The sequence below is a fragment of the Dicentrarchus labrax genome, unplaced genomic scaffold (assembly GCF_905237075.1).
Source record: "Dicentrarchus labrax unplaced genomic scaffold, dlabrax2021, whole genome shotgun sequence".
NCBI lineage: Eukaryota > Metazoa > Chordata > Actinopteri > Moronidae > Dicentrarchus > Dicentrarchus labrax.
Window position 1 is genome coordinate 31,629,471 of NW_026136719.1, and position 121,896 is coordinate 31,751,366.

The following is a 121,896-nucleotide window of genomic DNA, read 5'->3' on the forward strand; positions in this document are numbered from 1 at the left end:
GCCATTGTGGAGGGCTAAGAGACATGGGACCTTTTATTGTAATTTTGAGCTGAACAGTGTTTAACTGTGAAGTAATATTTGCTACAAGATTCATGGATCTAGCCTCAGAAAATCAGTACTGTAGGGCCCTCACACATGACAGTGGTATTTTTGAACAAACTACTTAAAATGAAAACGGAAAAAAAGATTTAAAGCTTAAATATACAGTAGTGGAGATAAAACTCACCTAAATATTAATCATTTAAAGCTGGTTAAATGTTTGGTTTAATGGTTTATCCACATTTTTAGTCTGACTAGAGGGCTAAGTCTGATATATCTTTTACATTTTACATGCTACTTGATCCAAATACTGGAGGTCTTGGTTAAAAAATATCAAATTTATAACTTTAATTATTGAAATGATACAAATGAAAGAACGGGGAGAACGCAAGTCCTGAAATTGACGTGCAGCCAAGTCAACAGCCAGGTTTTATTTTGGCCTGTCATCAAGTTCCCCTTCCTAGAATTAAGTTTAATTATACTGACAGTTGATGTGATCTACCGCCGCTGGCGTTTGTCATTTTAACCGGTGAAAGCGACCGTCAGCGTCGGTTAAAAGGGAAAAGCTGCAAATGTTTTGTTCTCTTTGCTAATGATAGTTAGCGTCAGATCTTAGCAAATCTGTGTATTTTGCCAACCCAGATGTCAGAACAGACTCAGTCTTCGGTGTGACTGAATACTTTTTCACATTCACACAGCCGAACTATCACAAATTATGTTTTTTGTTTATGGAGTCTGATGGAGAGCGGTAGCAACATTATGGCTGTTTCTGGTTAAACATCTCTGTAGGGATCCTTTCCATAATGTTGTCAGACACTTGGAGTAACACTAAGCCTGTCAGTGGCAAAAACAATCACTTTTAGTGGACCTACTTTGACAAGTGGATTAACGTTAGCTTATGCTGCGACCATTGCAGCTACTTTAATTAATATTTTTTGTTTATTTCGACCACACAGTTGATAGTTGTTGGAAAGACTAACAAGTTTGTTTATTTCATTCCTGTCCCATTGTTTGGGTCTGATGGCAGGTGAATTTCTGCTCCTTAACCCGTGAATCGTGGGGGAAAAGGCAGAAATGAATGCTTCTCAAACAATAGCTATTCATTTATTTTTAGCAGTACTTCACAGCTTAACTTAACTAAGCTGTGAGTAATTCTAAAATAGTAGATGACATAGGGTTAGGGTTAGGGTTAGGGGTTAGGGTTAGGATAGAACTCTAATGCAAAGGTTTCATTCCAGCTGATTTCTTTGTATTGATATCACTGCACAGTGGTTCTGCTCTAGATGTCATTAGACAGCAAGTACCTTTCACAAAAAACAAAGAAAACCATTACTACCAAGAAACATGTGTGAGACACAGATAAACACACATGTGGACATGCAGAGAACGTGTACACACACTTCCCGAGACCTTAACTGTTGTGACAGGGGTTATCAAAGGCAGAAATATGAGGAGGGTGAAAGAGTAGAGACTGTAATAATTCCCTCCATCTTTCCATTAGCGATACCTAAAAGTTGATCTGAAGGGACAGGGTGTATCGTGTCTCTTGGTCCTGATCCAGCCACTTTTCCCTTCATCTTTTCCACAGATGTCTATCATCACGACTTACACACTTTTTATCAGATGGCCACAGTGACATGAAACAAAAAGGGACGGCTGGATACACCAAGAATGTACCGAAAATCTGAAATATGCCTGATCCAGGCCTGGTGAGCGATTAGTGGTGGGGTGGACGGGGATAATGATATGATGATATGAGTGAGTGTGTGTGTATGGGAATCAGAGAATACTGACATGCTGCCAATTTGATGTCTTTTTCTTAACTCCAGCCTCTTGAGCTATGCCTCCATTACTCCCCACTCGCAGTTCCTAATAATTTCCCACCTACCTGCAATGTCAGCTCTATTATCAGGGGCAATTTAATTTCTTTACTCCTCATACTGTAGAGACACTTATAGACAAACCAAAATGATCACATCATAAACACACAACCGCACGCCTCGCACTTGGCCGCCATTGGAAGAAAGCGAAGCAGCCTTGGGTCGGAGGTTAGCCAATCGTGTTGAGGCTCATTTCCTGGTGGCTTGTGTTTCAACTTGCTCTGTGATACGTGGGCCATCCGAATCGCTACGGCTACAACTAAACGCTTATCCTAGACAACTTCCTGCTATCATCACTGTCATCAGGATCCATAATCTGCAGCACATGTGGTGGAAAAACATATTAACGACAGTCGCCGGCGGATAAAAACAGCTGGGACAGGGATGAATGAGCAAGAAATAAGACGCCCGATTGAAATAAATACAGTGCTCCAAATAGACTACAAATTTAGATAGATAGATAGATAGATAGATAGATAGATAGATAGATAGATAGATATTCAACGAGAGGAGGCTCAAACGAGCAGAAGGAGAGAGCAACAGACAGAGGGGAGAGAAGGATAAATGAGGGTGAATAGCAAGAGTGAATAATGGAGAGAAGGGGAGAAAAATGATGGGGTAAAAAATAGAGGGGGAAGCCAGATTGAGAGGAGGAGTAGAGGGAGAAGAGGGAGAAGGGGGAGAGAAAATGTGGCTGTAAAGGGGCAAAAGACAGAGGTAACAGACAAAGTGAGGAGAAAGACATCTCTTTGTGTCTGTCTTCGTCTCTCCCTGTATCAGATTAGGATGAAATTCACACTTCCTTGATGGTGCCTGTCTTTTCAGCAAGACCCAGGCGAGAGTATATTTCAGCTGTGTGATGGCACAGCAAAATGAATCTGTGCATCTCTGCAAAATATTTGGTTCCAGTAGCTTGGTGAAGCAGGGCTAGTTGGTGAACGAGCTGTAGCGACATGCTAGCACACTGGGATTATACTAGTCAGTCACAATATTTGTCCATGCTTCTTTCTATTTTCTCTGTAGACGGTTACTCCCCCTGGCAGTTTTTTTCTAATTTCATTCAATAAGGGCTTTTAATGAGGAGGAAAAGAGCTTTGAGCTAGCTAGTTTGCTAACTGTCAATTAGCAATTAATGAAAAGAGAAAACAAATCGGCAAAATGGCACAGATATTCCTTATTATAATCCTTACTAAAGGTCCAGTGTATAGGATTTAGTGGCATCAAGCTGTGTAGTTAATAAAGTAATGCCCTCGCCTCACCCTCGCCTTTTTATATACAGTTTGTATCTGCTGTCACTTGTTCGCAATAAATGTGGCTAATTGAGGTTATTTAGTAGCCAAGGGTTGGGGTTAGGGATTTAGCTGTGATGGTTAAGGTTAGGAGCTAGGACTGCATTGTGTCAGTGAGGGTCCTCATAAGTATGTGTGTTCAGGGTGAGGTGCGGGGTGAGGGGTTGTTAAAGGTGAAAAGGGGTGGCCCTCAGCCCCCTCAGCCTTCAACACACAAACCCCTACACACACACACACACACACACACACACACACACTCCATCCACCACAACCACAATCCAGTCCAGTGCCAAGGCAGCACAGATGCAAACTCCCCCCTGACCGGGCGGCTGCCAAGGCGCCGCTTCCGAAGCCTCTCCACCAGCTGGAGACTCTCTGATGAGGCCAACACATCCATTTCCCTGGTAACCGACGAGCCCAGTCACACACATAGGCATACACGCACTTGCATATAAACATGTATATGCACCCATGTGAATATGTATATGCCACACACGCATGGTGTCCCGTTGGCGCCCTCCCCCCTCCCTGCAAAATCCTCCTGCCCCCCCTCCCCTCCTTGCCCTGTTTGCTGCCAGGCCTATTATCACACAGGATGCATTGCAGGGCCACAGCACAACAGCTAGACACATTTACACCCAGTTACCAGACATATGCAGAGAACAGCCCACTGTTCTGATTAACCGAACCCAAGATGTTACCTTCACTTGTGCATGAGAGTACCAAGATGTGCCTCAAAAAGACAAATATAAAATATTTAGGATGTATGTATAAAATCTTATATGAGAAATATGTAACATTGAGATAAGGAACTAGTATGGATGAGGGATGATGCTCTTATTAAGAAAATGGTGAATTAATTATATCAATAATGTGTACGGTATGACTCAGCATAAGGCATCACAATTTGGCGATTTGGTGGATTGTTAAATGTAGTTGGTACAGCAAATCTAGAAAAATTAAGCTAATTGCAAGCAAATTGTGGCACATCCTGCAAAAAAATGTCAACAATATACCATTCTGGACTCTAGCGCCATTGATTCTGGCTTCCTATTTCCTATTTCTTTGTTCTCTAAAAGTCCTCTAGTCTGCCTTGCCACCACTGCAAATCATGACCCAACTATCAGAAGCAATATCGGAGTATAAGGTGATTTCCTGGCTTTCCATGGAAACATGATATAGTGTCTTTGCTTTTTCAGAAATCATGGCATTGGTGTCTTTTATTCATTTTTAAGTGTGGAGGAAGATGACCCCAGGGTATTTTGGCCCAAACCACAAGGGGGTAACTTGTCCCAGATGTCAATTTTCACATTTTAATAATTCACAGAAAATGTATATTTGGCTCCAAACTAATGAACAATTGCTCACATGAATCTCCTCACTGGATTACCTAAAGGATTTGTCAAAATACACAGAAAAAAAATTATCTTTTGGAAAATCTGTTCTACAGAATTGCAAGTAATGAACATTTACAAATGTCGGCCATTACTGCATGTAAACTGCACATAGACGATAGCTTTACTGGAATTTGCTGTGCTGAGTTGGATGTGGGTGGGCGTCTTTCCCCTTTTACCCTTTATGTAAAATATAAGAATAAAATCTAAAATATCTATAATAATCTACAGTAGATAAAGTGCACTTTGACTGTGATGCACAGCCAGTTTGGGTCAGTGTGTCTGTGTGCGTTATCTGGCAACACAAACCACAAGAAGGCAGATGAAGAATAAAGGTGCTTTGTAATCGAGGACAGAGGGAAAGATAGAAAAAAACTAAAGAAGCAGTGAGGAAAGGGGGAACAGTGTTCATCAACAAGAGGGGAGGAGGCTGCTAAATATATAATCTCTTCAAAGAGTCAAGGTCAGACAAACAGCACCTGTTTGTGTCAGGCCGACAAGGAATGGCGAGGAATAGCATGGCATGGTGTGGCATAGAATGGCACCGAATGAGGGACGAGGAAGAGGAAGGAGAGGAGGAACGTGGCTGCTGGAAGGGGATCAGTGGTTGAGCTTTAACCTTCGGGCTCTTTATGTTGGAAAAGGAGAGGGCCCTTAGCCTCCTCTGTTGCGTTTACACACAAAGAGCCAAAAGGGGGTCTGAGGCTTCCACCAACCCCCCCTCAAACCCTCTTTCCATACAACAACTGCACTCGCCGACTGAGAGACAGGGAAGGTTCAGCGATGTTCATGTCGACAGAACCCTGCGAAAGCCTTTTGATGTCCCTCTTCTTTTTGAGGGGACCACAGAAAGGCTGGAGGACTTTTGGATGTGGTGCCAAGAACAACAAGCGAGGAGGCAGCTGTGTGCAAGAGGAGGCGGATCGGCCCAGGAATCAAAGATGGCTGGCGAAGAAAGGAAAACAGCGTATCAAAGGAGGGGTCCCACGTAATTGGAGTTAGTCAGTGTCTTTAAATAAATTGACTTGGGCGGAGGCCACCGAAAGAACGTACACACAGGCAGAACGTCTGCCATGAGCAGAAGTGTTTATCAAGAACTTTCACTTAATTAATGAAATGAATTAACTTTACAGCCGGACTTCAGTCTCTTAAAAGGAGAGGTCCACCACTTTTACAAATAATGATCCAGCCAGTAAAGCTGCTATATGCAATATTTTTACTGTAATAATGGATAAATGGACTGTATAACGTGCTGGTGTCACTCATAGTACCGACTTTAGATATAACTGTCACCTAGCTCTGCAGTTTCCCACAGCTCTATGGGGTTTTTAAGATGTTAAGATGTAAGATGTCTGTTAAGAAGTTTTCTTACATGCAGGGTTCCACGGTCAAGTTAGCAATAGCAAATATGCAAAATCCAGTTAGACTTTCAAAATAAAGTTTGCTGAGAAACATTTCCTATTATTTATTTTATGAGTTTAAACTGTCACAGTTTGGTTAGGTTTGGACACAGAATCACTTTGGTTAAGTTTAGGCGGGTGTGGGTTAAAATACTTAAATTAATAACCTTGGATTATTTGCTTTAATCACTGAACTCTTTATTTGGAACAGGCCTTAATTCCGTTTGCACAAAACTCTTGCTCAGCAAAAATGGTTAATACTATCAAATAATTTATTTATTTTTTACTTGCATAGAAATCTAATGACTTATCAATTAGGAGTAATTAATTTGCTTATTTGATTAGGTTTGGTTTTGGTTTCCATAAAATGAACTGAACAATTTAATCTACCAAGCTTCTAATTGAGACCTGCCTTTATTTGTTAAAACGTGTAGCCACACGGGCTAGTAATGGAGACCTGCCTTTACCTTAAGTTTTATGGTACGTAACGTGAGCTACCTTAGATACAACATGTAGGCTACGTTATGTCAGTTGTGTACAGTAATGTAAGTTAAAAAGTTTACGTTGACTCTTGGTTTCACACAGGACACAAACAGCTGCCTCTTGGGATAAAGTGCTGTGTTTGCTTGAGCCATCCATCCACCGTACCACTTCCATATGCAGATTTTCTCACTCTTGATACTACGTCACCTGACTTTGACAGCAAAAATTATCTGACCAAGCTGCCATATTTGACCAAAAAAGCTAAAATGGATGTGTAAATAGGCAGCTATTTGCCTTACATGTTAGCATTATCAACTTTTTATGGTTGTCAGCGTGTCTTTACAGCTTGTCTGGGAAAATAAGAAGAAGGGAAAAAAATGGATGAAAGAAAATCAGTCAATTGAAGGGATTGTTACCATGTGTAACATTTAGGAGTATATATTGGCATTAATATAATATTCTATGTATGTTTACCTGAAATCACCTGAAAATAAGAATTGTTGTGTTTTTGTTTCCTTAGAATGGGACGTTTTTATCTACAGAGGGAGTGGGTCCTCTTTCATGGAGGCCGCCATGTTGAATTACGATGTTTCTACAGTAGCCCAGAATAGACAAACCAAACACTGGCTGTAGATAGAGAAGTTTCACGGCCACTGTAGTTCTACATGCTTTGAAGGCTGAGCTGTATTCAAAAGGTTTCAATCTACAACTTTGCTGTTAGATCAGACTGAATTCTACACACTGTTCCTTTAGGGGATATCACTTTAGTAAATTCATGGCTTTTGTTATTATTTACTCATAATATATATTATTTCCTGGAGTAAGTATTTAAGTTAAGTGAAATACTAAATGAATCTATTAATTGATAGATTTATCAATAATAAAAAGAATTATTAGCTGCAGCTCTAATTGTATGTGTGTCGTATCATTATTTGCTAACGATGATTACAATGTTCTCACAATGTACTAACATTTTGCTTCCGATTAAATAAAATGCCGTAAGAGCAGTACCTCAAGTGCAGTGTGTAAACCGAATATATCCCCTCCGTCTTTATCCTGATCTGCACAGTTAAGTGATCATGAAGTGAACTTTATGCTACAAATACACAGTTTTTCTGTTCCACACTCCATTACAGCTGGGGGGAAACAGCCTCTTAAGAGATATCCAGACGTTTCCCGAGGCTTTGTGCCCCTAGGGCCTCTCCTCTCTTCGCCCGTAGCAGGAAGAAATCAGCAGCTAAAGCAACAGCATCTCCTTTCCCTGCGGCTACTCCAACCATACACATGTACTGCTAATGCCTGGAAATCACATTTTCTCATCACTTTAAAAGCATGCCTTTTTCCAGCAGTTTAAGACAAGTGAAGAGATAAAAAGGATAATGCAGGAGAAAGATGTTTTGTCAAGACATTCTTTTAAAGGAAGTGTCTTAGAGAAAAGAAATGCAATTGTTACACCCTGGAAAGAGTATATGAGAAAAACAGCATAAGAGTAAAAGGGTGGCGTTACACTTAAATAAATACATATTTAAAAGTATGTAAACATTTTCATAAATAGACATAAGCACCGGAAACACATTTATTGTAGGGGAATACATACCCTATACTAAAATACAGTGTTTCCATTAGACATAATTCAAATTTTCTTCAGATTCATCAGATAATCTTTATACTTACATATCAGCATATGACTGCAGAATCTGTAGGCAAGATAGAGATTTTGGTATGGGAAGCGTTCTGGTTTCCTGGTTTGTAGTCCGAGTAGTATTGACCAATCATGTTTGAGCGGTCTTTAGTTCCATGCATTAGCTGAAATCCAATCTGAACCCACTGGCTATCACCTGACAATAATTTAGCTCTTTATATAGACAGATATCCCCTTATAGAGATTAGTGGAAATGTGTCTTTATCTTCATTCTTGCGTATTAAGTTGCTAATCAGACTCCAGAAGAAGTCTTGGCCCAAATATCCACCATACATTTTCTGGATATCCACACCAGAAGCCCTGAAACATTGGTTGTTGCCCCCAGTGGCTAAATTGTCATCAGAAGTTCCAAAGTTTGACAGAAACTAGCGAAAAACTCTAACATAAAACTAAACAGTGCAAATATGTTGACATTAATAGAAGACACCAAATGGTGGACAGACTTGCAAGTTGTAAACTATAATGCGATAAGTTATTTTTACTTTAAATTTTAAATGTGTTGAAATGGATTACACTGAACATTTTAAGTAACACAAACTTAATTTTGTAAGTTAAAAAAGATTCTTGATCGAGCTGTTTTTTCTACTATTTAAATTTCACTTAAAATAACTAAAACCACTTTAGCCAATGTTTTTTAACTTACAAAATTTTGTTAGTTTTACTAAACTTTTTGATGATCAGTTTCAACAATTTTGAGTTAAATTAACTTATTTGGTTTTACAGTTTAGTTTTTACTATGCAGAACTTTTAAATATAAATGAATGCCCTTGCCAAACAAGGTCACACAATGCTTATCAAGTCTACCATAAAGCCTAGGTAAACCTCTCTGTATTTTGCAGTCTGGTGTCTGTGGCGACATTCTGGCTGATGTACTAGTAGTGATGCATTTTACATCCACAAGTAATGCGGAACCGGCAACTCCAAGGCATAAAAAACTAATGAAGTAGACCACGGCACTAGTAGACTATCAAGAAAAAGAAAAAAAATAAATAAATAAATATAATATATATATATATATATATATATATATATATATATATTAGTGCTGTCAAACGATTAAAATATTTAATCGCGATTAATAGCATTAATGTCATAGTTAACTCGCAATTAATCGCACATTTTTATCTATTCTAAATGTCCCTTGATTTCTTTTTGTCCCATTATTTTTTCTCATTTTAATGCTTTTATCAACATGGAAAAGTGGATCGGCTTGCTTTGACCAAATTTTTATTGAAAACAACATTGGCATATACTGTAGTGTTCAATTTCACACTAACATTCTCACGTGGAGCAAATAATCTCTCACACAATGTAACACTGTCCATCAATAAAAGGGTGAAAAAAATACAGCCCCTAAATAAAATTACAAAGAGCACATGTAAGGTAAATTAGGACTCAGCCTATAGTGCAGTTAAACCATGGCTTAATACTTAATTGACGAGGGGGCGGAGAATTCGCATCAGCTGTGTGTTTGACCATCAAGTGGTATTTCAGACTGGACGTGCTGCGATGATAGCTCAGTTCACAACGACAAAACACACAGATCACTTTGGTCTTGTCAATGGAACCATTTGGCAACTTTTTAAAAGAAAACTTTCCATTCAGAATATTATTGGCATCCATTTTTGTTTCCGGTCTAGCTAGATCCGGTGTGGTGTTGTAGTTTTTCTAACTTTACTAGTTGTTGCAACAGCATGTGAAAAAAAACTACAAAGTTAAACAAACGTTAAACTCGCGATAAAAAAATTGACGCTGTTAAAATGGGTTTGCGTTAACGCCGTTAATAACGCGTTTAACTGACAGCACTAATATATATATGGTGTTTTTTTTTACTTTAAGCCCATTAAAGGCCCTGAAAATATTGTCTACATCAGCTTTTTACTTTACTAACAATTTTAGTTATTTCACAAGTGGAATTCTGTGTATTGTGTATTTGTCAGTGCGACCTGAGGGCACATATCCCAGGATTTTGCAACATTTAGATCAAAATCTGATGACTGTCGGTAGTCATTATACAAATGTGATCAAACCACATCCACACAGTCCTGAGGCAGCGCTTTAGAGTGTAAACTCATAAATAACTAAGCAACAATTAAAGATATTACATATTTCGATTGTTCCCTCATAAATATTTTCATTTTTTCTGAAGGATCTGAAATGTTTCAGGTGCTTCAAATCACATTTGAAATTGCATTTGCAAAGAAATTAAATAATTTTACCAAATGTTGCTGCAGTGGGAAAACGTTATATGTATAAAATATATGAATCACATCACCATCACACTATAACAACATACAATTTGTTCTGTTTTAAATAATTGAAATTCCATTGACATTGAACAGCCGGAATTCTGCTGTCGTACGTGGCGACACGTCCATCCCCAAGAAATGACAAAAGAAAATTTGAGAACCAAATGCAGTTAACTTTAGTGTACTAAAGTCAGGGTACAGTTCTGGCTGGTACAGTTAGACTGTTGTTTCTTACTACTAATTGGTGATGAGTGAACAATGTGGCCGAATAGATCAAATGGCGTGTTACAAAGACATTTATTTCAGTAGTGATGGCATGGCGTTGAGAGGTTGAAGGTGCAGATGTGTGAAAGATGATTCTGACTGCGCAATATTTGACTTGGGAGAGAGAAGAGGTGTAGAAAGAGGACACAGGTGATTTTTCAGAGGGGGGTTAGATGAATAAAGACTTGTTGAAGATGGGATAAAAAAGGAACGGAGGAGAGCCGTGTGTTGTGATCAGCTGTCACCTCCTCCTCTCATTTCCGATGATCTAAACTGCCTTCTATTGCACTTAGGTGTTGTCTGTTTTCCTCACCTTTCTTTGAGGTTTACTCTCACCTCCTCTACTCTTCTCTCTGCTCTCATTCCACTGCTTGTTCCATCCTCCTGCCTGTAGTGGCGGAGTAATGTTGTCGCTGGTGTTTGATGGTGTCTCATTTAGAGGGATTTTTCGTGATTCAGTAAGTGGTTGATGATCGAAAAGTATTTAACCAGATACTGAAAATTGGTGGTGTTACACTTTGTGTTTACAGCTTTGTGTGTCTGGCACAACAAAAATGTGATCAATTCTATTTTTGCTCAGATGCAAAATACAGAAAGCTGTCACAATCCCAACATGTTGTGGTGTTAAGACATTTACTTTCAGCAGTTTCTCCACTCGCTCATCACATAAGTAACTCCTGACTGATTTACAAGTGAAGAGAATTGGGCAACAAAAAAAAAAAAACTGCTTTAGCACTTTTTGTGCTTACAAAGCCTGATGAAGAATGGAACGGAGAGAGTATACAAAAGTGATAATGAGTCCCCTTTTCAGTGATGAGAAACTCATTTGAAACTGCCCAGATTTTCTCCTACAAAGAGACACGACACCAAGGCTGCATGTTCGCGCTGTCTCCTCAGAATGTGCTTTCACAGCCTCAAAAATCATTCCCACAGAGAAAAAAAAGTGATTTTCTCCTCTGTCTCTCTCTCTGGATAATTCTTGCTGCTGTGTCTGTCCACCGGCATCCAACTGAATTGTCTTCAATCGTCTCCTGGACGCCTTCATGGAGGATCTCTCAGATTTACAAACACACAAATACAGATGTATGTCTGTTCGTGCAACAGTCAGCAGAGTCAGGGTGTCGGTCCGATGGATTTTCATAAAGAAATCATATTTGAAATGAAATCTGTCGAGGGCTGCTTGTGGTAAACACTGTCATGTCAGGGAGACAGCTAAGCCCTACAAGGCTTTTCCGCCTAAAGGCTCCACTTAAAGCAAATTATCATTTACCTTTCGACGCGTGCCAGATCATTAGGCAGGGACATTAAAACCAGCCACCACAGCACCAGAGGGGGCCCGAGTGAACCGCTGCCCAGTACATAGCTGTATGGGAGTATGCATGTATGTGTGTGTGTAAGTGGGAATACGTGAAAGGGTGTGTGGGCGCATGCAGAAGTGCTTGTGTGAGTATTTTCAAGAAAAGTGTGCGCGCGTGCGTGCTCGGTGACATCAAAGGGGCCAACAGCCCTGGGTTTCGCCATGTGCCCAGAATCATTTGACACAAGCAGATGCATCATTAAAACACTGCCACACTTGCTGGCCAGGCGAGAGACCAGGCAAGTCTCTCATAGTCGCGCACATTAGCATTTTTTTATTTTTTTTGCCCCCCATTCTTTCGAAGGGCTCCCAAATTCCACAAAGACACGAAAATGTGGAAAGGTTGACTCGTCCAGGATGGGCCTTTTCTTTTCCATTTTCATATTTTCCCCCACGACTTTCCAGAAGAGCCGTGTGAGTTTCGACAAGCGTGTGTGATTTTGGAGGGGAGTGACGTGGCGGTGGGGAATCGGCTGGGCATGTCTAGCAGTGAGTGTGTGTGTGCGTGTGAAGAGACAGTGCCTGCCCTAGCCATGGCAACCCAGCCCTTCTCATTAAATCAGCCAGAGCAGCTCGTGTCTAGGGTCGACGCTGGCCACATAATGCACACACACACACTCGCAGACAAACACACACGCTCGCACACACAGAGACAGCGGGGCCGACACTGGGCCAACGGCAGGCCTGTGATGTGCGGCCAGAGGATGGATGTGGACAGACCTCACCTTCTTCTGCTCTGCTGCTGCTGCGGCTGCTGGGGAACACACAACAGATGGCTGAAGCACAACCGCCTTTCTCCTTACCCCTTTCTCACTTTCTTCTCTTTCTCTTCCCCTCAGCGCTCAAACTCACCCTTCCTCCCACATCCGTCCATTCTTCCACTCTCACTCATCTTACCCTATCTGTCCTGCCCGACACGAGGAGTAGCCATCGGGCGCTGGACAAATGGCAACACGAGAGGGACACAAATTCTGACATTAAGCTAAAAAAAGGCAAATGTATTCAGAAAATGAGACTGTGAAACAAAATGTTGGATTTTCTGTCACCTTGTGCCTATTAAAAAATGGACTGCCAGGGCTCTCACTGTACCTCCAACTGTATAGAAACTGAACTCACACAATATGCCCTTTAACAGCTGCATTAGTGCAGCCTCTCGGTGACCCATAGCATGTTTATGTGTACACCATGTAAATTAAGCAGTTAATGCAGAAATCATTCAGCAAATCCAGAACACTTAATTTTTCACTATATCCTGACAGAAGTTTATAAGATAAATAATCTGTGAAAATCTCCCCTTTCTACCTCATTAAAACTTCCAGAATCTCTGAATATGCAAAAGTTGTTTCCAAAGTTTTCCTGCTGGACACAAGATGTCTCCTCCTTCACTGTAAAGTCCATTCTCAGTGGATGTGTACTGGTGGCTTCAAGTTTCTACATCACACTGTACAAGTTGCACACTGGACCAGGACTGACTTCCTCACTATTTGTGATGTCACAAATCATGCTGGTAGGCCCCGCCCCTTAAAATCAGATGTTCAATGAGCACAGAGAAACTTTCCTCTTTCAGCAGATGAATGTGAAAACATCCTTCTAGTGTAGAACTCTGCACAGACATCATTCAAAGAGCACACTGTAGGAACAAGAAGATAAACTGAATTCTGAGTGGAGGGGGGCTTTAGATACTAATAAAAAAGTAACACAAACTTGTTGTGGTTGTATTGAAAACAAATATGAGTGTCTCCTGTAAACACACACAAATCCAAACTGTTTTACGAAGACACAAGACATCTTAGAGTCAACATCTCGCTGTTCCAGTCTCTGCAATTTCCAGAGAGGAAGAGGATGTTTGGTCTTGGGTCTCATGTCTGCTGTCTAAGGAACTATAAATACACACCTAGACACTTCCAGGTGAAAGGATGGGGCAGTGCAAACACACAAACACAGCTAGCCAAGGAGAAAGAGTATGGGAGAGTGAGTGAGGGAGGGGGGAGGGGTAAGGCGGCCAAATAAAAATCTATTGAGCTTAACAATGGTGTTATAAAAACGTACAGAGGTAGTGTTTAACAATGTGGTAGGAAGAGACGGGGTAAATACCTCTGGGAACGATGGGGCTTGGCTCAGCTTCAAAGCCCTGGCAAGCACACAGCATTGTCTTTAAATTCACACCATTGTCTCCTTTAAACACACGCACACACATACACCTCTATACATCTAGAATGATGATGTAGATGGATATTTTCGGAGCTAAAACCCTTTTTGTTGTGCAACTCTGTACGCTAAGTGAGAGATGCTTCTATGAAGCAGGAGGATAACTGTAGCTACTGAAGAGCAGGGTTGATATTAGACATTATATGTAGGGAGATTAAGTTTAGCACAGGTTGTCAATGCAATGCAATCAGATGCTGTGGAATGAGCGTTTTTTATATTCACTGTCTTCCTCAGAGTGAGATGAGAGGATCAATGCCACTCTATCTGTCCATTAAAGGTCCAATATGTTTTTTTGTGTGTGTTCTATTGTCAGAAATGGAATATAATATCCATAGGTATGTTTTCATTAGTGAATAACAACATGAAAATAAGAATCTGTGTGTTTTTGTTACCTCAGAATGAGCTGTTTTTATCTACAGAGGGAGCGGGTCTTTCTCCGGAGTCCACAATGTTGAACCACCATGTTTCTACAGTAGCACAGAACAGACAAACTAAACACAGCCACCGTAGTCTCCTGCACACATAGAAGGGGCGAGCTGTGCTCACCGCTAGATGCCACTAAATGTACACACTGGTCATTTAAATATGAAGCTAAAGCCAGTAGAAAGAAACAGAAAGTCTGGCTTTGTCAAAAGGTAAAAACAAATCTGCACCTCTCCATAAAGCTCACTAATTAACATGTTAGTGTGTTAGTTACTATATTATATACACATTATTATGTAAATGTTATACACACTTACACATACCCTTCACATAATGTACATTGATCAGCCATAACACTGTGACCACCTGGGCACCCTGGTGTTCAGAATGTTCTGCAGCCCCAGACCAACAGACTGCTCTGCACTGTGTTCTAACACCTTTCTATCAGAACCAGCATTAACTCTTTCAGCAGTTTGAGCTACAGTAGCTCGTCTGTTGGATCGGACCACACGGGCCAGCCTTCACTCCCCATGTGCATCAGTGAGCCTCTGTCCCCCATGACCCTGTCTCCGGTTCTTTTCCTTCCTTGGAGCACTTTCACTGCAGACCGGGAACACCCCACAAGAGCTGCAGGTTTGGAGATGCTGACCCAGTCGTCTAGCCATCACAATGTGGCCCTTGTCAAAGTCACTCAAATCCTCATGCTGCCCATTTTCCCTGATTCTAACACATCAGTTTGAGGACAAAATGTCCACTTGCTGCCTGATATATCCCCCCCACTGACAGGAGCCATGATAACCAGATAATCAGTATTATTCACTTCACCTCTCACTGCTCATAATGTTATGGCTGATCGGTGTATATGGATGGATAGTAAATGGACCTGTACTTGTATAGCACCTTTCTAGTCTTCCGACCACTCAAAGCGCTTTTACGCTACGTGCCACATTCACCCTTTCACACACATTCACTCAGCGATGGTAAAGCCCATCGAACAGAAACTTACTCATTCATACACATTTACACATCGATGCACAGCATCGGGAGCAATTCGGGGTTCAGAATCTTGCTCAAGGGGAGGGAGGGAGGAGCCGGGGATCAAACCAACAACCTTCCGATTAGTGGACGACCCACTCTGCCTCTGAGCCACACATACTATATACATATTATCTTATTTTATTTTCTTATACACATTGCACATAGGTATACTTTCTAAGTATCCTGTGCAATATACCTACATATATCTACTATTTTTGGTCACTGCATATAGTCTTATATACATGTTGTTGTATTTGTTTACACTGTGCAACTACCTCCTGCTGTTATCCTCGTGCTATTTCACTCAAGGCAATATTTTTTAATATATATTTATGTTACACACCATGTGTGTATTCAATAATCTGTGCAATTATCTCTGTGCAATGATCCATCAAACATATCTGTATATATAAAAGGTGTATATAACTTTCTATTTCTATTTGATCTTTTTTTATGTATATTTTCTTATCTATCACTCTTGTTGTGTTGTGTTGTGTTGTGTTGTGTTATATCTGGAGCTTCTGTAACAAATGAATGTCCCCGGAGTGGGATCAATAAAGTCTATCTTATCTTATCTTGTTATATTGCATTTGTTTAGTTCTTACAAAAACATAAGTGTAAAAGAACGGTAAACCTTTTTACACTTTTTTATTAGGGATGGATGACAATTATAAATTATCAGTAGATAAATTATTGATTGATAATGGGACATTTATATTATCATGAATTATCATGTGTAAGGAAAAATTGGAAATTATCGGTATTGGCCTTCAGAAGCAGGTAATTATCAGTTATCGTATCGCCAGAAAAAAAATCAATATTGTGCATCCGCAGTACAAGATATAACAGGTCAAATCAGTGTAAGGCTGTTTTTTACCTTTGGATAGAGCTTGGCTAGCTGTTTCACGCCGCCTCTAGTCTTTATACTTCATATTTAAACAGATATGAGAGCAGTATCAGTATTCTCATCTATGTCTTGGCAAGAAAGTGAATAAGCATATTTCCCAAAAGGAACTATTCCTTCAAAAGGAACCACCCTCTGCATGGAGTTCACAGTTTGCTGTGACCTTAAACAGAATATTCAGGTCCACTGTTGAGAAAATGCTCCAGTAAGATGGAGGTGAACACCTGAAAAATCACATCCAGTTCATAAGAAAGTAGTCACCGAGAATACAGGACATGCTCCCAAAAGCCTCGATGAAAGAGGATTACGTTCTAACATCCACAGCAGCCTCACGTCTGTGATCCTCCAGCTGACTTACCACCATCACACTTTGCAGAGATGAGCTCCCAGCTTAAATAAAATTGATAAGTGCACAAATATCCCCTGCATGAAAAGACATTTGGCAGTAAATAAGATACATGAATATTTTCTCTCAGCCATTCTGCAAACCATACAGAAAATGCTCACAACATACTTACCGAGACTGACGAGGTGTTGCCACGAATCCTTCAATAGCACCAGCAATAAAGTGCAGATTTATGGCAAATGTTTTCATCGTTTCGCCTCTATCAGTACCCCCGCTTCAAAATTAATTATTGATTAATCACTTTGCTTTTAAAGCAAAAATGCAGACCAGCAATATCAAACTATCACAAAAAAATGATTATGCCCCCAAATTGCATTTATCTGGCCCATTCATTACTATTGTATTGACAAGGACCAAGTTGCTAATCGCCAAAGCAAAAGAAATAGGAGCTGTCAGCAGTTCTGTTGATCGGGCTAAACCAGATATATACAACAGGATGTAAGTTAATGGATTGATCAGAGCGGGAGGCAGGGATGGCGAGGCTAACTATGCAGAGGAAGGTGCATATGCATAATCATCAGTTTGCTTTAGTCTTAAGTCTACAGTGAAACAGCACTGAGACATGATGACACAGATACTGTGTGAGTGTGGGCATGTGCATGTGTGCCTACATATTGAAACCGCAGCTCAATTGCCAGTGCAGGCGGCCAGCAGTAAAAGGTCAAGGCAAAGTTTAGATGGCATGTACCAGGGGCCTTAAGATATTCATAGCCAGCATTTTAGCCTGGAACATAATGAGATGGAACTGGTAAATATTTGCTGATGGCCTGAAAAATTCCAACCATGCTGGGAACCTATTTTGAATACAAAAGATGTCGGGGGAGGATGATAAGTGCGGATGGGGGGGGTGAGGGGGGGCACCTGATAGCTAATTAGTACATTTGCCCAAATAATTAGAATGAGCGCTCATGGCTGATATCACACAGGAGAGTGGTGTGTGTAGCATTCTGAATGGGGGAAATCTGCATTTCATAGGCTGCTGGCCGCTTATAATCCCGCCCCTGGGGGCCTTTAATGGACATATTTACCTTTGCTGCATATTGGTTATCTGTGATTAAGATTGGCAGGTTGATGCACCAATGAGTGTGTGCTTGCTAACCCTGATGCTTCCCAAACTAACGAAGTCTCCACCTGAATGTGCTCCAGAATTCCTACAGCTGCTAGAAGGGGATCCTCGGGCTGTTTTAGTGGAAGTGAATGGGGGAAGGGGGAAGAAAAAAAAACAAGTGAAAAACACAGCTCAGTATGATTCTCCACCCCACCTCTCACCAAGGCTGAAAGAGAGAGGTCCACGTGTCTTTTAGCAGCGTCTGGACACACACACATTACGCTATGCAAATAGATACTCTGTCTCATTATCCTGTCCTTTAAGGAAAAGCCGAACATGGCTGTTTGTGGTGGCCCTATTATTATTACCCCTTCACTTATAATTCAAATATGGACAGTCGGGAAATAGAGGGAGACGGGGACATGAGGATGGAGGGTAGAAGGGAAAAGAGGATTTAAGAGAAGAAAAAGAATGAGAGGCACTTCATTTGCCAGCTGCACAGGACAAATGTTCAGGGGTTTTTCTTGGTGGTATTATTGCATGCATATCAAGGCCTTACAGCTTTATGGTGTATACAGACACATGTTAATAACACATCATCATAATGTAGTGGAAGTTTTTCTCCTGACCCAGCCATAGTTAGGTCAGAGGTCAGGTCTGTGATGCAGTTTCTGGCTCAAAGAGTAGATGCTTGGCAACGTCAGGATGAACCAGGATTGAGAATTGTATTTATTCTGTATATACCATGGGTGAGCAATATGACATAGGAAAAGCACATTGAAGCAGGAGTTTAAAGCTGCACTATGTAACTTTTCTAAAAATGACTTTTTGTCATATTTGCTGCAACTGAGACAGATAATCTGTGAAAAAACAGGTTCTGACTGGTTGTTTTCATTCAGGCCCAGTGGATTCTACCAAATGGTAGTAGGAGCACTAAGAGGAGCCAGAGGAAATTTATCAAAGTTATGTGTCTCAGGGAAAGATTATCTGTCTTGTGTACCCAGTCAGGATATAGTGAAGATTTCAGCAAATGTGACAAAAAGTTATTTTCAAGAAAGTTCCCTACAGCAGCTTTAAATCTTAATTATCTGTTCACTCATTGTTTTGAATCTGCACTTAACTGTGTGGAAAGGATTTTCCAACATAATGTGACACTGGATATGGGAATGGAACACTTGCCTGTTGCAGCCCTTAGTTTCACTCTGAAGTCGTTGAAAACTGCACCTTAACTTCAGTACTTTGTTCACGCTGGAAAGAAAGGCAGCCTTAATCCTCTCCAATGCCGCCACAATACATCCACACGGACACTCCTCCTTATATTTAATGAAATATGTATATCAGAAGAAAATAATGTGATCGGGACATCCATACTTTTCCCTTTCCAACAGTTACTTCATACGAAGGCTCTGGCTTAGGGGCCTCCTGACCCCTTAGGCCCCCGAGCCTGTGCCTGCTTAACCCATTATTAACCCGGTAATCCAGAGGCCAAATACCTGCCTGAGTTGCGTGTGCATCAGTAAATCTTAAAAAGCGTTTAATGTGGGAAGTAAGGGGACTTGATAGCTCCTGCTGCTGCTGCTGCAAACTCTGGCCTCGAAACGTACCAGAGGATTAAAGCTGTTCTGAGTGCAAAGCGTGGTCCTGCAACTCAGACGCCAACTGAAAACCACACTGTGTGTTACTTGTTTCAGCTCATTTGTTCACCCCAAATCAGGGCGCTGGAAGCAGAGAAAGACAGACGAATGATGCCAAATACAAGCGGTGAGTGTGCGGAGATGCGAGGTGAGAAGATGAGAAGGAGAGAAAAGTGAGGAGCAGGAGGAAGAGGAGGGTGCATTTAGAGGACTAAGTGGGAGTGCTGTATGAAAGGGTTCTTATTGGGTTACTGTAACTCAGACCAGGAAAGTTTTTCAAGGTCCTCTGCGAGTCTAGCCTCGAAAGTCTTGACCACTTTGTACAAGTCATCAAGCACAATTTCTTCTACCTCCTCTCATCTGGCCAAGACAGGAGCAGGAGAGGAGGGAGGGGGATATGGGGAGTCTACATAACTGAAATAGAAATCTGAATTGGAAGCAAGGATACAGATCAAAATGTAATCCTGCTTATGGCTCGGTCAAGCTGAGGAGAGAGAGAGAGAGAGAGAGAGAGAGAGCGAGAGCAGGAGAGAGATTATGTGATACTGTGATACTTTACCCTATCTTTACAATTAGTTTCCTACAGGTGCAGCACACTCCAAAATCACATTGAGCAACTTCTCTAACAGGGTCAAGGAAAAGATGATTTAAGCCTCTACTATATTTACGTGCAGGGCTACAACAGCATGCTGCAATTTGTCTCTGTCTCGCTGTGTTTTAGCAACATCTGGCGCCCAGAGATTTAGGTTAGACAGGTAATTAGTGGCACATATTTGTCCTAAAGACAGGTGTATTTTCATTTAAGAAACACTCCATCACTTCTACGGATAGGAGCCTGTTTGTTACACTCTGTCTGAGGGGTGCACACGAGCTCTGCAGCTCTGCAGCTCTGCAGCTCGCAGCGGACACGGAGCGGGTCTTCAGTTTTATTTTCATTTAGATGTTTTTAGGTTTTGAATGAGTTTTGATGGCGGCAGAGACACTTCAAAAGCAATATACCCCATGGCTCCTTTGTGACACACCACCCATGCACTGCTAGAGCCCTACTTTCATTACACAACCCTTGCATGATTGCAAGGTTTGGCACAGACTATCCCAAAATGTTTTCCTGCTTAAGTATGAGGCATTACTCTATGTTAACAACTTCACACAGGATTAAATATCACATCAATGTCCCGTCTAAAAACCTCTCTAAAGCGGTGACTCTCTCTCTTTTTGCATCACAATTACCCCTTCTTTCCTTTTCCCCAGCAACCATACAGGAATCCAAAATAATATATATTTTAGTGCACCTAAATATGTTTTTATAATATGTCAAATTAGATATACTAAAAACAGACTTTCTGCTGTATCTATTTTCTCTCTTGTGCTCTCCAGTCATTCCTGTCTTTGTGATTATTGCAGCTCAGCAGTCTGCTGCGCTCCCGTCATCAGCCCATTCTCCCCGCGTTTCTGCGCTCTTTAACTTTCTTCTCCCCTCTCCAGATGAAGCTGTATAGTCTTTTAAAATGGAAATGCACTTCATCATGGTCACTCGGCTCATGGTTCTAATAAATCAAGGGCCGTCCACCATTGCTGCTCCTCTCTGGAAAACAAACTGCCCCCTTGGATGGATCTCCTCAGCTGCTCCTAATAGAGGTCACATTCACAGAGACACATTTACTCACATGCCTGTAGGAAAAAGACAAAAAAAAAGTATGCGCAGACACATTCATGTGCTGTCCTGACTGAAAGCAGTGCCTTTGCATCTGTGCATTAAGTAGAGGAAGAGTAATTTTAATTATCCTGCCATGAGAAAATCACTTTGCATGTAGTACAATGCACGGAAAAACACATCACTTTAATATTAACATGGACAAATTGGTATGATTGGGTAGCACTAATAAAAGCCTCTATTATTAATGGATTGGTTGATTAAAAAGGTCTATTCATGTATTCTATAGTACACTATCACCATCCTCTGTATATTATTTGTGATACAGCTGTCATGAAGTATACCTGCATGCAAATGAAGATGCTCCATATGCAAACATGTATGAAACACACGTGTGCATGCATTTGTTGTTTTTTGTTAAACATATTTTGAGGCTTTGGCACACACATTCATCAAGGAATACCGTTCATCTGATTCTTTCACAGCCTTGCCTTAAAGCTGTTTTAGGGCTGAAGCGAACAATAATCAGCTGTCATTATTAAAATGTTGGTGTATAACTTTTTCTTTTTAAATGCCTTAAAATTTTCTAAACCCCAAGATGACATCTCCAAATTCAGATATTCAGTTGACAATTATATAATACAGAGAAAGACTAATAAATGAGCCAATGAATGGTTGGCATAATAATTACATAAACAATTAATAGATGATCAAAATTGTTGCAGATTCATTTTCTGTCAGTTAACATATCGACGTATGGTTTCACCTCTAATTCCACTGCCATGTTTAATATTTCTAGTTGTGTTTTCCCTTCAGATCATACTGACCAGTCGTCATCCACCCTGCCTCATATCTGCCGGAGCCACATTTAGCTTCCTGCTTCGTGTGTTGTGCAGGAGAAATGTTAAAATGCAATCGATGCTTCTGTGCGGAGGTAAAGCTCAACTTGAAGCTTGTAAATCAGCACAGAGCGTTACAGTAACGTCTAACCTATTAGAAGATCTTATTTCATGAAATTAATTAGAAAGTGCTCTATCACAGTCCTCACCTACATGCTGATTTAGGTCATTATGAGGCATTAAAGGTCATTACAGTCATCCTTATGATATCTTGTGTTAAAAGTCAGGTTGGCCATATATACAGTGGTTGGTGATTTAATGCCACTGTCTTCATTATAGAGACGTTTCCCTCAGAAGTCTCTAGTGAAGTCTAGCTGCTAAATGTGCTGCCCTGCACAAACCAATACCCTCTGTAGCCACTTTATCCATAGAAATATATTCCTCCACATTTAATTGTAAATGGGGGGAAAGAAAACAACGAGATCAATTGTGATTCAACTCATTCCTCTGAATGGAATTATCTGCACACAAAAAGAAATTCAAAATGTCTCTGCTGTACAGGCTCAATCAAAATATTCTGATCCTAGTTACAGAAACTGAATATGTATGAACAGCTCAAATATGCTGAATTTATTTTGAATATTTAATGAGATATAAAATATAAGTCTATTTCAGCAACTAATAAAATCAGTCTTGTATGAATGTGCCATAGATTGAAAATGAATGGTGAGAGAGGGTGAGACAAGAGGGAAGAGGGGAGGAGGAGGAGGAGCAGGAGGGTGGAGAGACGAGGGAGAAAAACAAAGGGTGTCAGAGCTTCATCAACATGCTATAACTGAGTGGCACGGCCATATTTTCCAGCATCAAGCTCAGTCAAAATACCAATGTGCAAATCTGAGCACCTCCTCCCCTCCATCTCTCCATCTCTCCATTTTCTTCCGCCCCCTCCTCCACCTCTTCCTCTTTCTCTCTCTCTCTCCCTCTATCTCTCTGTGTGTCCAATCACACGGCAGTCCTTCTCAATAAAACAAATTAACTGATTAGACATTTTAATCTCAGTTGTCTTTGACCTTGTAGAATATATTACTGATGTCTACATCGCTGAGAGCAGATAATGCGGCAGGCAGCTGCTTTTCTTAAAGACAAAACTGCCCTTTTTAAAGAGGAGCCAGACACACAAGCTAACAGGTTGGGGGCAGAAATCACCCTCCTCCCCCGCCTCCTCACTGCCACCCTCCCTCACCCAATACACCCCCCCACCCCACCCCACTACTTCACCACACACACACGCACACGCACACACTCACACTCTCCTCCCCTCCCTCCCCTCCCTGCAGGCAGCCAGCGGGGAAGGGGTTAAGGCGGAATGCATTAACAAAAGAAAATTATAGCGTAAACAGTTCATAAAATCTCACAGCCCCTGATGTCGGGGCTAGATCATTAAATTTCTGCAACAATTAGACCTTTTCTCACGGCGGCAAATTGGAGCCGTTGCCATGGCAAATCCGAGCCCTTAAGTCATATATCTTTGATTGCGGAAAGGTCAGGCGCAGACAGCCTAATAACTCAGGGAGCTGTTTGACAGATTTCATCCAAGCATGATCACATAACAGAGCCAAACTATGTCGGCAGTTGTTAAAAGCAAAGGAGGGGTCAGCAGGAAGGTTGGGGTTATGGAATGTTTCTGCTCGGCTGGGCCCAGCCTGATAATGTTCCTGACTGACTTTAAATCCACTGGAATAAAAAAAAAAAAAAAAAAAAAAAAAGCTTATTTCTTTAAGTGTGGTTCTGTGGGAGTTGGGTTTTTTTTCACTTGACCAGACTCGGATTAGGCTGTAAAGGGGGTGATGTTAGGGATGGGTGATTTAATGCCTACATGATGTGAGAAATGTCTTTTAAAAATAGAATAGAATAGAATTAAGCAGAGCAGAGCAGAGCAGGAGAAAACAGAAAGCCATGATGAGCAGGAGTGACTGACAGTGTTTTGAGACACCAATGATGAACCATGATTTATTTCCCGTTCAAACACATATGTTGAGGGAATTGAGATAGATGTGAGCTCCTGGTACGGTGTGGGATCGAGCGGCAGGTTGCAGTTGAAATCCCTGTCATCGACTCGTTTAACGACCCTGACACACATAACTTTGAATAACAATCAGCTCCTCCTGACTCCGTTAAGACTACATGTCTGATACTGTTGGGTTGTTTAGACCCCACCACCACCACCTCTTCCTCTCTCCGCCACCCCTCCTCTTTCCTTCTGTCTCTGTAGGCAGTGCTGGCATTTCAGCTGTCTATCCCAAAAGGCCCCAGCTGAGAAACAAGTGCTAATACCACCCCCTGCTGGAGGATCACGGCTACTGGCTCGTGATCTGTCCAAGGCAATGAAGACAGAACGGTACAGTGGTTGGACAAAAAAATATGAACATCTTACAGTACAATGAAATCTCTAAAAACTCTCTTCACTTAAAATCTCGCTCAACATAACTGAGCATTATAAGCTTAACAAAAATTATATTCAATATGGCAGGACTGCTGTATTAGATTGCTTTGTCCACCCTGTATACTGTAGACGTGCTGTACAATACCCGAAAAGCAAGGGGAATCATCCCACCCTAGCCGGATTAACCCCACTGTGGAGCCCTGGGGCAAAAATAAGTTGTTGGGCCCCATTGACACCCTATTTCTCATGTTACACACTGTGTATGTGCTCTGACACCTCCAAATACCAGTGCAAACCACGGACTGCATAGGGCAACATATGTAACCTAAATATCCAGTAAACAACCAGTGCTACCTGTACCTGTCTTATGTTTAATGTGTGTCAATCAGTTTTTTGTTTGTTTTTTTCATTTAAATTTGAAAAAAGAAATTTAGAATTTACCCCATGTAGCACAATGTCAACTTTAAAATTCAAGTTACATTTAGGGTTTAATTCAGAGCTCTATCAAAAGACAGGTCTCAGGATGAGTACTGATGTAGGACTTGCATGTACTTGAAACATATTCACTATATTAAAGAAAGTTTCAGCTCTCAGACCTTCACTAGGTAAAGTGTTTTTAGGCAAACAACTGTTAAAGCCCAGGAAAGGCAATATATTTGCACATAATACTTTATATATAAACTGTACAAGTACTGGTGCTGTTTTAGTTCTGTACCGGTTCAGTTTTTCTGAGGCATCCTTCTATTAGACATCCTGATGTGGAAAAACACACTTTGTTGTTGTCACAAAAGTGAGTGTGTGGTAGAGCTGTCAACAAATATTCTACATTGGATTATATAATCTAATTGCAAAACAAAATGGATATTCGATTGTGGAAATGAATATTCAGTTGTGGGGGGGAAAAACACTGCAGCTGCATGACAGACAGGAGTCACACAACGTCACTTTCATTGATTGAAAATGAAATGTTAGTCAAGCTGAAACAAGTGTATAATTCAACAGCAACTGTGTGGTCACAATGGCAGAGAGTTCACAACCCAACGCTGATGTACAAAGAGAGATTTGCACTTAGAGCAAGCCTCACTTCTGGAGGAGGCAGAGGAATTTAACACTGAGCAAAAGAGAGCAGAGAGTGACAGGGAGAAAGGGAAGCCATCGCTAACTGCTATGCTAAAGTACTAGTTAGCAGAACTGAATAGCATGTAACTAAACAACTGTGGGATTGGCAACAAAGTGGTTAAAAGGGAGAGCTTGAGAAGAACTAGTGGAAATTTAAATGTATAGTGGGTAATTGTACGCTGTAGAATATGCTGACTGTAGCACGGCAGAGGGGGTCACATCCTTTGGTCAGTGGACGGCATAGCTATGCTATGTATTGGTTTATGGACATAATACGTAAAATGATATATTCAAATAGTTTGGAACCCAAAATGCTTGACAGTCAAGACAGACGGAAGAGTTCAGTAATTTAATAACATAATGGGATAAACTTACAAAATCATAAGGCAAAGGAAATCAAAGCTCGAGCCTGGATGATGGAGATCAGCAGGCAGTAAAGCTCAGGAGGCTGAGCTTTAGGAGGCTAATGATCCCGAGGTTACCCGACTGGGGCGCAGGCTGGAGGGTCACAATCCAGAGACTGGCAGAATGGGGTGGAGTCTGAGCAAAGCATGCTGGAGGCTAGCAGGTCCAACGTGAGCAGGGCGGAGTCCAGCTTACCCACTGCCTTTCTGCCATGATCCTTTATCCCCCGAGTTCTATGAGCATTCAATGTACAAGTTGAGGCAGCACCCTGATGTCTAGCGGGCACGTTTTTAAGGGTCCACCATGCTATTTTCAGGGGGTACTGTAGAGTCCCCAACGGAAGGCAGGGTCCCCATGGCTCCCAGAGCCACTGTCTCTTTTAGCAGTTCATCGCCAGCATCCTGGTCGCCCTCCAGAGCTGCTCCAGCCATCTGCCCGACCTCCTGATCATCCGACTAAGTGGCTCCGCCTGTCTGCGCAGCCTCCTGCCCCAAGGCCATCCGCCTGAGGTCTCCTGTGCCACCGCTGTCCGGCCCCCAAGCTGTCTGCCTGAGGTTTGCTGCTCCACCTCTGGCTTTACCTGTCCACCAGATGCCCTCTGACTTTTCTCCTTTCACTCCAGATCCTGCCACTCACACCTGCCCTGCAGTAACCTCATCCCATACATTGTGTCTGATCTGTTCCTGTTTCTTTTCCTGTTCTGGGTTTACCTGAATTTTGACCTGCTGCCTGCCTTGCCCTTTTGGATTTGTTTGGCTGTTTGGAGTGCCTCTTTCTGGTGTTTATCCTCGCCTGCCTCATAATTCTGTAAACCTATGTATATTGTCTCTCTTGCTACAATAAATCATTGTACTCTACCAGTCAGCCTGCATTGTCTGCATTTGGGTCCTATGCCTGTTACTCCACACACATCAGCCATGATACGATCAGCTTAGAAGAAATACTGTTAAAGTAACCTAAATGTTCTAATACTTTTCATTAATTTAAACATTTATTCAATGAGGTTTATGTCTTTTTTTGCTGAATTATTTAACTCCAGAGGATATAAAAAGAAAAGAAAATATTCCTAAGATGAATAAGAAATAATACTTGCACATAAGTACAAAGAAATAAGTAATTAATAGTAATAAGTAATAAGGACCTACAGCTATTTTCAAATATACTAGACTTACTAAAAAAAAAGTTGTACACATAAATTGTACAAAGGTGTCTATAGTCTATGACATGATCTGTCTGATCTGATTGACAGCCCAATGTGGACCAATGTATGTTTTTATTTTTCCTCATATTTGGACACCAATACTTCGCCAATGCAATTCAAAAAAGGTGTCTGTCAAAAACGTACACTGTATATGCCATATTAAAATTAAAATAAGACTCTCTGATGCAACGGTTTTGCAAGTGTGACTGTTTCCCAAAGCCAAGAGACACTCCCTTTGTTAAGTGTTTAAGGACAGCCAGCAAAAGCGTAAGGATCCATGTCTGTCAGTACAACCCCTCCCCTCTCCCTTCCCTCAATGGAAACTGGAAGAGCAAAGGCCACTGGGACTTGTAGGACAAAGGGGAGGGGAGATGCTGGAGGCTAATGGGGAGGAGGGCTCAGCTGTGACACAGATGTCTCTCTGGCAATGAAGTCTTTAATACCCTCTCCCCGAGTCCCACCATGAGTCAAAGATCTCCTAGAGCGCCTCATAGCTTCTCCCCTCCATGGAATTCTGGTCCCAGAGTGGATACTCAAGCCCCCACCCCCAGCACAGACAGCACTGCCACATCTACACACAGTCTGGTGGATTTTCATCCTACAGTTTAGGTCTAAAATTCATTATGCTTTTGATTAAGTACAGAACTTTTCACTGTGTATTCCTTATCTGCACCCTACATACTATTTAAAGTCTATTGGCTTAACAAAACCAATACACCAGGCCCAGCCTGTGGCATAAACTAGGCAATCACCTCCTCTGCTCAAATCTTGCTGTTGTTGCCTTTTGGTTGCTTTTCCAAAGTGGGATCCAAGTTCAAGCAACATTTCAACCAGGGAATCAAAAAGTATAAGACAGGTCCAGCAAAACATTTAAAAATAGTCAATAATATTGATACTCACTTTGTAACATGAATGCCATATTTCTACTGTAAACCTTGCAATCTTTGTGACCAAAGACAAAATGACTGACAGTGTAAAAACACTGCACAGTTGTTTAGTTTATAATACATTATTAACTTCTGATAAACCTTTAAACTCATGGATCTGTCACTCAAACTGGACTTCCTGAATTGTATTGTCTCTCTGGCCACCTTACTGTTTTAACAATGTTTGTTTTCTGTTTTCTACTTGCAATTGTTGTTTTTACACCATGACCACAAAAGTTCCCTAATCTTACACAAGAAGTTTTCAACAAAGGTTTCTCTAACCTTACCAAAGTATTCTTTGTACCTAAACCTAAACTGACCTTAAACCTGCAATAATGGATGAAGATTTTTTTGGCCATTTGGGGGCAGCAGAAACAACTTGTCAGTTACAGTAACATATAATTACCTTTTAAATTGACATGGCAGTTACAGTGATTTACACATTCAGCAGTTACAGAGCAACATGATCATTGAATCTTTGGAGTTGTGTCTCTGGCTACCTGGTGAATGTCCAACATTCACTCTCTTTTAGCTCAGTTTTTTTGGTCTCTACCAATTCCTGAGGGAAATGTCTGCCTCTTTAGTTGCTTAATGCTCCACTGTGTGTTCACTAGCTATTCACTGACTGTGACTGTCGTTTGGTTAGAATGTTTCTTTGAAAACAGCTGCTCACTGCTGATAACAGTGCTATGAGATCAGTGAAAGTGAACCAAAACAATAAAGTTGTGGGCAGGGCAGCTAAACAGTACTCACTATATAGCTCCACTGAGCTGTGCTGCAGATTCTGGTGATTATTCTCTGTAGGTTCATACAAGCAATCCCTTTCACATTGTCACACTGTTTTTACATTGTCAACAGCTGTAATGGATATTTTTATATATTGTGAAAAAAAATCTATCATAGCTACTTTAACCATACTGGAGGGAGATCAGAAAATGATCATGAGAATCATTTTTGTAAAAAGTGATTTGTAACGGTTTTGGGAGGCACTGATAAATGTTGTTGTTAAAGGTAATGAGACATGACATTTTGTCGTCTAGTTTCAAGGACTTGGTAATGGAACACTGGTTTCTATTTTAACCATACTTCTTGTACTGGACTGTTAAATGTGGTGTATTTTTCATATAAAACTCTTTCTCAGTGCAGCAACAAATTATGATTAATATATAAATACCACACTGCCCACACCCATGGGTTCATATTCATCATTTTAGGACCCAGAATCCACAGAAGAAGCTGATATAAAGTGCAGAATGACTGTAGAATCACTGGATGTCTTTTTTGTATTACTGGTATATAATTTGGGTGTAATTTTGGTTCTGAGTCTTTCATAATACGATACCACAGAAAATTTCACATGGATAAACAAATATCCATTTTTGTCATTCCATGACAGATTTAGACACTTTTCTTTTAAGTTTGCAACAAACTTGTAAAAGTAAAAAATACTAGGTTTGTAATTAGTTTCAAGGGGTCAAAACTCCATTGGTTCACTTCCACATTTCAGTCTGTGGCAAAGAACCTTGGGATACTTTTTGATGGCCTCTTATCCTAGCAGAAATATAATAATTGTTTTTATCAATTACAAAACATCTCCAGGACAAATGCTTAATTTTAATGACAGAAAAAGACATGCTTTTATAATATCACACCTGAGCTACTATAACCCGCTTTATACCTGCTTAAACTCCTGCTCAGTTTTACAATCCAAAACTCAGCAGCCAGATTATTGAGTAATCTAGGAGGTCCTGTCATATCACTCCAATTTCAGCATGACTGCACTGATTGCCCATTAAATTTAGAATACATTTAAGGAATGTATAGATTACCTACAAGGCCATCCATGGTCTGGCTCCAGATTATATCAAATAACCCCTTACAGCCAAGCCAGGCCCCTAAGATCAGCTGATCAAAACCTTTAAATTGTTCCACAGACCAGACTGAAAACCAAGGATTACCGTGCATTTTCAGTTTCAGTTCCTCGGCTTTGGAACAGCCTTCCCCTCAGTGTGAGATCGGCTGACTCAACTGCAAATTTTAAAGCTGCAGTCAGTAATTTATATGAAAATAACCTTATGTCATATTTGCTGAAATTGTCACTATATTCTGACAGTAGTACATGAGATAGATTATCTGTGAAAAAATCTGGTTCCTCTGGCTCCTCTTAGTGCTCTTAATGGTATTTGCAAAAGCTATCTGGTCGAACAAAAGCAACCAATCAGAGCCAAGAAACATGGTGGATTGTTGAGGCTAATTCACAAGGCGTCAAATATCAATGCTGGGAATGAGACTCAATAATCAACTATCTTCAAGCCATCAGCCCAAAGCGTCTTTCAATCTTTCTTAGCTCTGATTGGTTGTTTTCGTTCAAGCCCGTTGGATTCTTGCAAATGTCATTAGGAGCACTAGAACGAGCTCATCAGGATATAGTGAAAGTTTCAGATTTTTATTTATTTTTTATTAAAATTACCTACTGCAGCTGCCTTCTGAAGACTCACCTTTACAAGATGGCCTAGTCTTAATATTTTGCCTTTCAATTATGTTCTTTATTTTAATTGTGCTTGTTTTAGTATCATTACGTAAATATTATATATATATATTTTAAATTCAATAATTTGTTATTTTAATGGACTATGGATCACATGGGTTTTTGTTTTATTTTATTTTTTTCTGTATATCTTGTTTATCTAATCTGGAAAACACTTTGTGCAAAATACAATTATTATTATTATTATTATTATTATTATTATTATTATTATTATATTAATACTATTTAGGGGACAGGGCCCCAAGCATGCTTTAACCACTTTTAGTGCACACAGTTTATCAATCATATAGTGACGTTCCGGACTTTAGGCTAAAGGAGTATTTGAAACCAAATTAGTTGGTAATACTAAATTACACTCATTTGGTGCCTCAAAGAGGTTATATAATATTTCAGGCAGCCTGTTCAGCCACAAGTGTTTTGATACAGTAAGTGACGGTCATAAGTCATACACCACAAGGAGGTAAAGTGGACTGAGAAGGTGGAACCCTTCAGGTGATGCTCCTGCTGGAGTATCTCTCAATAAAACTACTCAGCTTGCTTGTTGAACAAAACCAAAAGAGCCAGTTAGGGACTTGAGGATTTAAGACACGTGGACAGTGACACCTCTTACAATAGGGAGAAAGATTGGGCTGGAGTGGAGGGGTGAGGAGGGGGGGTCAGTTAATTAATAGAGGAATTTTAAAACGAGCACATATCGCTCTCATGTACTCTGAAACAGCAGGAAGCCACGACAAGCAGCTCATCACACACACTTCACCGAGAGAGGAATGTGTGTGAGTGTGAGTGTGTGTGTGTGTGTGTGTGTGTGTGTGTGCGTGTGAGGGAGAGAGAGAGGCAGGGTGTCAGGAAAGAAATGTCCATGAGTGTGTGTTCATGTGTGTGAGAAATAAAACCGAATAGCGGAGAGTAGGATCATGTAAGAGTACGAGAGGGAGCAGAAACCCAGCGTGTGTGTGTGTGAGAGAGAGAGAGTGTGTGTTGCTCCTCCACAGGCAGCCAGGCAGCCCTCTTCGATGAATGTTGCCTGAGGTTTGTCGGGCCTCCCGCTGCTCCCCAGCACTCCAGGCGTCGGTGAGCAGGGAGGTAATTCGCTGACACTGTGTCACTTGTGATAATTGGGGAACGTCAGTGCGCTCGCTCACCTGTCTCCGCGCAGGTGCTGGGATGTCATCGCCCACCGGAGAGGAACAGCTCCTCTTCCTCATCTTCCTCCTCCTCTTCCTGCTTTATTTCTCACCACCCAAACAGCTGCTGTTTATGTGATTGAGAGAGAAACAGGACGGTGAAAAAAAGCTAATTTAAAGTTAAAGTTTACTAATTTATTATCTTTACCGTCCTCTGTCTGTGACTGGTGGGAATTGCAACAACACAATTGTGTAATAGTTGTGTGTAAAGGGGCTACAGCATAGCTGCTGAGCCTACGCATGTAGTCACTGTAGCCATAGCTGACATTCGTCTCCTCAAATTTGTACTATACGTCAGGGGCCACGAAGGTACCACACACAGGGACTGCAAGTACTGTGACTGGCTGCTTGTGTTTTCTCCTGCAGGTCTGTAAAGCCGATAGAGAACGCTGAGAGTGAAGACAACATTAGCATTATAAGGAAAGCTCAGTTAGCTTCTTCTTTTCAGCAAGACACATCTAGCATCTATGAGTGAAAGGCCATCTATGGTTGTCATTAAGCCAACAGTTTAGCCAAAATAAATTAACTACTTTATTTGGAGGTGAAACCCAAAGTGAGCAAACCCAAAATGTTCCCGCTGTGCTCCGTACATTGGCAAACTGCGTGCAAACAGCAGCAAGAACAGTCGGTCAAAGTCGAACCAGTGATGTGATGGATGCTAACAATGGATAAAAATTGGATACGTTGAAAAACCCTAATTATTATTGCATTTTGGCAGATTCAGTCATTCTGGTGAAAGATAGATGATTGTTGAGTCTAGGGATGGGACAATATACGATATAATTATTTATTGCATTGCATAAATAAAGAACAGGGTGATGAGGTTCTTTTTTTTACCTGTAATTATAGCAGCCCTCTGAGTCCAGGCATAGTGATGTTGATCCTCTCAATCAGCGATGTTGGTGTAGATCAGACAGTTGGCAGACCAATCAAATTCATTTATAAAAGAAACTGATCCATACCTTCACAAGGTACAAAGCTAAATAGATGTAAGACATAATGGGGTGTTAAGGGTGATGTAATAAGTATGAGCAATTCATACTATGTCATGGCTTGATAAAATGTTTTTGCACAATGCTGAAACCAGTCCAGAGCTACAGGGTTAATGTGATCTGTCACAAAAAAGACAAAAGTTATGGAGAAAAAACAAATGTCAGATTAGGCGAGCAGTGAAACAGGAGGTGAGGGGGCCACCCGCAGAACGAGGCAAGAAGGAGCAATCGCCAAACCACTTGGGAGTAATGGTCTGTGAGGCTAATATTTCCTCTGTCTCAGCTGAACCCTGAAGGAGAGAGGGGGGGGGGCAGGCAGGAGGGTGCTCACTTGTTGTCGGTATGATGTCGGGGGGAGGAGGGGGGCAGGAGTGGGTCACCTGTAATGGCGGAGCGCTACATTGTGGCCATTCCACACTCATTACACCATTTACAATTACTGCTACCTATCACCCCCCACCCCCACCCCCCCCACAAACTCCCCAAGAGGCCAGTCTCAACCATTAGCACCATGACTCAAATGAAGTGGATAATTGTCTCTCTCTGTGGCATATCATGAGACAAGAGAGGCAGACAAGAGAGGAGGAGGGAGAAGAGAGAGGGACCAAATGAGAGAGAGGGGGAGGAAGAAATGTTGAGACAAAGAGAGGTACAAAATTAAAAAAACGACATGTGTTGTAATCACAATCCCTGAGACTTTAGCAGCTGACCGCTTTATTACAGCACTGTATAAAATGATGTATGTGCTATTCTTTGTGTGTTAAGGTACACCTCAGTCAAGTGCAGAATGAAAATGCCTGTCTTATGATTAATAACATTCCCAAATAACTTTTCCTTGAATGTAAATCTAAAACTTTAATCTCTGTGGCAGAATAATGCTCTCAGTGGCATTGGTGTGAGACAGTATTTTCCTATGGAGAGAGAAAAGATGCCGAGCTTCATGGGAATGCTATCTTTGGTGTTGCATACAGCTTAGGTTTCATGCTTTGACCCTTATGAACCTCTACGATATCCGTTGACCTTGTTCATGTGTGACCTTTCAATATGCAACAAATAATAGGATAGCTGTCTGTAACATGACCTTAAAGCGGCCCGTGATGGATGAAAAGGACAGAAAAGCTTTGATGCACACAAACTTATTGATCATCAGGTAACTCAGAGGAAAGGCCAACTTTCAATGCCTTCTTTAGTTTTTAACTGAAATACATACTTCATGATCAGTCACTTTGCTTGTGCTCTGTGCCCAACTTTGTCTTGAGCACCAATTCCTACCTCTGATCATGTCTGAAGAACCTTTGGGCCCCAGTGTGCTTCAAATAAAGTGCTTGTCAGGTCCCCTAATGGCATCTGAAACACCCCCAGATCTTTCCAACGCCGAATCAGAGGAGCTTCTTCGGACAACTTCGAAACTTCCAAAAACACACAATCTGACAAGCATGCCCAAATAGCAGCAGGTGTGTGAACGTTAGAAAGAAGGCAGGATTTGAACTCTCTCTTACACAAATCCTTAATACCCCTACCTGAATTGAGGGTCTAAGGACAGAGGGGAGTGATAACTGAGGATAGACAGGAAAGGGGGGCAGAGAGAGAGAGGGGATGACACGCAGCAAAGGGCAGCAGGTCGGATTCGAACCCTGGGCCGCTGCAGAAAGGACTCAGCCTCGATACATGGACACCAGCTCTACCAACTGAGCAAGGCACCTAGAGACAGAGGGTTTTAATGTGGAACAGATTGTAAAGCCCCCTGAGCAAAACTGTGATTTTTGATCAAATGTGACTTGACACATGTACACTTTTATGTATACAAATCAACACCATGAATCACTTTCTCCATCAGACCTTTCAGTGTTACCGTTCAAAACAGGTATATACCCTTTAGAACTGGTCAGACAACACATCATACAACCTTAAAGGTCCTATGTGTCACATTTATGAGGAAAAGATATGTTTTCATTAGTGTAAAATTAGAATGGTTGTGTTTTCAATGTAGTTGTGGTATTAAATTGAGCCAATTTTATCTACAGAGCGAGCAGTTCCGCCATGTTTCATTGCATTTTTCTTGACTTTCATGGCTACCGTAGTTTCTCCTACACACAATGCAACAGGAGAGTGAGGTAAGGGAGTTACAATCAGCAACTACACCGCTAGATCCCACTAAATGTCAAATGATTATTGGCAAATCAAAGATCAGTTTTGAATTTCAATACAAGTGACATAACTGATATAATTTATTGGAAAGCAACCATCTTTAATGCCAAAACCCATTTGCTCTGAAGTAAAACAACTGTTTGATGTAGATCTGCAAAGGTCAAACAGAGAAAACAGGATCACCATATGTTATCTCAAAGTGTTACCCTATATTCAAATACAATGATTAGAAAATGCTGCAAAGAAAGGAAAATTAAAGAGTTACTGCCAGATACACTGATAGTAGGCTGATTTTCAGTGCTGAAGCACAAGAGACACAGGGGGCCCAGGATATGATGAGCATCATGCATGTGCCACAGAGGAAAGGTGCCGCACTTGCCATCAACCTGATGTGTCTTGTCTCTGAAGATCTCCAAGTCTCTTCAGGGTCTAAGTGTTAAGGACTGATGTGGATCATAAGAGCAGCTTCCAGATCCTGATGGGCTAATGACAGTTACTATCTCCAAAGGGGAGGCCTACCACTGTGCATTCAAAATGGAACGCTTCTTATTTTGCACATAGGGTGGGAAAAGAAGAATTCATGAATAGGAAAGTGAACAAAAATAGAGATTCATCTCATGGCGTCTCTTGAATACTAAATATAAGATGAAGGCCAATGATTTTAGAGCAAGCCCAGACAGACTTGTCAAACTTTGTGCCATTACTATCCTTTGTCTTAGCACAGTTGTCATGTACAGCCTGTACCCGTATGAAATATTAATCTTGCATAATAACTTTCAAAGGGGAATAAAGCACATAGTTAATTATTAATAGCATGTGTATTCAAGGCATCTCTCTTTTTTCACACACACCAAAATATTCCCTGACAGTTGCCACTCGAAGGAAGAGAATCCCCATAATGCCATGCTAAAGCAGAAATGACAATCATTAAACACTGATGCAAGTTCCACGAAACATCTAACCTACATTTCACAGGTATCAATGAGAAATTCACCAGAGCACTGCGTTTTCCTTAACTAAGAAAAGTCCCACCTGCTGCTCACATTTATAGACAGTGTTAAACTGATACAAATGTAACAGAAATTTTAGCATGGGCCAGCCTCCAGGACACTTGCTTGTTTCATTTATGTGAACATTTCTCCTGTCGTTTATCTTCAGTTTTTATTGTTCTGTTTTAAGTCTGTTCTTTTATGTGGGGCGTTATGCTGCTGTCCTGGCCTGGACTCCCTTGAAAGAGTTTGAATTTTCCTGGCAATATTCCTGGTAAAATAAAAGGTCAAATAAATTAATAATAAAAAAAAATAGGACAAGTGTGAAGGAGTTGGTGATATCTAGAAGTGTAGTTTAGTTTCCATTCTGGGCTTCTGTAGAAACATGGCAGACTCCGTAGAAGAGGACCCACTCCGTCTGCAGATGTTCAAGGCTCATTCTTAGGTAATGAAAATAAAATAAAATACATTCTTATATCCAGGTGATTATACAGTAATGAAAACATACCTATGTATATTATATTCCATTTCTGACAATAGATCCTCCTCAGTGTTACACACTGAACAAGCAGTTGCCTGTTTACACATCCAGCAGAGATTAGCTTTTATTTGGAGTTGTGTTTCTGTCCACCTGAGGAATGTCCAATGCACTCTCAAATGAAAGCAACCCTTTTAGCTCTGTTTTGGTCTCGATAAAAAAACATCTAGAGTTTGTTGGTAACTCTATCTGTCTTTGCACATGGCAGGTAGCGTCGGTGGGTTTATTACAACTTTTTTACTGAAAACTAGGGGTTTGAAGATCAGTTCTAGCATCGATAAAACCAAAAAGGGATGTTTCTTACTTCTATGTTGTATTTCTTCAGAGTACAAATATCTGTGCAAATAAGACTCCCTTTTGCTTCTTCTCTTCTGTCTCTTCCCCACTGCTGTTGTTGGGTTGTGTGCAGTGCGCGCACCCTGACTGACTAGTTTAACGACACTGACACAGACACAAATGGCTGAATGAAAGTATCGTTTGGAGCAATTTCACAGCTGTGAATGAAAACCGCCACTAACTGCGATGTGTGTAGGAAGGCTGTTTAAGGTTGAGAGCCATTGCTCTAACTGAGGGGAAGAAGAATGGTTGAGGGTATTTTGTGCTTTTTCTATTATTTGCGTGTGGACCGACACAGAAGCTCCAGAATAACCTGAAAGACGCCAAAACACTACATTACACACAGTGATTTGATACATTTTTACTTTCAAAATGTTCATTAGATCAGTTCTAAGCACCTGCCACCTGAACAAAAGCCACTTTTTTATGATTCAAATACACAATAAAACAAACAGCTTGGGTTTGGATATTTTTTTGGGTACTGTGTGTGTGTGTGTGTGTGTGTGTGTGTGTGTGTGTGTGTGTGTGTGTGTGCAGACAGCAAGGCCAAGGTCAGTTAATTTGGAGAGACTACGTCATAAACCCATCAGGCGTCAGTAGGGGAGGAAATCAAGCAAGCCGCTCTGATGAGGGGAAATGCTATCTGCTAGACAATGGATATCTCATTTACTGCATTTCTGTCCCATTTCAACACACTTTGTCCAGAGCCCGTTAATATGCACGTTATCCGACTGCGCTGAGGGGGCGTGTGGGGAGCCGCCGAGGGGGGGGGTCTAAGGGAGGGCGGCTGAGGCGAGACGGACCATTTCAGTGTCAATTTACAGCAATTCTCGCCGTCAAAAATGAGAGGGGGAAAAAGTGAGAGTACTTCCCATTTTCTTCCCAGATCTTTTAGTTTAATTCAATTGGACCTTTCAATACCTTATTTATGACACACAGGAAGCATTCGCCCTATTGCATTATGGGGAGTGGGGGAGAGATAAAGACGCTGATTCTTTAAAGCTCTTTGCCACAAAGGGGGATAAAAGCAGATAAAACGAGGAGTGTGTTTTTCATTGTGTTCTGTTCTGTAAGGGAGGAGAGGATTAAGTCGCTTCATAATGCTGCCTGTCTGTGTTCAGGAGACAAAACACAAGCTAACACATTTAACTAAACTCAGACCAGGGCTATATTTGACTTTTCTTCATACTCTCAAAGTGACGACACACCAAACTAACACCTAGAGGTCATCAGGCCCATTCCATCAGTGGATCAAAGTGTTTTAACTCTTAAGCTGAGGATATGTGAAAAGTTTTAAATCAAAGAATCTTTCCCACTCCGGCCTAGGCAATAAAACAATAGCAATATGCACTGGCAATAGACAATCAATAGCAATAGGAAAATTGTTCAATAGAATATCATAAATTTCACTTACAGGCACAGTCCTTCCGGGATGTTATGAAGTTCTGATCGCAACAGTTAACGCAATTTTGTCCAATCAGTGCAGCTTTTCCGCAAATTTGACCAACCATTGTAGTTTCCCACAAGTTTCACCAATAAAAGCGGTCCCCTGTGCAAAACGTTGAACCATACGTCCCATACGAGATTAGTTTTTATTTGGAGATCGGTTCTAGCATCGATAGGATCAATACCAAAAAAGGGATCTGTTTCTTGAGCCATAGGTCACCAAACTACCAACGATGTTATTCCCACTTGTTGCCTTCGATTTTTAATGAATATGTACACAAAAATTTGCAAGTTTGCAATTTTCACTCTCTTTCGCAATTTCATTGAATAAAACACTGAAACATGCTTCCAATTCGCTGTGAAATCAGACATTTTAGGCTGAATCAATCCCAGAAAAAGCCCAGAAAATCTTGGAGGGACTGAATGCATTGAATGCAAACCACCATGAAAGCACATAACAAATACACCCTGGCGCATAAACAGTATATATCCTATCTCTTGATAATGGAGCGTCCCATGACCTACATCCATTACATCTGAAGAAACAATCGAAGGGAAGTCCACAATGTAGAGGTGCTCAGCAACAATACTGATGACAAAACAAAACCAAAGCAACATTGTGTAAGATTTGGTATTTGTTGCGATTTGGCGCCCCCAGCTTTAGAGTGCATCCCACTGTGGTAAACATGGACAGCTCTACGTACATTTGTTATGATGACATTACTTATGATCAAAAACTAGCAAGTCGACAATTTTGCTGACACAATCAAACATTAAGCAAGTGCAACAACAGCAGACATAGCAAACAGCTAATATTACTGACTAGTCCAACAGCAGGAAGTCCAGCTCGCCATCTGTCTGAAGCCTTTTCTCTACTGTCAATATCTTCTTAGGCCTCTTCGCCTCTGCCATGTCCGTAGGAGCTGCTGAGCCGGTTACATTGCCCACTCGCCCAGCTCCGGTTCTCTGGCACGACGCCAGCTCCAATCCCCATTCTCTTCACCCCGGGCCTGAAACCCTCCTCCTCCCAGCAGTCCAAAGCTCTTTTGCTAGTGGAGTAACTATACCATCAAAGTGTGTCCCTAGACAGCACGGACTGAGCTAACTAGCTTAGTGGTTAACTTACTTGAACAACTGGTAAAGCTTTCTGTCCATCAGAAACAACAGTTGAGAAGAGTTGAGGTGGAGCAGCCGGAGGACATGCAGAGGGAAAACCAGAAAACATTTTCTTCGTAAAATAGGATCCAACTGTCTTGATAAATAAAGTTGTTAAATTATTTGTTTTTTTTTCTGGTCACCTTTAAAATGATCAACAATTATTAATATCGAATGAAATGAAGCATTTTATTGTGATACATTTTTCAGCTATATTGCTCAGCCTTTTCCTCTCTCATTATTTAATCAAGAAACCAATCAAAGGGATCTTTTCCACACCCTAATGAGAGTGAATCCCTAAAAGACGTAGAAGGGAATCACGCAGGACGAAATAAACAACTCTAACCCGCCACACATGAATAATAGGTCAGATATGATCGAACAGTTCCATCTGCAGTGATGGCGAGCCAGCATATCTCTTCTTTTCCAGGAATCTCAATCAATAAGCAGTCACTAATGTGTTTGACTGAGTGAGACGCCTGAATCCATATTTAAATAACGGGGACGAGGAGGGGCGGGGGACATTGTTGCACACATCATCTCCCTCAAGTTATACGCGATTAGGCATGACTGCATTCACATTTGAACATATTTGCTATTGATTATTCAGCTTTTTGCCCGACATTCGGAATGATTGCTAGTGTCTTTAACCTCAGTCTCCCAGGATCAGAACCCATGTGCGCTCCCTACACAGGCCTTCCACACAGCAAAGCACAGAGGGAGGTTGCCAGATAAAACATAATAAAATGACACATTCCCTTACTGAGTAGCACCGCCATGATGGCTCCAGGCGCTACCTTTGTCTCCATCACAGCGATGACTAAAATCAAGCATTGTAACGCGACACCCCTGATTTCATGCAATGTGGTGGATTATGGATATGAATTGAACGCTCAGCTCTTTTTTTTTTTTGTGTTCCAATTTCCAAATTAGGATTTTCTGCCTTCATAATGACACAAAGCATTCTCTTAGTCAAATCAATGGCAGCTATTTATATGAGTAATCCCTCACCCAGCACTGAACTGCCAGAAAAGAGGGATGGCTTTTAAAGTAATGCTGCAAAACAAAAGGAGTCACTAAATGAATGCAAATTGGCTTCTCTGTCTTCCTCAATGTCCATCTCTGAGAACACGGTTCAGCTGGCCAGGAAGAGGAAACAAAACAGCTGTTAAAGACAGCTCATTTGGTAAATAACCCATAACGCCATGTTCACTACCAGTTAAGCTTAGAATAAAATGTTCAAATAACCAGCCCTCCCCTCCACTAGCTGCAGCAGCTCATTCCTCTCTGTCTTGCATTTCAACAGAACAGGGCATGAATGCCTGACAAGTAGGCTATCATCCAAGAGATCATTAAGCACAAGGGTTGAAGTGCCATCTTCAGTGCCATGGCAACAGGGTTGAGAGATGAGATAAAAACAATGCGAGGCAGGAGGCAGGAGGCGGGGCGGGCGCTCAACGATCGCCCTGATCGATGGATCTCTCTTTCTCCCTCCCTTTAGAGGCCAGGCACAGGAAGGGGAGGCTGGAACGGGGAGGACAACGAGAGAGAGGAGGAGGAGGAGGAGGAGGAGGGGGAAAGGCCAAGCAGCTTTAGGGCTTCATAGGTGCACTAACAGTGGGAACTGTCTCTCCTCAAAGCGCCGATCGTTTTCTTCACAAGGGTCTAATTGAACATGTCAAACAGCACATTTGCATGGGAATGATTATTTTTACTTTGTAGCGAAGCTGAGCCAGAGGCCTCACGTCTGCAAAGAACGGCAGCATGCATGTGTGAACGCTCCTGAATGAAGTCACAGATCCCGTATCAAACCAATCTGGCTGATTATTTTACAGCTGTTTCTAAAAATGGTTCATGACCTCGCAAATCTGGCCGTATCAGACCGTCTTTGTGTTTCAATCCAAACACATCAGCCACACTGTACGATGGGTTTGTGAAACATAAGCACTTTTTTTGTGAGTGTGCGTATGAACACAGTATCTATTTACCTCCTCTCTTTCTACGTAACAGCCGTTTGGAGCATGATAGAGGTGAGCTGAGAGGAGCGAGTGTATTATCTTTTGCAGCTGTCAGCACTGTTCGCGGTTTTGTGCCGAAGCTCCACAGGGCTCCCACTAAATGCCATCAGGTTACGACTGTGGTTGTTTGCTTTTTTAATTATAGCAGGAATGCTTTTTGAAGCGTGCGATAAGCACTCCACAACTCCCCCTCACTCTCGGATTGCATGCGCACACAGCAGCAGCAGCAACCGCGCACCCACAAACACGCAGCGCAGGCATGCAAGACGTACACAAACCCGGTTTGGGTAGTTGTCTCTCTCACAACATGTGCTAATCAATCTGTTGAGAGCAATCTGTCAGGAAATCTTTAGCTTTAAACAACCCACTGTGAATAGGGATGAGGCCCTTTCCATGGGGCAGGGCACTGCAGGGACTTAGCAATAGCTGTCTTTACGCATCCCAGAGTGTCAATAAGGATTATGAGAGCGAGCTTTTATCTCTTCAAACACACAGACCAGTCACTCATTTAAATGGATGAACAATTCAGGTCTGCTCAATAAATAAAAAAAGAATATACTTCCATAAATACATTCAAATCCCAACACCATTCAAATTCCAGCACCATATGCTTAATTTAAGATCTAATCTCCCGTTTTCTATTTCCACCAATTCACGGAAGGCAAATCTTTGTACACATAGTTGTTTAAGACCTCAAAGGATAAACACAGTCTACCTATTGTTGATGGCAATGCACCTTTATCCTCAACTTAAGACCCACAGTTCCTTTGAGAGTGCTCCTGGCAGATGCCGTATGCAAAGCAGGTGCACTGAGGGAAACATGCCCGACAAAAGAGACATTATTGCATTTCACAACCTCCCAAAAAGACGAGCGGAATATTAAAGGTGACACAACTGTATTTACACATCATTTCAATAGACCTAAAATAACCTCATTTCTATCTCGCTCTATCAAATAAAAGGAAGCAATAAAATCTGCCAAGAGAAGAACAAATAAAAGCAAATTTTGACATTTTGCTTTTTGACACCTTCCATTTATAGGTCAGAGGAAACACCAGCCGACCTCTCATTGTTTTTAAATGCCATTTTGTAAGGCTGGGAAGCAGGAATTAATTAATGCGTGGGTAGCTGCCACTGTCAAGAGGCAGCACATTAAAATCAATGATTAATAAATTCAAAACACACAACAAACTCAGCTGGGAGATGAAAATAGTATTGTGTGCTCCATAGGAAGCAGCCCCAGTGCGGGTCCTCCCACTGAACGAGGCGTCCACTCAGATGGCTAATGGAAAGTAGCCGGTGCCAGCTGTGTGCCTGTGAATAAAATCACTTTAATTAAAGGAATTACAATGGAAAAGGAACCGGGGATGTGTGGAGTAGTATCGACAGGAAACGGCCTCTCATGTGTGACACGCACACATATACACTCGCGTCCACACACACACAAACACACATTATGAAATCCCATAAAGACTTAAAAGAACAGAGTGCCTTTGTGCTCACATTATTAAATAGGCCTAATCCACACATGCTCTATTGTACTATACAGCTCTAAGATCTATTCCAAATATGTCCCCCTCAGTCTAAATTATATGGGAAGATACAGATACTTCTTTTATCAAGCACAACATGAGAACGGAGCACTTTGCCAAGGGTTTATAGAAGTTCTGGGTCTGCCGCAGACCCACTTCCAGATCTAGATGAAATTCACAAAACGTTATTGGAACAGCTAAACATTTGCCGCCATTGGCACCCCAGAAACAATGTCATACAGTATGCATTTCCCTGTATTTGCATGCAGTGGGTGGTCAGGGCGCACAATAAAGGATTGCCCAACTGGCCATGCAAGTAAAATTCCACCTTGGGGCTAGTAAATCTAGCTATTCACTTGCTGTAAAAAAGAATAAAATTGTTTATTGTTTTTGTCCAGAGCTGATGGTGGAAGTAGCTATGGAGTGAGCCATCTCGCTTCCTTCTCATCTCTGTTAATAGTTGCACATGCTCAGTATTAGTCAGGTACTCACGTGGTAATGGTGGCCGGTAAAGACAAAGTTTACAAGCTGAAGTGCAAGCGAGAATGTCAGTTATTCTGGAAACTAGAGTGAGAGCAAGGTGGATAAAATGGGGATGTTTCTCAAAAACATTTTTGTGGTTAGACCTCCACTCCACTAAACAGCAACGTTGTAAACTGAAGGCTGTGATGTTGCATGTTACAGTGACTGTGATAAATACAAATGTAGATCCAACTGTTCTGGATAAAAACTGTTGTAAAAACAGATGTATGGTGTGTTCTTTAAACGATTACAGTTTTCCTAATTTTATTTTTTTTTATCAAATCACAATATAACAATTACCTTACAGTATCGCAATACATCGCAATATATCGAATTGTATCGCCACATTCTTGCCAATCCACGGTCCTACTCTTTTCCCCACAGAGAGCTGATGTGCTACATTCTAAATGCTTCTTTTCTTCACCAAAGCCCATAAGGTAAAAAACTGTCCTGGCCTTTGCACAACGGGAATTGCACCTGATTCCTAAACCTCTGAGTAGTTGCACATCTGCAGGCACCACTCCATTGTGAGGCTGTGTGCATATTTAATTAAAAATGTTGATCTCCTGAGACATTGTATATAATAATAATAATAATAATAATAATAATAATATGTATTATTATAATAATACATTTTCATTTAAACTTGCCAGTTTCAGTCATAGTAAATAGATCCCCTTTAGACATGTATTAATACATATGTACAAATAATCTAAAAAATATTGTCTGATATGTTTGTCTGATAACAAAAGTATATAATTTCCACATTTAAAATCCTTATAAAGACATCTACTCTAAAATCCCAGAATCTCTGAATATGCAAATGTTGTTAATTTATAAAGTTTTCCTGCTGGACACAAGATGTCTCCTACTTCGCTGTCCATTCTCAGTGGATGTGCACTGGTGGCTTCAGGTTTCTACATCACACTGTACAAGTTGCACACTGGACCAGGACTGACTTCCTAACTATTTGTGATGTCACAAATCATGCTGGTAGGCCCTGCCCCTTAAAATCTGATTTTCAATGAGCACAGTGAAACTTTCCACTTTCAGCAGATGAATGTGAAAACATCCTTCTAGTGTCAAACTGCACAGACATCATTCAAAGAGCACACTGTTGGAACAAGAAGAAAAAAGAAAAGAGGGGGACAAAAAGTGAAGCTCCATATAAACTTCACTTTTTTAAATGTGTGGAAAATGTGAAAAGGCCATGTAAAAATGGTGGCTTTATGGAGCCTGTTCACATTGCTCACATGATTTGTAATCTCTGTTTCAGATTTTGTGCTCAACTGGGAAACTTTATGCAGACTGGCAAATTGTAATCCGTAGAAGGAGAAACAGGCCACTTAAATAAAATCAGCCAACCCATATTGTGCATACAGCCTCAATTTCCAACGCAAATAAATACATGATGTGCAAAAAAAGCCATTGTAAAACTGAAGTTCATTGTTGGTATGTTAAAAACATACATTCTCAGACACTTTTCCTTTTGTTTCTGTGTCCTCTCAGAGGAGGGAGCATGAGGCCCCTGTGAGGGAATCTGTGGTTCAGCAAGTGGTCCTGCATTTAATTAGACTAGCCACAAGAGGGAGGCAGACACACATTTAAAACAGCATGACAGGAAGACCGGCATGTACAGTATGCATCAAGAGTCCCCGAGCATTTCTACACAGACATGTTTCTCACAGCCTAAGGGCACTTCAGGGATTCTGGAGGCCCCTAAACAATCACCGGCCCTTCAGAAACTCCAATTGATCAACTGGAAACCATACAAGGATTTCATGCAGTATATGCTGCTGCCATGTTTGTGATTACCATGCACCATAAGATAAACTTCTCCCTTTGAGTTTCTGAAATAGAGTCAGCAGTCATCATAGCCCTTGTTATAGTCAATATCTCACACCACTGCTGTGAATTAGCCTAAGTCAATAAAATATTTAAGAGTAAGAGAAGAGAAACTAAGTCAGCTGGTGACATCAAAGTGTCTGCTAATATACACTGCAGAAACTTGTTTACATGGGATGGTGGCAAGGCCCTGAGGGAAGTCTGGCCTGGTTCTGACTCTGCTCAGCTAGAGCAAACGTGTTGTTTGGCATTGGCGGTGTCAACATACAGAGAATAAACTAACCACTTGAGACAAACAAGTCTAGATCTATGCTGGGGGTAACAAGAACCTCAGTGTGGTTGCTGGTCTAGTATCTCTGCAGCTATCCATCGCCTCCAGTGCTCGATTGCAGAGCTGGTTCTCGTGAGGCAGTTGACAAAGACCAAAGAGGTGTTTCATAAAAGGTGGCTCAGAAAGCAAGGATTATTGTGGAAAGCCTGTCTGGAATTAGACTAACAAACTGAACCATGATTGATCTGTTTCATAAAGCAGACTCAGAGCTAATGTGAGCAGAGAAAGTCAAGGTCTGGTTTATTTCATAACTTTGAAACACAGGCCTGAGACATCAAGCACTGATCACAGATTCACAGAGAAGAAAGACTGGCATCAAAAGACCAAACTGTGATGTTCCCTCTCACCGTGCAGCACATAGTGACCATATGAAGCTTAGTATATTAAAGCAATAGCAACACTGCCATAAATAAAGCAAAAGTGAACTTTTAGCGCATGCTGGAGACCAGTGAGGAGATGAACTCAACCCCACTGATCTAGCTCAGTGTGTTGCATTGCTCTGTTGTCACATGACAGTAAAGGTCCTGCATAAGTAGTGTGAGCTAATTTTGTAGATTTCGTGCTGAACATTAAAGTATAGATAAGATGCAGCACACCACTAAATAACATTCATGTAGCCTATCAAGTAGGACCCCAGTCAGGTGATTTATCACCGCAAGAAAATAAGAAAATTAGATTTTTTAGAAACTAAAGTTGCTTGTGCTAATTAGGCGGTATAACAGCTCAGATTGGCGGACTCCATATTAGGAACCGCTCCCTCTGTAGATAAAAACGGTTCTAAAGTAACAAAAACATTACAATTATTTTTTATTTATACACTTATACACAAATTAAAAATACCTATTAATAATATACTCAATTTCTGAAAATATATCCTCCTAAATGTTTAACACTGGACCTTTAATTTCAGCGTATTTAAAATCATATATTTGCCTAAAACACAGTGCGGATAATGACTGAGAAAGATTTGACTTCTGATTTGAATTAAAATGTAAAAATGTGATAAACTTCACATGAACTGTAAACTGACTTGTATTCAGGACAGAACTCGTATACACCAAAAACATTTCCCATCTGACAGATTGACTGTAACACTGGTGTAACCTGGGCTGAAGCCAAACCTGGAAACTAACCTGACAAGGACCATGACCCCTGTGCCATGAAGCATGTTCAATTAATCTGGCCCTCTTTGGGTTACCCGACTTCACTGAGCCTAATATTAGTGATCCCAGATAACTTGTGTCACAAAGAATGGTGGCACAAAGTGGCTCTGTTAACTCTGGGTTTATCAGTCCATCTACAAGCGTGTGCGTGTGTGTGAGAGAGGAGCCGTTAATAACAGGCGACATCATTAGAACCATGAATGAAGAACTTAATATGAAATGAGATGAATAAGAAGAAAGAAAGATACCTGCAGCAAAATTTGGTCAATGTGACAGCAACAACATGACATGTAAACAATATAATCACATAACTAGAACAGAATAAGCAGCTGTAGAAACACTGGAAATAATCCCCAAATACTAACAGAGAGAGTAGACTAAAAACTCCATTATGCTATTCCTGTTGGGGCTTTGGACAGGGCATCCGGCACAGTGTGTGCCCACCTGTAGAGCTGGGTGCTGGGTTTGGTGGTCTTAAACACCCACAGAAGAGACACATTATGTGTTACCACCTTGAAAAGGCAACCTTCAAAATAGGTACTCCACTTCTCCAATGCCCACACCACAGCCAAGCGTTCCAATTCGGCAGCAGCATAATTCCACTCTGTCGGATTCAGGTTGCGGCTGGCAAAAGCAAGGACTTCACAGAACTCGAATAAGACAGGTCCATGGTCTTAATTCTGGACCAGTACTGTCCTGTAAGAAAGTAAGTAAGTCCTATCTCACTGGCATCTGTATAGACCACCAAAGGTTCAGGGTGAGTTTACCAGATTTTCTTTTAAGTCCATCAAAGCTTGACATGCAGGCAACCAGACCAGATTGACGATGCAACATTAATCTGTGCAATCCCAACAGAGCAGAAAATGCAAGGGTTTTGGATTCCAGCACCACCACACCACCAGCTAGTTTGTCACTGAGCAGAATACATGTAGAGCATGTATCCACTACAGCCTTCACTCCCCAGTTCCATACAGTTAATGACACTTTCAACTGTTGTTTTAGGGCAGTGCCACAGCTCCCTCCAGGGCTGCTGAACTTCCTTAGACTGTACAAAAAAGAATGTGAGGTATTACATGACCCAGAGCATGCTGTATGGATTAAGGTGTTCACTGGACATGAATACGAGCATGAATACACACATCCACTTTCTCTTTGTCCTTTTATTTCCCAACTTGTTTTTTCCGTAGCTTATACTGAGACTGACTCGCTTCGTGTTTTTTTCCTGCTGTTGTCCCAGTCTTACCAATTCCTCCACAGTAGTGACTCTGCCCCAGAGCTGGCTCACCATATGTGGATTGACGTTCCTGAAGATCAGTTTGAGCACTGCAACTTCATTAAAACCTTTGACATAAGGAATGGTACATATAGGCAAAACCACAGATGCTTTCCACTCTCTCTGCCAGTTCTTCATCATAGTCCTCAGACAAAAAGGCAGTACAGAACTTTTTATGAAATGTTATGCCATGGTCCATGGTATTTAAACAAGCCACATCCCAGCATTGTCTCACTGTTCCATGTAGTCCCAGTGCACTGCAAAAATAAATAACCATCAATTCCGCAAACAAAGTTATATGGGTCTGTGTGAGTGTTCCAGTGTCTGAAAAATTCATTATATTTGGGAAAAGCCCATCGAGTTTTCCACAATTCAACACAATTCAGTCCAATCCAGTATCACATATAAAAAAGAATATTTAGAAGTCTGCTACAGGTCTTTTTGTGGGATCCCCATAAAACCAATAAATCAAACCAGGAATTCAGGATCAAAATCACTGTTCAAAATAGGGCAGCACGATATGGAGAAAAAAAGGATATTGTGATTATTTTGCCAGATACTGTGATTGCGGCCTTTAACTACGCCATGACAACTCCTGGAGACACTGTGAATGGAGAAAAAACAGTCCACCAGATTATTCCTCCTTCTGACAGACTCCAGAGAAGAGACTTTAAGACTAGTAGCTACAGTATTTTTTATTGTGTATTGTGACACTCCATGTGAGGGCAAAATAAAGCCAGTCCGAATGGAAGATGATACAGCTGAACTCATGTAATTTAATAATGCAAGCTCTGACTGATTCCAAATTTGGTGGGGACGTGGGGAAATTTCGATTATCTATGATGAAGATATTCATTTACTTTAAGTTAGCTTTGGCTGGGATTGTGACACACCAGGGTTTGTTAGAAAGGTCTGACCGTGCTGAATCCACAAATATATGATATGTAACTGTAGTGGGTATGGTCAGTGGTACACATTAAGAAATGTATGACGAGTGCTATCAAAAGGAAACTAAACTGAAACTATAATAAACTAACAATAAAGGAACAGAATATCCTTCAATATGGGTATCAAATAATTCATTGAATGTTTTTTATAAACTTTAATTTAAAGGATAAATAAGTGATCTAGATGCAATAAGAAATAATTTGTTTAAGTATCTTTAAATATGTATTTAAGACTAAATAACACTCAAAACTAAAATACAAAACATTGCCTGGTCTATTTTTTTCTTGGGTTTTCCATCTTTTGTATGCAGCATGTCACTCAGCCACATTATCCTCTGTCACACCCTGGCTCTTAAGGCATGACAAATATGAGAGATACACCACTTTAAAGAATAACAAAAAGGAATTTATTGAACAAGAAGTCAAATTATGAACTGAACAACTAAATACTTTAAATAGAGTGTGAATACCAGTGTAGTCAGTAGTGTAAGGTGTGCATGAGGGATAATGTGCGTGTATGTTGTAAAGTGTACAAAACAAAACATAAGATGAGGCCACGCTGCAGTCCTCACACCACTGGCAGCGTTCCTGCAAACAGAGAGCAACAAATTAATACAAATCAAACAATAACTTAGGACAACTCAAACAATGCAAACCAGAAGCAGCAGAGAGCTGGAATGGGCAACAGGGCCTTGATTATAAAACCTGGGAGCACCAATTAACCCCCAGTCAACGCCACAATCCGACCTGGCACAAACAAACACCAAACACTCAGTGACACCAGGGGGCGCCACACCTCTGTGATAAAATGTGTCATGTTTGTCAGTCCACTGGCACTGACTCACTCACTGAAATAAACCTGGTTTAACTGGTAGTCTTGCTTTATGAAACATTGTTTCAGTTTGGATGAGATGACCTGTACCTGGCTACTCGGAGGGCAAAGAAAATCGTCGTAAAAATATATAAACCACAATGGAAGACTTTTACTGATTAATTTGACCTTTATTTTACCAGGAAATCCCATTGATCAAAAATAAGATAGGATAAGATGTTCCTTTATTGATACCCTGTAGTGGAAATTCTAATTGGCACCGCAGTACAGGGAAATTTAGTACAAAGAGTAAAGAACGAGAATAAAATACAATGAAATATAATAAAATAATAAATAATAAAACATAAACTACATGTATATATAAACGGTTATATGGTAAGCGTACGTGTAAGCGTATATCTGTGCATGTGCAGTGTTTCTGAAGTATTGTGCAATAAAAGAGTTGTTCTGGACAGGTGAAGAGTCTCCTTCATTGCAGGTGGGAGGTACAGGGTGCTGTGGTGTTGTGGAGTTAAGTGAGACCTGGCCATGGTAGCCAATCACATATTAAAATACAACACATACAACATAATATACAAAAATCCACCATGAAGCAGAACTATTCAAACACAATGGCCTTAAAAACAACCACAAGCCTGCCACCACATTCTTTATGATGGCCTTAAATTCATCAGTGGAATGTGTTTAATTTTGTATCTTTTTGCAAATAATTCCATGTGCAAGGTGCATAGCAAGAAAGAAAATGCAGTCTGTCACAGCTGTCAAAACGCCGGGTACGTTCAAAGCAACCACTTTGAGGAAAGTAGCTCACAACTATCAGAGACAGAGGAGTGCTGTTGCCTGTGAGTGGTCAACGATGTCATCAAATCATAAAGAATGCAATAATGCACACTGAATCAAGAGGCAGCATGCATATAGAATATGTCACTGGGAGCAATCACAGACTAAAAAGTCCACAAGTGTTTTCTTTGCATAGAAAGTGAAGCAAGATTAGCCATGGTGCACTTCTAAAGAGACAGGATGCTGTCTCTGTTTGTTTGGCTCAACCCTGCAGAACTGTGTCACAGCCGCATTCAGACTGTGTACTGTCACTCCAAAAAACCATACACTCCTAAGCAACAGCATAAACAAACACAACAGGGTTGACCAATAAAATCCCACTGTACAAAGACAAATGAAAGTACATCCTTCTGTTAATGCTTTGCATATTATGTTTCCATAATACGGGGGCCCTGAGGTGCAAAACACAACAACATTGGACAAAAGCACAACAACAAAACAGAGCACACAACAAAATTTCAATTCAGATTTTATTCAAGATGCTCAGTGATACTGTATGACAGTAAACTCCCACTGATGCACTGACCGGCCATGGATATATGTTGGGATGCTACTGGGACTATTTCCCCCGGGATAAATAAATAAAGTATCTATCTATCTATCTATCTATCTATCTATCTATACCTTTGCCTTTGTTGTGGCAGGTCACTGTTACTTCCTGTTTTCTGTCGTTGCGCAAACGTTAAACTGAGCTTGAAAGGATGGAAGAAAAGACTGAAATCATATGGGGATATTTCAACGGGGCACATTTATAAGATGTCCTTTTTGATATGATTTCAACAAATCATGATATCAAAATGCCTCTTCAAACCCTGAAAACACACTTGAAAGAAGGACTGACCAGATGGAGCAGCATTCTTCATCACGTGACATCAGAGGAGCCATCTTATCCTATCCTTATTCCTACAGCAGAGTTGTTTCACCTGCAGGGATTTAATGGTAGAGCCTGAGGAAGGGTAGATCTGAGACTGAGAACTACTTCCAATTGGTTCATTGTAGGTCAATCCATGAGAGGGGTTTATCCATTTGGTTCCATGGTAGTAGTTGTAGAATTTGGGTACTTCAAGTCCTCATTGACATTTGTGCTTTTTGAGTTCTCAGCTTCATTCTTGGTTTATTGTAGGCAGAGGTGGCAAAGGTACACACATGTTTTACTTGTATGTACAGATGTACACTTACTTGTGTAAAAAAGCACTCTGGTAAAAGTAGAAGTACTGCTTCAACTTCTTTACTCAAAGTACCCAAAGTATGGAAAAGTACTCTGTTGGTTTCACTGAAACCTGCTCTCACCAACCCTTTGCTGCATTATGGGCATATTTGACCTCTTTGAGCCAAACTAAATAATTGTTTTTAAATTGAATTGTTTTTATTTTTTATTTTAATTGTATATGAAGGAGTAGTTTAAATTGATATGAAACAAGTAGAAAAAAAAAAGAAAAAAGAATCCTATTTTTTATTAGATCATGTCGGGCCAGAGAGGGAGATGGAGGAAAGGGCCCCTGGCTGGCCGTTGGAGGTCCCTGTTCTTTCTCTATTTCAGGGTTAGTCAACTTAGAGTTCAGTTGGTTAAATAAACTAGTTGAACAAACTGGCCCCTGGTTTATTGTGTTGTTTTTTAAATGGTGATTTCATCTGTTCATTGTGCTTTCTAACACCTAAAATGGTGTGTTTTTTGTAATGTTGTTTTGCACCTCAGGGCTACCTTGCCATGAACTTTATAGATTACTAATAGAGTCATTCTAGGTCGCCAACACCTTTGGGACTTGCTGAAGTAAATTGTAAATGGACATTTAGGAGGCTCTATTGTCAGAAATAGAATATTCATAGGTATGTTTTCATTGGTGTATCATTTCATTACCTTAGAATGAGCCGTTTTTAGTTCTGTTTTTTTTATCTCTGTCCTCTTCCACGGAGTCCGCTATGTTGACCCGCCATCTTTCTACAGTAGCCCAGAACGGACAAACACTGGCTCTAAATAGGGGCATTTTCACGCATTTCATGGCCACCGTAGTTCTCGTTTGCACAGGGAGGTTGCTTCTTATATATCATCTCATCTAGTCACTGTAGTTGGTTACTTTAGTGGTGGTGCATTAGCATGTTTCTTCTCCTTGGTAAGAACAGAATTCATTCCAACAGACAGCATCACACTGACATCTAGTGGAATAAAGCCAGTGTGAATCTGTGCTGTGTTGTCAGAATGATTTTGCATACGGCAAATTCAAAAAGGCACTGCAAATCCATAAAAACATTGTTTAATTAAGAGACTTCGGAACCTGCCTTTAATGGAAAATATGTAGCAGCATTTTATTTTAAAAAGTCAAATAGAAATCTTACATTTCGGTGGTGTGGGGGGGATGCAGGTTGGGATTAAAATAAAAGTTAAATACAATCAATATCTTAGCTTCTGAAGCCCAGCTGGTTCACTTGTCCATCTAGGTAGCCAAGCTACTGGTCCCTTGGCAAAACATGGCCATGTTTTGTCCAATAAAATGGCATGAGTAGAACCAAAAACAAGAGTAACACACTATTTCATACACACACACACACACACACACACACACACACACACACACACACACACAAACATACATACTTCCCCCTCCATCATGCAAAGCCCACTTTTATAGCAGCACATAGAGCCAAATATGACCCTAGGAATAGTTTTTGGGCAAATGAGGCCACTAATAGATTAAAAACAGCAATCACCAAACACACACACACACACAAAATTAAGTAGAGACTCCATAAAATGTCCATTCAATTTGGCCACTGCATAGAAAACAAAAAAAAAAGGCAACCACCAAATGTAGGTGTGGTTGGTAATTAATGCAAGCATTCGGGTGCAATGCTGTTCAAAAATAAAAATCTCCTCTCGAGTCGTCCCATCCTGACAGTCCTGTGTATTTCGTCCAAACCGGAGGGTTAAATAGGTAAGATTCCTGTGGGGAGAGAGACCATCCAAACGGCGTTTCCCCAAATTAGCCAAAGGAAGTGTGCACGCACACGTACGCGCACACACACACACACACACACACACACACACACCCACTACAGAGACATTTAAAAAGCACCTGGATCCAAGTAATCAGCCTGACTTTGAAAGGAGAAAATACTATTTCCATCAACGTTTCTCCACTGAAAATCCATCATACGTGTGTGAACTGGTACTGCAGAGTCGCTGTTCAGAGGCAACACATCCGGGTAGCTTTACCTCCACTTACAGTTATAATATAAAAAATCTAATTAGGATTTGTTGTCGTCTTGTCATTTTCAGTGTTCCCTTCGCTACTTTGGAAGGTGCCGTTCTGGGGATGGAGTACGCATCCTCGGTTTGATTTTCAGCACTGTGGCGTCCACTCGGACCAACTCTTCAGTTTTCTCACTGCTCAGGGGCGGAGTCAGGACGCCTGAAGGGACAGGACAGTTGCTGCGACACTCCAACTCCACATCCTGGTAAGAGTAGGCCTTGTCCTGTAAACAGCAGACATACAGATTAACTGTGCTGTCACTACAAGGGCAGTAGAAGGGGTTTCTCTGCACTTTCCTAAATATCTGAGTTTGAGACAGGCTCATCAGTGCTCAATCAGGTCCATTATGCACATTATACAAGCATACTGTGGAAATTTGAAACCTCCAACATTTAGATATTTTCTATAAAAAAATATTTTTACATGTCCTGTGTTCTTAGGGAATTTTTGTCATGTAAAAGTCTATTACAATACTTTAACTTACCAGCCATGTAATGTAGGAGGCATGGGTCTGGATGTTGTGCATGTCATCTGCAGGGATTCCAGTGAATGTTTTCATGGGAGATCCCCCAACCTCCCGCAGCGCCATGGCAAACGGCTCCATCCACCTCACGCACAACTCTACCTCCACCCACTTCAGAGCTGCACAGGCAGAAGGATGAACAGAAGTCATGACAACGCAACCAGGGTAACGCCAGCAGGAAAAAGTTTACTTGGATGTTGTAACTTTTGCTCAAGAACTCTCAAATGAAGAGAAGTTGTTTTTACCTGACACTTTTTCCACCACTTGTAGAGAGGAGAAGTGAAACAGGGCTGAAGCAGCGAGGATGCCATTGGAGAACTCGAGGCAACGCACATCTAGCATACACAGGTCCAACAACTAGAAAAGGGAAACAAAATACAAACAACTGTTTTTAAACATCAGAGGATACCTCCAGACTAGTACCACAAAATGGAGGTTCTTGCAAAAAATGCAAGTCTCGACCGAATAATCAGTGGTCTTTGTATACATACTGCTTCTCACAGGTCGTATGGGGGGGGGGGACTTTAAACACAGCATCCTCTCGGAAAATGGAGAACTGTTCCCTCTCTTACTGTGCTCTACGCTCGACTGTTACAGTGCATAAACCACTGTGTGCGCTTTTCATATCAGCAGGCTTTATGTTTTTTTCTCCCCAGTGTCATTCCCTCTTAGTGAGTAACAGGTGTTGTAGTATTTCTGTGCCACTTTGTGGGTACCAGGCGAGGTGCCCTTGTCCCACTGACAATAACCTTAAGAGGGCAAAGCCTACATGAATTACAATCTGGAGTAACAGCAGTAGTAGACATCCATATAGTGTGTATAGTATGGCCTCCTATTTCTGTCATTGCTCAGTACCAAACTGATTTATCAAATTATTAGCTAGGAATTCCAAAAACCCCCCCCCCAAAAAAAACAAACATACCTCTGCAATCTGTGTGAAGGTATCCTGGGGGTATTTGGGCAGGAGCAGCTCATCTGTCTCTTTCAGGTAGGCCACCTGCATGTAAACATTGAGCCAGGAGATGGGAGTCTGTGGGCTGAGACTCCACTTCAGCTCCTGTGTTAGAAAGACAAAGAGCAGATCGGCTGTTAATGTCAGAGACGGAAAACCATCACAACTTGGAACTTTAATAAATTCAAGATTTTACATGATTCCAGGGATGTGACAACTAAACCTTTTGGCGCAGACTTGCTCGAAAATGACGTGATGAAAGACAATGAAGAGAACGCCATTCGTGATTTATGTTATGTTTATTAAAGGGACAATAATTCCAAGTTCTAGCAAAGCTACGTCAGTTGGGGTAGATTGGATATGTGATACTTGTAGACCAGTACATACTGATGTGTCATTGCTCATAGTGTGAATGTTCTTTACCTTCATAATAATGATTTCCATACTGAGAATCTCATCTTCGGTGCAGGCTTCGTCTGTAACATAGGCAAACTGGTGGACTTTGGGAGGATACATCTCCTGGGAGAAGCAAACAGGTGGGACGAGCGTTATAACAACCAATCACACAGACAGACCAATATTGGAGGTACAATCTCAGATGGACCACAGCCTGTTTAAAAACCAGGGATCAGTCCAATCCTTCTCACCTCTACTTTGGCAGCGATGAAGAGACAGGTAATGCCTATGAGCTGCAGAGTTGATTTGAAGACGTTTCTCTGAGTGGACATGAAGCGATCAAAGTAGTCCTGAGCGAGGTGGTATGTCTCCCTGTGCAGTTTGTACACCTCACTCACCTAAAACAGGAACACAAAGAGAACATGCAGTGCACCGACTTCAAACCATATCCACTAGCAGGTCTGCTTATGTGAGTAACTACGGACACTAAATGGTATCAAGAAGTCCTCAATGATGGAACATGTATTCATCCGCAGACGTTTGCCTAAGGGCAAAGCTGTATTGCTATGCTAACAAAGTCATTTTGTGTCTTTGCTGATTAGTGTTATTACCATTTTATTTCAAATATTAAAATAACTGAATGAGTCTGGTTTCTCAGTACATTTCCACACACTGTTTCACAAACAGATGCAACCAAGAGCAAAGATTCAGAAGTGGTTGAAGGCACAGGAAACTGAACTTGTGGTGGGTTGGGTGTTAATTGTGTATGATGCCTTGCCATCAAGCTCTTTGAAATGTCACAAACTGCTGTAAATTGCTTCAATATTTTATTTCCTAGTTCAGATGCTGGGTTTTAAACCCATTTGGGTTGTTTGGTCACGAGGAAAATCGGTTCCAGATATGGAACCTTAAATGTGTGATGTGTGACAGTCAGACGTATTAAGTTGACAGGAGGTCATTTCTGTGAAATGTCGGGACAGTGCAGGACTATTACAGGAAAACATTTGAGGCAAAAAATTATATATAATTTCAAACATCGCCTGATACAGAACAAACTGAGCTGTAAACTGTTTGTGTAGCTCAAACGGATGAGGTTTTTTAATTATTTTTTTTTACTACTACTACTACTACTACTACTACTACTACTACTACTACACCCATGCCAAGGACTTCACCGGGATTGGGATCCTGTGGGTCCTGTTTATTGATATTTGAGTTATTGATAGTCCGTCAATGTTCTTCTTTAAAGTCTAACATATCCAACCTACTACATTAAATAGACAAAACTAACTATCTCATTGTTGAAATTTACAACATTACTGTACTCTTCCAGAAAGAATGACATTACCAAATCTGATCTAAAGATGTTTTGCCACACAATACTGTTAAATATCACTTTACAGTTTTTAACCACACGACAGTTACGCATAATTACCCACAAAACACATCTGAAGACAAAAGCAGGAAGAGAGAACTTAGCATTGTTCTAAGGGAGCCCAACGTGGGAGTCGCAAGGCTGTTTTGATTTTTAGGGGTGTAGGAAAACTTTACAAACATATACAGTAGGCCTATATCTCAGAATTTCAGCATTTATGTGGAGAAAAGGTTTAAATTATTATTATAAATCCTAAACATATTAAAAACTAATTTCTAATCTATCATGTAAATCATTCAAATTGCTTTTTCCCCCACCAACTTCCTGCAGTTATTGTGGTCTCTGTTTAGGTTCATTGTACAGTTTATCAGTTGTTCTGTATGTGTTGAATAGAATATGAAACATCTATATGGGTCACTTAGTCAGGACTCATCAGTTTACTCAATGACCACTGATCTACGGTGTAGTTTCCACTAGCACCAGTTCTACAGTCATGAAACTAAATACTACGTTCTGTAAGGTTCAAGGATTTTGCGTTCCTGTGCTGTCTACAGCTGCTCTTATCAGAAAGCATAAGAGCCAATTTAAGTCATACTGTGCAGGCCAGTAGATGGTTATAAATGCAGCCCCCCCCCCAAACACACCTGAAATGATCAAAATGAAAGTCATTACATACTTTGGTGTTGACAAAAGGGGTGTCACACTGATCACCTAGACATGCTACCGACCTCCATGAGCCAGTCCAGGAGAATTGCCCTCATCTTGGGCTGCAGATGAGGATGCTTCTCCATCATGTGAACATCCCTGGTATAGGTCTTGTCCTTCTCCAGCATGTTGTTCCACACCACATCCTTACTGGCCCAGCTGGTAACAACACAGGAAGGACACAATGGTAACTCTTGTGCAACACATTTTGCACGTGTAACAGATGTATTTAAAGTGACCACATAAACCACAAGAACAGAAAATACTGAGTGAACACTTCAAGTGCTCAAGTTCCTACAGGGCTTGACAGGGCTGTATTTTAGCTGCAGTTAGGGAGGTAGTGATTGAAGGTGAAGGAGAAAAATTATGAGCGGCAACCGCAGACAAAGGAACGCTAAAAGAAGCCTGAGCTTTACTTATATATGTCTTTAATGTGAAACACACCAGTATGTGCTAGGATATCATAGAGCACCTGAGATAATCCACAGTACTCACCACAGCGCAGGAAGCGGGGCACAGTGTACAGGGGTTGAATATATGTTGTTTACGTTGTAGTTGGGAATGCATGCATTTATCTGGACAACTGTTTGGTCCACTTCCTGATCAGGTGTGGGGATCCACCTGTGTGGACTTGGGTAATCAGGATCAGGACTCCAGCCCGGCTTCACAGGAGAGGGGGAGAACAGACAGGTGACATTAGAAAAATGCGAGGGTAAGATCACAGAAAGAAACATGTTGTGATATGCCTGACTCCATACATGAAAACCTGAAAGGGGAGTTAGCGCAACTCCCTAACTAATGTCAAGTACTAGTTAAGGCAGAATTAACAACAGATCAACCAATGTGTGCTTATGGAATGAGCCAACAAGCTTGCGTAACATTTGATACAGTACAGACCAAGGGGTGAGAATCCGTGAGCAGGCCATGGATACATGAACAGAACTGAGATGTGGGTTAAGACTAGAGTGAGGCATATTTTTTGCCACCAAGTGCTCACCTCACACTCACGCTGCTTCTTCTTTGTCATCTCTGCTACCTCCTCATCATCCAGATCTGGTAAATACTGAGGAGCACAGAAGGATTCAGTTGTAGTACCGTTTGTCCCACAGGATGGTTACTGATAATCACATTTGAAGTAACATGTTCTCAATTACGAGCCCACCTCAAAAGCAGGAAGAGAGCCTAGCATTGGCACCAAAAACGAGGCTAGTCTGTATGTGATTCAGTTCACAAAGAGCACAGAGCTGATCAGATCAATTTCCAGCGCACATGAGTTTGTAAAAAGGTAGAAACTGAATCATGTCCGATAGGTGTTTTGCTTTGTAAACGATTTGTAAAAACAAATAAAATAAATGCAGCAATGGTCAATATGAGCTGTATTGACTTGCCAATAATGATGAATATGACAGAGTGGTGTAGAGGTACCTGAAGAAGTGGGTATTATCTAAATTTATGCCCTCATTTTTATTTTTTGCCCGTCCTGAAAAGGATAAATTTCCTACTCTCACACCCGAAAATAGACCAGCAGTATTTACACATTGTCGTTTAACTTCTGTTGCCTGACTTTAGGGAGTAAAGAGCTTTAAGAAATTAACACTGGCTACAGAAGAATCGATCCTGGCCCACTGACAGGTGAGCCAACTAAATAGATATGCATTTTGAGTCCTTATTTCTTACTCCGGGGATCTTAAACTGCTGTTTGAGGGGCCAAAAAAAGTCAGCTCGCAGAACCCTATTGAGTGACACAGCAGCAGAGGGTATTTAGAAGTAGATATACCCAATGCAGGCTGAAAAATAAGTGGTTGGGTATGCCCTGCTTTACCCCACTGATGTGACACCAGTTTTACATTTCCACTAGAGCTGAAAATGGGGCCACTTCTCGGCTAGTCTGCAAGCCTTTCAGACTACTTACAATGGCAACATCTGCCTTCCTCTTTCTCGGTCGTACTGTACTTTCCTTGGGCGCCTCGGGAGCAACAGACTTCGGTTCTGTGTCTTCCCTAAAGCAACAACACAGAACAAACAAGTAGCTGTAAGTCTCGGGGTTAGCACAAAACATTTCAAAAAGCTTGAAAATACGTGTTAATGTGGTCAAATTAAGGTCATATAGCAACAAGCTAGCTACCCGGATGGCTAAAGCTCCCATCAACTTTCCCTTCTGTCGTCACACACTTTGATTGCCGCGCTTAAACGAGCAATGGATGAAATAAACATGGAACTCACCGTTCTCCCCGCATTATACTCAGAGGGATGTGTGTCAGTTTTGGAGTAAACCTGTGAATGAGAAGTGTTTTTTTAGTTATTTTCTGGGGTTTAAGGAAACACATTCATTCACTCCCAACCCCCACTCTCAACTCCCTCCTTCTGACAAAGCCCAACTCAGGCGACGCGGGGAAATGCGAACTGTACGCGATGCTAAAAGTCGCCAGAAAAGTAGCACCTATTGCACGTACATTCATGAAATTAGTCTGAGACAAACATCAGACGCTGTGCTGGCTTCTTAGCGTTGTTATTTCGCGTATTTTTAGGGGGAACCTGGTTATTTCCCCCCAACTAACTTTGGACAGCTGGCTTGCCACATAATGGCCGAACGACAGGCAGAAATGGGACACCAACAATGAACAGTAACAGCAACAAACACCCAACTAACACGGCGACATTTAAGTATGAGCATCCATAGGAAAACCTTTAGGTGAATCAATTAACCGCGGTTCAACTTGGTCTGCTTCAGCCAGCGTTTAACTCAGCTTAAAGTTGCAGCTGAAGCTTAGCTTAACTAACTCGAGTTTCTTTCCATCCACTCACCTCAAGATTCTGCCCTTGAAGTTCACTCTTTATCCACTTTTTGAAAAAGAAGTGAGTATTGTGTAAGTTGACCGCCTGTTTTTCCGACTCGGGGGTGCTGTGAGTGAGTGAGTGTGTGTCCAGGCCAGGAGCAGCTTGTCCTCTGAGCAGGCGCCTTGCAGAGAACAGATGACTTGAAGCATCAACGTCAGGGAGGAGTAGCTTTAACTTGGCGCTAAACCCCCAACTCCGCCGCCTCTTTATCAACTATATTCAGCCCCATTCACCACAGTTTCACACCCGTAGCGTGTGTACAGCACACTTGTTTGATACAGTCGGTCTATATTGTGCTAAAGAAAAGGAAAAATACTTTTTATAAACTGAAGGCGTGACTGCTGTTGGTGACAGCTGCGGGGGCGGAGTTTCCAACGAGGAAGTGTTCGCTTACCGCGTGGCTAGTCTGTCAGATGTAAACAAAGCCGCGGTCCTTTGGATTCAGCCTCAAATATAACATAACACGGCCAAATTATGGTGAAGTAACTGAGCCTTTTCGTTCTGTGAACTCCACGTAAGGTTGTCACTCACTGTCACCCTGGGCGCATCTATTATTTAGCAAAAAAATAACTATGTTAGCCTGCGGATGCTTCTGTCGGCGCCCATTTCCCGCATGGGTTGCCATATATCCTCCTATTTCAACCACGCGATCTTCTACAAACTAACCTGCTGCACTGCTAAATGCGTTTTCATCCAGGTTCTGCTGTAAATTAAGATAAACAATCGTTTTATATACTACCGGCTTGATATAGATTTTGAGGATGGTCTACTGTTTATAATCTTATTCGATTAAACTAATTTGACCTTTGGCCAGTCACGTGATCTGCATGCATAGAAAGACTGAAAAACAAGATTTTTTTTCTTTCAGCTCCCTGGATTCTTTACAAAAACGGCAACATGAAGTTTTTGGACCTTTTTGGGCGCCTGAAATCTGTGGTTATTGGAATGATTCACGTTAAAGCCTTACCAGGTAAACTGCACTGACCTCTGCCTCAATGTTCTAATGTAAAGCTGTCAGTGGTGGATGAAGACATTCAGTTTCTTTACTTTAGTAAAAGTAGCAATACCACACTGTAAGAATACTCCATTACAACTGTCCTGCATTGAAAATGTTGAAAAAGTTCTCAATGCAGAAAAATGGCCCCAGTGAATGTTATACTGTTATATATTACATTATTAGATTGCCCATGTATTAATGTGTAAGTAGCATATATCTGTTACAGTTGGTGTAAGTGAAGCTAATTTAAACTACTTTACTGTTGGGTAGTTAGGAGTTAGGGGACCCCCACCCTTGCAGGTGTCCCCAGAAAAATGGGGCATCATTTATTAAACTACTATTTCATTGACTAGAAGTTAGCTCAACGAGATAATCTAAAAGAATGACTATTCTGTTCATACAGCGGGTTTCACACTTTTCACTGTTAATCTGCCAACCTACTGTATAGACAGTTATATTATCAGACGGTGGAGACTACATCTTATCACATATAGGTCTGCAGCCTGTGTTTAATTTGGGGGTCCTTGCCACCAAAGAGGTTGAGAACCACTGGTTTAACAATGTATCATATTTTATTAAGATGATCATATTTGTTAAGTTACTAACCAGTAACTATAACTAATGCTAGCTGAGTAAAATTTACAATATTCTCTCTGAACTGTGGAGTAGAAGTGGAAAGTGGAATGAAATGGAAATACTCAAGTCAACTACTTCAGTATAGTATTTGAGTAAATGTACCTAGTTGCATTGCAGGACTGCAGATCTGGGAGCATTTGTGATATCTCGTGCTGTATCTAAGCAAGTTTGTCGTCTATCTCAGGCACCCCCCTGGGTTGTATGAAGATGTCCCAGATCACTGAAGAAGCATGCAGGGAGGCAGCAATCTACCGTGATGCAGGGGTTGTGAGTTATTGCACATTGTGTGCAAATTCCTTACACATTTGAAGTCTTTCCAGGTCTGCCAGTAACCACCGCTTGTATACCCCTCTTTCAGGATGGTGTAATCATTGAGAACATGCACGACATCCCTTACTCCTTCTCCGTGGGCCCTGAGGTGTGCACCTGTATGACTGCAGTGTGCACTGCTGTGAGAAGCATCTGTCCATCGCTGCCACTCGGAGTGCAAATACTTTCCTCTGCCAACCAGGAGGCGCTGGCTGTGGCTCTGGCTTCAGGTTCAGTCTTTGCGTTGGTTAAATGATCATTGTGCTGGATATGAGGCTGTAATCATCTTCAGCCAAAGCTTTCAGGACAGAACAGAACAGAACAGAGGTCTTTAGTCATGTGTTATCATGGGCCAAAGTTGAAACAGATTTTCCTAGCAAACAGATTGAAGTTGTGTTAATCAGTGAAATAAGCTGCTGTGTGTTTGATATTCACCATTAAACTGTGAATGGAGGTCAGCTAATTGTGGTTCAGACTTAGCCACAACTTTGACACAGTCACTGTTACTGTATGGTCGCAGGTCTGGATTTCATCAGAGCTGAGGGTTTTGTCTTCTCTCACGTGGCTGATGAGGGTTTCCTGAATGCCTGTGCCGGGGGCTTGTTGAGATATCGCAAGCAGATTGGAGCTGAGCATGTGCAGATCTTCACCGACATCAAAAAGAAGCACAGGTCAGATCACCATATGTACAGTTTAAGTAGTAAGTAAAACCTGTTGAGTCACTGATAGGCAAAAAAAAACTTGAAAGCATATTTGACAATTTATATCTCTGAATACAACTGTAGTGAACAAAGATTCATAGAGATTTAAGGTCTTTTAGTTTGTCAATAGCCTCAAAGTTAATTTGTTGGACCCAACTGCCAATTGGGTTTTGGTGAATTTAAATCTGTAGTTTTAAAAAAAAGAAATATTTATCAAACTGCTGAAAGTGACATTTTGCTGCTTCACCAAAAACACTTTTGTTACACACTCTTTTTGCAGTTCTCAGGGGTGGAAATGATTTCCTTTTTCATGCAGCAAACTGTTTCAATCTGTTTTGGAAATGCTACTGCACTGTGTCCTATAAATGCAGACTAACATTGTGAGCAAGTGCTGTCCTGTATTGTCAAGAAAAACTTTCTTAAAAAGAGTGGGAACCCTGTTTTGGTTTTCAGTCACTTTCTTCATTGTCTGCACTTGTCAGAGGTAGTAAATGCCCTTAATATACTTATTATACTGTGTGTTTCCTCTGAAGTGCAGCTGAATTGTCTCCCTGCTTCACTTTGGTTTTCTCTTTGTTTTTGTGTCAGTCAATTTCTTGCCTAATTTTCCCTCTCTTCATTTCTTTATGTATTTTACAAATACTGTTAGTGATTTCACATGTGATTCACTTATGGAAATAATAAGGATTTTACGCAAATTAACTTAAAGGACCAGTGTGTAGGATTTTTCCTCTGTAGATAAAAACAGCTCATTCTGAGGTAACAAAAACACAACAATTCTTGTATTCAGGTGATTATACACTAATGAAAACATACCTATGAATATTATATTCCATTTCTGACAATAGAGCCTCCTAAATGTTACACACTGGACCTTTAATAAAATATAAAGTCATATAGGCATGTGCAGAATAACATTACATTATCACTCATTAGAATGTAAGGATGTTTTGTAAAAGAAAAAAGAACAGTGCGGCAGATGTGGGTTAAATCCTCGTCTCTGGCTATTCTCTCTTAGCATAGAGCTGCTCATAAAGGTTAGTCGTACACTTTGATGTAAGTAAGAGAGAGCTTGATGAATAGCTTCTTTTTAGTGGAAACGTCGGCTCTTGTTGGCTCTAGTAAGTCATCAGTGAACTCCCACTTTGTATTTTGTAAGTTTGACACCCCAGCTGTTGTTCTTAGTTCCAGTTTTCAGTCAATTTTACAATGCATTTTAATTTGATTTAATTTAACCCTTTCAGCCCACTGTCTAGAGTTAGTCTCAGTTTTACTCTGTGCGCGCACACTGACTGTGTGTGTTTTCCCAGCTCCCATGCCCTGACATCAGACGTGAGCATTGAAGAGACGGCCCGTGCCGCCGAGTTCTTCCTCTCCGACGGACTCGTCATCACAGGAACGGCCACTGGGGTGCAGGCTGACCCGTGGGAGCTCAGAGGTACTGCCACAAAAACTCCATACAACCAGGAGCCATATGGTGCTGCAACAAATGCAAATTGAAACTTTGGCATAATTTTGGAAAGCAAAATAGGGCTGCAATAGCTATTTTTAAAATTGAGTTGTGTTATTTTTAATTAATCATCAATCTATAAAATGTTGAAGCTCCCGTCCAGTCAGAATTCAGTGTTTCTTCTTGTTCTTACAGTGTGCTGTTTGAATGCTGTCTGTGCAGAGTTTGGCACTGGAAGGATGTTTTCACATTCATCTGCTGAAAGTAGAAAGTTTCTCTGTGATCATTGAAAATCAGATTTTTAAGGGGCGGGACCTACCAGCATGATTTGTGACATCACTACAAATAGTTAGGGAGTCAGTCCTGGTCCAGTGTGCAACTTGTAAACTGTGATGTAGAAACTTGAAGCCACCAGTGCACATCCACTGAGAATGGACTTTACAGTGAAGTAGGAGACATCTTGTGTCCCGCAGGGAATTAAAATGTGCATATTCATATATTCTAAAACTATTAATGTAGTAGAAGGAGTAGATGTCTTTTTAAGGATTTTCATTTAGAAATAATACACACAAGACATAAGACACACATTATTGTTCAAAGCAGACTATACATGTCTTAATGGATGACTGAAAGGGATCTTTAAAAACCTAAAAGTAAATAAAACTAAGAAAATAAAGTAACATCCCAAATTTGAGAGCTACTGTACACTATGTAATTAATTTTAAGTCAGTGCCCTGTCTGTCCACTAGAGGACACCCTCACCTGTAGTGACACCCAATGAGAGTTCCTGACAGCACTGCTCAGTATCCTCTATTGGCCAGGACATTGTAGATTCAGACCAGTGATCAACAGTCACCCAATATGGAACCCATCTGAAGCGTGGCCACACTGTGGTTTAGTGTAGGAATGCTGGATATGCGCGCTCACTCTGTCCCTGTCTCTCTCTCACACACACACACCATATACAGTGTTAATGAACATTAGGTTACTCTGAACTCCACTGGGTGGGACAGTTTTGTTGAGTTTTAAAAGGGAGAAGCCTCAGTGCCTGACCAAGCGATTGCTGACTCACTGGTGGTGATCAGCGAGCTTATGCACTCTGAGCAAGATACACTTCATTCATTCTGTATCCCTCCTAGAAGTGAAGGGATGGACAGCCATTCTCATTATTTAACTATTCTACTAGAAACAAATACAAGCACACACAGTAAGAGTAACTGTGGTTGCTATTGGTGAAGTACCACTGAGTCCTGTTTTATTTGTTACAGCCCTTAATGACGGCTGGAAGTCCAGATGTGGAAAGAGGCAAAGTACTACATTTACCTAAATACTGTAATTAAAGATCCCCCCAGACATGTATTAACACATATATATACAAATAGCTTGGAACAGTATTGTGTGTCTGATGTGTTTTTCCACAAACAAAACTATAATTGCGAAATGAACACTTCCAGAATCTCAGAATACGCAAATTTTTCAAGATGTCTCCTACTTCCCTGTAAAGTCCGTAAAGTAAAAATTTCCGAGGAATCACTGCTTATTTGACAGCTATTCTTACTACATATATGATCATCTTAATAAATATAATGCAATCTATAAAGTAGTTCAAATAAGCTCCATCTCAACAGGCTGCAACATAAAATACTGCTTATATGTCACATGTATTGGTGATAATGATCCAGTGATATAACCTGTATCACCAACTTGTATAAGGAGTACCTGCACTTTTGATATGTAAAGGACCAGTTTGTAGGATTTAGCAGCATCTAGCAGTGTAGGTGTAGATCACAAATCTGTCACTTTACCCGGCTGTTCAAAGCCGGAGGGGGAAATTACCATGGCGAGAAATGCGAACATACCTATCGAGAGCCAGTGTTGGTTTGTGCCTTGCTATTTTAGAAACATGGATATATAGATCCTCCGTTTACATATTTGCTGAAACTTTCACTATATCCTGACAGTAGTACACGAGACAGATAATCTGTGAAACAATCAGGTTCCTCTGGCTCCTCCTAGAACTTCTAATGGCATTTGCAAGAATCCATCGGGCCTGAATGAAAACAACCAATCAGAGGTGAGAAAGATGGTTGATTGCTGAGTCTCATTGACAGGGCCTCAAATACAGACACTGTGGGACTCTGGGAATAGACTCAAGAATCAACTATCTTCAAGCCTCCAACCCAGAACACCGTTCTATCTTTCTTGGCTCTGATTGGTTGTTTTCGTCCATGAGGAGCGCTAGGAACAGAGGAACATGATTTTTTCACTGTCTCTTACTACTACTGTCAAAACACAGAGAAACTTTCATTAATAATGACAAAACGTTATTTTTATAAAAGTTACCTACTGCAGCTTTAAGCAGATTTAGCTAGTATTACCTCTGTACTTTTACTTGAATAAATTATTAAATGCAGGATGTGTACTTGTTGGATGGAGTAATTCTACCATCATTTGAATACTTTCCTCCATCAGTGGCTTATTCAGCAGCCAAGGGGGCAGGTTTGTATCTGCTGAGAGTCAGTGGGTCTGAAGTCTGAACTCTCCAGGGCTGCTATTTTAAGCAGAGTGTCTCCAACGCGACACACAAGACTGTAAACACTTGGGGCAAAACAGGCACACAGCCCTGGATTCTAGCACGCGAGTGAGCTGTCACACATGAGAGCAAACACACACAGAGATACATCTCTCCTCTTTTACCTCACACATGCACTCTTTAACAGACACTGGTCAGCCCGACAGAATGATACTAGAGCTCACATGCTGGTGTAGAGTGGCCAAAGTTCACCATGTGAATCATAACCTCTCTTGATTTAATCTTACAACAGACACTGTGGGTGACATTCATGAACGAACATTTAAAAAATCTGTCTTGTGGATTTGTGTGGATTTTTAAGACCTGGTTACTACTGTTGTGCTGTTTCTTTGCTTTTGCAGACGTTTCCCAGTCTGTGAAGATCCCAGTGCTCATAGGTTCTGGAGTGACCTATGACAACATTGAACGCTACATGGATGCAAATGGGATGATCATCGGTTCGCATTTCAAGGAGGGCGGCCACTGGGCCAATGCAGTCGACCCGGCGCAAGTGAAGAGGTTCATGGGAAAGAGACGTGACCTTCTAAAATGAGAAATAAAATGAGAGAATGATGTTTAAAGAGGCCATATAATGCTTTTGGAGGCTTTTCCCTTGTGTTATATAGATTTGTTGTGCACACAGTTACAGTATTCCATCACATTGTGAAAGGCACCACATATAGGCTAGGTCATTAGTTTTCAAGCAGAGCGGGTTGTAGGGGGTCCGCAGCATAAAGGGGAATAGAATATTGTAACTTTTATCGCATTTTGTGGAAGTTCGAACAAATAGGGATAGCCGTTGTTATTGATTGTAATTGATCCTAGTATGATTGAATATGAAGACTTTATAATCTTGAAACCTCAAAATAAAAAAAAATACTCTGAAGGGATCCCTTAAGTGTATAACATTTAGAGGATCTGAACATCTATATCTATAACATAGAATATTCATAGTTATGTTTTCATTAGTGTATAAACACCTGGAAATAAGAATTACCATAAGAGTTAGAATGAGCTGTTTTTAATTTACAGAAGTCACCTTCGATGGAGGCCGCCATGTTTCTACAGTAGCCCAGAAGGGACAAACACTTGGTCTAGATTGGGGCGTCACCGTATTTTCTCCTTCTGGCTTGTAAGATGAGGGTGAAGCAACACTAAATGCCGCTAAATCCTACACACTGGTCCTTTAAGATAAAGCCCTCTCAAATCTGGGGTCTGTGGTCTAATGTGCATCTATAGTGGAGGCCCTTGACATGAAAAGGTTTGGGAGAAAACTGTGTGTCAGACAGAGGGGGAATAGAGGTGCTGCAGCAAGGCCAGTATGAGAGAAAGAAGAATGTGTTTTTTGAACACTGAAGCATGTAAATCTATTATAATAAACCCCCAACATCAACCTGAAAATGAATCTAATATGGCCACTTTAATTCCACTGTATAATCACTGTAAGTACAGCCACATTTAACACACACAGCCACCACCTTAAGAAAACAAGATTTATTTGCATTTTTTTTTTTTTTACATTTTATACAAATAGAAAAACATAATATTCAACTGTATTTACACTTGTGAGTCTAAAACAGACAATCTGTGTCACAAGGAAAAGTACCTGCTGAAAACTACAAAACGGTAGACTCAATACCAGCAGTGGTTTTGTAATTATACCTTACGACTCAGTCAGGAACAAAAGGAACATTTATCTTAAGAAATTCACAGAGCATCGTTATATTTTTGCACAAAATGAATGCTGTACAGGTCGATGTGGTATGAAATTAACTTTAAATACACTCAACAAAAACGTCTAAAGCTAAGGCATGTAATACAATACATACAGAACGCAGCCAGGGAATAACCAGTCCAAATGGGCCGTACTCCTACTGCATGATAATTTAAAGCAAAGTATGATTCCAATTTGTCACGTTTGGATCAGTATAACACATTCACACACCCTCAGCTTCCTATATGCTCTACCCCTACTTATATCTAATCAATCTAAATCTTTTGTTTTCATTCAATAATGTACAAAGGCTTTAATTTGAAAGTTGCTTTCAATACCCGAGGGGCCGACTGTGTCATTCATGATGTCAGGAGATCAAGGGTCATTGTTCTCAGTGGTTTCAGACATGAGGGTTACAGTGCTGGTTGCCTATATTGAAATCAAGATATAAACTTGTGTTTCTGTGCTTCATTTGGCTGATTTTAGACCATTTTACTGCACAGGAAGTGGTGACATGCCTTGGTGGATATGCAGAATGAACTGTGTGAGGTGAAACAGTGGTAGAAAGCCTGAGTATTTCAAGGCACTGTGCTGCACACTGGGCTATGGTGGCAACTCAACACACCCTCTCTCAACAGCTCCGTCCCTCCTGTTCAGTAGCTGCAGAGGCGCTGGCAGGGCTGCTTGAAGTGGCCGTAGCGTCTCTCTGCCGGGGAGAATCGCATCTTGGCCAGGTTCTGCCTGTGGAGGGCGCTGCGGCTCAGCTTCTTCCGCTCGGCCTGGGTCCTGGCCCTCTGGACGGCCAGCAGCTGGATGTTGCAGGGCAGGGGGATTCCCCAGGCTGCCAGACGCCAGGATATATGCCCCCTCACTGCCACTGGCCTAGACAGACACAGGGAGGTGATACAGTGAGTGTTGATGAAATATTAGGTGGAATACAATATGTGATTGTACATCAGCTCTGGATTATCTTTGGCATAACCAATTTAAGATTTATACCCCAAAGGTTCTGGACTACACTTAATATCAGCTTTATGATTAAAATGTTGATCTTTGTGGGCCCACTCATTGACTTTATTCATGCAAATACAATACAATACATGTCACTCATCCCCAAAACCAGTCAAGTGGCCCAAAATTGTTTGTAAGATAAGCATGAAAGTTAATTCTTGACCTTGAAAACCTCAACCTTGCTTAAGGACTTCTCACCCTTTAAAGGAATAGTTTGACATTTTGGGATCTGATTTGGGTACAGCTACTTAATGATGCCCTTGGTCGTAAAGAAACACAATGGAAGAAACTTCTACGTGGCTGGACAGAAGGCTGAGAGAGGATCTAAGCCAACCTGGCTGGGGTGTGGTGAGAAGTGCTGGAACATTTAATGAAGAGGGGATGTCACCTGAGGGTGAGCCAGGAGCAGCATTACTGTCGTGTAAAGGTACTAAGATCTTCAGTTACACATATGCAGTGGTGGAAAGCCCCTACAGGAACTTTCCTTGTGTGTTGACTCTGGCAGCCCCTGTGGACAAAAGCGGCAGCGTTGCTACCTCCCCGTTTATGATTTCAAGGGGAATCAGACTAAGAATAGTATAATCTAGAAATAGCCAATCCTCTCACTGATGGTCTTCTGAGTTTATGTAGGTCATATAGAGGCATCAGTATTAAAATGACTGTTTCATAACCAGTTAAAGCCTCCTCATAGTATGTTTAAATAAATTAGCAGAATACTTGTTCAGTTTTTAGGCAGTGGACTTCATCAGCTGTTGCAAAGAGGCTCTGTTGCTCTTAGCTCCTATAATTGTCTGTAATAGTTCCAGATGCCAACAAAGCAGGTTGCTTTTATGACTTTCCATCTTGGAAGTACAGTCTAATGAGGCATCATTCTGGACTCTGGACTTTTGCAGTCACTGTGTTTATGCCACATACGCTGTTGGGGCTGCACTTTGGGACTTTTGGGACATCTTCCCATATCCTACAAACGGAGTGCTGTGTTAGTCAGCGGTCAGATCTAAGACTAATGTGTGATTGTGTGAGCTGGAGGTAGAGAGTAGAAAGTAACCTTGAGGTGTCCTCTTCGTCTTCATCAGAGCCTTCTTCCTCCTCCTCTGCTCCACTCATCCTGCATCTCATCTGGTAGACAGACATGCTGGGGTGCTCAATCAGCAGGTTCTCCAGGGGATCCGCCTTAGGGGCTGACAGCAGCCCGCTCTCTGTATGAGGAACATCCCAGTTCACATCAGTTTCCACCCCAGTGTAAGCCAAGAAGGTTTTGAAGGATATCGATGTGAATGATGTACTTCTAGCAGTCTGTCTCTCACCTGGGAGGTTAACAATGACCCATCCTCCCTCCTCAAACTCCATCAGCTCCTCGTAAGTGTCGTCTGCTGCCTCAAAGTCCTCACCAGCATTCCCGAGCAGGTGAGAAAGAATCTTTCCGATCATCTTTGTACCTCTGTTGCAGTCTGTAAATGAACAACAGCAAGTTTCAGCTAACAACATCAAATAAATCCATACTTTGAATGCAAAAGCAAGTTAATCCTCCACCTGAACCTCCTCCCTGCTTGTGACTTTTTACAAGTTAACAGTGCAAATGGCTCCCCCTAGAGGCTGTCCTCTGAATACCTATACAGCCTGCTCTGTATCAACAACTGCTTCCATTACGCCAGCTCAGAAACCTGAGCACACTGAGGCGTTACGTCGCCGTGACGTGGGGACAGTTTAGAAGTAAAACAGCTGAGGGAACACGATGGTACAAGAGGCTGGAATTACACTGATTGCAGCAACATTATATAATCTGTGATACTGCCTGGTATGTATCTGGAAAAAGAATACATTATTTCCATACTTTAAAAAGGGAAATTGGCACTACCTCTTGGCATCACTTATAGCTGTTAATGTAACATAACACTGGGGCAGATTTCTTCCACACGGAAACTTGTATTTGTAAGTGCAGCTGACTGACCTTTTGTCCCAAAATGATGACCTTGTCACCCTGGTACGGGCTCCCATGTCATTCTTGGGGTACATGTATTTTAGCCTCTTAATATTACTATTGCATCCTATTACACATTGCTTAATAAGACTAAAAATTTGAAATCTTACTGTCACAATAAGTAGTCAAAGACGTTCTCATCACACAGAATGTGAAGGGTTGCAGGTCCAATATTCACTCACATCCTTGTGTCAGCTCATGGTAAAAACAATTGCACAAGAGCTTGTTTTTCCCAGCTGTTAAAGTATCCTGAGCTGTATCTCAAAATATATCATGGCTATAATATACCATGATAGATAACATATATAATACACACATTGGTACATTTGTGCTGTTGTTTTAAGACAAACACAGATCCATAAATAGACTGTGTTTGGCCCCAGTGTCTGGATGCCTCCCTGCCTGCTGTCTGTCAGCAGACCACTCCCTGTAAACACAGACAGACTGTACCACAGGACACTGTCCTCTCACCCACATTAATGCTACTAACAATCCCTGGCTGGCACAATCTCAGCAGGCCTGTTGTATGCTGGTCAGAGAGGAACAGCTGACAGTGGGCTCAGACTTTAGTGTATTAAATGCTGCTGGCAGTGGGTGAGTTTGTTCAAGTGAACACTGTAGTCCTCCTCTGATATACATGAAAACACCGGCGATACTCAGTCCAAATAACAAGCAACGGCTGCAGAGACACATAGGCAAGAAGAGGACTGTAGTCAGAGAACAAAAGACAGATGCGGTCCCAGGCTGATAAAGGACAGTATTCAGCAGGGACGCACACAGACTGACGGGCTGACTCACCTGAGCAGTTCCAACTGTGTTTGTGTTCGGGTGTGGCCGGTGTACCGAAAGGATCCCGCTATGCTGCTGTTCTTCACAGACTGTTTTGATCTCGAAGTTGTTTATCGGCGAGAGACCTCCTCACAGTGTCCTGACACGTCAACAAACCCCGCCCAGCGAGGCGGGGCCAGTTTGCGTAAGTCGCTGCGTCACATGTCAACAGAGGTCCTCTGCAGGGATGTGAGTGTAGCGAACACGCACTTGTTGCAAGACTGAACAAGAAAGTGTTATTCCTCTGTTCCACAGTGTGCACGCATTGTACTACACTGTGGAGAGACTGAGAATGCAAAACAAGGCATGCAATGGTCACTGAGGGGAAAGCACCTTTTATTTTATTAGACACATTTCATATTTTAAAACTCTACCCTAAGCTATTTCTCACTGACATTGAAAGCTATTTTAAGTCTCTTTAATTTGTAACAAATAAGAAATGTAGGCTATGTTAGTATGATAAAAAATAAGTTGACAAATGTTTGTCAACTTATTTTATTGGCAAACTTATTTTATTTATTATCTTTATTATTTGACCTTTTGATGCGTCTGGTTTCTCGATTGAATTATTTATTTGTATTCCTTTATGAACCACTGCGGTTCATTGTCTTTTCTTACCAATACAAAGTTAATAAAATGTGACATGTGGACGGAAATATACCCCGTGTATTTGTATTCTTTTTTTTTTTTTTTTATCCAGTCTTCTCACGCAATAACGTAACGTGAGGTACAGAGGAGATGTGTCCTGTGTGCTAACGCAGGCTAATGGCTGCGACACAACGGTTCCCGCCGACCGCAGAACACAACACAGCGACTCACCTGAGGCTACAGCGTCGAAGGAAAAGCAGCCAGGAAAAACCTTCGTCTGTGAAAAATAAAAGAAATGACTTTTTTTATAGTTACATTATTAAAAGAGCGAGTGGACTACGGACAAAGTAGCCACACACTAGCTAACTCAATCTATATTTTTTGAAGTTTGAAATGTTTTCGGAGACCTCTGCAGGTCCAGATGATTCACCTCCTACTTCAAACACTGTTGGTTTGGAAAGTGCGCATGCGCCCTACGGAAACGGTTTTACTGTTATAAAATAGAAAAACCGCAAACAAATGAAACACTCCCTAAAGCTCTGACTTCCTGAATAAAAATGAGATAAACCCACAATAATTACCGCCTCAGTTTAACAATGTAAGTGTTGACTCTCCCTTCCTAACTCCCAGACACTGTGTTTGTGTTTGTGTTTGTGTGGACTTTACCTCACAGCAGGAAGTATTCAGCACACACACATAACGGCATTTTATATATGAGTTGATTTATATGAGTTGTAGCGTTCTAACACAATCACATAGATTGACGTTTGTCTGTGTCTGCCTATAGTTTGTTGACCATTATTATCTTGTCTCCATTCTCTGTTATGTACTCTCGGATGTTTCTGTAAAGCAGGAAGTAGAGGACCGCCAACAATCCCATCATACAGTGCAAAGATCATAACGTTTGGAAGAAAGCCGGACGCATGTGAAGAACTGAAAGTAGCAGGTCACACATTCGGGAGAGGACGGAGGGAAACAGTGAAGGTAATTTGTAACAACTACACAACAATCGGATACTGTGGAGGGAAGGCTGGGGACTGCTGGGCTCCAGCTCTTCTTACATAGAAACATCACTTTAAACTGTGTTTGAATTCAACCTACTGTCTTTATTGACTGTAGCCTGATCATTCTGCCTACTGAGTTTGTTATGTCAGTTTATTGTGTAAGAGAATTACCTGCATCAGTTTATTAACAATTAAAAGTGCTTAATGTGTTAAAAACATATTTGATATTGATGAGGGGAAGCTTTAAATGCGGGGACATACTGTACATCTACATTATTATTAATGTGTTGCTGTTTAGCTGATGCTGACCCCAAAGCAAAAGTGAAAGTTGATTTACAAGAAACAATGAAGAACTGCCAGAGGAACCTGTTCCTCTGCCTACATTGTCCCAGGTAGAACCAGAGCAGGGATGTTAGGGATGTATCGATACCCTCAATCACGATTCAATACAATCCACGATACCGGGTTAAAGACAAATAATGGCAAACATCTACTAAATATATTTAGTCTTATATATTCTTTTCCATGGATTCCACGATGGATCATGATGCAATATAACTGTCTTGCGGTATCTTCACATTCCCAGCACTTGTACCTCTCTAATACATTGCATTGTCTGGTGATGGCAAACTTGATTTGACCCCAGAGTTGCAGAACTTTTGGATTAAAACAAGTATCGTAAACCTTTCCCACTGCCCCAGAAGCTCCAGCAGGGTCACTGCATGGAAATGTATTTTAGTCATTTGTTTAATTGCTAATTGACTATTGGATTTGCGCCACTAATGTTTTATGGCCCTATCTTATAGAAGGGGTCTTTTGTTAGAATATATATATAAGATAAAGATAAAGATAAAGATGTGTTTAATCACATCACCTCAAACTAAGTGGCTGGTTAGTGTCTGGGTCTCTCAATAAAGCCACCATGTGTCTGCGGTACACTCGGTTTTCAATGCAGCACACATTTTGTGCTTGTGTATTTGGGCAGCATGATAGGTTTCTGTGTTTTTTAGGTTTGGTGGTTCATTAGATGCCTAACCTCATCTGTGCTGCAACTGTTGGGCAAAATGATGTTTTCTTCTAATCCAAACCGAGGCCAAAAGGCGTAGTTCACCGCTGGAAAGATGGTGTTTTCTTCAAGCTAGACTTTCTGTGCAGTGGAAAGACGAAAAATAGTTTTGAAATTGGTGCCACATGACCTGGAACAGAGTGCTGTGGTATTCTCTTTGGCTCAAAAGGTGGAAAACCTACAAAAACCAGAATGCAACGGGCCACTTAAACACTCCGGCTGGTGGGTGACACACTGCGAGTTGGTGCTTGGTTCTGCTTTCAGGCAGGGAATAATGGTGGCCGGGTGAGAATGAGGCAATGCAGGAACAGAACTCATTGATATTTGATCAGCACTGCCTAGTTAGACAGTTTGATCTGAGTTTCATGACCTCTCGATCCAACAGGCTGTGGAGGAGGACATGTAAAAATGCGGAAGTACAATCTGTAGTTTGAACAACAGTGCTGGAGCTGGCAGACAGATGAGCGGGGGGGTTGTGGGTGTGTATATTTGCATATAGCACCCACACTGTGATGATACAGCACTGGTTGGAAACCTGCAATATTTCCCTATAAAGGTGTGTCTTGTATTTATTTGGCCAGACAGTACAGCTAACTGTCCTCTCTTTCCTGTCATACCAGTGTCACAGCACAGGGATGGCTCCACGAATTGACGATGTCATGCGTCTGTGCTGTGAAATAGCGGCTCATGATCAGATCAAGGTCGCGGTGAAAAACTCCACCAAAGGAGCGCTGGTGGCAGGGGGAACCGCCTTCGTAGGAGGGATGCTCGGTGGACCTGCGGGGATCGCTGTTGGTAAGAATGAATAACTCGGACTACTGATTCTGACCTCTGTATCTCTGAACTAGACATTACAGCTGCCTGACCAACGGGGCCACATGCACCCCGCACTGACAATGATTTGTAGGGTCCCAAACCTCGAAGGAAAATACAAAACTTTGAGTCAGCTGTGATTCACAGATGAGGCCTTTTGGAGAGTGACTAATACACAAGTGGTGTAAGTGAGTGCTGTGTTGTGCTGTGTTGTGTTGTGCTGTAATAAGAGGCAGCAACACAATCAAACCATCATACCCAAAAACCAATTAGTTGTCTCAGGGAGGAGAGAGAGAGTACTGAGCTCCCAGAGGGTTTTTAAAGGCGCGTGACACACAGGCCTCAGGTGTGTCCAATTTCTTCATCAGTTTTACTTCATACTCGTACATCCCCACGTTTGATTGATCCTGAGCCTGTAGCTGACCCTTTATCCCTCTCTGTCTCACCAGGGGGAGCAGTAGGCGGTCTCTTGGGCAGCTGGCTGACCAGCGGGCAGTTCAGGCCTCTGCCTCAGATCCTGATGGAGTTGCCACCTGCCCAGCAAAAGAAGCTCTATAGTGACGTTGTGGCCGTCTTACGCAACCTGGACTGGATGGACGCGGCCCAGCTCATTTCCCTTGTGATGGGTAACGCCACTCTCCAGCAGCAGGTCACTGCAGCGTTGCTCAGCTACATCTCAAAGGAACTCAGAGCAGAGGTGCGCTATCAAGACTGAGTTATGGTTACACGTGGACTTTTCAGGATGATGGATTTGCCAAACACTACCAGAGGCCTTTACATATTCATATTTTTGTACAGTCATCATATAAACCTCAGTAGACAGTGATTAGTACAAATAATATTTTGTGGGACAGTGTGCCTGACTTCCCAGCATAAAGATATTGTCCCTGGGGAGTCATTGATCCTAGAACCTCTTTATTCTCACACTTTGTATCAGGGTCTTTTTAATATAGCCTACCTCTGCTTTAGAATTTCAAATAAACTAGGATTTGAAGCTATCATGCTTTTGACAGATTTTTACTTATTTAAAGGTCCAGTGTGTAACATTTTGGAGGATCTGAGGTATGTTTGCATTAGTGTATAATAAAAAAATAAAAAAAATAAATAAGAATCATTGTGTTTTAGTTAAGAATTAGCTGTTCTGCAGAGGGAGCAGTCCTTCTGTGGAGTCTACAGTCTAGCCTACAGTAGCCCAGAATGGGTATACATTGGCCCTAGATAGGGCTTTGTGTGCTTTCCGCAGCCATTGTAGTTTAGCCTACAAGTTTTGAATGGGAGGGTGAGGCGACAGGGTTGTGATCTACAACTACACCGCGAGATGCCACTAAATCCTACACACTGGACCTATAAAGATCTCAGGATGGTAACATTTTAGAAAAATACACACATCTGTACAATGCAGGTTTTCACAATTTACGTTATCATACGGCAGATTATATTTGTTTTACGTAACTAAATAATCAAAGATCTGAAGTCCACCTACTATCTTTTTGGAGCTTTGATTTGGTTGAACGTTTCAAAATTACTAGTAGGTGGACTTTTGAACTTAGATAAAATGTGTTACACACCAAAGATTGTAACAAATTGTTTTCAAACTGTGTTCAAACATGTTTTTTCTTGAGCCCATGATATATGCTGATTTATATGTAATTTATATTTATATATTAATATAATTTATCTATTGCATATAGTCAAAATAATGTACTTGATGCCCTTGCAGTAAAAATGTTGTGCAGTGGTTTTTATCCAAATAATATGTAGTCTGAGGAAGCACATTACTGCCAGAGAAGATAAGAGATGAAGTTATGCATTACCTGGTAGGTACCCTGGAATCAAGGCACTGGGTTTGAGTCCAGACCAGGCCCATTGCTGCCTTTGCTGTCTCTCTCTACTGTTGCGGGGAAAGTGAAATTCCCCCCAAATTAGACTCATGGTAAGTTAAATTTTTGACTCTACTTAGAAAAATGGCAGCAACTGTGAGTTCCACTTGTGTACTCAACCTCAAAAACACAGATCAGTTCAAAGTAGAAAGGTGACACAATCAAAACAACTGATGCCTGTAGAGCTTTACGCTTTATTCAAATGTCATTGCTGTCATGTTTCAACCACAGATCAGGAACAGTATTCATAAATGTCTTCAATCTGTTCGGCCCTAAGCCCTCACTCTTACCACAGACTCTGTAATATTGCCTCCTCATATTGTAACCCTGCCAAAAGCTTTTCCACCCTTATTGCTCACTTGTTTTTCATGTGATGACCAAGTCAGCAGAGAGCACACAGATTTGTGTAAAATTCAACACAAGTATGACCCCGAGGCAGGGTGCAGGAGACATCCTGTGTTGCAATACCAATATTATGACAAGTGTGTAGACGTGACAGCCAATATGGGCTCTTAGAAAACAACCAACCAACAGAAAAACTGATCTCTTTGACTCTAGTGATTATTTTGTCAGTATTCCACCACTGCTGCTACATTGAACCTTTGAAATCAACAAGGTCAAATCGTGATGGTATAAAAAAATTATTGTCATGTTTTACTTTATCCTGACAGTAGAACATGAGACTGATAATCTGTGAAAAAATCAGGTTCCTCTGGCTCCTCCTAGTGCTCCTAATGGGATTTACAAGTATCCACTGAGCCAGAGCCAAGAGAGATATAAAGATGGTTGTGGTTGGACGCTTGAAGATAGTTGAGTTTGAGTCTCATTTCCAGAGTCCCATAACGTCTGTATTTGACAACCTGGGAATGAGACTCAGCAATCAACACATTTTCTTGGTTGTGATTGGTTGTTTTCGTTCAGGCCCCGTGGATTCTTGCAAATGCCATTAGGAGCACTAGGAGGAGGCAGAGGAACCTGATTGTTTCACAGATTATCTGTCTCATGTTCTACTGTCAGGATATAGTGAAATATGCCAAATTAAATATTTTTTATAAAAATTACCTACTGCAGCTTTAAACATCAAAACTAATTGTAAACTATAAAGTGACAAAAATAGTAGCTGTCAGTCCTCCAGTTTCCTTGCAGTGTTGCAGCTTCTCAAAAACACAGGTGATGTGAAACAGAAACCAACAGGTACAGCTGTCTTTGACTCAGAATCTTCCTTCTCTCTCAAAAATGAAACACACATCTGTCTGAGCTCTTTACCCACTAGAGGGCGTTACTTAACCAGGACTGAGTGCTTTGGAGCACTCAAGGCAGCCAGCCGTAAAGCCAATATTAAAGATCAGTGCAGTCAAATGTACAGTCTTCAAGTACAACGTGGGATCTTAGGAGTTGAGTTATATTGATTACATTGAATAATTATACTATATAATTAATCTTTAAAAAGAAAGCTGTTTTTTTTTATTTGTAAAAACATTTTGATGTGGATGTTGAAATGGCATTACATTGAAAATACAACATATCCAGCCTTTTGCTTTTGCAAATGCAGCATATTCCCGTGTCTGGCACAGACACCAAACAAGAAGGCACAAAGAACAACAGCATTGCTACAATTTCTGAAGTCAAAATGGCAACTGATAGTAAGCACTGAGTGTACTGGATACAGTACCAGGGACACAAACTAGGTGTTAATGTTGTGGTTCAAGCTCAAATATCTTAAGTACCCTGTATACCACTTGAACGCCATTTTACATTAGAATCCAGTGAGCCCACAGAAATATGATTCTCAGTTGCTTTTGGTCTGAACTATTAAAATCAGTTATTTGGAGCTTTAAAGCTGCACTTTCACTCATTCATACTTTCACTATATCCTGGCAGTAGAATATGAGCATGTCAGGATAAAGTGAAACTATCAACAAATATGACAAAAAAAAGCTACTACTGCAGCTTTAAGTGAACAATAAAAGTTATTACAATTAATTTCATGACAGAAACTGTGAGGCTGGTTAAGACCAGACTTTTTGAAAAACATCTGTGGCTTGTAGGGCAAAGATCTGGTGATATGATACATATCGTGATACAGGAATTATAATTCAATATATTGCAGTTTTTAAAAAAAAATCTCATTTTTGGTAATGCTGTCATAGTGTAAAGAACACACCACTAGTGGCTTGTATTTGTGTGGTCCCATTTGTATCCTGGTGTAAAGCTGAGGTCCAGCTGAGCACATGTCTCTGTTCTACAAGTACAGGCATAATGTGAGTAAACTGCACAAAATGATGAAGACTATAAAACACAAATTGCTTTAAACCTGCATTAACTGATTTTTTGGTCATTTGGGAGTAATGGAAACTAGCTTTGAACACAAAATTAACAAATCACCTCATAAAGACCCTAACAAAGGCAGATATGTTTTCTAACTAGTTTAATTACACATTCTGCAAATTCAGAGCAACATCAGCATTTATTGGGAGTCGTGTTTCCAGCAACCTGACGACAGTTGCCTGCTGCATCTTGAAATAACCAAATGAGAGCCTGAGCCATCACAGTAACAAGTACAAAATAAACAGTCAAAAGATGCTAAAAAGCCACATACAGTTAAAAAGAGCTGCAGATATGGGTACCACTTCTCCTTTACACAGCACTGTATCCAAAAACAGGCTGGAAACAACATTAGTGCTTATTGTCAAGTGGTCATTTACAGCTACACTTTGTTCTATATTTTGTATTGACATACATCAAATGACAGAAGGCACGCTGTGACACTGGGCTGGTTGGCCTCCTTGAACACAGCTAGGATCTCCCTGGCCTGACAAAAGTAAACAGATAATCTCCAGACTTCCAAAAGGGGTTCACAGGTCTTAAAATGATGTGAAACTTCTACAGAACATAAATGAGTAAAATAGTTGAAGGCTCATAGCCGGTTGTTAAAACCTGTCATAGTAAAGCTTCCCAGGTCTAGTTTAAAGCTGCAGTAGGTCATTTTAATATATTTATTTTTTGTCAAATTTGCTGAAACTTTCAATATATCCTGACAGTAGAACATGATACAGATAGTCTATGAAAAAAGAAAAATCAGGTTCTTCTGGCTCCTCGTGGTATTTGTAAGAATCTGCCAGGCCTGAATGAAAACAACCAATCAATGCAAAGAAAGATAGTTGATTGTTGACTCTCATTCCCAGGTTGTCAAATACCAACGCTTTGGGACAATGGGAATGAGACTCAACAATCAACTATTTTCAAGCCACCCCAGAGTGCCGTTCTATCTTTCTTGGCTCTGATTGGTTGTTTTCCTTCAGGCCGGTGGATTCTTGCAAATGCCATTAGGAGCACTAGGAGGAACCTGATTTTTTTTCTCAGATTATCTTTCTCATGTATTACTGTGAGCAAATATGACAAAAAGTTATTTTTATAAAAGTTACCTACTGCAGCTTTAAGGTACCCTTATTCATGAATTGGCCAAACCCTTCAAGACAATGTAAAAACATGCTTCTTACTAATTTTGATCTTTAGAGAATAGTTTGATATTTTGGCACATACCCTTATTTGTTCTCTTGCTGAGGGTCAAAAGGGTCAATGTCACTCTCATAACTGTCCGTTAAATATAAAGCTACAGCATGGAGACGGTTAACTTAGCTTAGCATTCAAGACTGTAAACGAGGGAAAGCCGCTAGCCTTGCTTAGTCCAACAGTAAAACCAATCCACATACCAACACCTCTAAAATAAAACATGCTATGTCTTTTAATGCGTTCAAAGACAGCAGTGTAAAAAGTATAAAGTTGCCGTTTATGGAGGGTTATGACTAATTCTTGGCCCGCATGCACACTGCTTTAGAGGTGGTGGTAGGAGGATTTTTTCACCTTTGAACAGAGGATGATTACAAGAGTACATTTTATAAAACAGAAAATACACCATATGTTGTTGATATACAGAAATATTACCAGTTTGGCAGTGCTCCGTGAATGAATGCATTTAGACAAAAGTAGTGTGACAGTGTGGCAGTGCTTTAGACTTTAAAAATATTACTCGTCAATCTGAAGGCTCTTTCTGCTCTTGACAGAGTAACAGAAGTTTACAGGCACAATTGTGTGGAATAGATATAATAAAATCCATTCGCTACCTAGTGTACTATTTATTTTGAGTGTCTGAATTCTAGGTGTAAAATGTATGCGCAGTGTGGTTCATAAATTCACATAAGAGAACTAAATTCGTAGCAAAGTCTGCTAAAAACACCACAATGCAAAGCTTTTCTTTTCCTCCTGATGTGACAGATTGGTGAAATAAGTTAAGAATTCTGACATCAAAGTCAAAATTATTTTGCCTAAATCTATCTGATCTACCCATGTGATCTGATTTTTCACCTAACAAGTGCAAAATGGGTGAGAAGTTCAGGAAAGCTTCCCAGTTCTGTGCAACATTTGTTTGAAACACTACAAGAATAAATGTCTCGTAGAAACACTATCTGAACTACTGAATTCACCACTGAGATCATTGGTAAGTTTACACTCTTATTGAGATCTTCAACTAACTTCATCTCATCAGTGCTTCCTAACCAACTCTTTAAAGTGTTTGAGTAAGAAAGGCAGAACCTAAGCAGCAAAAACACACAAATTCAAAAATGTTCAAAACTCTGGAGCTTCAGAACGCTACAGAGAAGCATTGAGAGCCTCCTGCACCGTGCGCAGAGTGCACGGTGCAGGTTTAAAGCAGTGACATATTAGTAAAGCTATGTATGAAGAATACATTTCACTTCATTTACATGTAGAGTAAGTCAAATAAAAAAAAGAATTTACACTGTACAATACATCATACCAATGTAAAGTGAGACTAGGAGAGTGGAGGTGTAAAAATGCTGGTGCTGTTTAAAACTGTTCAGAGAGGAGATCACACAGTCTCTGAGACACAGAGTCCCTGCTGGTCCGGAGGGTGAGCCGGTACATCTGAGTGGAAAACACAAACAGTTACACAGGCTGGATGATTGTTCGGTACAGGTGTGTGTGTGTGTGCGTGTGTGCGTGCGTGCGTGCGTGCGTGCGTGCGTGCGTGCGTGTGTGCATCTTTACCTGTGCTTGTGTGTTGGGCTCCAGTCGGAGGAGGCAGCCCACCTGAGTGTTCTTAGTGTGAATGACTCCAGCTCCAACAAAGTTTGTGGGATTGGGATCCACCCCGTCCAGCAGAGCTACACCAAAACCTAAGATCTACAAAATAATTTATTTACTGCAGAGGAATTAAAAATATATGTCCACAAAAAGGTAGATTTATTTACAGATACATTACAGATACAATTGAAAGCTCTAGAACGAGTGACGTAAAGACTTGGAGTAACACATTAATGCGTTAAAAAAGGCTAACAGACAGGATTTTAAAACTTGGGAGAGTTTTAACGGCAGCAACTATTTTATCTTCTGTTGCAGTGATTGTGAGGTAAACTGTAGAAATACAGTGCTGACGTTACATTCAAGCACACATTCCTGGTAGATTACTTTGAATGCGATTGGTCAATGGAGCAGCTTGTTGCAGTGCGACACTGCAGGGTACTTTAGCACTGTGAAAAAGGAATCTCAAGAAAATTAAAATTGCTGTTTCTGGGAAATTACTCTCATTTTTGAAAGAATAACAATCTTGACAAGCATGTTTTACATTAGAAAAGTGAACTGGTTTTAATAGAATCTATCTCACTCTGTCTCAATAAGATGTTACAGCTAATATTGAGCTCCATTTAACCAGTAACAACCAGTAACAAGTCTTGTCCCAGTGTTGGAAATGAAGCAGCTGTTCAGTTTTTCATTGTTTTGATAAAAAATGTTAAAAATAAGAATGCTTCTGGTGCCTTCATTTAAGACCAAGTCACCTATTTTCATTATGCTGTTTGAAGACATTGTGTCTTTTTGACGATTATTAATCTTAGATTAAAGTGACCAAAATACTTCCTTAAGAAAGTCTGTCTCACATAACTGAGTTTACATTTTTGGCATTTTTTAAGGCCCAGTAATAGACTTGCTTAGATTTTTGGCATTATATCAAGAGCAAAACTGGTTGATTTGTTTCGGTCAATACCAGAAAATGTGATTATATTAAAGAATATTTGGCTGTTTTTACAAAGTAAGTCTGACAGCAGCCTTAGAGGAGTGACTATCCCCCACCAACTACTACTGGGATTGTCACAAATCTTTAAGTCAAACTATCTGCCTTTGTTCTGAAGAAACTTTTTTCTCTCACGGGAACTAATTAGATAAATCCTATCCTTCCTATTCCTTAAACAATCAATTGTTTTCCGACTGGGGTCAAAAACAACTGTAGTAACCCATGTCAGGCTTAAAGACCATCAAATCATTCATGCAGATTGTCTCTGTGATGTTCTCACAGACAGCTGGTTCATGTCTACAGCTGAGCAGTTTCCCTTGATGAACACATTTTTTACCTTGGCTTTGGTGACATCTGTGTCCATGGGGTGTTTGGCTTTGAAGATGTTCTGAACCTCTTGCTGAGGACTGAGGACACAGAGAAGAGAATTACTTATCTGTGGGAGGAGGCAGGCTTTTGAGACCTGAACACAAGCTATATTCACAGAGCCTTCACTCTCTGATGAACAGCCTCGTCCTGCATTAGAAAGGTAGAAAAAATAGAAATAAAACAGAGCTAACAGAACAATGGCCAGGGTCAGGCAGAAGAAAACACTGATTTAAAAAATAAAAAGCCTATTAAGTATGTATGATTGTTAAAAATGTAAATATGTCACTTAGTCAGGGGTCTTCAGTTTACTCAATGATAGAAAAGGGGTCATAAGGAGAAAGGAGGAAAACCACTAGGTTGGTCCATAAAATGCAATCAAAACGGTTTACATATACAACATATTTATATTACTTGTTTTATCCAACCAACAGTCCAAAGCCCAAAGATATTTTGTTTAATGTCAGAGAAAAAAGATGAATATTCACGTTTTGGAAGCTGCCAACACTGAGTTTTTGGCTTTTTTCACCCTTCTTTGTGTCTACTACATTAACACTGAACTTGTAATTAGGACAGCCATTGATAACCTACTGTATGGTAATAATACTAACTCAACTATACTACTCAATAATAATAATTTTAGGTGACCTTTTAGACATAAAACAGACAAAATATATAATGACAAAATATATAATGACATTTCCAACAGTAAGGAATCTGCCTAACTGCAGTTGTTCCTGGCCTTTCTGACTGAGACAGATGCAGCCACAGACAGGAACCATTGAGAACGTAGCAGGAGACTTACGCTCCGAGCTGTTTCCAGCGTTGGAAGAAGTCTTGGGACGTCATCTCCGTGGGCTGGAAAAACTTGTTCAGCATCACTGGGAGTTTCACTGCAATGTTCTGTAGAGTTCCCCCGTATCTGTTCACAAACACATACAGTACAATATACAACACACAGTAATTAGAATTTATAGGTAGCTGAATACATTAGAAAAAATGGTATGCATCCAGACACCAACCTGAACTGGATGTTGAGTACCGGTGCATCTGTGAAATCTGACACACACTCGATGTTGAGGATCTGCTGGAACTGAGCCCCCCCTTCTATTATGGGGTCTACTGTCTTAGCGTGGACATTCAGCTGTGGAGACCGTGGTCAAGGATTCTAAAAATACCTTATTGACACTAGCATACATTTCAGCTCACCTGCAGCTTTACATTGTGTCGGGTTGTAGGACAGTTTGTGTGGAAATGAAGCACAAAATACTCATCAGCTGGGAAGAAGTAGTAATAGTTGTTGATATAGTTACTTGTGTAAACTCCAGTGCTTCCTGTTAGGGCTGGAATGGGACAATCAAATCTGTAACAAGAAGGTACCAAGCAGTGGAAAGGATATGAGTCTTGAGCGTGTCGCTACAGCTCACAGATGAGGAGAAGCTGAGGAACTGGGTGGATGTCTTGTTGCCATAGAACACGTACATGCGACCTGTGGGACAATATGTTCTCTTTGAACTAGTCACATCTGACCAGTATCCACTGCATTTACTTTATAATTACCAACCCCACTTTGGTTCCTGATTCTTTTCATTATTCTCCAACACTAGCCTGTCACAAGTATCCTTTAAAAAGACCCTTGAAACTGAAGAGGCCTGATGAGATTTCCCAAAATTAAAAAATGTAGAACTCAAGCATACTGTGACAGTATTATAAAGCTGCTCACCCAGGTTCTGCCTGTACTCAGACTTCAGTCCAATCTGCAAAAGCTGGTTCTCATAGATAACACCATTGTTTTTACAAACAAACCTGGAATTTAGAAGCACACAATTACACATTTACAACAAGAACCTACATTTTTGTTAATTTAAAAGGTTTTATATAGAAGCATTTGCCTTTACATTTTGTGACAAACTGTTACACTAAGAGAATATTCTATACCTGTCAGCAAACTTGTTAGCTGATGTTCAAGGCGTTTGAATAGAAAGAGAAGTTATAATACCTCTTGTGTCACCAAACCTTCTGAAATTGCAATACTAAATCGCCCTTTAATGTTTGGAATGTGGATTATTGACAAACGGCTGTAAACTCTCTTTCTCTGCTAATTTCATCAACCGAGTTCACAGTTTGGTCCCACCTGGGAAAATTTTCCTCAGACACATCTATGGATGCAGGTGAGGGGGTGTCGGAAAAGACATCAACTAGCAGACTGGCTCCAGCTGAAGGGGTGGAGTTTAGATTGAGCAGATCTGTGAAGGGGTGGGTGGAACCCTGGGAGAGAAACATCAGCCAACAACACATTTAACATACAGTATATCTTGAGTATATACACATAAAGCACACCAGAATCTGAACACAAGTGTATATTACTAATTAAATATGAGGCCACAGTACCAGGATAAACGCATAGCTAATCTTAAAACAATCTATTTAATTCCCTGCTTTCTAAAGCATCAACATTACAGTCAATTTGAATTCTGTAATTATATAATAATATAATTACTATAATAACTACAGCTATTGTATGTTTGGACATTTCCCATGCTGTTGGTTTTTATTCCACTAAGAAAGTGGAAGCTAGTTAGTCTGCCAAAGATAGCATGGAATTCCATTACATATTACTTTTGTTCATGTTTTCTCACACTTAAATGTTGTGTCCGTGATTAGTTATATTTCAAGCTGTGATGATGTGTTTAATCATCATTTTTCCCCCTTATTTATATGTTGGAAAAGCAAGTCCAAAACATATGGATAACATGAACATGAGACAATAGTAGTGGTTGTTGTTCATTCCTTTTTGTAGAATTAGCAACTTACCAAACATTTAAAACATTATTACGTGCAATCGCGTAAACACAAACAATCATATGTAAACAAAAACAAAACACATGGACAGAGACAACCATATAATAGGATACAAGCCGCCACTCCAGTGGTGATTAATAATTAATGTAATTCACTATGTGTTGTTTCTAGCTAGTATATAATATACCATGGTCGCAGCCGAGAGTATGATGGGGCTAGAGGAGGCGGGGCGGGGTCTGTTGGTAGGGAGAAGGTCTGCCATCAGTGAAGGAGAAGACTGATTGAGAAAGAGAAGAAAAGGAACAGAAAGGAAAGGAAGGATAGGGGGTGAAAACAGGGAAGGGAGAAGAAAATACAAAAGGAAGGTAAGGATCAAGGAAATGCTAAAAATGCAAGAAAGTAAAGGCAAAGCCCGAAAGTCAGTAAACCAGCAATCAACAATATACAGCAATACACAGATTATAATACTGTTTGTGTGATGCAAGCTTGTTTATAGTGATAAATGCTGTAGTAGAACACCTTGCAGAAAATTCGTACATGTGCTAAATTGTATGAGAACCTTTTCCTGGGGAAGGTTTGTATGAAGAAATCTTTGATAAAAAATAAAAACTGAAGTCGTACTGAGCAGATTTCACAGTTACCTATCAGAGCACTACCCTGTGGTTACCTTTGTGGCTTCAGTGTTGTCGCTGTGCTCGGTGCTGCCGTTGACATTCCGCCGGGCATCGTCAATGTCGGGCAGGTGGCCTGGGCCCTTCTTCCTCTTCAGCTTTGCCAGGATTGAAGACTCTCTCTCTGGGAATGGAGGCATCTCTTCTAAGACTGTGGCCTGTGGATGGACAAAAAGAGACAGCTAATGTGCAATTACCAATGGTGATTTTCAGTTATTCACAATATAATCGCAAAGAGTTTTTATCTCAACTCGTTCAGTCTCTTACTAAAAACCCAAACCTGAATCTGATATAACAATTGCCACAGTGATCTGCGTCTGCAGAGCTTTGAAAGTGTGTGTGAGACTGAGTTCCTGCATAATTCACTAACCAGTATGTCAGTGCTGGCGATGCAGCTGAGCCTCAGGTACTCAACAGCTCTCTGCTGAAGCTCCACGTCAGCGTTGCGGAGCTGGCTGTCTGAGCGCAGCACGTCTTGGATCGTGGCCTTCACTTCTGGAAACAAGTTAATGAATTTGATATAGGCCGACAGCAACAGTGCCCGAGTTGGCACAGAACACAGGTGGAACTTGGAGTGTAGAAGGTTGAACTGGACCAGAGGGCTGAGGGAGAAGACAACACAAAACAGTAAAACCTTCTGACGTTAAGGTCAGCTCTAGGTCAGTTTCAAGACAACATATTTGAGTCAGAACAGTGGATGCTGTTTGTACCTGGAGCGTGAGTCGCCAGCTATTAGGTTACCAAACTCTCCCAGGATGTAACCCCCCACCTTAACCAGGTTCTCATGGCAGGCGGGAGCCTGTAGTGCCTACAAGTGTTCAAAAAGCAGGACAGCACTGAGTTAGGAATAACAAGGGAGAAACACACTGCCATCTACTGCTAGATTTTGGATGTATAGGTGGCAACCACCCAGCTAATGTAGTCCAAGTGGATCTCACATACTCAACATACAGCGACAAGGGTACAATCCCTCAAAGGGTTGTGAAGCTTGATCACTCTTTTCTTCCTCTTTGCCTCAATGTTGTTGTTGTTAACTTTAGGCTGTGAGGAATCATTATGGTTTCTAGGGATGTTTCCACCACATTTTTTGAGACCCCAATCTTAATTCGACACTACGGTATTTAAAGGCGTACTATGGAGGATTTTTCTGTTGCTGTTTGTAAACACCATCCATAGTTTGCCCCTCCTCCCCAGCTTAGCTGAGAGCAGCAGCGATGGTAGGACAGTAGACAGTGAATTACCATTACCATTAATAAATAAAACTGTATTTTCTGAATATTTCACATCGATTATGTTTCTAAAGCACCTACGCATAATTCTGCAAAAGGTGCCCATTGCCAGATTTTGTGCCAAAGCTGCACTGTCTGCTGTGCCTGTAAACTGTGTGCAGCTCATCTCTGCCTTCCATCAAACAGTCGGAGACAGTGATTTGCTCACGACGCTCCAACAGACAAATGTTGGAAGTCTTAATTTTCCTATCCTATCCATTTTTAAAACAGCTGAAACAGCTCGGGACATTCATATTTACTGCACTGTACAGCATGTTAGACTGTGCACCTGTGGGGGGGATTGAAGTCAAGCTGATCTGTTATGGCATAAATCTTCACGCCTACCTCAAAGACGGTCTTGGCAGCATAGCCTTGGACATCATCTCGGTTTATGACAATCTGGATGACACGATACCACACCTCCTCACTGACATAGTCGCCGGCGATGCGGATGAGGTTGAGGATGGTATCTACGTACCAGGTGTAGTCCACAGCATATTTTTCTGCCAGGATAGCCACCTTGAGCACCTGAGGAAGAGAAGCAACCGGCTGAGGGCAAGAGCAGCACACAGAGGAACTAAATGGTTTACAGGCCTGGACTGATGACCCACTATCTCCTCTCTGATTGAGTAGTCGGCGGTCTCCAGGTAGCTCAGCATCTCTGCCACAATCTGCTTGGCGTTGCTGCGGTCACACATGGCGTAGAGGAGATCAACAGCCCGCTGGCGGACGCTCACGTCTCGCTCCGTCTGCAAAGAAAACATACATGAACAGAACATATGAGATGATAACGAATGTGCAGATGCTATCAGCTACTTCAATTCCACTGTAGCCTGATATACAAACACTTGTTGTACCACTGAGGATTTTTAGGAGATGGCCATACAATGAACCTCACTAGAAACAGGACTGTTCGGATGAGGAAGAGGGCACACCGCTAATGTGCAGTGCAACGAATAAGATGGAGGAACTGACAAGAAGTGCATAGGTTCTGTCAGAGTACAAGAACACCTGAACGCCTGCATCGTCACTCTCATAAAGAACAGGACTACGACTCCAATTTTAAAAAGGTTCTGCGCAGCCCTTGACATTGGATCACTTTAACTAGCAGTTTTGGTTAGAAGTGACATTAACATTAGCCATGGTACTTGCTTTTATATGTGTACGTACTGTATGTATACAAGTACTGCATTTTTTATTTAATGTTGTATTTATTATTTACTACTATTGACTGCTGTCTACAAGCAAGATTGGCCCACAGGGAGCTTTACTCTACCTCGCTAATCAATTATACCAAGTTCCCTGAACAAAGACACATCACTGTCTGTGTTTTGGGATTCATTTGAAATATTCTACAATGGAAATGAACAGAATCTTCTGACTGTCCAAAAGTATTTTTTATGAAATAATTGTTGACGTGAGACACGGAGAAATAAATCTACAGGACCAAAGATATATCTGTGTGCAGAAGGTGTATCTATGTCCTGCAGAGGTTTGATCCATTTGCAGGGTTCCCACTCTTTTAAAAAAATCCAGGACCTCTCCAGGAGTTTTTCTTGACAATACAGGACAGCACTTGCTCATAAACAGTCATGAGGCTTCAGGCAAATTGACTATATTAATTTGGCAGTTCCAATCAAGTAGAATTGATAGTATTTTACAGAAAATCCATCTTCTAGAGAGTCTAAGTGTGCATTGCAGGTAGAATGAACATCACTGTGCATGTATTTATCAATCACAGCATAGTATTGTATTGTGATGCTGTATGCATGTACAATTTCGCTTGCAGTTCTGGTAAAAATAGACTCAGATCACTGTAAGTCCGTTCTACTTTGCACCTGGTAAACCCATTTTAAGTGTTATACAGTCGAGTTACAAACTAACTAACTAACTTTCCAGGACAACTTAGATTATTCCCAGGATATTTGGTCATTTTAATCCAGGTGTTTCCATGACTGGAGAACTAGTCCAGCTTTTCCAGGACACGTGGGAACCCTGTATTTGATCTATTTGGTCCTACTGCTTGACTGGGCAGGGATGTGTCACTGACTGCTGCCACTCAAATTACTTAATTTAGTTATGGAAGTCCAGGGTGGATCAGTAAGTTATGTATTTACTCATTTCTGATTATTATATTGTAATATTATTAAAATGATTATGGGTATGATTACAGCCTCCAGAATTAGTTTTAGCTATTGGACAGAGTCTAACCAGGTTCTAAAAGAAATGATCCAAGCTGTACACATCATTTTCACATTAACCAGCAAAAGCTTACCAAAGGTACGCACCTGTTGAAGGACTCACCTTTAGAGCGTTGATCACAGTTTCTATATGTGTCTTTACGGTCTCATGAGAAAACTCAGAGCTGGCCAGTGTGCACATGCTCTCCAAAGCCAAATAACGAAGGTTGGTTTCCCTGTGCTGCAGAAACTGGCCTAACTGGTTGCAGGCCCGTACCAACAGGGTGGGCTCACTGAGAGACAAGATAGAACAACTAACTGTAGTGTCCAAATGCAAAAGACACATTTCAACATCCAAAAACCTGCAAGTACTACACAACACAGGAATGTGAACTACTGACAGCTAGGGTTGGCCTGTGGCCTTGATGTTAACTTTAAAGATAAAGCATAACTAAATGTTCTGTTAATGGTGTTTCTGGTGCAGTGGACTAAAAAAGTTGGACTAAATGAATGAGAAAATTCATCAGAAATTCCTGATTTTCCATTTCCAGAACACACATCTGGAATTCCATGATATTCCAGAAATTCAATGAGCAGCAGGAAGCTTGTCGCAGTGAATATGACCAACCTGTCATGGTGGATGATGAGGGAGATGGCTTCAAACAGAACAGCATTCTTTGCGTTGGAGTGCTGGACCTTTTTGGACTTGGGTGGCTCCTGGGCTTTGTTGAGGATGGTCTCCAGACACTCTGTCAGGCGACTTCGCAGCGCTGCATCCTCTGCAACGACAAAGGCTATGTTCTTAACACCTCCTAGCCTTTACTTTAACTACTGTCATCCAACATCAATAGTCTTAACATCCTAATATCAGACACAGATTCTGCTGACACACCTGTTCCAGGCCAAGAGTAATTAATGGTAGCTGGAAAAGCAAATGTAATAAAAATTTGTGCTGACACTAATAAGACAGTGGTGTATTCATCAATTAAATTCCTGCTCTGTAGTCAATGGATGAGATTGATATTTATCTTCTCATTTCACTTTCAGACCATGTTTAATTATACCCTAAATGTTAAGCTCTAGAGCTATTAGTCTGGGACAAGAACTCTATACAAACACTATATACTAAAGGCTGCATACTGTTTTTTACATGTTAGCAGGGCCAATTACCTCAGTAATATGAGAATGTATTTCTATCCATTATTGTGCTTTTAGGCTTAAAGCAAACATGTTGACTACTGACTGTGAAGGTGCCGTTATTTCAATAAATATAAAAACACAAATTAGTTCTGTCTGTGGGCAAAGCAATGGTCTTCCTGTGTGAGTTTGGTAGCTTTCATATGTTACACATGGGGCGTCACCACTCAAAGGTTGAAAACCACTGCATGCAATAAACAGTTGTTTGGTGATGGGACTGTACACTGGATCATAATTGCTCCTGCACAAACACATGACTGTACCATACCATACCAGGAGGAGGGTAGCACTGCAGCAGGCGCAGCAATTTGACCGACAACCATGGTGCAGCAACAAAGTAGTATGTGTAGTCCTGTAGGTCGATGGACGCGGAAGTCACGATCTGGACAAGCAAGAACAAGATTAACACATCAATAGATGTTGAAATCAGAGTTTATCTTTGACCTCAGTGGGATGAAGATATCATGTGAAGTTGCAGAATGACACACACCCTACTGAGCCGGGCCACAGCCAGTGAGATGGATGTTTTGAAGTCATCCGGACTCTTCTGGGCCAGAGTGGTAATAAGGCTGGCGGCTGCTGTTACCACTCCCTAAAAATGGACATACACACCTTAATACAAAAAATACAGACCAGCTGACACAATATTTCAACATCCTGGGCCTGTTTCATTAAACAAAAAAAAAGAAACATCAAAATGTTTTTCCTAACATTTATTTTGTTTTTTTGGAGCTGTTTCACCACCACCCACAATGGATTTGATTTTTTTTTTTAGCTGTGAGCATTTCCTACATGCATTGCACAACAGCACCTCTACAATCAACCCTATTAAGCCTGCATACTACTGCTCGGCTTTGAGTATAGTGTATTGTGTCACTTTTCAACAAACTACATATTCAATACCTGCTTAGAACCATAATATACTATGGAACTGGGACTCACTAGGTGCTGGTCATTAAGCAGATGGACCACTCGTGCTGTCCATTCACCCATGGGCACCAGGTCAGCAGACGTCCTGTTGAGTCGCAGCAGACACAGTGCTGCACTCTGCTTCACGCTGTCCATGGTGTCCCTGATAGGGGCAAGTACAATACAGCTTCATACCCAGCTCTGACACAGCAATCAGAGAGCCATCAGTAAACAGAGAGGCATGTTGAAATACATGCATGGATTGTTTCCTGTAAATCCCTTGTGCATGTGAAGGCAATTTGAATGCCGCCCAGCAATGGCAGACTGCAGTGAAAACTCTACAAGAGGCAATTACAAAATGTAAATGCAGCAAACAGCTATTGCAGAAGAAATGGAAACATAAATTGGGTCTGAAATAATGAAAATTTTAAGGATCATAACTTTTAGTCAAGAGGTGATCTGAATGTCACCGTGTGTAATTGCTTTTGCTTCAAAAAATGAGAAGTCATACAGGCAATTTTCTTATTTTTTTTTAGATGCTTGTCAAATGTAACCAAGAGAGACTAGTGTAGTGTAGTAACATCTTAGCCATTTGTTTGACACTTAGAGCCAGTTCAAACCTGTGCTTTAAGGTTTATGTACAAACCCTGCCACCAAGATGCTGGGGATATCAGAAGCAAAAGCCTCAGCCATTTCTCTGCTGCCCACGTTAGCAATGCAGTGCAGGGCCAGGTTCATGAAGGTCGGGTTGCGGCTGGCCAGGTCATTCTTAATGCCGTTGTTGATTAGACGGATCAAGTCGCTGTTTGAGTTCACCAGCACCGAGATGAACAGGTAACCCTGAAATAGGAGAAGTGTCTTTAGTGCAATTCCTGCATATAAAAGGAGAAACATTATATGTGTCATGTTACTTGTACATGCCCTAGTCCCCACCCCTTCAAACAAATATATTTGCTTGATAAATGATCAACAAGCTCTCAACTTTAGACAGTGGATGAACATGAGGACAAACTTACAATTTGTTTCTCTGTGTACTTGTTGGAGCTGAGGAGGTTGACGGCCTCCATGTGTCCAAAGTCGATATCATGGCCCAGAAGGAAGATAAAGAGCAGCTTGCAGACATACTTTTTTTTACTGTAGCCATCTAGAGCTTTGTCTCCTAGCCACGCACGCACAAAGACACACACACATCCGCACCCACACACACAAAGATGGATTTGAATGTCTACATGAAGTTACAAAAACGCAACCCTATGAGTATGGTAGGGGTTAAAGAATGCATTCAGTCATTTTATACCAAACTGGTGAGTAATGGAGGAAAAGGCAGGGTGGAATGAAGTATTGATTAGGATATTCGGAGTTGACTCAGAGTTGGCACTTCAGAACAATGTCAGTATTTTATTTTCTCATGTGCTCATCCGTAGCATTATTACTTATGTTTTCTTTCTTCAATCACACAGGATGGCAGTAGATGAGGTTGTACCATTGTCTGTTTCTAAACAAGTGACGCCACCCATTGGTTTGTGCACTACCATTTGTGTGTTCTGGTAGCGACTTGTAAATCACAAGGTAGCCCCGCCCTAAAGCATACCCTGCTGTATGGTCTATTTTACTCTAAATGGGACCATCATTTACTAAATGAACATCATGCTGCATGGAAGAAGACTGAAACTAGAGACTGAGACCCTAAACTCATTAGGAAACTGTTTACTGAGCTCATAAATCAAGTCAGAAGTCAGACTTCTTTTTGTAGCCAGTAGAACCGCCCCCTGCTGCCCATTAGGAAGAATGCAGAGCACTTCAGCGGTGGCTTCACTTTTCTGACCCAGAAGCTTCGTCCACTATTTATTAAACATAGTTTATGTTGCTCTGTGTACAATGACGCAGCAAAAAAGTGCAGTGCAGACCAATAATCAGAATATGTTAGTTCCACAGAGAGTATACTACTCTGTCTGTAGCTGTTAGCTTAAGTAGTTAGCTAGCCAGGAAGTTGAGCATGCTTGTTTTCTTTGCCTTAAATTGAGTCTGTAAAGTTACTTAAGTGCTTTTAACTTATTGGAAATGTACATTTTATAACTTTAAAGAGTAACTTGCAATGGTTAGGTTAAGGTGACACACAACCTAACTGCAGGCAAAGAAGACAAGTTGTGAGGAAACAGTCCAACAACACTGTTGTAACTACAGTGGGAAGTTGTTCCCACTGTAGTTACAGGGATGTTTTTTGACATTGCAGTGATGATCCTAGTTGTCAATTATGTCCAGGACATGCATGTCATCAGAGACTACAGTAGCCGTAGAGACTGTTTCTCTATATATAATGACATCAGACCCAGTACCACACTATGCTGTTGAAGGTTAGATGCATAACAGAAGCTCCACTCAACAGAAGCAGTGGGGGGCATACTTTTCCAGCATTGGATTTGGTGTGCCTCGGGCTGAAAACATTCAGAACTTACAGGAAAAGGACAAAGAAATAAGTAAACAATCACCACCAAACAAACAGGTCAATCCTTGGCCTAATGCAGGGACAGGAGAGCACATAGGGAATATGCTACAATGAACATAGGCCAGTATTCTGGGCACTATGGGTACAGGAGGCTGCTTCATTCTGGAGCAAACTAATAATAGGCAGCGGGGGAACAGGTGGCAGGAGAAGCAACACCACCAGGACAGACACACTCACAGTGAGACGTGTGAACGTTTAACAGTGCAAACACAGCAACAGCCATTGAAAAACTGCAAAGACACTGAAAAGGAGGCAAAGTCATGAGATGAGTTAGCAAATAGGATTAACAACAACAAGAAACGTTGCCCTCCATGCCATATGCTTCCCTATCCCTGATGTTTGTCCTGGTTCGTCAGAGTTGTTCACCTACCTTTAAATTTGGAACGGATATTGGCCAGTTCTTTGTTTATCCTCTTAATTTCTGCCTCTTTACTTTTACCTGCAAATACATCAAGATAAGTTGCATGTTATGTAGTGCTGTGATCACGCTTAATGTTGAATAAACCATCCCTCTTCCGTGTTTACACTGCTTTGTTCCTATTTGATAAGCTGAGAGGAATAAACTGTGAAACACTGTCAATCAATGCAACAGAAGGAAGACAGTGAAGCTCTATGATACAGAGACATGCAGTACTAGCTACACTCAGTTGCCACTTTATTGGATACACCTTTCTAGTACTGGGTAGGACCCCCCTTTTTCCCCTGAACTGTCCATGGCACAGATGCAACAGGGGGCTGGAGAAACTCCCCATACATCATACATTCGTTACACATCTAATCTAAAACCATCACTGGATAATGTTATTATGTTATAATAATGCAGTTGAATGATGTCTCTTCTAACATGCTGTACCTCACTCTCTTAAATAACAGCCACGTTCTGAAATCATAAACATACAGCATAAACCAATATATTTTTCTATTTCATTAATTCATAAAAGTTCCATCTAAAACATGTGACTGGCTAAGATAACCATGTATATTAGATTGTAACATCCATGGAATAATGGAAATATGCATGACTTTTCTTTGTTTTGATAATGGAATTATATATCAGCCATCAGCTGCCCTGCTCTCTAAATATCAGCATCTGCCACGGTATCCCATAAGGTTCCCTTATGTATGCTGAGAAAATACACCAAACACTATTACACCACCAGCAGCCTGAATTGCTGACATGAGGCAGAAAGGATCCATGAATTTGTCTTGCTTGGATTTTTGGGGGTTTTTCACACCCTTCTCGGTAAACTTTAGAAACCATTGTGTGTGAAAATCCCACAAGATCAGTAGTTTCTGAGATACTCAAATCACCCTATCTGGCACAATCCACAGTCACACAGATCTACCTTCTCGCCCATTCTGATGTTTGGTCTGCACAACAACTGAAGCTCTTGACCATGTCTTGACATGTTTGCATTAATAAGCAGGTGTACTGTACCTAATAAACTGCTCACAACTGTAAAATGACCGAAAAGAGCTGGGACTGGTGGACTGACAACACAACAAGCTGATCTGTGTGAGCTTTGTGCGGTTGTGACTGGACATTCCCAACAAATTACAATGCTTGAGCAATGTTGACATACACATGCCATTCACATTAGTCAGTGACATCAATATCTTCTGAAATCTCAAACCAAGGAAGGAATAGTCCATGAGCCATTTCTATCGTCCTTTTTACTCAAGTCTATTTACTCTTCACATCATCCTTGAATCCTTTTTTACAGTTATCAGGTAAAGATGTCATTATAACAACATGTTAGTTCTTTTCTCAAAATTGTGACATAAAGACTGTATAATCACACGATCTATGGACAATGACTATGATAATGTTTTGTCCTAATTATATTATAAGTCATAAGTATGGGATGTGAAAATCAACACACAATATTTATATTAATTCAATTTTTACATATACACACTATAATGGGACAGAAAGGACTGTGTGTGGTCACAATGGAAACTATAACTCAGCATACAGTGGGTACGGAAAGTATTCAGACCCCTTTAAATTTTTCACTCTTTGTTTCATTGCAGCCATTTGCTAAAATCAAAAAAGTTCATTTTATTTCTCATTGATGTACACTCAGCACCCCATCTTGACAGAAAAAAACAGAAATGTAGAAATTTTTGCAAATTTATTAAAAAAGAAAAACTGAAATATCACATGGTCATAAGTATTCAGACCCTTTGCTCAGTATTGAGTAGAAGCACCCTTTTGAGCTACTACAGCCATGAGTCTTCTTGGGAATGATGCAACAAGTTTTTCACACCTGGATTTGGGGATCCTCTGCCATTCTTCCTTGCAGATCCTCTCCAGTTCTTTCAGGTTGGATGGTGAACGTTGGTGGACAGCCATTTTCAGATCTCTCCAGAGATGCTTAATTGGGTTTAGGTCAGGGCTCTGGCTGGGCCAGTCAAGAATGGTCACAGAGTTGTTCCGAAGCCACTCCTTTGTTATTTTAGCTGTGTGCTTAGGGTTATTGTCTTGTTGGAAGGTGAACCTTCGGCCCCATCTGAGGTCCTGAGCACTCTGGAAGAGGTTTTCTTCCAGGATATCTCTGTACTTGGCCGCATTCATCTTTTCTTCAATTGCAACCAGTCGTCCTGTCCCTGCAGCTGAAAAACATCCCCATAGCCTGATGCTGCCACCACCATGTTTCACTGTTGGGATTGTATTGGGCAGGTGATGAGCAGTGCCTGGTTTTCTCCACACATACTGCTTAGAATTAACGCCAAAAAGTTCAATCTTGGTCTCATCAGACCAGAGAATCTTATTTCTCAGTCTGGGAGTCCTTCATGTGTTTTTTGGCAAACTCTATGCGGGCTTTCATATGTCTCACACTGAGGAGAGGCTTCCATCGGGCCACTCTGCCATAAAGCCCCGACTGGTGGAGGGCTGCAGTGATAGTTGACTTTGTGGAACTTTCTCCCATCTCCCTACTGTATCTCTGGAGCTCAGCCACAGTGATCTTTGGGTTCTTCTTTACCTCTCTCACCAAGGCTCTTCTCCCACGATTGCTCAGTTTGGCTGGACGGCCAGGTCTAGGAAGAGTTCTGTTCGTCCCAAACTTCTTCCTTTTAAGGATTATGGAGGCCACTGTGCTCTTAGGAACCTTTAGTGCTGCAGAAATTCTTTTTGTAACCTTGGCCAGATCTGTGCCTTGCCACAATTCTGTCTCTGAGCTCCTTGGGCAGTTCCTTCAACCTCATGATTCTCATTTGCTCTGACATGCACTGTGAGCTGTAAGGTCTTATATAGACAGGTGTGTGCCTTTCCTAATCAAGTCCAATCAGTTTAATTAAACACAGCTAGACTCCAATGAAGGAGCAGGACCATCTCAAGGAGGATCAGAAGAAATGGACAGCATGTGAGTTAAATATGAGTGTCACAGCAAAGGGTCTGAATACTTATGACCATGTGATATTTCAGTTTTTCTTTTTTAATAAATTTGCAAAGATTTCTACATTTCTGTTTTTTTCTGTCAAGATGGGGTGCTGAGTGTACATTAATGAGAAATAAAATGAACTTTTTTGATTTTAGCAAATGGCTGCAATGAAACAAAGAGTGAAAATTTTAAAGGGGTCTGAATACTTTCCGTACCCACTGTAATAGAACTGTTTCACGTCAGCCATTTTGCCATTAAATAATCATCATTATCAGTGTTACCAGTGATACTACTTAAAGCTGCAGTAGATGACTTTTTTAAAAATAACTTTTTCTCATATTTGCTTAAACTTTCACTATATCCTGACATGAGACAGACAATCTGTGAAACAATCAGGTTTCTCTGGCTCCTCCTAGTGCTCCTAATGGCATTTGCAAGAATCCGCCGGTGAACGAAAACAACCAATCAGAGCCAAGAAAGATAGTTGATAGCTGAGTCTCACTGCCAGGTCTTCAAAACAACCCAAGCATTTGCATTTGAAGACCTGGGATGAGACGCAAAAATCAACTATCTTTCTTGGCTCTGATTGGTTGTTTCTGTACAGGCAGGATTTCTACAAACAGCATTAGGAGCACTAGGAGGAGCCAGAGAAACCTGATTTTCACAGGTCATCTGTCTCGTGTACTACTGACAGGATATAGTGAAAGTTTTAGCAAATATGACAAAAAAATATTTTCATGAAAGTTACCCACTGCAGCTTTAAGTTTCTGTTCCATTTAGTGTAGCAGAGCCTTTCCAGTGAGCCAACATGCACAATAGCAGCACCCTGATTGTTTGACCTGAATGGACTGGAACCTTAATCAGTATCACTGGTAACACCTGTGTTTAATCTACTATTTCATGTCAAAATGGCTGCTGTGAAGAAGGTCTATTAGATCTTATTAGCTGGCCAGTTCCTCTTCAAAGGTTTTCAGCTGAACGCTTGGGAACGTTTGAGCTCTAGTCGGGCGGTTTTTAACCCGCTTTATCCGAACTGACTGAGGGTAAAATACACCAGCGCTGTTCAGTTGGAGCTGTAACGTTAAGTTACACGTCCTAATGTCGTTACCTGAAATATTCCTCACAAACACTGGTGAAACGGTCAGTCGTAACGTTTTGCAAAACACTAATAAGTGGTGTCTATTTCTGGCAGGGACGTTTAACTATATGAAAACTAACGTTACAAACGACACACAGTTGACCCGCGACAGAGCTGACAGTTAACGCCAGTTAGACATTAACCCTGAGCGGAGCGGTCCACGCCCTTCGACATGACGTTAGCAACGGGAAGCTAGCGGCTAATTAGCTACAGTAGGCTAGCCAGCTGAGCGGTTGTCTAAACACACTTTAATATGTTAAAGTTACTTAAATTGTGTCCGAAAAGGGCAAAGGGAGAACATGACATATTCTGACCTGTCAGGTTGCTAATGCAGATCAACGTTACACCAGCGAACTAGCCTGTTAGTAGCCTGACTAACAGTTGTCTATGAATGTGATAAACAAACTTACAGTTCCTGATGTCAGAGATGAACACGGCCAGGCCACGCATCCCATCCCCTTTAGAGACGGCAGGCATTTTAGTACACCCCCTGTTAATGTAACGTTTTCTCTCCTGTATCTAAAATAGCCCAACTATATGGGGCAACTTTGTTTCAAAGTTTGTGAACCAGCTAGCAACCGCTGTACAGTACAGGGAGCCCCGATATATGACGGAGACGGGAACCAGACAAGCTGCGGCTGCGTCCCATACATCTGGAGCTACACCTAAAAGCAGGGCTGCGTCCCATACATGTGCAGTTTCACGACAACAAAAACAACCAGCGTTCCCTCACGTGGATCAACCTAATAAACTAAGGGGTTGTGTTGCAAACATAACATTAACTCTAAAGCTGAAATTAATGTTTTATTTTTTTTTCTTCTTTTACATTTTATGTTTATTTATTATATGTATGTGTATTAACTTGCTTTCTTTGTTTTTAATGGTTCCATTGAAATACAGTATTATTAATTATTATTATTATTGTTATTATCATTATTATTAAATTCTCAGCACGTACAACATTTGCACTGCCAAATCCTATTCCTAGGATTACCAACCAATGAAATGGAGAAACCAAACCAACCCACATTTTGGGATTTTTGGGAATATTGGGCTTTAAATTTCATTCACCATGGCTAAAATAATACAGGATCCATTTCTTAGCAGTTGCCAAATATTTGAAAAAAACTGAATTGAATTACGGTTCCTCAACTGTGATTTTCACTTCTCTCTCTCCACTCTGCCGAGCAGGTCTATGTGGTTGTGTAGCTCGTGTTTTGTAACAGCCCTGACCTTTGAATACTCACCTCTGTGTATGCTTCTATTTATATATTTATACTTAAAGATGTCAGTTTCGGAACAAATTGTTTCTTTTGTTCACATTTAATAACACAAGATATATCAATGGTGCAAAACCTAAATAAAAATTAGTACAAAGTATGAAAAAACTAATCAACAAAGCTATAAATAGTATACGTTCTTGTGTATAATATTAACTTCATATTTCTCTTAAGAACTGCAATCTGGTACTTTTTTGTAAACGTGTAACATAGTAATGTTATTCACACTGAACATTCTGCAGTACTTTCAAAATTTCAAAACATGGGCAACATCATATTTGTCCCCTTTGTCATTTTGGTGTACCCGGTGTAAATCCATGGATCAAGGATCGAGTAGTTGCCCCCTGTCCTCCTCATACAGCAGCTTGGGATGACCACTCTATTTCCCTCTCCCAACTGACCAGGGCATTGACACCTCCCTCTGCAACTGGATACTGGACTCCCTAACCAACAGATCCCAGTTTGTTAGGTTAGACAACCTCACCTCCTCAACCCTCACCCTGAACACCGGTGCACCACAGGGCTCTGTGCTGAGTCCGCTCCACTACTGCATGCCAGTACTATGGTTCTAACACCATTATCAAGTTTGCAGACCAGAACAACGAGTCAGGCTTCAGAGGAGACGCGGTGTGGTGCGCTGACAACAACCAGACCCCCACCACCATAAGACCAAAGAGTTCATTGTGGACCTCAGGAAGACCAAAGACAGCACACACAACCCCATCCGTATCAATGGGACAGAGGTTGAATGTGACATCAGCTTTGAGTTTGGGGTTCACATCTCTGAGGACCTTTGTTACTTGTCTCGGGCTGGAAAGAACTGCAGAGGGTGGTGAACACTGCCCAGAGAATCACCGGTACTCCAGTATACACCACTAAGGCAGTAAAACCACAGCTCATGTACTTTACCGTTGACACACATGATTCATTTTTACTGGTCTAGCACAAGCTGTGTCTGCGGAGGGCGCCCAGCATCATCAGAGACAACTCTCACCCCTGGCCACAGATTGTTGGCCTCCTCCCCTCTGGGAGACGCAATAGGATTCTTTGTTGCTGATCTCTGCACCACACTGATACTATATATTCCCTACTGCAACTTCTGCACATACTCTGTATATACTGTACTGTAAAAACTGTATATATCTAGTGTACTCATATAACTGTTCATACTTTATATATCATCTACCCCTTACTGTTATCCTATATATTACCTCCTTTACACATGTACATTACTCTGCACTTTACTGCTTTTACACTGCTGGTTAGATGCTACACTGCACGTAATTTTCTCAGTACTCAGTGCAATGACAAATTTAATCTAATCTAATCTAATGTTGCTACAACAGAAGCTGCCAGTAAGCAGCATACCTGAACTCCCTCAAATCAACACCAGGTTAACGACTGTTTTTGGATTCAACATCTGAAACATAAGTTAGAGAGGGAGTAATGTGATGAGCCTGTTGCTTTCTTTTAGCATAGCTTTTGCAATTCTCTGTCTGTATTGTGTATTTTTAAAATATTTTTTTAACAACGATACAAGCTAGGCTTCTTTTTTGGCAAATTGTGTATTCTTCTTCCTGACACTTGACCATTGTTCTGTTGGACAATTTACTTTTCTTCACAGAAGAGAACCAAATGCTGAGATATAGGCCTACTGTGTATAATGTTTGAATATTTGTTTACTCCTTAATATCAAGAAGGCCTTGCAACCCCCTATGAGGCTTTGGCAACCCCTTGTGGAATTTTAACTGATCTTCATTGAACCATATTTAAATACTTTCAATGTCTATGACTTTTCCAAAAACTTTTTTGGTTTCACAGATTTTTCCAAAACTTTCTCAAGCCTGGAAATAGCAGTTTACAAATTCCATGACTTCTGCAGATTTGTTTTTTGTTTTTTAAATACTTTTTAAATACTGTACAAACCCTGGACTAGTAAACAGAAGATCAATCACAAACCTGTACATGAGCTGCCTGCAGGGTTTGATATACAGGCGAGGTCTAAAATATCCTAATTTCATTTTTTTTCTATACGTTTATATTTTCCTGCATGTTTAGGCTCCTGAAATAGATAATAGGTTAATATAAAGCACTTGTTAACATGTGCGTTTATTGACACATAACAATAATTTGTGTCTAATAAACATAATGTTGTCTATTCCTGCTGTGGCAATCAGTTTGGGGTGAATATGGTAATGTTTCTTTGTTGACCCGGGCTAAATATTCCCTGTATGAATTAAAATGTATAGATTTTTGCAGATAGGCGGGTGCATTAATGTATGCACCTATGTGTAAAGGCCCATCCCAACCCTGAAAAATATGGCTCCCCTGGTGTAATTCGAACACTGGTTTGTAGTGAAATTAGATATTCTTCACTCTCAGGCGTTCTCTCAACCAGTGAAACCACAGCTTATGTACTTTACCGTTGAAACCACAAATCATTTTTATTGGGAGCAAAGAATATTATTGTATTTATTATTTCATTCTTCACAGCATTCTCTTGAGAAGTGATTCAGTGCTGCATCAATCATCCATGTGAATTATCAAACTGTTTCAGTGCTGAAAGGGTTGTAGCATAATAAAATAAAGCCACAAAAATACATGTGTGGTTGCAGAATGACCCCGCAGAGACCATACAGCAGTAGAGCCCATTGGACCTCTAAATGCTACACAAAGGCCTGGGCTCTCTAATGTTATTAAGACAGAGCAGATGGATAACACTCTAAAATTGGTTTTCATTAAGCTCATCAAAAGAGCAGACCTGCATCAAGGTCAGATTTACCTCTCAGAAAATCATGACTGTAGATTACTTGTTACTGGTGAACCTGCATTCTCAGGGGGTTGTTGAAGGTCAGATCCGGCTGGAAATGTGTTTAAATATACCAGGTCTCTTATGGGGCCTCTTTAAACAGGCTACTGTTTCAGACAAAATTAAAGAACCATAGAGACTTCCTGGCTCTTGCTGTAATTACAGTTACTCATCATGGATAGATTACTGCAAAGTAGGCACGTGCCCAGGGCCCTGGACCTTTTAGGTAGAGAGAAATATGTGTGTAAGGAGGAATTAAAGGTCCAGTGTGTAACATTTAGGAGGAGGATCTATTGGCAAAAATAGAATATTATATTGATAGGTATGTTTTCATTAGTGTATAATCACCGAAAATAAGAATTGTTGTATTTTTGTTACCTTAGAATGAGCTGTTTCTGTCTACAGAGGGAGCGGGTCCTCTTCTATAAAGTCTGCCATGTTGAACCGCCATCTTTCTACAGTACAGAAGGCCCTTCACACTTCAAGTTTCACAGCCACCATAGTTTCTCCTACTTGCTTGGAAGCTAGCTGCAATCTGCAGCTTCACCATGACATGCCACTAAATACACACTGGTAATTTAAATTCCACATGAAACATAAATCAGAGAGTTATTTGCTTCTGCATATTTACATATTTCCATTAAAAACAGACAGCTGGAGAGGGATTTGTTGCAGTAGTTTAATAATGTGATTATGAAATAATATGACCAGGACTTATTATTAATAGTCATGGGTGTAGTGCTTTCAATAAAATGAAAGAAATGTATTGAGACTGAATGGAATGAATACTAATTTCTGAATGACTGATGCAGAATAAGAGTGACAGCAGCAGCAGATGATTTAAGGGTACTCTGTGGAGTGTTCAGGTTTGCAAATGTTTTATGAGGAAGGAAATGCATGCAATGCAACAAGTTTGTTCGACCTCAACTTAATTGAAACCAGCCCAGATAAAGAAAAGTCAGCAGTATCCCTGTGTTTGCAACATGTTGTAAATTTCACTTGGTGGGGTTGTATATTTAAGGTTTATTTTCCACTAAATCCCTGCACCACACCCAACTACAATACAGTGCCATTACTGCAGGTATCAACCGAGGCAGAATATTTAGCATGCAGTCATCTGAAAATTGAACTGAATTGGAAATGTTCCTCACTTTTTTTTATAGAAAGAGATTTTGGACATATTTGTAGAAACAGCATCTAATATTCAAGCCTCTGGGTGGGCGCCAACAACAGCTGTTAACTAACATTAGGGGGACTAGAATTGATAATGCCAGAACTACCAAAAACTCTCCCTGGATAATACCAACTTTAGGTGTGTCGTGACTGCAGGATAATGAAGAAAACTTTTATTTATTCTTTTTGGTGATTACAATTTTAATTAGATAAGTTTAAAAAAAATCAAGGATACATTTATCCTGACTTCTCGGACAAAATTGAATTTTAATTTCAGTTTGACTTTGAACACTCGTGTCTAAAAAATAAGAGCATCTGTGAAGCACACTGTGACTATTAAAGTAGTAGAATTTGTGTGGCCTACCCCTCTGCCAGTGATACTAAACATACGTCAGTCCTGTGCTTCAAGCAGCGTCAGAAAGCCACATTCATCGTGTGGGAGCAAATCTCTGAGCCATATCCTCTAAGTCATGTGAACAAGTGGAGTCCTGATTCTGCTCGGAATATCTTTAAAGGAGAATCAGTTGAATTGAATTAGTAATATAAACCAAGAGTTACAAGCCTAAAACAATGATGTGCATCTCTGACATATGAAGACAGTGGATGAAAGCAGCCACAAACTCTAAGCTGTTCCTTGAGAATGTCTGATTCACTCATTAGTCTGTTTTTACAGTAGGGGAAACCTCATTATTTTCACCTCTAATGTTGCTACTGATGGTAAGAACTCGTAAACATGTTGGTTGCTCATAACAGCAACATCATTAACGCACCATGCAGTCTTTAGTACTTTAATGAGTCAGCTGTATCTGTATATGGAATTAACCAGCATTACCAATGCAACACAATATCCAATTACACTGTACAACAGTGATCGATGTTGCCTGCAATTTGACAAAATTCTACCTATGTGATGGCAAAAATTTTAATTGAAAGTGTGATCTGTTTAAAGGTTAAAAAAAGGTATTGTATCATTTTTTACAGGACAGTTAATTGCATCTATGTATTTTTTGGAAACTGTAAATTGAATATACAGTAGTTCACCGACTAGCCCTACAGCCACATTGCACAGATGGATTTCACTGTGTCACTTCTACATTCCTCCTTCAATAGTTATTTTTAGGTGTTTATGGTATTGTTGTTGCTGTAATGTTTTTCTAGCATATTTGTATCAACTTTCTATCCTCTGAAGCTCATTGTAACTTCTGAAATAGTTGTTTAAATTGTTTACATACAGCCTTTATTCTTATTATACTGTTCAATATCTGAATAATTACTTCATGGCTACGTGAATCAGTTATTGGACCTTTTGTCAGGCAATTATGTCAGTTGTGACTAGGGTTGCAAATATATAATACTCAAGATGGAAACTTTTCATTGAAATGAATGGGATATTATTGGAGTTAACAGAAAATAACAGGAATACAATGGAAATATAGGAGTTATTTATCATTATATTATTATTACAAATAGATAGCAAAATTAGCAGAAGGTGTAAGTACCTGTGTAGCCAACTTTGCTTTAGGCTATTATCTGCTGCCGCTAACTAAACTGTAAAATATAAAATATGTTCAGTCCAGTGATCATAATCCAAACCTACCTGAAAGCATGCAGTCCTTTGGCTCAGATAGCGCAGCAGTGTTGGCAGAAGTGTGGGCTAAACATGTAATGGGACAATGCACACTGCATTCGGAGGGTTTTAATTTTACTGAATTTTAATTGGAGTCTGGCAAATTATCTGTACATTTGATGGAAGAGTGCGCTGCTGCGTGCAGTTCAGGGTTACATTTCAATTAAATGGACATACTTTCAACCAAAACATGCCATAGTATTACATTTTTATGAGCATTTTCACTATTCACCATTCAAATGTATGATTTTTTATTGAAATTGTACCAAAATATTCCAAAATAACTTCCCTTTGGAACATTTCCAGAAACTTATCAACCCTTGGCCCTCCCTCCTGCTGGGAGAAGTGGCTGCTCTCTGTCTCCACGCACCCTCCCCTCCACTACAGCTTCATAAATACCACAGCATTTTGCTCGGTGTGACAGTACATATGGCAATTCGTACTATAGCTACTACAGTAGTCTTCTACTGCTGACACAGGCTTCCTTTTGGAGAACTTGCTGTCATCTAGTTTCAAGCTCAGCAGTAGCAAGTGGAGAACAACTTTATTGAGTCCATTTTGATCCAGAGACAGACATGTACGCCAAGAAATCCGAACAGGAGTCGCACAGAGGAAGGTCTTTTGACTCTGTAAACTCTGCTCATGAGGAGAAGCAGCTCAATAATGAAGTAAGTAGAAATAATGATGCTTGTGTTCTGTGTGTCTTTGAAAGGCTCCTCACATAAGAGAAGATTGGACTTGTTTAGTTGCAGTTTTAAGTTGTTTGACCACAACTGATGACTCTGTGCAACTGTCAAGTTGTTTCTATTATATATATACATATATATACAGTATATGGATGACATTCTATATTCTACAGCTCAATCATGACCGAACTGAAGTCTTGGTCATCAGTACTGAAGCTCAGAGAATATTACTCAGTTACAATTACTTCAAAACTCAGCAGCATTGCGATGAGGACCAGAACGAGAGCGCACATTAGACCAATTTTAGGTTTTATTGTGTGAAGCACTTTGTGTTACATTTCGCTTGTGTTAAAAGTGCTATACAAATAAAGTCGGATTGATTGATTGATTGATTGATTGATTGATTGATATTGATTGACTGATTGATAAAATTGCACATTATTTAAAGTCCGGGTAAAAAATAAGGTCAACTTTTGTTTTATTAAAAGAACAAGATTAGCTATTCAACCTGCAAACTGATGTTAGCAGTGCCGTTCCAGCCTGCTAAATTGTATCAGAACCAGTTTGTTTATGGTTGTAAGTTAAAGTTAAGAGCTAATGTGAGTTGCCTGTGGCTCTTATGTTGTATAGTGGGCTGTTCTCTGGCTCAGTGTGACAGTCTGCTTTGCCTGTGATAGAACACTGACATAACTTCTTTATGCAAGATTAGATGTAATGGTATTCCATCAAATTGATGCAAAATCATGAAACCACAAAATATGATTTATTTCTTTGTTTTGGTTTCAGACTTTTTTTTCTCAAAGGAGAACACAGAACATGGGATTCATAGAGCAGATATGTTGCAGACAACAAAAAAAAAAACATTTAATTTCAGTGGGACTTATTCTGGGTTGATAAATTTGACTGCAACATCATGCAAAACAGTCAAAATGTAACCCGCTCTAATGTGGACTAAAATGAGATGGTGTTAGCAGATTTATTATAACAAGTGTTAAATCAAAGCCAGGAGCCCCTCGGGCAGCAGGTTTGTTTAAAATCACACAGCGTAGAACCAACAGAAAATGTTCTCATGCACTGTTCTCTGCAATTACATCAAGTGTTTCTTGAATATTAAACATTAAATTTCGATCCTGTCCATCTACTACAGAGATCAGTTACACACTGTAATATGCATATAGACAAAAGACAAGCAAATTATAATATGTAAATATATATATTTCTTAAATCTTCACTACAGTACCTTTATCTTGCTGCTTAGTGGGTCTGTTGACCAATGAGCACTGAACACATGTTTTTTATTATTTATTTTAGGCCGCAGGGGAATCTCTGATGCATACAATACATATAAATGTTTTGTTTTTGTTTTTTTTTACATATGATTAAGGTTACCTTTAGTAAAATTGATGAGAACCAGGACAATAGGAGCATCTCCACTGGAAGGCCCACCAGCTCTGAGAAAAGCAGTGCAACTATCATATTCTCCCTGAAAAATGAAGTCGGTGGTCTTGTCAAGGCACTAAAGCTTTTCCAGGTGGGTGTTTGATTTAAAGTTTTTAAATTATGCCATAGCATGCTTTGTCATCTTTAAAAAATGTGTTTAGATGCTTTTCAATCTCGTATGTTATATGTGCAGGAAAAACACGTCAACCTCGTTCATATCGAGTCTCGCAAGTCCAAACGAAGGAATTCAGACTTTGAGATTTTTGTGGAGTGTGACACCGAGCACGAGCAGTTCAAGGATCTGACTCAGCTGCTGAAGAAGCACACTGATGTTGTTGAGATTACTACATTTGACAACTCCACTGTACCTGATGAAGGTAGGCCATACCTTACTGTTGACTGAACTCATATGCAATGTTATTTTAACTCAGAACAAAAATTTTAAGTAACAAACTCAATTTAAAGTTAAAAAACATTATGTTTTCTTATTCTATTTTGTTTTCACAGTACAAATAAAAATTCCAAAATTAAGTCAGTGTCACTTAAAGCTACTTGATCAAGAATGTTTTTTGACTTAAACTGTCAGTTTTACTTAAAATTTTGTTTCAACATTCCTTTTTATTTAAATTAACTTATCTGGCTTTACAGCCATATATATATATATATACATGCTTAAAAATACTACAATCTAGGCCTTTCACCAAGTAACATTAATAGCGTATGTGGTTCAAATCTAATTCCAGAGGTTTTGTATTAAATTATGATTACATGAGAACGCTGAAATTCATCTGAAACCTGCCCTGTCTTTCAGATATGGCTGGTGTGCCCTGGTTCCCTAAAAAGATCTCTGATCTGGATCTGTGTGCAGACAGGGTTTTGATGTACGGCTCTGAATTAGATGCAGATCATCCGGTATGTGGGACAGACGCTGTTGTTACAGCTCACATATATTTCTGCTTCTTGTCTAAAATGCCAGACAGACAGCTTCAGTGTCTTTACTTTTATAATGAGGAAACAGTGAAAATATGGACTGAGACTGTGCTGTTTTTGCAGGGATTTAAAGACAACGTATACCGCAAGAGAAGGAAATATTTTGCTGATTTGGCCATGAGCTACAAACAGTAAGTTCCATTGTTTCTTTGACTGTGATGCATTTGAAACTGTTTAAGTTTTGCTTTGATGTATCAAACTGATTTAGGTGACATATTTCAATAACAAAATAAACTGTATAAATAGGCACACGTGAATGTGTAAGCAGTAAATGTGAGCAAAATGATATGTGACAAAGTTTATTAATTGTTTGTCCTCAGAATTTTCCATTGAAAATATTCCCAAAAATCAGACCTCTAACTGAAGAAACTTTTCCTAAATATACATAGTTTGTCTCAGAAAGTGAGAGCACACTCCTTTTGTTTTACAAAGAGAAAAAACCTCAATGCCTTTATTTATATATATAAGTATTTAAAATGTGCATTGCTTCACTGATGATGAACGTATATCTCTTCAAAATGGCTGCTTTAATATGAAGTGATGCAGAAATAGCAGTAAAAATGGAACGTTCATTTACGCACAAATTGGCTCTTCTCACTGTGTACTAGGTTGCCATGGTTTGTCATTTCTAAAAAGTGAGTTTTATATTAATTTTATTGAAGTCAACACGTTAACTAACTCTTCCTGTCTGTCAGCGGCGATCCCATCCCTCGCATAGACTTCACAACAGAGGAGGTGCGAACCTGGGGCGAGGTGTTCAGGGAGCTCAACAAGCTGTACCCCAGCCATGCCTGCAAGGAGTATCTGAAGAACCTCCCTCTGCTGAGCAAATACTGCAGCTACAGCGAAGACAACATCCCCCAGCTGGAGGACGTCTCGCACTTCCTCAGAGGTAACTGTTTGAACCTCAGCCATGGCAATTCAGCCAAATACTGACATATAGTGTATACTATGTATACTGTGTATATTTTTTAAGTTTTCTAGCACTGATTAAAGTCAAGAAGGCCTCGTTGGCCCCCCATGAAGCTTTGGTGACCCCTAGTGGTGTTCCGGAAGGTTCATTCTTAATCAATCCAAATCCACAGTTTAGGTCAGTGGTTCCCAACCTGGCAGTGTCAATGGCGAGAAAAATAGCTGGCAAACCCCAAAACCCCAAGAAGGGTCCAACTGTCATCCTCCCTCCTGAAGCCCCTAGCTCTGTGGGCCAATGGGGTTTGAGCATGAGTAGTAGAGTTCCATATGGAGAAAGATCAGTGAACTTTAACTTATTTCACCTTAGCCATCCACCAAAATTTGTTTCTGATCAAATTTTAGAAATAAGCTGTCCAATTGCTGAAGCTTCACTCATATTAGATCTACAAGGCCTAATTTCAACATTTGCTCTGACTTTCATGAGGAAAGAGCACAATGAGAGACCGTGTTAACCGGTGACTTTCAGCCGAATGTGTCTCTGGTTACTCACAGTGCAGAGCTGCCAACTCTCACGCTTTCGCCGTGTGACACACGGTCTTGCCTGTTTTCACATGCACTCACGCCACACATCCAATTTCTCATGCAAAAAAAATCCGATCTTGGGCCTAGACTCGTTCGTTCCTTTTTAAACTCCCCAACGGTAGATGGCACTGAACCCTATGCACTGCACCCATATATGCTGCACCCCGTTCTATATATACAGTCTATGGCATAGATATACATAATAAAGGCTAGATGTCTTACGGCGGAGTTTCTAACGTCATCGCCGGCGGCCATCTTGTCACAGGCAAGCTTTCTGGCGGGCTATGTGGTACCTGATGTGAGGTGAGTGATCTGCACAAACACAAATACTCTTATCTCACTGAAATATGGCTAGAAATATGGAAATGTGGCTATAAATCTGGATGCTTGAACATGTTGAATTTTTATTTTATTTTATTCATAAGTATGCAGTGTCATAACTACATCTCTGACATTTATAACAAACCAAACCGTTTGAAAATCGGTATAAAATTGAGCAAGTTATGGTTATTTAAAAAGTACATGCACCATTAAAACAATATTATGAGTGAGCGAGCTGACTGTGGCAAGATGGCCGCCAAGTGCGGACGTCGACCTCCATTGGCCAGCAGCGCGGACGAGACATCTAGCCTTTATTATGTATATCTATGGTCTATGGCACCCCAAAGTTAGGGACAGAAGAAGAGATACCGAGAAAGACAGCGGGAGAAACTACCTCGAGAAGTCTGATGAGAATCTGAGCTGAGACTAGGTATGTAACAATGAAATGTCGTCCAATTGAGTACTCACTCTCTTAAACTTTAAATCTTGAAATAAATTATTTGTTTGTGTTTGTGCGTGTGAACATGATTTAGTGTGGTGAAAGCTGTCATAGCAAGCAGCAGGAGACCCGTTTTTGGCTGAATATAAATCATGAAGTGCTCTTAAGAATACAATTATTCACAGCATAGGTTAGGTTTCAGTTAAGAATTAGTTTAATACCATTCTAATCAAAATATCAATCAACCTACAGGTACCTAGGTCAAATCTTAAACACTGGTCTATAAGGCTTTATTGGGATACAGGCAGTCATTTAGGCACAACAATAGTTTTCTGGTTGAATGTTCAGCTCAAGTCTAGAAGGCCCTACAAGTCATGATGCCGAACATGAATCAGAATAAGTTCAGGTATTGCACATCTTTAGCAGACCACCCAAAAATCCACTAGAATGCAGGAAATCACATCTACCCAAAATTTCCCTGGGGGTGGACCTTCAGCTATGTCTGCTTCTCAGAATGTAACCAATATTGTCCATCTCCAGTAGGCTGCCCCTATCAGCGGCTTTGGGCCTCCCCACAAACCACCAGAATGCAGGGTACAACATGGGTAAAACATCAAATGAATTCCAATTCTCTGATATCTGAACCTCCAACTTGTGTGGCTGCGTGCGCGGTATAATCTGGTCACCCCCGACAAAATCTCACTCCAAGGTTTTTTGAAAAGTTGGCAGGTATGCTCACAGTGACGGTAGCTACTGAAAACATGAATAGAGCTTTTGAAATAAATGTTTTTTTGTTGTCTGGAGGAATTTGACACTATTATACAGGGGAATTCACCTTGTTTCCCACATTATTAGAACGTTATGAGAGGTGAATGAGTCTTGCTGAGTACAACTTAACCTACATAAATGTTTAGTGTAGATATTAAACATAGATGAGCGTGTATTTTAAATTGATTAAAGTAAAATGAAGGCTTTGAGGAGGACAGATAGATGTTTTGTTAGTGTTTTCAACAGCTGGCGTCACTATGAGCAACCATTCTGTCAAAAGTCACCAGTCATATACCATATTAACATATTTCATATAATAATACTTTGTGAACCATAAGACCTGGAAATTGATTGATTCCTCTGACCAGCAGGTAGCAACTTTCAGGAAAGCAACAATAGCCTACCTGTATGAGGAGAGAGATCTGAAAATCCCTTGACTCAACTTTCTACTGAAAGGAGCATCCAGCCAGTTTGAGCCTTCAAGCTCTGGGAGGCGCTATAGCAACTAAAAATGTATTTAAAAAGTCCTTCATCCCAAGTGCCGTTCATATTCTTAACTCTACAATGGGACTGATGAGACTGAAGCCACAGACACTGGCATGAACTGTTTCTAAATGTGTAATCTGACCATGTCTACACTGCAAACACAGACCATCTAGAAACAAGCCAAATATTCCTAAATATAATCACATTTTCTTGTATTAAGCAAAAAAATCAAAAATCAAACAAAATTCTTAAAACTAGCATAAAATCGAGCCACTGAAAGACTATAATAGGCCTTCAAACTAAAAATGCTAAATAGCTGCAATGTAAACTCAGTTATGTAAGACAGACTTTCTTAAGGAAGTATTTTGGTCACTTTATTGAGCTGAATTTAAGAATTAGTACCTTTAATCTAAGATTAATAATCGGCAAAAAGACACAATGTCTTCAAACAGCATAATGAAAATAGGTGACTTGGTCTTAAATGAAGGCACCAGAAGCATTCTTATTTTTAACATTTTTTTATTAAAACAATGAAAAACTGAACAGCTGCTTCATTTCCAACACTGGGACAAGACTTGTTACTGGTTGTTACTGGTTGTTACTGGTTAAATGGAGCTCAATATTAGCTGTAACATCTTATTGAGACAGAGTGAGATAGATTCTATTAAAACCAGATCACTTTTGTAATGTAAAACATGCTTGTCAAGATTATTATTTTTTCAAAAATAAGACTCATTTACCAGAAACAGCATTTTTAACCTTCTTGAGATTCTTTTTTTGGAGTGTAAGTGCTGGTTTCATTAACTGCTTGTCTGTTTTTATGATGTTTTGGTGAGCTGAAGACAAATTTCCCCGTTGATGGACAATAAAAATAAACTCTATTTTACCTGAAGTGATTCATGTAAATTGTGTGTAAGACATAACATTGTGGGGTGTTTTTCTACAGAGCTCATATTAGATAAAATTTATTATAAAAATGAGTGGCGGTGACTCATCTCAGTGGTAGTTCACGTGGTAAAGAGGCGGGGAGTTCACTTATAGTTAGTAAGTCATTTCTGTAGTGCTGCTGTAGCTGTGTGTGTGTGTGTGTGTGTGTGTGTGTGTGTGTGTGTGTGTGTGTGTGTGTGTGTGTGTGTGTGTGTGTGTGTGAGCAGAGCACTCAGGCTTCACCATCCGGCCGGTGGCAGGGTACCTCTCCCCCAGAGACTTTCTAGCAGGCCTGGCCTTCAGAGTATTCCACTGCACTCAGTACGTCCGCCACAGCTCCGACCCTCTGTATACACCCGAACCGTGAGTACACACACTTTCACTTTTTGATTATGAATTCTTGAGTGAAGCAATACCTGTGTTTACTTTTTAAAACTTGTGAGTGTGTTTGATGCAGAGACACATGCCATGAGCTGCTGGGCCATGTTCCTCTGCTTGCTGAGCCCAGCTTTGCCCAGTTCTCCCAAGAGATTGGTTTAGCGTCGCTGGGAGCTTCAGATGATGCCATACAGAAACTGGCCACAGTGAGAAAACACACACACACACACACACACACACACACACACACACACACACACACAGACTAGGGATGCTCACAGTCTATAATCTCTATCTTTGTTGAAACCACAGAAATGTTTGTATTTGGCCCAAACCAAAGAGGATACTACAACTAAAGAGCTTGAAATCCTTCTTCAAGGATCAGTTGCTTTAATTATGTACTACAGTGTAACACTGAAAACAACATAACATGGTTTGGCTGCTAAACAGCGCACATTTTATTGAAACTGGCTGTCGTGTTGACATTTTGACAGCTTGTGAGTCACCTAGGTTTCATTTTGGCAGTGCAAATTGTCAGGCAGCTGACTCACATATATAGACAGTTTGCTATGGGTCAAGTTCACCAAAGTTGAACTATGTAAACTTTGTGTGGATTTACTATATTTACTACCACATCTAAATCTATTGATTTGCCACAAAATGTTGCCATTTTAAATGTTGATGAGTCCAGGCCTTAAGGTTTAGAGTGTGTATTGTCAGCATTGTGGTGGAAAGAGATGTGATTTAAGCAGCTTAGTAGCTCATGCTGTGTATGAATGAGTGATTTCAAAGTTCCAATCTGTTTGGTTCCAGTGTTATTTCTTCACAGTGGAGTTTGGTCTGTGTAAGCAGGATGGCAGGTTAAGGGCCTATGGAGCTGGACTGCTCTCCTCCATCAGTGAACTCAAGGTGACATGTGACCTTTGTACACTACAAGTTTATCTGTTTAACTTACTGCTTGTATTGTGTATTGCATTCACTTGAAAATTTATTTTTTGGTTTGTTTTTCAGAGTAATTATTTCTGTTTTTCTGAGTAGTTTATTTTTTGGTTTGTTTTTTCGGAGTAATTTTTTTTAATGTTTTCTTTTTCAAGTAAATGCAATATGCTTCCGTATGAAACAATCTCTTTTTAAACATTAAATCTCTGGATGCACTGTTTTAGACATAGAGATAAGACAATAAGTAATTTGATATAATAATGATTAAATGAAATTGAAGGTGGATAATTGTGTCCCTCATAACATCTAGAATTGAAAATATATATTTTTTTAAACCTAAAAGCAGTTACAATTGCTGGATTTGTCCCATGTCTCAAGAATCAGTGAACTCACTTGTAGTCATCCAAAACCAAGTTACTTGACCAGCCAGATTGAGAAGGGCATTCTCTCAATATGTAAATTGTCTAGTGACTAAAATGTAAATCTGACCACAAAATGTCTCTTTCTTCTGTCAGCATGCCATGTCTGGTAAGGCTCGTATCCTTTCATTTGACCCCATGGTGACCTGTAACCAGGAGTGCTTGATAACTACGTTCCAAGAAGTTTACTTTGTTTCCGACAGTTTTGAGGAAGCCAAGAACAAAATGAGGTCAGTCGAGTTCTGTCTGCTAAATGAAGTCCTTCCTTAATTATTTTAATGTAGCTATAATCCATTCTCTAAGTTTGCGTCTTTGTTGCAGTGAGCAAACAGGTGTCTTGACCCAGCACTGCAGTAACATTATCAGATGACTTTTTCAACATGGCAACCTAGAACAACCATTCAGCATTTTGGGAAATTGTATTCACTTCCTTTTAATACCAATCTCATGTGCGTGCATTAGGTATAGAGCTATAAGAAGGGGGTGCTTAGCTTATCTTAGCATAACAGCTCAACTGGCTTTTTACTATTTGTGTACAGATTCAAATGTGAGCTTTGGAAGTGTTTATATTAGAATCAGAAATACTTTATTAACTAATTAAGGGGGAAATTACTTTCGTTACATATACTACAGATGTAATAGACATACAATATATTAAGAATATAAAAATGTACAGTTTAAAGTCACACTTTCAAATGATTATTTAAAACATTTATTAAAAGCATTTTTGAGCTTCAGACAGAACCAGGCTTACTATTTCCCCCTGGTTTCAGTCTTTGTGCTAAGTCTCTAGCTTTGTATTTAGTGTAGTCATAAGAGTGTTATCAATCTTCTCATCTCACTCATCTGGAAACAACATGAGTCATTTCCCAGTCAAACTTTCTTCTTACCAACGGCAGATACTGTACACAGCAAAAGTCTCCATGTTATGACGGTTAGCATTCCCAAGCATCTGGACCTTAGCTTAGCTGTAATAATGTAACTCAAAGTGTTGTTGTTTATGTTGATATATTCCAGTAAAATTCTGAATATTTAAAAGTCCTCCCTGGAATTTCATTTTTGAGATGATGTTTTTAAATTGTTTTATACACACACAACTTTGGTTGAATGATTTTGTGATGTAAAAAGTTGAACTGGGCGATTCATAAATGACTTTGCTGTGTCTGCAGGGAGTTTGCCAAGACTATTCGGCGTCCATTCACAGTACACTACAATCCCTACACCCAGAGTGTGGATGTCCTGAAGGACACCAACAGCATCAATAGCATGGTGAAGGACATCCGGCATGAGCTGGACATTGTGGAAGACGCTCTGAACCGACTCAGAACCTGAGAGTCTGGGGGGAGGCGGGGGTTGTTACCTGGGTCAGAAGAGGCTAGTTTGAGTTGGAATGGTTTGTTTGGGGATCAGTAAGTTGGATGGGGTGGATGAGAATGGATTTCATTCATCAGACAAAATCTGGCATTCAATGTAATTAAACCCAATGGGTTTAATGGATAAAGGCCATGTCAAATGTCAATGTAAATAACAGTATTAACCCACACAAGACCAACAGTCTTGAGTTATCCGATGACGTGAATGCTCGCAAGTCATAAACATGGGAATCTTTAACAGCTCTACCACCCACATGACATGAATGCGACACAAGTACCCAGTCACACCAGAAAGTGACAAAGTAAAATTCATTAGCAAGTCCTTGCAAAACTTGATAAAGAAGGGGCTACTTGCAGGTCATGCAGTGGCTTCCTTTGGTTGTGGCTGGTTCCATATGCAGCATAATTAACATAAAAAAGACAGCTCTGGTGGTGTTGCCTCTGAGAGGAGGGTGATGTAACAATTACAAAATGGGACACAGCTGATATGATTGCGAAGACTCGAGTCTCAGATTCTCTCTGTTCCCTCAAAGGTCAGTTTTGAATTGATCCATGGCACAGGTGATAGGCTTAAGTTCAATGAAAAAAGACATTTGGAAAAATAAAACAATTTATTGATTTCTAATGCCACCTTTAGATAATTCTATTCAATGCTTTACTAATGTGCCACAATAATGTGTGTTTTTAAGTTCATTTGTGGGCTTTTCCAAGCAAATATTGATATATGTGAGTGTTTGTGATTAAACTAGCTTATATTTCTTCCACCTCTTAAAATCTCCATGCCTCCAATTTGGACACACCATGAATATTTCTCTAGATCTGCCCCTGGAAACTTCACAAAGGTGTTCATCACAACAATATAAATCTGGCAACATTAGTGTAGTCTATATGCAGTGATCATCATTCCTGTGTCACCCATTAGGATATTCATGACTTTTTCTTTTGACACGTGGCCTGAGATACCACCAGTACCAAAAAAAGGTCAGAGCTTGGCTGTATACTTGGAGGCTGTTATATGAGGGTGCATAATTCTGTGATTGACACCCCCTGTTATATAGCAATCAAGGAAACTGACTTATGTTATACAACACGAGGTGGTTTAACGAAATGAAAGTTCCATCATGCTACACACATAGAAAAAGATAATTAAATTCATAGCATATCAAGAAAATTGATCAAATAAACCAATATATACAGTTATTTAAAAACATATATACATACATGTGTACACCCAAAAAATAACTCTGCAGTGCATTTTTTGGACCATAAAATATATAAAAAAAAGTGGAGTGATAATGTCTTGCCTAAATAGGTAACACCCTATAATTTATGTTTATTTTTATAATATAATTTTAACTGTATAATAAAGTTCTAACTTTGTTGCCACCATGTGAAGGTTAATGTGCTACCAGTTCACACTGTGATGATGGAGCTTGGTATTTAATGTTTCTGGTGACTGCTTTCTATTTGTTTGTGCCTTTCCTCTGTTAATGGAGCACTACTGTATGCAGTGCTGTTGACAGCTGGCATACCCAGACAGCAATGGATTACAATACCTTTGTTAACTAGATAAGGAAATGGTCTCCAAGCACCTTGTTTTGACATATATGCAATAAACAACTTTTAAATCACAAATGTCACCACTGTGTGTGTGAGTTCACAACAGACAGTAGGATGCACACAATAAGGTTCAAAAACTGCATTGAACTGGTGACCTCTGTTTTTTTTCCCGTTCAGGTCCGGTAGATTCTTACAAATCCCATTAGGAGCACTAGGAGGAGCCAGATGAACCTGATTTTTTCACAGATTATCTGTCTCATGTACTACTGTCAGGATATAGTTTAAGTTTCAGCAAATATGACAAAAAAATATTTGACCTATGACAGCTTTAACAGATGTGACTTATATGTACCTGGGTTGCCCCTTTAGCAGTTCATAGTTTTAATGTCTTTATTGCAGGCAAATCACCATATCCATATCCATTTTGTCAGTAAGGTTTAACTTTATTTAATAACTCAATTGTTGATGTAGAATAATGAATAATATGATTTTCTTCTTAGTAATTGTTGAATATATAACATTGTCTCTTGCAGTCTACAGGGCCAATTCAAAGCCATTCATTTTAAATGAATTAAAATGAAAAGTACCAAAAGTGTTTCATGATTTTTATCTCTAGGCAGAGGAGGGAAATGTGGGGAAACCCACATTGTCGAAAACTAAACTGAAAATAGAATAAAATCAGTCATCAGCAGTCATACAGAAAGTAAAACAAAAGGAAACTGAAATATCCTTGAGAGTTGGCATGGCGTTGTTCCAAGCCAGTGCATGCATGCAGGTCTAGATATCTGATGTCTCCTCTCTGGACCATTGAGTCTCTTTCTGTGTGTTCCAAGTTGTCCACTGTTGTCAACTTGTGGAAATCAGAGAGTTCTGGACTGATTCTTGAGTTTTTGTTTAATGTTTTTTTAATCCATAAATCCTAAAATAATCATATAAGGGAGACAATCTTCAGGGGGGAAAAATGGAGGTTGCAATGTGCCATGCCAAGGTGACTTCAATACCTGAACACTCTACTGGGTCTTCATTAGGTTTAGTGTAATCAGAGCAGTGTCATGATGGCATATTGAGATCATGTTGAGAACATTTCTTGCTGAATGAATGTTTGAATGTAAAAGATAGAAGAGGCCATAACTGCTTGTATATATAATACTATGAATCAATTTGGTTTGTTTTGCATAAGAAGTGGTGCTTTTGGTAATTCTTTCATTCATTTTTTTCAGTAATGATTTTTTAACATTTTTGTGAGGTTCATAAAATAATAAACAGATTCATATTAAAGTCCAGTGTGTAAGATTTAGGAGAAATTATATATGATATTCATAGGTATGTGTTCATAATACCTTAAAGTAAGAATTGTTATGTTTTTGTAACCTTAAAACGAGTTGTTTTATCTACAGACTTCCATAGAGTCTGCCATGTTTCTCCAGTAGCCCAGAAGGGACAAAACAAACACTAGGTCTAGATGGTGCTGATCATGTTCTTTTTCGCAACCACCGTAGTTTCTCCTTGATGTTTTAAAGAGGAGGGTGAAGCGAGGGAGTTGCAATCTGTCACTACAGCACTAGATGCTATTAAATCCTACACACTGGGAAATATTGAGACAAAATAAAAAATACAAAAGATGAAGAAAATAAATTAATCATACACAATCACTGTTCACACACTGCTGTTACATATAAATCATTCACAGAGTGAAGTGTAGAAGAGCCTCTGGAGCTCTCCAGTCCATTATACCACTTCCTAAG

General features: G+C 40.5%; 6 protein-coding genes across 10 annotated transcripts; 3 read left to right on the plus strand and 3 right to left on the minus strand.

Moving 5' to 3' along the window:
* Window positions 1-53,222: 53,222 nt before the first annotated feature.
* ccne1 (cyclin E1) lies at window positions 53,223-61,227 on the minus strand. Its single transcript, XM_051379894.1, has 12 exons — window positions 60,949-61,227; window positions 60,367-60,417; window positions 60,056-60,143; window positions 59,141-59,206; window positions 58,639-58,805; window positions 58,167-58,302; window positions 56,315-56,461; window positions 56,091-56,186; window positions 55,638-55,772; window positions 54,961-55,072; window positions 54,677-54,834; window positions 53,223-54,415 (listed from the first exon to the last, which is right to left on the minus strand). Exons 2-12 carry the CDS (start codon window positions 60,378-60,380, stop codon window positions 54,230-54,232), a joined length of 1,305 nt encoding a protein of 434 aa, XP_051235854.1. The 5' UTR covers window positions 60,381-60,417; window positions 60,949-61,227; the 3' UTR covers window positions 53,223-54,229.
* A 116-nt stretch (window positions 61,228-61,343) lies between these two features.
* On the plus strand, window positions 61,344-68,242 carry zgc:162297 (uncharacterized protein LOC555865 homolog). 3 transcript variants are annotated; one of them, XM_051379896.1, is made up of 7 exons: window positions 61,344-61,500; window positions 61,850-61,951; window positions 62,799-62,881; window positions 62,973-63,153; window positions 63,444-63,594; window positions 64,935-65,062; window positions 68,009-68,242. In XM_051379896.1, the coding sequence occupies exons 2-7, from the start codon at window positions 61,879-61,881 to the stop codon at window positions 68,197-68,199; spliced, it is 807 nt and encodes a 268-aa protein (XP_051235856.1). In that variant the 5' UTR covers window positions 61,344-61,500; window positions 61,850-61,878; the 3' UTR covers window positions 68,200-68,242. The 3 variants fall into 3 exon arrangements, with proteins under 3 accessions (XP_051235856.1, XP_051235855.1, XP_051235858.1); XM_051379895.1 differs by having other exon boundaries at window positions 61,349-61,495; XM_051379898.1 differs by having other exon boundaries at window positions 61,381-61,458.
* An 883-nt stretch (window positions 68,243-69,125) lies between these two features.
* On the minus strand, window positions 69,126-74,184 carry si:ch211-260e23.9 (uncharacterized protein LOC555795 homolog). Its single transcript, XM_051379900.1, has 5 exons — window positions 74,000-74,184; window positions 73,151-73,466; window positions 71,679-71,822; window positions 71,420-71,570; window positions 69,126-70,242 (listed from the first exon to the last, which is right to left on the minus strand). The coding sequence occupies exons 3-5, from the start codon at window positions 71,800-71,802 to the stop codon at window positions 70,014-70,016; spliced, it is 504 nt and encodes a 167-aa protein (XP_051235860.1). The 5' UTR covers window positions 71,803-71,822; window positions 73,151-73,466; window positions 74,000-74,184; the 3' UTR covers window positions 69,126-70,013.
* Window positions 74,185-74,602: 418 nt separating this feature from the next.
* On the plus strand, window positions 74,603-77,649 carry LOC127351909 (protein C19orf12 homolog). Its single transcript, XM_051379901.1, has 3 exons — window positions 74,603-74,752; window positions 76,459-76,633; window positions 77,101-77,649. Exons 2-3 carry the CDS (start codon window positions 76,474-76,476, stop codon window positions 77,364-77,366), a joined length of 426 nt encoding a protein of 141 aa, XP_051235861.1. The 5' UTR covers window positions 74,603-74,752; window positions 76,459-76,473; the 3' UTR covers window positions 77,367-77,649.
* Window positions 77,650-78,705: 1,056 nt separating this feature from the next.
* On the minus strand, window positions 78,706-101,686 carry LOC127351902 (AP-2 complex subunit alpha-2). Of its 3 annotated transcripts, XM_051379889.1 has the most exons (23): window positions 101,453-101,686; window positions 96,889-96,957; window positions 95,029-95,171; window positions 94,659-94,852; window positions 94,046-94,175; window positions 93,594-93,695; window positions 93,377-93,485; window positions 92,535-92,685; window positions 92,031-92,199; window positions 90,338-90,475; window positions 90,072-90,254; window positions 89,169-89,266; window positions 88,829-89,060; window positions 88,455-88,616; window positions 87,975-88,064; window positions 87,120-87,253; window positions 86,709-86,791; window positions 86,384-86,474; window positions 86,008-86,130; window positions 85,791-85,907; window positions 84,957-85,026; window positions 83,599-83,733; window positions 78,706-83,475 (listed from the first exon to the last, which is right to left on the minus strand). In XM_051379889.1, the coding sequence occupies exons 1-23, from the start codon at window positions 101,517-101,519 to the stop codon at window positions 83,398-83,400; spliced, it is 2,868 nt and encodes a 955-aa protein (XP_051235849.1). In that variant the 5' UTR covers window positions 101,520-101,686; the 3' UTR covers window positions 78,706-83,397. The 3 variants fall into 3 exon arrangements, with proteins under 3 accessions (XP_051235849.1, XP_051235850.1, XP_051235851.1); XM_051379890.1 differs by lacking the exon at window positions 87,975-88,064; XM_051379891.1 differs by lacking the exon at window positions 96,889-96,957 and having other exon boundaries at window positions 101,453-101,545.
* A 6,702-nt stretch (window positions 101,687-108,388) lies between these two features.
* LOC127351904 (tryptophan 5-hydroxylase 1-like) lies at window positions 108,389-120,226 on the plus strand. The gene is made up of 11 exons (XM_051379893.1): window positions 108,389-108,599; window positions 110,002-110,148; window positions 110,251-110,434; window positions 110,869-110,969; window positions 111,111-111,178; window positions 111,743-111,939; window positions 115,710-115,845; window positions 115,940-116,066; window positions 116,674-116,769; window positions 117,315-117,448; window positions 118,388-120,226. Exons 1-11 carry the CDS (start codon window positions 108,507-108,509, stop codon window positions 118,548-118,550), a joined length of 1,446 nt encoding a protein of 481 aa, XP_051235853.1. The 5' UTR covers window positions 108,389-108,506; the 3' UTR covers window positions 118,551-120,226.
* Window positions 120,227-121,896: the final 1,670 nt, after the last annotated feature.

What these genes read in the sequence shown, in the direction of transcription:
- ccne1 (XM_051379894.1), bottom strand. An exon ending in GGAAGGCAGATGTTGCCATT is followed by an intron (nt 59,207 to 60,055) that starts GTAAGTAGTCTG and finishes TGTGCTCCTCAG; the next exon opens with TATTTACCAGATCTGGATGA. An exon ending in AGAAGCAGCGTGAGTGTGAG is followed by an intron (nt 58,806 to 59,140) that starts GTGAGCACTTGG and finishes TCTCCTGTGAAG; the next exon opens with CCGGGCTGGAGTCCTGATCC.
- zgc:162297 (XM_051379896.1), top strand. Translation starts at nt 61,879, where the DNA reads ATGAAGTTTTTGGACCTTTTTGGGCGCCTGAAATCTGTGGTTATTGGA. An exon ending in TCACGTTAAAGCCTTACCAG is followed by an intron (nt 61,952 to 62,798) that starts GTAAACTGCACT and finishes CGTCTATCTCAG; the next exon opens with GCACCCCCCTGGGTTGTATG. An exon ending in GACATCAAAAAGAAGCACAG is followed by an intron (nt 63,595 to 64,934) that starts GTCAGATCACCA and finishes GTGTTTTCCCAG; the next exon opens with CTCCCATGCCCTGACATCAG.
- si:ch211-260e23.9 (XM_051379900.1), bottom strand. Translation starts at nt 71,802, where the DNA reads ATGATCGGAAAGATTCTTTCTCACCTGCTCGGGAATGCTGGTGAGGAC. An exon ending in GGTCATTGTTAACCTCCCAG is followed by an intron (nt 71,571 to 71,678) that starts GTGAGAGACAGA and finishes TTCCTCATACAG; the next exon opens with AGAGCGGGCTGCTGTCAGCC. An exon ending in GACGAAGAGGACACCTCAAG is followed by an intron (nt 70,243 to 71,419) that starts GTTACTTTCTAC and finishes GTGTCTGTCTAG; the next exon opens with GCCAGTGGCAGTGAGGGGGC.
- LOC127351909 (XM_051379901.1), top strand. Translation starts at nt 76,474, where the DNA reads ATGGCTCCACGAATTGACGATGTCATGCGTCTGTGCTGTGAAATAGCG. An exon ending in ACCTGCGGGGATCGCTGTTG is followed by an intron (nt 76,634 to 77,100) that starts GTAAGAATGAAT and finishes CTGTCTCACCAG; the next exon opens with GGGGAGCAGTAGGCGGTCTC.
- LOC127351902 (XM_051379889.1), bottom strand. Translation starts at nt 101,519, where the DNA reads ATGCCTGCCGTCTCTAAAGGGGATGGGATGCGTGGCCTGGCCGTGTTC. An exon ending in CTCATCATCCACCATGACAG is followed by an intron (nt 92,200 to 92,534) that starts GTTGGTCATATT and finishes CTTGTCTCTCAG; the next exon opens with TGAGCCCACCCTGTTGGTAC. An exon ending in TCGCCAGCACTGACATACTG is followed by an intron (nt 88,617 to 88,828) that starts GTTAGTGAATTA and finishes GTCCATCCACAG; the next exon opens with GCCACAGTCTTAGAAGAGAT.
- LOC127351904 (XM_051379893.1), top strand. Translation starts at nt 108,507, where the DNA reads ATGTACGCCAAGAAATCCGAACAGGAGTCGCACAGAGGAAGGTCTTTT. An exon ending in AGAAGCAGCTCAATAATGAA is followed by an intron (nt 108,600 to 110,001) that starts GTAAGTAGAAAT and finishes CATATGATTAAG; the next exon opens with GTTACCTTTAGTAAAATTGA. An exon ending in CGTCTCGCACTTCCTCAGAG is followed by an intron (nt 111,940 to 115,709) that starts GTAACTGTTTGA and finishes GTGTGTGAGCAG; the next exon opens with AGCACTCAGGCTTCACCATC.